This window comes from Equus asinus, unplaced genomic scaffold (genome assembly GCF_041296235.1).
Source record: "Equus asinus isolate D_3611 breed Donkey unplaced genomic scaffold, EquAss-T2T_v2 contig_803, whole genome shotgun sequence".
NCBI classification, from domain to species: domain Eukaryota; kingdom Metazoa; phylum Chordata; class Mammalia; order Perissodactyla; family Equidae; genus Equus; species Equus asinus.
In genome coordinates, this window is record NW_027225520.1 from 459,528 (window position 1) to 586,991 (window position 127,464).

General features: G+C 42.1%; 2 protein-coding genes, 1 long non-coding RNA gene and 1 pseudogene across 4 annotated transcripts; 3 read left to right on the forward strand and 1 right to left on the reverse strand.

Annotated features, from left to right (window-relative positions):
• The first annotated feature begins 19,240 nt into the window (after nt 1–19,240).
• Nucleotides 19,241–20,280, forward strand: LOC123284115 (olfactory receptor 2T12-like; annotated as a pseudogene).
• A 28,846-nt stretch (nt 20,281–49,126) lies between these two features.
• Nucleotides 49,127–80,235, reverse strand: LOC139044338 (spermatogenesis-associated protein 31D4-like). Its single transcript, XM_070503775.1, has 3 exons — nt 80,116–80,235; nt 76,073–79,579; nt 49,127–49,387 (listed from the first exon to the last, which is right to left on the reverse strand). Exons 1-3 carry the CDS (start codon nt 80,233–80,235, stop codon nt 49,127–49,129), a joined length of 3,888 nt encoding a protein of 1,295 aa, XP_070359876.1.
• A 2,477-nt stretch (nt 80,236–82,712) lies between these two features.
• Nucleotides 82,713–103,776, forward strand: LOC139044345 (uncharacterized). 2 transcript variants are annotated; one of them, XR_011501282.1, is made up of 3 exons: nt 82,713–82,865; nt 84,113–84,238; nt 103,758–103,776. It is a non-coding gene; the product is annotated as an uncharacterized lncRNA (long non-coding RNA). The 2 variants fall into 2 exon arrangements; XR_011501281.1 differs by lacking the exon at nt 103,758–103,776 and adding an exon at nt 90,233–91,132.
• A 10,973-nt stretch (nt 103,777–114,749) lies between these two features.
• Nucleotides 114,750–117,608, forward strand: LOC139044348 (ral guanine nucleotide dissociation stimulator-like). Its single transcript, XM_070503781.1, has 6 exons — nt 114,750–115,041; nt 115,485–115,559; nt 116,146–116,178; nt 116,554–116,675; nt 116,881–116,972; nt 117,307–117,608. Exons 2-6 carry the CDS (start codon nt 115,542–115,544, stop codon nt 117,366–117,368), a joined length of 327 nt encoding a protein of 108 aa, XP_070359882.1. The 5' UTR covers nt 114,750–115,041; nt 115,485–115,541; the 3' UTR covers nt 117,369–117,608.
• The last annotated feature ends 9,856 nt before the right edge of the window (nt 117,609–127,464 follow it).

Here is a 127,464-nt window from a genome sequence, read left to right on the forward strand (position 1 = left end):
TTGTCCCTTTTATATGAGTATTGTTCTGATTTTAAAAAGGAAAGTTCTAAGACCTGAGTGAATCAGGATAGTTGGTCACTATTCAGAGCTAGGGTAGCACCTGATGAACTGATCTTTATCTATGGCATTGCACGGTGACTATTGCATAGTGGTTCTCAGGATTTTATCTGCCTGCTGAAATGGACCCAAGTTTTGCATTAGAACTAAATTAATATGATTTCATACTGATAAAAGATGACTAGTTTAATTTAAAAATCAGTCTTTAGCATGTGTGTCCTGGAAATAGGAGAGAAGTGACACTTGGGGTACTTTCCACATCCTTTTATTTAATCTAGGTTTAAATTCAGGGGAGAAAGCTTACAACCAGTCCTCCCAGGAAGTATGTTTACAATAGCAAGTGCTGAACAAATATAGCTGGATCTAAGTTTATGTATTCCATGTTTATAAGAGATGCAAATTTGCATTTTGATGCTCAGCTGCACAAATTGGAACAAAGAGTATCATAAAATTCTTTGATGATAGTTATAACTATTTTGTTTCCTATATTGAAAACTGTCATCTTCTCAGGCAATGGAAACCGATAGTTACTTTCAGATCCTGTAAATCTGGGGTTTAAAGCTTCTAGTACGTGAAACATAGGAGCTAGATCTCTATTTTCTATTGATCTATTTCATTGATGCCCAAAGATTTCTTTTTTGTGTATGAGACTTATTTACTGCATTAAAATTACATGAAGCACCACCCTCTGGTTACTTTATGACTTGGAGAATATTGTTCCTGTGGCTACAAGTTGAGTCTATCATTAATGTCTCCCTTGATCATCTTAAGAAGCTTATGGCTGACAATTATAGAGTTAAAAGGAAAATTACTACACTGACAGAATCTACTATGTGTAAATATGCCAATCTCAGGGTCTTAAATTTATTTTGCAAAAGTTACAGTTTAAGTATACTTTCAAAAAGTTTTATAGACAATAAGTGTAAGATCAATAAGCAAGTTGTTTGAGCCTCAGCTAACTCAATCCCAACAACTTTGTAGAACAGCTGTGAAAATGGAATTGAGTTCTGTATGATAAGCACGCAGTAGGTCCTCAAGAAGTGTCAATATTCTTTGTCTATTCTGTAACTGAACCATTGAGTGGCCGCTTGTCCAGAGAAATAAAGTGTATTAATTAAGATCACACATATCACTCCATGGCTGCGCATCACTAAATTCTAACTCACTCGTGTTACCTCTTTTTACATTTTAACTTTACCCTTGGCTTTTCCAATTTGTTATGGAACTGTCTATTCTCTGTGCAACAGAAAATATTTCTCTAAGATAGGAAAACCATATCTCCCAAATATCTCTCTAGGTTAAAGCTAGCTCAAATCAACTTAAGTTAACAATATTACTATCACTCAACTTGTCTGAAGTTCTTCCTAATTTCGTATTGTGGGTGAGGAAGTAGATTTTTAATGACATCATTTTCTGCTAACAGTCCCTTGAATTATTTAAAATGTTTAAGCACCAAACTTTGCTGACATAGTCTCTTAGGCTATGCTACAAGATCATGTCACTCATCGATAGGCTCTGCATCAAACCACAACTCTCTTTCTGACATGAGAACATTTTCTTTACTTGCTAAAATTCACGAAAAGAAAATGCCTGAGGACACTTTGTAATATCCTTTCCTTTCTGTTCCTACTGCTCATCATTCTCTTTTAACATAAAACCTATGGCCACATTTAGGGTCCTGTTGTCCAGGACTTCTTGGAATCAGAAAACAACTTCACACCCTAGTGAAATATTTCTCCATTTGCATGTGCATTGCTTATTTAATATATTTCCTTTCCTATAACTTTGTTTCAATAAAGGCCAACTAAGACATTTCATACCTAATTCCCTCAGGTTCTAGTGTTGGAAGACAGTAAGCTGACTTGCTATATTCCGTATGCAGAACATTGCATCATCAAGTCTTAGATATTCCTCTTTACCCTTAATTGACCCTCAATGTCTATGGGGGTCAAAATCTTGGGCAACTCATTGGACTTTGCTTATTTGCAGATCCACTCAGTTCTGCACTTACATATAGCAAAGCAATCAATCCAATTAGTACCATTGAATTCTGTTGATCCCGAGAATTAAAACAAAAGGGATGAACTTGATTATTCCAGAATATGATTTTAGAGCTATAAGAGATGTCAGGTCATCATTACTGGAATTTTTTCAGTTTGAGAACTAATGTTAATCCTCTTTAATAGAGATTAAAGAAGTACTAAATAATAGCAGAACTAGTATCAGGGACAGTTTTCTGCCTATGTCCAGTGCGTTTTCAGAGGGAATTAATGGTGACTGTACTAAATTAAATTTTTCGCTGTCAAATATTTCCTTCTATTTGTATAGGGGTGAAACAATTGATCCTTGTAAAATTTAATGCAGTCAGCTGCTCTACTGAAGTAGCAAGTTGACTCTTAGTGATAATGAAATAAAATGAGCATTTAGTCTCAGACAGAAGAGTCTAGCTCCCCACTGATTAAGAAGTCAATTGGGGAAAATTACTTAAGAGTCTAGCTTGTTGACAAGTCTTTGAAGTTGTTCTAAGGGATATTCTAAGAATCAAATGGGATGATATGTGTCAAATGCTTACATAGTGCCTACCACAGAGGAAGGGCTCCATAGATTTCAGCATCTTTTATCATCCTATTCAATCTACAGATTTGTAATTCAGCTAAATGTACATTTAAAATAAAAATTGGACACTCTGACCTGAGACTGAGCATCTCTTTCTGTTTGTGGAAATGTAACTTGCTCCTTTTTAAGGTGGAGGGGTGGCAGTATTATGGATAAGGGGTTGCAGAGTTGTGATCAATGAGAGAATCCAGAGTGAGATGAATTACTCTGAGATGATATCTCTATGGAGCCCAGGGATTTCAAATGAGCTGAGAGATTCCTCATAGTTATTTAAGGAATAACCAGTTTTTTGCTTGCCTGGAGTGAAGAAGACTTTCTGAGAAGATTTTGTGAGTACAGGGAAACTTAGTAACAACAGACTTTATTTGGGGGAATATAGTGGATGGTTGTGGAAGTCTGGGAGAACAGGGTAAAGAGACTACATGAAGCAGGGTACAGATTAGTATGAGATCGTTCTTATAAATAATTTATGGATGCCTACTCAGGGATTTGAGGAAAAAATATTAAAAATGGTGACTGTTTGGGATAGGCACAGATGGTGCATATATCCATCTGCTGTAAGTGCTCCACTCAGGAGAGCATCACTTTATAGAAGGGCCCAATAATGTGGTGGAAATGTTTCCTCCACCCAGGATATGCCAGCCCCTTTCTCCAGGCAACTTGGTGCTTACTTCATGGGCACCTTTACACAGTGACTATTGTGGTGGCTTGAGTGGAGTCAATACATGGTCTCAGTGAAATGAACTTGGCCTCACCAAGGCTGATTTGGTTAAGGCCCAATCTCCCAACAAAGTAAGCCAAAGCTAAGCTACTGTTATTGCAACATTCACTGAGGGGATGTGCCAGCTACCTGGAGTCAAGCTGATTATATTGAACTCTTCCATACTATGAGGGGCAGCAATTTTTTCTTCATAATATACGCACATATTTTAGCCTCTGTATTTGGTAGCCAATGTATTTGCCTTTCTGGATAATAGATCCCTCCAAGAACCTATACAATTCCATCACTCATGGACATATATAGTACCTTACCCGTGGAATCTTATAGTATATGATTTCTGGCCAGTAGGCAGGTTTTTATGGAAAAGAAAGTTGTCAACTGACTCATTCCCATGGAACCTCCTGGTTTTTATCACATGCACCGTGACCTAGGAATACCTGTCCTGACACAAGAGTGGAAGTGCATGGTGAAAGCTCAGTCATATTTGTATTACACATATGATATATAGAATTGACTAGACTTTTTCATTTATTTTTTTAAATTTTTTCCACCTCAGTAGATAGACTTTATAACTAAAGAAACCTCAGAAACTCCAAGTTTTGTAGTCCACATTCTCTCACAATTCCATCTCAAAGTAATTGTTAGGACCTTGAACCTATGCCCACATGATGCCAGGAAGGACTCCCTCAGAAATATTCATCTCAAATTGAACATTGGAGAATAACAAACTGTGCAAAAATCACAGAGGGTGGAGTTCAGGTCCACAATGGATAATGGACAGGAAGACCCACAAGAGAAGATATTCAGGGGATATTTCATGGGCTAAGGAAGAAAGCCAACACACTACCACCAGGGTAAAAATAAAGATTTAAACTATCCCACCTAGTATGAATTGATAATATGAACAAGTGGCCACTTTCTATCTCTCGTTCTACCCACTTCTGAGTGTGAATTTATACTGAAGTTCTCTTGTTATATATGCATTATTTTGTATTTGAATATTAGGATTTTAAAGCACTTCTTACTTAATTTAGGAATTTTACAACCTAAGGAGCTAAAAGTAGAGGTCTTCAAGAGGACTACACATCATCCAGACATCTAGATATTGAGAAGAATACAATAACTGATTGGACTTGGTGTTTCTTGTTATTTTGGGGAGGGGGTAGGTGTTTTCTATGAATGGGAAAAAGGATAGATATAGGTGTTGGACAGGCAAAGGTGTGCTTCATCCTAAGAGAGTTTGATCTCACCACTTTTTTCAAAGATTCTATTTAAACACTCATTTTATCATGAAAAACTGTTTTGAAGGTTTTCTTGTGTTTATGAAGCAGAGTATGTCAGAGACCGTTAGTTTCCTACCCTGTTTCTGTGCTATCCTTTTGATATTAACAGTAACACTATGCTTTGTGGATGACAATGGAACCAGGAAAAACACTACTTTCCCAGTCTCCTCAAAAATGTAAGTTCTCATTGAGATGATTTCTCTTTAAAAGGGCCTAATTCTTTTAATACTTACCTTGAGGAAATGCAGATCTGATGCCCATGGAAGCAGCTTCTTTATCAGGACAACAGAATAAGATCATGAATATTTCATAGACTTGCAACCACACATCCTTAAGCTGCTGGAAGAAGGAGAAATTGTAGTCTCAGGATTTCTTGCTACTTAAGTATAACGGATTCTCTAAGTGTTTCAGCCACTGCCTGCATTTTTGTTACTTGCTGCCAAATGCAGTACCTAAAAAAAAAACATTTCAATGATTTGAGCTTCCTTCAAAATTTATAACATACTTCTGGGAAAATTTATGTAAATTATTTGATTGATTCCAGTTTAATTCCTCCATGTAAGCTGTGGCTATGCAATTAACAAAAGAGGACTTAAATAGTCAAAGGAGCTGATGCTAAAGAGAATTCAGGAATCCTACAAATCTTTTGAAAGTGAAAATAAAGTCAGGAAAGAAAAGAAAACCTCAATAGCTTTACTGTTGTACAACTTGCTTTTATTCAACAAGTAATATATCAAGGTTTTTACATATAATTACATACAGTATTTCTAATTTTTAAAGAAATCTACATAGCGTTCTATTATATGAATGTGGAGTATACTAATTCATAAATATTATAGCCAGAAACTTACTGATAAAAACTTGGATTCCTTTTTATTATAAACAATTGTGCAATGTATAATTTTATACATATGGCCTTTCCCATAATGCAGGCATGTTTACAGGATAAACTAATATTTATTGTATTTCTCTTAGTTTTAAATAGGGGAAAATTGGTTCAAATTTCTGAAAAAATAGATTAAGAATATTGAATTGAAGTTTCTTGACTTGAATCTATTGGAATTTTGCCTGACATCAGGGGTGTACCAGATTGCTTACTACTGCCTATGCCCAAGTACCTAGATATATGGCCATTTTAGAGGAAAATATTTACAAACAGTGAACCTATGGCATGCAAAGCAGAGCAGGTGTGGTTTGCACTGATGGATGCTTTAAGAATGTAGAGGGAATCATGGCCTGGCAAATGCTTTTTTGTCCTTTAGAATCATATATTTTCATTGCTCTGCTCACAGTTGTCTCCTTAAAAGGTTCCAATCTCACTTTTTAAAAGGTTTGCCTGGCTTTACATTGTGTTGTGGCTTGGTTGATTCCACTATGACCTATGAGTCTCATCTCACTTTCTCACAATGACAAGACACTTAGGATTCAGGGATCCGACCTGCATCCTCTTGTCTGGAATGTTCCTTGTCAACACATCCTTATAGTCAGTATGTTTTCCTACTCTGAATTTATACCTAGAGACTGGAATGTAGTAGGGTCTGAAAAAAGACACCACCTGAATGACTAAATGAATGAATAGATGCACCACTCTGTCCTCATCACCACTGTCTGCTCCTCTCTAAATTCTCTTGCTAGTGTGTGTGAGTGTATGCAGTAGCAGCCCCTTCATAAAAGCAGTAGTTTGAAGATGATCTGAGCTCTACTAAATCGGAAGGAGGCGTATTCAATCAGAGGGTAGTAACGGGAGCACATTTACGTTATATGTCATAAGTTGAGCTGAGACTTCTATTAGCGACCTTTTCTGGCCACATTGAAAGTGGATTGATAGCCTTAAAGTGCATTCTAAAGACTTGATGCTCTGAGCTAATTCTTTCTCTGTTTTTCTTTATTAAAGATTGGCACCAGAGCTAACAACTGGTGCTAATCTTTTTTTCTTTCTTCCTTTTCTCCCCAAATCCTCCCCTTACATAGTTGCATATTTTAGTTGTGGGCCCTTCTAGTTGTGGCATGTGGGATGCCACCTCAGCATGGCCTGATGAGCGGTGCCATGTCTGCCCCCAGGATATGAACCGGTGAAACCCTGGGCCACCAAAGCGGAACGCCCGAACTTCACCACTAGGCCACGAGGCTGGCCCTGAGCTAATGCTTAATTAAACGAAAATGAGTGATTCCTTGACAGACTTTAACAGGTGCTTCTGCATGATTTTTTAAAGCCATATTGTTTCTTAAGCTTTGGATCTCAATTTAGTCATGTTTAATCTAAAATCTTCAATGAACAATAATGAAGAAAACATTGTGTCAAAGGTTAGCTTTCCTTATTTTTAATTAAATGCCTTAATCATGGAACAGATGTCAGAATTCTCCCAAGAGATTACTAAAATCCTAACAGCGAGTCTTATACAAAGGTATAAATCAGATTTGTTCTTGGACCTGTAATGGTTAATGTTATGTGTCAACTTGATTGGGCTGTCCACATAAATGATAAAAATTCAATCTATAAATCAAAATTGGGGTGAGTTTATTATATGAGCCAATCTGAGGACTGTATAGCCCAAAAGAATGGCATTCACCAAGGAAGGAAGCACTCCAAAGAAGCAAGGAGGACAGCATGGTTATATAGCATATTCGAACAAGGAACACAGGGCAGGGATATCTCCTTTTACTACAGTTGCAAGATGCTTTACTAGCACAGCAGGTCAGTGGCCACAAGATAAACACAGTAGGTCAGTTTGACCCTTAGTTTCTAGGAAGAAATGCTTATATTTAAAGAAATGCTGATATGGGAGAGAGCATACACCCGTATTTTTAAAGGCACCATTCTTTGCTTTGCAATATTGTAAAAGTTTAAAGCGTATGTACAATGCATGTTTGGCAGCCCACGTGAGGCCTTTCTGGGAAAACACGGTCAGGCTGACTTAGTTTTAAACCAAATGGCTTCCTCATATACCTCAATATTAATTTATCTTGTCATTTATTCATCAGGGCCAAGATATTTGGTCAATATTATTCTGAGTGTGTTTCTGGAAGAAATTAATATTTCAGTCTGTAGTCTGAGTAAAACCTAGTGCCTTCCCTAATCTGGGTAAGTCTCATCCAATCAGCTGAAGGCCCGAATGAAAACAAAAGGCTGCATAAGAGAGAATTTCTTCTGCCTGACTGCTTTGAAGCTGGGACATCATTTTTTCCTGCCTTCCAGACTCAAACTGAAAAATCAGCTCTGCCTGGGTCTTCCACCTGCCAGCTTTCTGACTGGAACCACAGCAGCGTCTCTCCTGGGTCTCAGCTTGCCTCCTGCAGATCCTGGGCCTTTTCAGCCTCCATCACTGTGTGAGCCAATTCCTTGAAATAAATAATAAATCGTGTATATGTATATATATACTCTACTAAGTAGATATATGCACACATATACCCACAGCCTATGGATGGAAACTCTGACTAACTCAGGCCGATATGTTTTCTTTTGCTCAGCCAGGGACATCTCGTTTCCTTGTATTTTAACGAGTACTGAAATCTTGAATCAAAAATAGTATTCATATAGTGTTTTATTTCTCTATTTTTGACTCCCAATTTTCAGGTACGGACATAAAATTTCAATGTTTGTCTTAATTTATATTAAAAGTGTTATATAATTTATAAAATACATATAAATGTTTCACAACTTCAAGTTTGCCATGAGACGGTGGCAATATCACTGTGCTCATTTCTGGGCTTGTAGTAAGAATTACTGTATCTATCATGTTACACAGCCAGGAATCTGACTCCTGTTTTATAGCGGTTTTTTTTTTTTTTTGAACATCATCAAAGAAAGACATCACTGTGCAATTTCTATACCTTAGATAAACACATGCCATAAGGTATCTAATCTAATTTATCTTTATTTTCTGTTTCATATAAATCAATTTTTAACAAATATTTCTGATTAAATTTTAATTTCAAATGAAATGCCTAGTAAAATTACAGTCTATTTCCACTTTATCTTTTCCAAATGAATTATTTTAATAGTTTTAAAAAAAGAAGCCATAAAATTTACCATCTTCAATTAGAAGTTACAACTTCCAATGCAAAATACAGGCATACCACCCAAAGATACCAGAAGTGAATTCTCTCAACCATCAATTAGCGGAAATCTGTTGAAAAGCACTATTTATGTTCTTACTCCTTAAAAACAATGTTTGGATAGAAACTTCCACTAAACACCTGCAGGACAGTGAGCCCCAGCAGAGCAGACACTTGGCCTCAGACAGCACAGGTATGAATCAAGGGTCCATCTGTTAGCAAGGGGAAGATTTCAGAATAAGTACTTACAAACCTCGTTGTGCCTCAGTTCCTACAGCTGCAGAATGAGAACCATACCCATAACAGTACTTACTCATATGGTTGGTATAATGTTTTAAATGTCTTAAAGCTTCTAAAGCCCTTAGAAGTTATATAGTAAATGTGAAATGTTAGCATAATTCCAAGGGATCCTCATTATTTGTGGAATTTTACTCAGTTTTTTACTTGATTTCCCTTTGCCTTTGTGTAAATTCAACTTGGAGAGGTGCTCAGAGGTGTATTTATTTATTCTTTCCATTTAGTTTTGGAAGCATCTTCTTACATACTAAAGCTTCCTTTCTTTACTACGTTACAATAAGACACTTCAGGAAGGCTATACAAATATTCCTATAATAAAGCTTGTGATCAAAAGTCTACAGAAACCTACAGTCCTCATGGACAAAGGCTTGCCATCAGTTATTTTGTGAGTTTGATTAAGTCATTTAACCTTCAACATCTCAGTTCAGATTTTCTTATCTTGACGAAGAACTAATTGTTCACTCCAAATATAAGTATGAACATCCTGGATTCTACATATTCAAATGTTTTGCAGACTAATCTTACAGGTTTTTTCTGCAATTTCAATGACAACAACCTGAAACAATTCCCCACTCTTTACCCAGTTTCACACAGATGCCCACAGAACCACAGCATGACATCAGTATCATTCAAATCAGAATGTACCTTTATAGATGGGAAGTGCATAATGCATGCTGACATTGTTGATAATGAAAATAATAAAATAATGGAAACTAGAGTGGTTTAAATATGTATTAAAATGGCATACATATGTTCACATATTTCAAAAATGCAAAATAATTCTGCCCTTTCTTTAACATATAAAAGAAAATGTTCAAAAAGCCAATGGCTACAAATAATAAACGATATGAGTCCTCACATTAAGAAATTACAATATATTTTATCCCAAGAATGTAAGGTAAAAATAATCGAAGCCAAGGTATATTTGATTGAAGCTGTGCTACATGAGCACAAAGGAAACACTCTTCAAATGACCAGAGACTAAAGACAGACATAATTTACATTAAAAAAAGAGAATAAACTTCAAAAACTTTTAGATAAAATGAGTCATTAAATATTGAAAGTTTCCATAAACTCTCCTTAATAAGAGAAACAAGAAAATAATATCTGCTATCTTCACTTCTATTCACATTTGCATTTCAGTTTAAATCTAACCCAAAAGCAAAAAGAGGAGAAAAATTGTACAAAGACTAGAAGTCAGTATGCATTATTATTGAAGAACATAATAGTATAAATTGAAATCCTAAAGGGAATAAAAATAAATTTATGTAAAATAAGAAGACATAAATCTTTTAGATAAATTTTCAAATTCCCTAACTGAACAAAAGTTTCAGAAAATTTACTTGAAAATGATAAAAAATAAGAACAAAGCACTATACTCTAATTGAATTCATAGTAAATTTTAGGAGACATTAGAGGAGATAATCTCATAGTCACAGAGAAAAGATTGAATTTTTAGAAGATAGAAGCTCAAACCACAAAAGAAACAATTGAGAAATGCATTTTTATTAATAATTTTACCTTGTCAAAAAGCAGTGCAAAGATTATGACATGAAAGCCGTAGTTACATTCCCACCACCGATGCACAAGACTTGGTTCCCTTTTCTCCACATCTTTGCCAGCATTTGTTATCTTTTATTTTTTGATGCTAGCCATTCTAACCGCTGTGAGGTGATATCTCACTGTGATTTTGATGTTTATTTCCCTGATGATTAGTAAACGTTGAGCACCTTTTCATATACCCATTGGCTACTTTTATGTCTTCTTTGGAAAATTGTCTATCCAAGTCCTCGATCAATGTTTTAATTGGTTTGTATGTTTTTCTGCCATTGAATTGTCTGAGTTCCTTATATATTTGTATATCAATTCCTATCAGATATATGCAAACAGTTTCACCCAACCTATAGGTTGCTTATCCATTTTCTTGATTTCTTACTTTGCTGTGCAGAAATTCTTTAGTTTGATGAAGTCATACTTGTCTATTTTTGCTTTTGTAGCCTAATCTTTTGGTGTGATATCCAAAAAGTCAAGCTCAGACCAATATCAAGGAGTCATTCTCCTCATGTTTTCTTCTACAAATTTATAGTTAAGGTCTAATATTTAAATATTTACTCCACTTTTAGTTGATTTTTTGTATGGTGTAAGATAAGATTTAAATTTAATTCTTTTGCATCTGGATATCCAGTTTTCCCAACACCATATATTGAAGAAACTATCCTTTCCCCATTGTGTGTTCTTGGTGCCCTGTGGAAATTTAAGTTGACCATTTATGCTTTGGTTTATTCTTGGCGTCTCTACTTTGTTTTAATAGTCTATGTATCTGTTTTTATTCCAGTACCATCCTGTTTTTATTAATATAACATTGTAATACAATTTAAATCAGAAAATGTGATGCCTCCAACTCGCTTCTTATTTCTCAAGCTTATTTTAGCTATTCAGGATCTTTTGTGTTTCCATATGAAGTTGAGAATTGGTATAGCCACTACAGAAAACAGTATGAAACTTTCTCAAAAATTGAAAAATAGGATTACCAGATGGTCCTGCACTCTTTATTTCTGGGTACATAACCAAAGTAAAAAATCAACACCTCAAAGAGATATCCATATTCCCATGTTTATTGCAGCGTTATTCCCAATAGCCAAGGTTGGCAACAAACTAAAGCCTGTTGACAAATGAAGGGATAAAGAAATTTTGAGATATATATCTCCATCATTTAAATAGAAGGAGATCCTTCCATTTGCAACAACAGGGATAAACTTGGAGGACATTATGCTAAGTGAAATTAACCAGACGCAGAAAAACAAAGCTTAAATAATTCATGCAGATGTGGAATTTTAAAAAGTTAAATACATAGAATGGTGGTTACTAGTGGTGGGAAGTTGGGGGAAACGGGGAAATGTTGGTCAAAGGGTATAAAATTGCTGTTATGTAGGATAAATAACTCTAGATAGCTAATGCAAGGTATGATGATTATAGTCAATAATACTGTATTCAATACTGGAAACTTGCTAAAAGAGTAGATTTCAGATGCTCTCAGCTCACAAAAAGTGGTAACTATAAAAAAATTTTAACTATGTGAGGAGATGATATCTTAATTAGATAATCATAGTCATTTCACTATGTATATGTATATAAAAGCATCTTTTACATCTGAAAAGTATATAATTTTTATTAAACAATTAAAAACAAACTTAAAACAATAAATAACCATCATAACCTAGGAAAAAATAGGTAGCATTTGTAATTAATAAATGATCAGCATATAAGGAATACTTACGAATAAATAGTCTCAAATCTCAGAAGAAAAAATGGGTAAATGGCAAGAATAGTTTAAAATAAAAGAAACCATGATTTTCAATTGAGTGAATGAAATGATATTTAACCTCATTAGAAATCCAGCAAATGCAAGTTATATGTAAAATATGATTTCCTCCATGGTCAAGAGATTCGTAAAACTGGAAGTTTGTCAATTTCAAGCTTTGGAACGGATATAAAACAATACATAATTTCATACACCTCACATAACTTGTTTACTTTTAGATGGATAAACGCTAAAATTAGAGATTCTCAATCCTCCAGATGTATCTGTGAGCACCGGTACTCACAGTGCTTTCTGTTGACAGTTTGGAGCATCTTATATGTGTGTTGTGTTTGGCAGCAAAGACCACTGACCATTAATGTTTCCCTCTCACTTTTATCCATTGACACAGCCAAGGGCCACTCAACCATCTTTGAGCACCCTCAAAGGAGTGTGCTCACACCTAAATGTAAGTTATTTCATGGGTCACTGGTCCCTTAATTACTTAATTTTTTCCCTGTCTGTGTTTTGACATCTGCTTATTCGGTCAGTGGGTCATCTTGTTTTGGAGAGCTCATGTAGGTTGCCTACAGGCTGTCAACAGATCTTAGAAGAGTATTTTTCCTGTGCCTCATCTTTCCTTTCGTCTCGTTCAGGCCAATTTCAGCTTTTAAGACCAAGTTCTCACCATGCTTTCCCAGTTGGGTTCAGACAATGAACAGGTCAAAATGTCTTCATGTATTGCCCGCTCTGGGGTCCGGCAACCTTAACCAGCAAACCGCATTCTTTGACGTTGCTAACTCAATTTCCAGTGCTTTTCAGATGTTGGTTGTATTCTACACAGTGGTGTCTCATGTTCCAAATGTTTTTTCTGACACCTGAGGTGAAAGAGGGTCAGATGGTACCAGGGTTCCATATGAGGAATATGGGAAAGTGAGTTGTATGCTTACAAGGCCTATGTAATAGTTCCTTACTCTCTTACCAGATTCCCTTTGATGTGATCAAATTTGAGACATAATCAGATGAATCTTGTGCAAAAGTTTGATTTTCACAAAGTCAAATACGTAATGCTCACAAAAATAGGAAATAAATGAATGTCTATTCAAAGTTTGTTTAACTTATCCAAGCGGGGAAAAAGAAGGTGTCAGAAGTGGTGCAAAGAGCATTTGAGTTTAACAGGGCTTTTTATAGACCTGTGAGAAGACCACACTGAAATAAACACTATTTTTTATTTTTACTTCTGTTTTTTGTTTTACAACATAGAAATAATTGGTCTTTGTCTTAGGTTCCTGGCACAGAACTCCTAAAAACCTTGGAATTTCCAGAGTGGAAGTGGGATAGGGCTGCTTTTGGTTCTGATGAGGAGACTCTTGGTGGGCCCCTAGATAGCTTGAGGATGGGAGCCGGTAGCCAGAACACCAAGCCGTGATTGGAAGTTTGGAACCTTTAGTTCCATTCCCCAATCTCTAGGGAAGAGAGAAAGACTGGAAATTTACTTAATCACCAATAGCTATCAGCATGCCTATGTAACTAAACCTCCACAAAACTCCTCAAAGACAGGATTCAGAGAGCTTCTGAGCTCACAAACACATACCAGGAGGACAGTGCAACTCAATTGCACAGGGATAGAAGCTCCTGCACTCAAGACCCTCCTGAAACTCACCCATGGACCACTTTATTTGACTGTACATTTTTATCCTTTATAATAAGCTGTAATCATTATAATAGCGTTGCTCTGCTTTTTGTAAGTCACTCTAGAAAATTATAGAACCCGAGGAAGGGGTCATGGGAACACTTTGTAGCCAAGTTGGACAGAAGGGTGGGTTACCAGAAAACCTGATACTTGTGACTAGCAACTAACGGAGGCAGTCTTGTGCGAGTGAGCCCTTAAGTCTGTGGAGTCTGTACAGACTCCAGGTAGTATCAGAATTTACTAAATTGTAGGCTATCCAGTTGATGTCAGAATGTTGGAAAAGTGGTATTGGAAAAGGCACCACACATTTGGCGTCAGGAGATGAAAATCTTCTCATTGCTTGAGTTTTTGTTTTTACCTATGTAAAATTGGTTGATTTCTTATTTCATTACTGGACATAAATTATTTGCGTCTGTACTGGACACATTACAGATACATTGCATACATTGCATACACATTAATCTGCAGTGTCACAGATTCTGGGCCCTGATTATTAGTAAATAGTAAGTCAAACACAGTTGTTTTCACCCCGAGAACTAAATAATCTTTGAGCCGTCCTGTTATACAACGTCCATGTATAACATTAAAAGGGCAGACTTCTCTCTCTTTGCTTATTTTCTTTTTTAGATAATATTTCATAACACTTGGGCCAGAATCAACATAAGCCCTGCTTTCAACATGCATTTTTTCCCCATTGGAAACAATCGATGAGGATAACAATGAATATTGATACATGATTTACAAAGGGCCAGATATTCTTCCAAGTAATTTACAAATATTTTGTTTAATCTTTCTAATAATCCTACAGACTAAGCAATGTTATTATGCATATTTTACAGAAGAGGAGCATGAAGCTCACTCATAATGCTAATCCAAGACCAGGAAATGCATAAGAAATAGAAAAAGGATTTAAAAAAACACACAAAATTGGAAATCAATGGGTTTAGAGGCTATCAAAGCAATGGAGACCAGTTAAGGATAGAGGAGTCAAAATTCAACTTTACATGACTAATTTAAGGACACAGTTCTCAACGTGTAACTAAGGCTCCCTTTGAGTGATTCAAATGTTCCCTAAAGTTTTAGAACCACAAATATGAGGTGATTTAAACATAAATTCCTCTACTCTGCTACCTCAGGACAGTTAAATATAGGTATGTTGTTTAAAAATGTTAACACTGCATTCTGGTCGAATGCAGACGTTCATAGATCAAATGGCTGTTTTAAAGATGAAATATATGTAAAATGCTGAGCATATTTGCCAGCATGTAGAAATGCTTGATAAATGAAATCTATTATTATTCTCATCAAACAGAAAAAGGAACAATCTATATTTCAGGCAATTAAGGCACATTTGTTCAGTTCAAGGAGTGGAGCTCCTGTTTTCGCCTTTGAAAAGTCCTTGCACTCGCTGTCGTCCTCACAGTTCCACCTCTCTTCACCTTCCCATTCAGGGTTATTTTGCCTTTAGTAAAACCTGGGTGTTTAATTAGTTCATTGCACCACTTACTCTTGAGAAACCGTTAAATCTGTGTTCCCCTGAAAAAGGTGACTTGCCTTCGAAGGTGTCGTTGCCCCGGGGAAGGTCTTGTGTTGTGTACGAAACTTTAAGCGGTCACGTAGGACTTCCAAATAAGTATGGCCTGAGGCCAGGAGGAGGAAGAGGTACCCTCAACACTGATGTAAGCAAAGATTTGTAGTCAACCTATTAGAAAGATCCACTACCACGTCCATGTCTCAGGGATTCTGACTGTCTACCATAGAGGTGAGTCTAATTTGAGAATTATTTTCCCTTTATATTAGTAAGTAATTTCAGGTGATTCATATTTATGAAGTGTTTAGTATGCCACATCTGAATTTTGAGTTGCAGAGTAAACTTTGTAAGACTTTATTCACAAATGATACAAAATAAAAGTCTCCCCATTGTCCACATATATTCTGAAGACGTAAGTTGTGGGCTGGTCCACCCAAAACCAGTAGGCTAATAGATCTTCTTGAATAAGCAATCAATTCATTCAAATTACTGAGCTCATGATAGTGGATTGTTTCAATGAACTGTGTGGCTGTTTCAAGAAATTAACCATGTTATATCAATATCTTCTGGACATAGAGGCACTTTCTTTGTTGAGGGCAGAATGGCAGAAGGAAGAGAAAAGGAGATTGTGGAAGGAAACTCCAACAGTTTATGACGATGATCTCTACTAGAGCTTACAAGTCAGTGCAATGTGGAGAAGGAGACTGTAATCAATTTCCCTACGAGCTTCAGAAAGGGCGTGATTTTGGGATTAATAGACACAGAATTCCTCAAACATTCTCTAAATAAAGGGCCTAGAATAAATAAGAGAAATTCTGGGGGCAAACTATTTTGTTACTTTAAGAATAATGAAGAACAGTTTCCTTTTCTTTCTCTGAAGGATGTGTACATGTATACCTGGAAAACTATCCATAACCTATTCCTGGAGGGGAAGTATTTCTCTCACTTCACGAAAATATATACGCACATTTAAAAAAAAGACTGCACTCAATTTCAGTCACCTTATTTAATAGCCTAACATTAATTTGGTCCACAATTCATGTAAAGAAGAAATACTTATAATATTCTCATAATTTGCTGAGTTAATATGGACTTTTAGTTAAAGGCTAAATGTTTCACTTAGCAAGTGAATGCATTTATATATCCATAAAGCCAATAAATTCTTTATTAAAAATTCTTTGTATGATATTTAGTGAAAAAGATCAAGCTGCATTAGTTATGTACAAGAAATTAAGTAATACCTTTATATTGACCTTCCTATTAAATTATCTATTATAGTATGTTGCAAAGCCTGATTTACTAAAATACCATACATCACAATTTTTCACAATAGAGGAAGATATTACAGAGTTACTTATTTATTTACTACACTTTTGTTTTAAAGAGTCATGGTTCCAAATTTATTATTTATTTAGACACACACGTGCGTGTGTGTGTGTGTCCATGTGTGTATCTCTCTATCATCTATCTATTTCATCTTCACATTTCCAGAGCATTCAGTTAAATGATCAAATTGACATTTTGTGCCATGGCTTTCTAGCTATTGTTTATGTGGGAAAAATAGCAACTAATGATATAGACCAACAAATAAAATTGAAATTAATAATTTTGTTTCAATGTGCAAAATGACTTTGGAAATTACTTCAAAATTCATTCATGCACAAAATATCTTAATTATTTTAGTAATCTGTTAAGAAGCTTTGTAATTTAAAACATATAAATGCAGCAAGGTTAAGTAACTGACTCCTCATCACATATATAGAAAATGATTCTCAAACCAGGAGTTCTGTATCTTGAGCCCAGAGTTCTTTATCCATACATCCCCACATCAATAAGATCAGTCTGAGGGTGGTTTAAAGTTATAATGGAGGCTGAGAGAGCCTGCAGGCAAGGAATCACGGTCTGTGGCTATAAGAGGAGAAAGATATCTTAAATAGTGTACAAAACAAGGAGCTGAATGCACTAGATAGGAGGTAGTGCAAATCACTAAGGCTTGGCAAGGCCTCGATTAGGTAGACTGCTTATGTGTCTGGTATCAGTGGTTAAACAAGCCATCGCAAAGGTGCTGGTGTTCCTGTGTGTTGTTGTATCCGTTCAAACGTGAATGCTGACGTGGTGGAGGTAGCACTTTAATGAGCCATTAGCACTGACTTTCCATAGGTCTCTTAAAGAGACTGCCTATGTGTTAAATGGCTCTGCAAGACATGGGCTCTGTCTGCCGCCTAATTTTTATAGTATTAGAGTATTCACAAAATCAAACCCTTCGGGTTATAAAGCATCATCACTATCTCTGTCTCTGTAGTAAACAATTACCAATCAATTACCAGACAATTCCAGAAAACAGGCTCAGAGGGTATTGTGTCTCTAAGGCTTCGGATGAAATATTTTTGGACTGTCCATGTCAGAAATAAAGAGGTCTGCAAACCTGTCCATAAACAAAATTGGCAAATTTGTGCATTTTTCTGCTAATAAAAGAGGAGAGTTGGCTCCATGCACCTATATGCTCTTCTGCTCTTCATGAATTTACAAGTTTTGTTCTTAGTATGGAGTTTAAACGATGTCAAACACTAAAAAATCTTACTTATGTTCAGTGTATAGCAGCTCTCAATCTGTGAACCCTTCCTCATAAAGCCATGCTCATTTCTGTGGGCTCAGTCATTTTGTTTGTGTCTCCAAAGAAAATAGATCTGTTTTGTTAAATATTAAACAACCATCCTCAGAAGATAGGCCAAATATGTAATTTAAGCATTTTTAAAATATTTTTCCTCTCAGATATATTTATACTTCACCTGTGACTAATAATTATGCTTCATGTAATATGGTTGTTTTAAAACTGCTTCCTTTTCTTTTTAATCACCTTACTCGTTGTTATAGTTATTGCTATGCTCTCCAAGCATTTACTCTCATCAAAGGTCCTCTCATGCTTGCCTTTCATACTCACCTGATCGTTGCAAGCCTCCATGACGGTACATTGTGTCGTGAAACGATGCGTAGGGCATGGCTCCAAGTCCTAGTAAGCTGGGGAAAGAAATGTGCATTTTATTCCAAGTGTGATGGAAACAGACTGAAGGTTTCAGAGCAGAGAGTGATGAACTAGCATAGCCGCACTTTAAAATCAGGTAATAAAAATAGTTATTTAATGAGAGGAAGTAACATTTTCATCAATTATTGGGGATATTATGTTCCTTCAGTGGGGAAACTTTGTTATACTCATCTGTTCCCTTCTGTGGCCCTTGTAACCCACAGTGAAATAGCTGTAATTTTTTGTTTCTTAAAAAAATAACTAATTTGAGTATGTTAAAATTTCCAAAATTTGAAAAGAATTCATCTAAGACTCAAAGAAATATAAATAGCAAATGTTTAAATAAGTGTTTATTTTCTAACTTGGTTAAATTTTGGTTTCAGTACACATAAGAAAAGCACAATAATAATAATTATTAAATAATATAAAAAACAGCCAAATTAACTACTTACAATTCTATAATCTTTGAAAGCTTTTTTCTACTTTTGATTCATTTTGATCTATTATACCAACCAACCAATATATCATTGTGTGAAATACATAGACTAACGTTATTTAAAACAGTGAAAGGCTGAGTTACAGAGAAGTGGAATAACAGGTCAAGCAGAACCATCTTAACTGGGATGTAGGGCTTTGAGTCAGGACCTTGGATTCCATATCCAGCACATGTGCAGAAGTTATGAAGCCAAACTAAGGTTTGTAGATGATGAAAGTCCCTTCCTTCTCTATTTTTCCATTTGCAGAATCACACCAGAAGAAATCGTGGAGAAGAGAAACACAACATCAGACTTCATTCTTCTAGGACTCTTTAAACATACAAGACCCCACCTCTTTCTCTTCATGGTGGTGCTGACAACGGCCATTGCTTCTCTTATGGGCAATGTCGTCATGCTTCTCCTGATTTACTGGGACCCCCGGCTCCACACACCCATGCATTTCCTACTGAGCCAACTCTCCCTCATGGATGTGATGCTGGTTGCCACGATCATTTCCAAAATGGCTGCTGACTACTTGACTGGCAAGAAGTCCATCTCCCCTGCTGGTTGTGTGCTGCGGCTCTTTTTTCACTCACACTGGGTGGCGGCGAGAGTTTCCTTTTAGAGCCATGTCCTATGACCGCTACGTGGCTGTTTGCCATCCACTGAGATATCCTGTCCTCATGAGCCAGCAATTATGCCTGAGAATGACTTTGGGGTCTTGGTTCCTGGGGGCAGCTGATGGGCTCATGCAGGCTGCTGCTACCCTGAGCTTCCCATTTTGCGGTGCACGTGAGATCGACCATTTGTTCTGTGAGGCCCCCATGCTGGTGCGTTTGGCTTCTGCTGACACATCAGTCTTCGAAAATGTAATGTACATCTGCTGTGTGTTAATGCTTCTGGTCCCCTTTTCCCTCATCCTGACCTCCTACAGTTTTATCGTCGCAGCTGTTCTCCAGATGCATTCTAGAGAAGCCTGCAAGAAGGCTTTTGTCACCTGCTCCTCACATTTGGCTGTGGTGGGACTCTTTAATGGAGCTGCCATTTCCACCTACATGAGACCCAAATCCTACAGGTCAGCTGACCTTGATAAGGTCGTGTCAGCATGCTACACTGTCTTCACCCCTGTGCTGAACCCCCTCATCTACAGTCTGAGGAACAGCGAGGTCAAGGGGGCCCTGAGAAAGGTGGCTGGGGAAATGTGTAAATTTAAAATGACAGCAAACTTAGTCTCATTCTTCAAATTATTCAATGCTAAACGAGTCTAATTTCCTGAAGTCGTTAACATTTAAACATATGGTAATTCTCTCTCCTTTAATAAGGCTTGAAGAGAAAGTTAAATTCTTTGATCAGTATAATAGGAAGTTGTTAAGAATTACGTGAGACTACCATACTAAGAGAGGCTATTTTTTGAGCACTTACTATTTGCTATGCTCCACACCAAGCAATTTTTATACATTACTTTGCATCCTATTAACAACTATATGATATAAGTACTTTGACACCCATCTTCTAAGTGAGAAAATGGAGGCATGGGAAACTAATATTGTTCTCAGTATCACGCAGCAAATAAGTGTTAAAATGTGACTCCCAAACTTGTCCTTTAAGTTGGTATATTGATTTCTGTCCAGGAATTTATTTTAAACACTATGTTCTATGTCTTTGATCTGTGCATGTTATATTTTCACTGTTTTTGTAAGCAGTCTTTCACAATCTGTTTTATCTGGATCTTGAAGGCAAGCCATTTTAATTCATGTAACTTTTTGTTTAAGTAATGTATATCTTTCCCCAGGCTCTAGTTGTAATTGCAATGGCCAATCTGTTTTAAAGTACACCATGACTAAATTCTCTCTTGAAATTAATTGTGTCCATGATGCTTAAATGTTATGTTGATTCATGATGCTCATGGGGTCCATGGATATGAATTCAGACACATAAACATGCTTAGTCTTAATAGAACACATGATGATAGTGAGTGAGCAAACCTGAGTAAGTCAGCCGTCTGTTATGTGGATCACCTCACATCTGCAAATGTCCAGATAACTAGAATTATTTATCATGCAAAATATGGGCACCAAAAATAACAATACATTTCAGGGAAATAATATAGACCTGTTATCTGATGACAGTTAAATTAAATATGAAATCAAAATTAAAAAGAAAATTTCAAAATAGTTTTGGAAATTCTATGTCTGTCTCTTTATTTTTTTGATTGTTTTTCAGAGATTTTACCCTTAGCTTCTAAATAAATGTTTCTGTAGAAAATTTTCAAAAGGCACTACTGATGTGTTTTCCATCGATGTCTAAAAACAGAGGAACATCATGCAGAAGCTGTATGTGCAAAATCAGGAACAGTAAGAAAACTTGAAGTGGGGAGTTACCTTGAACATATCATCTTCAAGGCATTATTTACTTACAGCTGATACAGTTTTTAGTTAATGCAGTTAATACAAATCTCAAGCATACAGGTTACAAATTTTACCTATATATATGCTTATGTAACTACAACAAAGATCAAGATTTAGAATATTTCATATTTCTAGTACTCTTGGAGTCTTCCTTTTGCTTTTTCCTAATCAAAAACTCCAAGAAGCTAATCATTATTTGAACATATAATTAATTTTGCCATGCTTCTTTCACTCAATACTATATTTTGGAGATTCATCCATATTGCTTTTTGAGATTCCACATGTAAGTGAGATCATATAGTATTTTTCTTACTCTGATTTTCCATTTAGCATAGTACCTACAAAGTCAATCTGTGTGTCACAAATGCCTGGGTTTCCTTCTTTATTGTGGCTTAGTAATATTCCATTGTGTGTGTGTGTGTGTGTGTGTGTGTATACACACACATATACTTAATACATATATACATATGAAACAAGTTGTTTGCAGGTGTTTTCTATTGTGAATAATGCTACAATGAACATGGATGTACAGATATCTCTTTGAGATTCTGATTTCATTTTATTTGGCTATATACCCATAAGTTGGGTTGTTGGATCATATGGTAGTTCTATTTTTAATTATTTGAAGAATCTCCATACAGTTTTCCATAGAAGCTATACCAATTTACATTACCAACAACAGTGCACAAGACTCCCTTTTCTTCACACCCTCAGCAACATTGTTATCTCTGGTCTTTTTCATGATTGTCATTCTTACGGATGTGAGGTGAACCCATTGTGGTTTTGATATGCTTTTCCCTGGTGATTAGTGACATTAAGCATCTTCTCATGTATTTTTTGGTCATCTGTAAGTCTTTATTGGAATAATGTCTATCCAGGTCCTTTGTCCATTTTTTCAACCAGGTTGTTTGTATTTTTGCTATTAAGTTGTAGGAGTTCCATATGCATTTTGGATATTAACCTCTCATCACATAATTTGAAAATATTTTATATGTTTAGTATGTTGGCTTTTCATTTTGTTGAGTATTTTATTGTAAAGAAGGCTTTTAGTTTAATGCCATCCTATTTGTTGATTTTTGCTTTTTCTGCTTGTACTTTTCATGTCATGTCCAAAAATATCAATGTCAAAACCTACATTGAGGTCTTCTAAGACCTTGTCGTCTGAGAGTTTTATGGTTTCAGGTGTTCCATTAAATTATTTCATCCATTTCCAGTTAATTTTTGTGAGTGGTGTAAGATAGGTGTCCAATTTTATTTAATTGTGTGTGAATATCCAGTAGTTCAAATACTGTTTATTGAAGAGAAAATCCTTTTCTCATTAAGCATGCTTAGCTCCTTTGTCAAATATTACTGGACCATATATGCATGAGTCTGTATCTTGGCTCTCAATTCTGTTCCATTGTTGTATATGTTTATTTTTATATCAGTACCATCTAGTTTTGATTAGCATAGCTTTGTAATATTGTGTAAAATCAAGAAATGATTTCCGTTGCTCCCAGCTATGCTATTTTTTCTCAAGATTGCTTTGAATATTCAGCATCTTTTGTGATCCCCATACAAACTGTGAGATATTTTTTCTATTTCTCTGAAAAATGCTCTTGGAATTTTGATAGTGATTGCATTGAATATATAGATGGCTTTAGATAAGTATTGACATTTTAATATTAACTCACTGATCCATCATTATGGGATGTTTTTCCATTTGTTTGTGTCTTCTTCAAATTTTTTCTTATACTTTATAGTGTATAGACTCCCCGCTTTGCTTGAATTTATTCCTAAGTATTTTCTTGATGGTATTATAAATAAAATTGGTTTTTTAAATACCTTTATCATATATTTTGGTGTTAGTGCAAAGAAATAAAATTGACTAATTTAATTTGATTGATTTTGTACCCAACAGCTTTACTGAATTGAATTATGCTAAGGATTTCTTGGTTGAGTCTTTAAGATTTTCATCCATAAAATTATGTTACCTCCAAACAGAAAAAAATTTACTTTAACTTTCAGATTTTGGTGTCTTTATTTCTTTTTCTCAATGAATTGCTCTGGCTAGGACTTCCAATACTATCTTGAAATCGAGTGATGAAGATGTGCATCTTTCACTTGTTCATGATTTAGATGAAAAGCTCTCAAACTTTCACTATTGGGTCTGATGTTAATCACGGACCTTACATATATGAACTTTATTATGTTCAAGTACATTATTTCTTTACACAATTAGTTGAGAGCTTTTATTATAAAAGAAGGATAAATTTTTCAAGTAATTTTTCTGCATCATTGAAAGAAGAATAAGATTTTTACCCTTTATTTTACAAATGCGGTGTATCACACTTGTTGATTTGCGTATGTTGAGCCATTTTTGTATCCCAGAGACAAGTGCCACCTCATAGTGATGTGTGATCCTTTAAGTGTGCTACCGAGTTCAGCTTGGTAGTATTTTGCTGAGAATTTTTGCAACTATATTTGTCAAAGTCATTGGCCTGAACTTATTTTTTAGTGTACTTATCTGGCTTTAGTGTCATAGTGGTGCTAGCTGAGTAAAATAAATTCGACAGTTTTCTTTCTTTTACAAATTTTTGGAAAATTTCGAGAGGGACTGATGTTAATTCATCTTTACTTGTGAGGAAGAATTCACCAGTGACACAATCTGATCTTGGTCTTTTCATTGTTGCGCTGTTTGATCACAGCTTCTAGCTCCTTAGTCATTATCAGTCTGCTCACATCTTCTGTTTCTTTATGATTTTGTTTTGGTAGGTATGCATTTCTAGGAATTTATCCATTTCTTCTGTGTTGTCCAATTTCTTGGCGTGTAATTGTTTATAATAGTTTCTTTTGATCTTTGTACTTTTTAAAGATTTTATTTTTTCCTTTTTCTCCCCAAAGCCCCACAGTACATAGGTGTATATTCTTCATTGTGGGTCCTTCTAGTTGTGGCATATGGGACGCTGCCTCAGCGTGGTTTGATGAGCAGTGCCATGTCCGCGCCCAGGATTCGGACCAACCAAACACTGGGCCGCCTGCAGCGGAGCGCGCGAACTTAACCACTCGGCCACGGGGCCAGGCCCTGATCTTTGTATTTTAATGGTATCATTTGTAATGTCTTGTCTTCTAATTATATTTATTTGGGTCCTCCATTTTTTGGATGTTAGTTTTGCTAAAGTTTTGTCACTTCTGCTAATCATTTAAAAAAGCTCTTACTTTTGTTCATATTTTAAATTGTTTTCCTATTTTCTATTTCACTAACTTCTGCTCTACTTTTTAATATGTCTGTCCTTCCTTCTGTGAACTTTGATCTTAGTTTTTGCTTCTTTTTCTAGTTCCTTGAGTAGTAGTGTTATCTTGTTTATTTGATATATTTTCTTATGTTTGTGTTTATATTTTTAAACTTGCCTCTTGGTATTGCTTTTGCTGCAATCCATAAATTTTGGTGAGCTGTGTTTGCATTTGCCCCCAAGATATTTTTTTGTGATTTTCATTTTCATTTCTTCTTTGATTTTTTTAGTTATTCAAGAATGTGTTGTTTAATTTCCATACTTTTTAAAATTTTCTTATTTTCCTGCTTTTTTTGATTTCTAGCTTCGTACTATTGTGGTTGGAAAAGATACTTAATATAATTTCTAACTTCTTGACTTTGAGGAGATCTGTTTTTTGGTCTATTTGATTTACTCTGGAGAATGTTCTGAGTACATATGTGAAAAATGTATATTCTTCTGTAGTTGGATGAAATGTTCTGTGTAAGTCTTTTAGAACATTTTTCTAGACTGTTGTTCAAGTCTTTGCTTATTGATTTTATATCAGCATGTCTCTCCATTGATGAGAGTCAGATATTGAAATCCTCTACTATTATTATATTGCTGATTATTTCTCCATTTAGTTTTGTTAGTGTTTGCTTTATATATTTATATATTTAGATGCTCATATCTTCTTGATGAATTCACTTCTTTATCATTATATAATAACCTTATTGATCTCTTTGGCAATGTTTAGCTTAATATCTAATTGGTCTGATATGAGTATATCTACACTTCTTCTATTTTGCTTACCATTTACTTGAAATATCTTTTTGCGTCCCTACCCTTTCAGTCTCTGTGTATCCTTAAAGCTAAACTGTGTCTCTTGTACACAGCATATCGTTAAATTTTGTTTTATTTATATATTCAGCCATTTTATGTTTTTGGTTTTTGTGAGGAAGGTTAGCCCTGAGCTAATATCTGTCCCCGTCTTCCTCTACTTCATATGTGGCACTCCTGCCACAGCATGGCTTGATAAGTGGTGTGTAGGTCCGCACCTGGGATCCGAACCGGCAAACTGCGGGCCACCCAAGCGGAGCACAGGAGCTTAATGCCACCAGGCTGACTGCACATTATATGTTTTTTTTTAGTGGAGAATTTAATCTATTTATCATTAAAGTAATGTTGATAGGTAAGGGCTCACTATCACCATCTTTTTAGTTGTTTTCTGACTGTTTTGGATTTCTTTGTCATTTAGATTGTAAAGTTCTATGATTTCAAGATAGGTTTCTGGACACTTGGCATCCCAGGGATAAACCCAAGTTGATCACAGTAACTGATCCTTTCGATATGTTCTTGAGTTCAGTTTGCTTTCTTGAGAATTTTTACATCTATATTCATCAAAGAAACTGGTCTATTGTGTCGTTATCTGGCTTTGGTATCAAGGTAAACCTGGACTTTTTAAATGAGTTTGGGAATCTCCACTCTCCTTCAAGTTTTTGGAAGAGCTTGAGAAGGGTTGATGTTAACTCTTTAAATGTTTGGTAGAATTCACCAATGAAGACAGCTATCCCGGACTTTTCTGTTCTGGGAGGTTTTTGTTTACTGATTCAGTCACCTTGCTACTTATTGATATGTTCAGATTTCCTATTTCTTCCTAATTCATTCTTAGCAGGCTTTGTGTGTCTAGGAATTCATCCATTTCTTTAAGGTGGTCTGATTTTTTGGCATAATAGTTATTCATAGAAGTGTTTTATGATCCTAAGTATTTTTGTATCTTCAGTTGTGATGACTACTCTTAAATTTCTTATTTTACTAATGTGAGACTTTTTCTTAGTGTAGCTAAAAGTTTGTCAATTTTATCTCCTCAAGAAACCACCTTTAGTGCTATCGACTTTTTTTCTTTATTTCTTGGTCTCTATTTCATTTATTTATGCTATGATATGTGTCATTTTCTTCCTTCTGCTAAGATTTTGGAGAACACATATTCCACATCTGGGAATATTGCTAGCTCCCACCTGTAACACTACCAGAAAGAAAGCTATATTTGTGTGAGGAATTGAACAAAAGTAGGCCATGTCTGAATTATAAAAGAAGGCGGCTCTCCCAATGCCTTTGGGCCCTTATGGCACCCACTCAAATATAATTTTGGAAGTGACTGCCACCCATACTTGTGCAGCCTGGAGCTTATTGCGAAAGCCCATGAGCATCTTCCAGCAGTTACCATTGGGATTTTGGCAGAAAACTCCCAGCTGCTGCCACCCGGTATGCACTGTGCAAGAGAAAAAAAACTGCATGTGTTTGAACTCTTCCTTTAGTTCTGTCCTAGCTCAGCTCAAGACCACTAGGGACACATCCATTCCAGTAAAGGCAGCTTTACCAAATTACTGCAATGACAAGGGCGACAAGCGCCAGAAATGACAGTGTCTCATTAAACAAAATAAGAGTGTTCTATATTTGAGGAAAGGGTGGAGTTTAGGTAAAATTTAAAGAATGGTGGGTTTGTAGAGGCTCAATGAAAAGCAAGACTCCGTGTAAATGGTCAACGTTATATCTGGGCTGTACATTAGATACGAGGGTGCTTTTCCCTGGAACTACAGAGTGAGATTACGTGAGACATTTTGTGTCAAAGTCTTCTTATCTGAATTTCTGAATCTGTGTTGAAAAGTGAGATTGCATGTCTACGTCCATGTAAATTAGGTGCTCCAGAAGGGAGGCATACCTCGTTCTTACCTACATAATTAAAACAGCAGTCTTTTGAGGCCAGCCAGGTGGCGCAGTGGTTAATTTCCCACTTTCCGCTTCAGCTGCCTGTGGTTCACAGGTTCGGATCTCATCAAGCCATGATAAGCATCCCACACATAAAATAGAGGAAGATGGGCACGGATGTTAGCTCAGGGCCAGTCTTCCTCAGCAAAAAAGAGGAGGAATGGCAGCAGATGTTAGCTCAGGACTAATCTTCCTCAAAAAAAAAAAAAGCAGTCTTTGAAAGTCTAAAATTTCAGAGAGATCTGACAAAAGATCTTTCTTGAGCTAGCCCTAAGTGCCCGAGAGGTCACATGTCACTTTCTCCCAGAATAGCCGTACACACATAAATAATTACTCAATAGCAAAATATTTTCAGCATAGAGTTCATTATGAGGAAGGGTGTGGTGGAGAAAATGCAAAACTCCAAACAGAAAGTTGAATGTAATTAGCTCAGGATAGGATCAGAGAGAAAGGAGAAAAGAAACAGAAAAAGACTGACAATGAGTTTCAAACACTTTGAAATATTGAGGTAATCAAAAAGTAATGTCAATCTGCAAAAACAGAAACTAGTTTAAGAGGTAGAGTGTTTACTTGGAATCAAATAATTACAATTTTGGAAGCACAGATTCAGGTAGAAACCCAAATAATATCCTATATGAAAGATGACATGAGTGGAGCCACATTAGAATAGAGACAGCATGGCCATTTTAAAGAAATTGTTGTGCATGTCTTGTTTTATCTTCCAAACTAAATCAAACTGCCAACATTCCAAGAAGGCAGTAAGAGCAAGAAGATCCTGTTTGTAAGGACTGATAAAATTGGGCTTTCCTGATGACTGCATTGATAACCAATGAATGAAGTTCCGATCTAGCCTTTTGCCTCATGATCAAATCTCAAAGCAGTCTATAAAGAACAAACTGAGCCTTACCTCATCTAGCACCAATAAACTCGTCTTTGATACAACTCACCTCATCTTCCTCCCTTTTTCCCATAAAAACCCTGAGTCCTTCTGCTGTAATCAGAACGTTACTCGGGTTTCTCACTGAATCAGTGCTCCCCAAATTGCAATTCTTTGATCCCAAATAAACACTTTGCCTCATAAACTGGTTTCTGTTTTTGTAGATTGACACCCTCTAGGGAGTAAAAGCCTGGGGCATTTAAAGGCGAAGAAGTGAAGTTGTATTACAAAGAATTTTAATTGGAGTTGGAGACAGAGAGCTAGCCTGCGCTTAATATTAACTATTAATTCTATCTTCCAAGAGTCCACAATTCTCAGTTTTTCTAAAATTTATTTTTAATTGAGTTCATAATAATTTGCATCATTGTGAAATTTCAGTTGTACATTATTTCTTGTCTACCACAGCATAAGTGCTCCCCTTCAACCCCTGTGCTCACTCCCCACTCCTTCCCTTGGTAAACACTGAATCATTTGCTTTGTCCATGCGTTTGTTTATATTCCACATACGTGTGAAATCATATGCTGTTTGTCTTTCTCAGTCTGGCTTATTTGGCTTAGAATAATTCCCTCCAGGTCCATCCATGCTGTTGCCATTGCGATGATTTTGTCTTTTTTATGGCTGAGTAGTATCCCATTGTATATATATACCACATCTTCTTTATCCAATCATCAGTTGATAGGCACTTGTATTGTTTTCATGTCTTGGCTATGGTGAATAGTGCTGCAATGAACATAGGGATACATATGTTACCTTGGATTGTTGGTTTCAAGTTGTTTGGGTAGATACCAGAGGTGAGACAGCTGGGTCATAAGGTATTTCTATTATTAGCATTTTGAGGACTCTCCATACTCTTTTCCATAGTGGCTGCACCAGCTGCATTCCCACCAGCAGTGTGTGAGGGGTCCCATTTCTCCACACCTTCTCTAACATTTGCTATTTTTAGTCTTAGTGATTATAGCTATTTTAACAGGCGTAAGATGGTATCTTAGTGTAGTTTTGATTTGTATTTCCCTGATGATTAGTGTTGTCAAACATCTTTGTAAAAAAATTTTTAATTTTTTTACTTGCAGTAACATTGGATTATAACATTATATAGCTTTCAGATGTACATCGTAATACCTTTCAAATTCTGTGTAGATTACATCATGTTCACCATCGAAAAACTAATTATAGTTCACCCCCCGACATGTGAGCCTAATCACCTCTTTTGCCCTCCCCTCCCTTCCCCTATGGTAACCACCAATCCAATTGCCATTGCTATGTGTTTGTCATTGTTTTTATCTTCTACTTATGAGTGAGATCATACTTTGATTTGACTGTCTCCCTCTGACTAATTTCAATCAGCAGAATACCCTCAAGGACCATCCATGTTGTCACAAATGGCTGGATTTCATCCTGTCTTACGGCTGAGTAGTATTCCATTGTGTATAAATACCACATCTTCTTTATCCATTTGTCCCTTGATGGGCACCTAGGTTGCTTCCAAGTCTTGGCTATTGTGTATAATGCTGCAATGAACATAGGGGTGCAAATATCTTTATACCTTTGCATTTTCAACTTCTTTGGATAAATACCCAGCAGTGGGATAGCTGGATCATATGGTAGATCTGTTCTTAATTTTCTGAGGATATATATTGCTTTCCATAGTGGCTGCACCAGTTTGCACTCCCACCAGCAGTGTGTGAGGGTTCCCTTCTCTCCATATCCTCTCCAACACTTGTTGTTTCCTGTCTTGTTAACTATAGCCATTCTGACTGGAGTGAGGTGATACCTCATTGTAGTTTTGATTTGCATTTCCCTGGTAGCTAATGATGTTGAGCATCTCTTCATATGCCTGTTGGCCATTCGTAGATCTTCTTTGGAGAAATCTCTGTTCAGATCCTTTGCCCATTTTTTAATTGGGTTATTGGTTTTTTGTTGTTGTTGAGCTGTATGAGTTATTTGTATATTTTGGATATTAATCCCTTATTTAATATATGGTTTGCAAATATCTTCTCCCAATTGTTAGGTTGTCTTTTCATTTTGTTGATGCTTTCCTTTGCTGTGCAGAAGCTTTTTAATTTGATGTCCATTTGTCCATTTTTTCTTTTGTTTCCCTTGCCTGGTCAGACATGGTTCTTGAAAATATACTGCTAAGACCGATGTCAAAGAGGGTACTGCTTATGTTTTCTTCTAGAATTATCATGGTTTCATGGTTTCCAGTCTTGCACTCAAGTCTTTAATCCATTTTGAGTTGATTTTTGTGCATAGTGTAAGGTAATGGTCTTCTTTTATTCTTTTGCATGTAACTGTCCAGTTTTCCCAACACCATTTATTGAAGAGACTGTTCTTTTCCCATCGAACGTCTTTTCATGTGTTTATTGGCCATCTGTATATTTTCTTTGGAAAAATGTCTGTTCGTATCCTCTGCCCCTTTTTTGATCAGACTGTTTTTTGTTGTTGTTGTTCAGTTGTCTGAGTTCCTTATATATTACAGAGATTAACCCCTTGTTGGATATATGATTTGCAAATGTTTTCTCCTACTTGGTGGATTGTCTTTTAGTTTTGATCCTAGTTTCCTTTGCCTTGAGGAAGCTCTTTAGTCTGATGAAGTCCCACTTGTTTACTTTTTCTTTTGTTTCCCTTGTCTGAGAAGACATAGTATTTGAAAGATCCTTTTAAGTTTGATGTCAAAGAGTGTACTGCCTGTATTATCTTACAGGAGTTTTACGGTTTCAGGACTTACCTTCAACTCTTTGATTCATTTTGAGTTTATTTTTGTGTATGGCATGAGGTAATGGTCTACTTTCATTCTTTTGCAAGTGGCTGTCCAGTTTTCCCAACACCATTTATTGAAGAGACTATCTTTTCTCCATTGAATGTTTTTGGCAACTCTGTCAAAGATTAGCTGTCCATGTATGTGCAGTTTTATTTCTGGGCTTTCACTTCTGTTCCCTTGATCTGTGTGCCAGTTTTTGTACCGATACCAAGTTGTTTTGATCACTATGGCTTTGTAGTACATTTTGAATCAGGGATTATGATGCCTCCAGCTTTGATTTCATTCTCAGGTTTACTTTAGTAATTCAGGGTCTTTGCTTGCCCCATATGAATTTTAGGATTCTTTGTTCTGTTTCTATGAAAAATGTCATTGAGATTCTGATTGGGTTTCATTGAATCTGTAGAATGCTTTGGGTAATATGGAATTTTCATTATGTTTATTCCACCAATTCATGTGCATGGAATCTCTTTCCATCTCTTTATGTCATCATCTATATCTTTCAATAATGTCTTATAGTTTTCATTGCATAAGCCCTTCACCTCCTTGGTTTAATTTATTCCTAGATACTTTATTCTTTTTGTTGCAATTATAAATGGAATTATATTCTTGATTTCTCTTTCCGTAAGTTCATTATTAGAGTATAGAAATGCAAACAAGTTTTGTAAGTTTTGTACCCCGCAACTTTACTGTAGTTGTTAATTATTTCTATTAGTTTCCTGATGGATCCTTTAGGGTTTTCTATATATAAGATCATGTCACCTGTAAACAGCAAGAGTTTCGATTCTTCACTCCCTGTTTGGATTCCTTTTATTCCTTTCTCTTGCCTAATTGCTCTGGCCAAAACCTCCAGTACTATGGTGAATAAGAGTGGTGATAGTGGGCATCCTTGCCTTCTTCCTGTTCTCAGGGGGACGGTGTTCAGTTTTGGCCCATTGACTATGATGTTGGCTATGTGTTTGTCATAAATGACCTTTATTCTGTTGAGGTAATTTCCTTCTATCCCCATTTTCTTAAGAGTTTTTATCATAAGTGGCTGTTGGATCTTGTCAAATGCTTTCTCTGCATCTATTGAAATGATCATGTGGTTTTTATTCCTCAGTGTTGACATGGTGTAGCACATTGATTGATTTGCGGATGTTGGACCATCCCTGTGTCCCTGGTATGAATCCCACTTGATCGTGATGTATGATCCTTTTGATGTGTTGCTGAATTCGGGTTGCCAATATTTTGTTGAGGATTTTTGCATCTATGTTCATCAGTGATATTGGCCTGTAGTTTTCCTTTTTTGTGTTGTCCTTGTCAGGCTTTGGTATCACAGTGATGTTGGCCTCGTGGAATATATTAGGAAGTGTTCCATCCTCCCTAATTATTTGGAATAGCTTGAGAATGATAGGTATTAAATCCTCTCTGAATGTTTGGTAGAATTCCCCAGGGAAACTTCTCATCCCAGGCTTTTATTCTTTGGGATGCTTTTGATTACAGGTTCAATCTCTTTCCTTGTGATTCGTCTATTCAGATTATCTATTTCTTCCTGGTTCTGCTTTGGGAGGTTGTAAGAATCGAAGAATTTATCCATTTCCTCTATGTTGTCCATTTTGTTGGCATATAGCTTTTCATATGATTATCTTATAATCTGTTGTGTTTCTGTGATATCCGTTGTTATTTCTCCTCTTTCATTTCTAATTTTATTTATCTGAGCTTTCTCTCTTTTTTTTCTTTGTAAGTCTGGCTAGGGGTTTGTCAATTTTGTTTATCTTCTCAAAGAACCAGTTCTTTGTTTCATTGATCCTTTCTACTGCCTTTTTTGTTTCAATAGCATTTATTTCTGCTCTGATTTTTATTATTTCTCTCCTTCTGCTGACTTTGGGCTTTGCTACTTCTTCTTTTTTCTGATTCAGTTAGGATTACTTTGAGATTACTTAGTTGAGATTTTTTCTTGTTTGTTAAAGCAAGCCTGTAGTGTGATGAATTTCCCTCTTAATATGGCTTTTGCTGCATGCCATATGAGTTGGTATGGTATGTTTTCATTTCCATTTGTCTCCAGATATTTTTTGATTTTTCCTTTAATTTCTTGAATGATACATTGGTTGTTCAATAGCCTGTTGTTTAGTCTCCACATCTTTGTCCCTTTCTCAGACTTTTTCTTGTAATTAATTTCTAGCTTTATAGCATTGCGATCAGAAAAGATGCTTGTTATTATTTCAATCTTCTTAAGTTTATTGAGGCTTGCCTTTGTTTCCCAACATATGGTCTATCCTTGAGCATGTTCCATGCGCAGTTGAGAAGAATATGTATTCTGCTGTTTTTGGATGGAGTGTTCTATATACGTCTATTAAATCCAACTGGTCTAGGTTTTCCTTTAATTCCACTGTTTCCTTGTTGATTTTCTGTCTGGGTGATCTATCCGTTGATATGAGTGGAGTGTTGAGGTCCTCTACTATTATTGTGTTATTGTTAATATCTTCTTTTATGCTTGTTAATAGTTGCTTTATGTACTTTGGTGCACCTATTTATGGGCCATAGGTATTTATGTGTCATGTCGCCTTGGTGAAGTGTCACTTTAGTCATTATATACTGCCCTCTTTTGTCTCTCTTTACCTGCCTTATCTTGAAGTCTACTTTGTCTGATTTAAGTATGGCAACACCTGCTTTCTTTTGCTTGCCATTAGCTTGGAATATCATGTTCCATCCCTCCAGTCTGAACCTGTGTTTGTCATTGGAGCTGAGATGTGTTTCCTGGAGGCAGCATATTGTTGGGTCTTGTTCTTTAATCCATCTTGCCACTCTTTTGATTGGAGAATTCAATCCGTTTACATTTAGGGTGATTATCGATATATGAGGGCTTAATGCTGCCATTTTATCACTCATTTATCAGGTCTCCTGCATTTCCTTTGTTTCTTGTCCTGTGTATTTTGGTCTACCAATTGAGTTATGTAGTTTTTTATGTTGTGTTTTTTGTTTGTTTGTTTCCTTCTGATTTATTATTTGTGTCTACATTCTGCTTTTTTGTTTCGTTGTTACCATGAATTTTGTATTCAAAACCTCATAGATAAGATGCTCCATTTTCTGATGGCCTCTTATTTCATTAGACTAAACTGATTCAGTCCCTTTCCTTTTCCCCTCCTAGGTTGTTTTTCTCACATCTTATTCCATCTTGTGTTGTGAGTTTGTGATTAAAGTGACAAGATTATCTTTGTTTTTGGTGTTTTCCTTCTCTTTATCTTTAATCTTATACTTGAGTATTTGCCATCCTGTTCTGATGTACAACTACAATTTTCTGATTTCATCTACCTATTTATCTCCTTACCCTGTGTTTTGTAAGCCTTTTCTCCCTTTTTTTCAGGTATGAGGACCTTCTTGAGGATTACTTGTAGAAGGAGTCTCATGGCTATGATCTCTGTTAGCTTTCTGTTTATCTGGGAATGTTTTTTATTTCTCCATGCTATCTGAAGGATATTTTTGCTGGATAGAGTATTCTTGGCTGAAAGTTTTGTCCTCCAAAGATTTGAAATTGTCATTCCAGGCTGTCCTAGCCTGTAAGGTTTCTGCAGAGAAATCCACTGAAAGCCTGATAGGAGTTTCTTTGTAGGTTATTTTTTCTACCTTGCTGCCTTTAGCATTTTTTCTTTGTCATTCTCTTTTGCCAGTTTCACTACAATATGCCTTGCAGTAGGTCTTTTTACATTGACATATTTAGGAGATCTGGTAGCCTCTTTCACATGGATTTCCATCTCCTTCCCTAGGTTTGGGATGTTCTCTGCTATTACTTCTTTGAACAAGTTTTCTGCTCCATTCTCTTTCTTTTCTCCCTCTTGAATACCTGTAATTCTTATGTTGCGTTTCCTAATTGAGTTGGACATTTCTCAGAGACTTTCTTCATTTCTTTTAAGTCTTAGTTTTCTCTCCTCCTCTGTTTGGAGCATTTCAACATGTCTATCCACAATGATTATGCTGATTCATTCCTCTATGATGTCCACCTGAGGATTCAGGGAATCCATATTTCTCTTCCATTGTGTCTTTCATCTCCATTATTTCTTATTGATTCTTCTTGATAGTTTCAATCTCTTTTGTGAAGTAGCTCCTGAACACACTGAATTATTTCTCTACATTCTCTTTTAACTTGTAGAGTTTTTTGGTGACAGCTACTTTGAGTTCTCTGTCATTTAGATTACATATTTCTTTGTCTTCAGGACTGATTTCTGCATACTTGTCATTTTCTCTCTATTCTGGAGATTTACTATAACTTTTGATACTGCTAGAGAGTGTGGCTCTGTTTTACTGCATCATGGTATTATTTGGTCACAGTTACCTCCTATCACCACTGGGTGGGGGTCAAGAGCCACATATTCTGAGTCCTCTGCATTTTGCTGAGATCCCAAGCACTGGAGTCAGGCCTGGGCGGGTGGAGGGAGAGGCAGTTTCTTCCACATGCTCTCAGGAGTTTCTCCCTCTACCCTTGCTGTCTCCTCTCCTGTGGTGTTGGCTTGATGAGGTCATCCCTGCTTTAGTATTCACCTCAGTAGGGGCTTTCCCCTTGGCCATGAGGACCTTTGGGGATCTTTGGTGTTCCTGCAAATGAGTGTCCCCTCCCCAGTTCCTTCCCTCTTGGAGGCTGCCCATGGTTCCAGATCCTAGTCTTTTGGAGAGGGAGAAAAGTTTTCTCTTACTCTCTTCCACCTCCTTTGAAGGGAGTTCCAGCTTCTCTGCCCTCCATTGTACGGCTGTTTGTGTCCCCCAGAGTTCTTTTGTGTTGTGTTTGGATGCCCTCTGTTGTAGTATGAATGTCTTTTTGTTGTGCGGTGGAGAGGCGAGATTACCAGACAAGCTCACTCTGCCATGATGCTGATGTCCCAGAGTTTTAGTTTTGCAAGATGAAAAAAGTTTGAATTTTTGGAGCAAAGAGCCTGGAGCACTGGATCAGGGTCAGCCCACAATCTTCAGTTTTTGTGGTCTGGATGTCTGTTCTCCTGCTGACTTCTCAAACAATTGCTTGTGAAACAACTGCCATTTTGACACAGTCTGAGAGTTTGGCCCAGTCTAATGTTTAAGACAGCAAGGCTGTTTCTCTTGAAAGGCAGCTCCAACTCCATATTAAAATGGCTCCATTATAGTCGATTTTGACATTTTCCCCTTTTGATTGAGATCTTTCTTTGAAAGCATTGCTGATCAACTATTGGAAAGCATTGCTGATCAACTGTTAAAAAACATTGCTGATCAGTCATCATAGCATCCTCCATCCTTCATTTTAAGGAAAGCTCATTCCCAGTATGTCATGTCCCACACAAGGAGAAACACAATTTCCTTAAGAGCTTTAAGTCCTACTTGAGCAAAAACAGCACCAGAGCAGACACCATCATATTTCTTTAAGGGCAAATACTGTCTATAGTTCCTTGAATTTTCTCAGGTGAAGGCTCATAAGTGTTAGCAGTCATATAAATGCATTGAGTGATTATTATCCAAGTGGTATTCTTATAACATTGAGTTATGCACAGGAGACAGTTTTACAACAGTGAGAATTTCTATTATAATAAATAAAACACTAAGTTGAAACTGGAGAATAGACCCAAACCAGGCCATTCCTGAGGGTAGCCAGTTAAAGTGATCAAAAACCATGGAGTGTCAGTGGGCACAACATTTAACAATTCGGTTTGTGTTCAGATTTTGTCTAGTTCAGTTTTTATTTCAATACAGGTGTTTGCCAAGGAAGAGATACCAAGGAATAGAGGCGTTTACTGCAGGAAAAAGCCATCCTGTTCAGCTGGGAGATAAGCACAAAAAATTCTATTACCTAATACAAGTTGTGCAAGAGGATCCACAGACTTTTCTTTGGCAGCTATTTCTTTAGTGACAGATATAGCAATATCTGTCAGGGATTTAGAGAAATTTATGATCATATATTTATCCATGACGGTGCCTATCCTAGGAAATAGGTTTTTTTTCAATCTGGCAGCTGTGCTGGGGTTTCTACCAACAGGCACTGAACACCCTTGACTATGTGTGTAACTAATTTTACATTTTAGTCTGTGAAGTAAACTCAATGGTGATGCCCAATACAGAGTTTTTGATTGGTCACATAATGAAAAAAGTTTAACCAACAATCCAGTTGCATAATGACCTCTAGTTTGGTAGAAATTTAAACAATGTGATTTACACAGGCTTTTCTGCAAAATGTAAGAGAAGCTAGACCCTAAGGGAGTACATACCATGGAGTAATTATAATGAAATTGACAAAACCAAGGATTTGATTGGTCAGGCAAAGAATTCTAGACACTTAGGACAAAGAATTAGGAGAGGAATGGCAGAGAGATTGGTAATTAAATGTACTAAAGAATCTCTAGACTTATGTACAGAACGGTGCTCCTGAGGACAAACCCAACAGTCAGAAACATTTCCCCCTTTTTGAATAGATTGGGAGATGCAGAGAAGAATATTATTTTTCTAACAAAGAGAGAGAGATAAATAAGGTAAGAGACACATTGAGTAAAAGGCGTACAGTCCTGGTCCAACCGTTTGGGAAGAGCTGTCTGTCTCAGATGTCAGTTGCTTCTCCTCCTGTACAATTAGATTTGGAGTCCTCCGGAATTTGTTTAGCATCTGCACCAGCGTCTGATGACTATATTTTTGGTGGAGCCTTCTTTAGCTGTGAGATGTATCATCAAATTTGAATGCTTTCTAGTTCTGTATCAGTGTCAGTGGTTAGGAGCACTTGGTAAGGTCCTTTCCAGCAGGGCTTGAGAGCTTTCTTCCTCTGATGATGCTTCCAGAATATCCAGTCTACAGGCTCTAGACTGTGACCATAAGATCCTTTAAATTGGAATCCAGAGAAGCTTCTTTAACCTCTTGATCATACGCTTGAGTATAAGACATTAGAGAGTCACAGTAGCTTGTGTCGTACCAGCATAGGACAACAAAGGGTCTGCTGAAGATTGCATATCGGTAGACATTGATCTAATGGTGACTAATTTGTGTGGAGTGAGATGATGCTTTTGAAAGAGGTTACTTTGAACGATTAGTGTGACCAAAGGCATTACCTTAGCCCAGGGAAGTCCAGTCCACATGTATGTAACAAAGCCTCAAGGACAATGAACAGGACTGAAATATGACATCTACAAAAGTGCAAACATAGTTTTTCTCTTTACAATTACCCTCATTTTTGTACCAAAGAAAATCCCACTAAAACTAATTTGTTTATATTAAAAAAAATTGGCCTAATTTTTTATATAAGTAAAAATACTGACAGAGGCTTTCTGAATTCCTGAAGGATAAGGTAGAAAGAAAAAGTAAATGTTTTATATTTTTTCACAAAGGTATGTCTTACCAAATTTTTGATAGCTTAGGAAAAAGAATTCTTAAATTCTGGAAAAACAAAACATTTAGAGTATCTTCTTCAGTTCACATAATCTCATGTAATTAATACGTATATCTTGATCATTTGTTAGGATATTTTGAAGCCGTCATTCTCTCCATTAAGTGTCTGTAATTACCTACCCAGTTCAGTGTTATGATGTGAAAGTTTTTCAGAAACCTGTATTGTAGACTGTGTCAAAATCTTTTCCATGAATCTCTCTGAAGGTGAAACATATTGCAAAAGCATCAAATAAACAATAACTCTGTAAATGACAAAAGACTTAAAATGGCATGGCTAAAGATTTGATTACAATAAAATTGACAATAAAATTTGATTATTCCTGTGACATATAATATTTTTAGGTAACTAGAATTACGGGAGATAACATATGAGGACATAGATTTTTAAAAATTTGGCACTGTATTTGGAACGTTTATATTAACAACATACACATATGAGGATATCCATAAAGAAAGTTTGTCTTTACTTGTTTGATAATGCTTCACATGTAATTTGACATATCAAATAAACATAATTAGATTGCCATGTCTGTTATTATGAGAAGAGAGAACAAATTCTCTGAGAAGTCCCATGGACTCTCTGGTAGTTCTCAAAGGTACTTGTAGGGCAAAAAAAGATTTTGCTTATGATTTAAATTTTTGGGAAGTTTGTTGGAAATATCAAAAGGCTTTAACACACCTGGTCAAATAAGATAATAGGTCATGATAAAACAATGCTTACTTATCCATTTAACTAAAGTGACAACAGAAGATGTCAAAGGCAAACACAGAAACTTAAACTGTAAAAAAAAAAAAAGGCTCTCTTAAAAGAAAGATTTCAGCTTTTTGAACATGGGAAATTATTTTGAGAAAACATAGAATCCCTGTATTTTTGGTAGACTTACATAAAATTAAAGAAAAATCTTTTATAACCTCTTTCTCAAGAGCAGGAAAACAACTGTCATTTTAAGAGAGAGAAAGGCAATTTCTAATTTTGTACCAGTTTACTGTTGATATTAAACCATTTACTTAATGAAATTAATTCCAAGCTTAGCCAACTTGCCCATGCACAAAACTCTTTACCCAAGGTGCCTCTTCCACAAACCTATAACTTTTCTTTTTTTTTTTTACTTTCAGAACATGCCTTTTCCTCTTTCCCATAACCAGTTTTACTTTAGGACAAAATTTCTTTCTTAACAAAAAAATCCCTCCATCCCTTTTACCTTCTTTATTGAAAACATACATTTTATCACAGGATAAATTTTTAATGAGTCACAAGACATGTTCATTAATAGACGCAAACACCTTTTAGTTTTTCTGTAAAAAGAAGCAAAAAGTAGGTAAACCTATGTTTAGTAATTAATGTCTAATATTTTATCTTATTTGGAAATGATCTACTTACTCAATAAATTTTCATGGGTGTACATAATTTAGAAAAACTCTAATGTTTCAAGTTACCAAGAGATTTTGAAGTTATTTTTAAGTACATTTACCATAACACATAAAAACTTCACCTAAAAACTTTTTATATTTCTTATATCTATTTAGTTCACTTGTTCCTAATAATTATATTTAGATTGCCTACAAAAACTTGTGAAACATTAGACAAAATCCGCTATTATTATAAGTGATTTTTATAGCTAGCAAATTTTGTAACAAGGATAACATGAGCTTATTTCATCAATAAACCCAAGTAGAATAGACATGGAGTCTGTATCATACCCAATGCTGATAACTCAGAGAACATGCCTATTTCAACCAAACCAAGGAATCTAAATAAACTTTCATTTACCAAAAATTATTCTGTATCGCATTTACTTGCAAAACACATATGGGTTAGTTTCCGTTATATTTCTGAGAAGAGTAAAGTGCTCAATTCTTATAAGTGCTTCACCTTTAACGCAATTAAATAGAGCTCTTAAATTTGGTAATACCATCTAGAGGTAGAAAATATGTAAAATATTTACAACATACGTATATAGACACAGACAGATGTAAACACAAATCTTATAGCCTCCATTTAAATTTTTTCTTAGATTTTCTAGGCAACTAGGTATACAGAAAGTTAAGTCTCTTCTATGCTGCATGAGGAGTATGTATCAATATAACGGGTTAGGTAGAGAATTGTGCAAGATAGTCCACATATAAAGATGTACTATTCATATATATACATAACAAAGTGCAGTGTTCAGTGCTACAATGAGTGAGAAAAATGTAGAAGCCATGGTGGAACAAGTTCTGAGAGGAAGGAATTCAGAATTGGTTTCTTTTCAAAATTGTCAACTTAAAATAAAAAATCTGAATGAAAATAAATTTAAAGGTTTCAAATGATGGTCTCACTATTTCAAATCATGCTTATTGCTACCTTACTTCAATTATAAGGACACATTCTGACAATTATTTCACATTTATTCTTTATAAATAAATGAACCTACATTGTTGATTTGACTTCCATATGACTTTCTTTGACAAGGAAGAGAGCTTAAGAGAGATCGTCATCTATGAGCTTAATGTTAAAGAAGCGAGAGAGAAAAAAGCAGACTCTGACAGTTGTCTACTCAGCTTGTCTGATTAAACAGCGGGGTCACGGGGTCCTGTTGATCATCACTAACTGGAGTCGGGGAGACCTGTAGGGGGAGCTCTCACACCTTGTCACATGTCATCAATTACTCCAAACAAGAAGACACAGAAGCTTGAACGTCTGACAGAAAGTACAGCTACTTCACTTCTGAAGGGAGAGTTCTCTCTCTACCTGCCAGTAGCCCAGCCAATAAGAAACGCCGCAGCTCAGCCAACGAGAAGTTGTTGCCACCCCGAACTTCTACTTTCCCCCAATGAACTTTGTTTAGAATAGACCATCCTTACTCTCTTCTTTCATTATGAAAGCAAGCTCCTCTCCTTTCTTGTCTGGATTTGCCTGTGGTTCGCTACAGCATGCGCGTCCCAAATGGGAACTCTTTTGGCTATTCCAAAATAAACTCATTTTGACGGTAAAAATAATAAAATTAGCGTTAAAGTTGACAAAACTTATATTTCTATATATTTTATCCTGAATAATTTCAAATGATGTGAGACAAGAAAGGCCCGTTTGGTCTTTTTGTCCCTCTTTATAATGGCTGTTTTTAAATATGCACTTTTCAACTCTGATGAAGTAAGATTTCATATAAGATCTACTTTATGGAATGTATTAGATCAAGTGGAGACAAGCAAGGGATATGGTTGGGATGACAATATTACATTTTTAAAATAGCAAATAAAAGAAATGTGCTTTGGAGGGCAGATCTCAGAACTGCATTTGTTGGTATGCATCTAGAAGATAGAGTAAATGTTAGATATCAAGTTGTAATTAAAATATTGACACACTATACACCAAAGCTATCCAAATATTTAATAGTTTCACTTCTTATATACATTTATTTTATATATAAGATAAAATATTTTACATATATTTATATGTAATGTGTATGTTATCTATATTATCTGTATACTATTACATATATCTTGGAAAAAGAAGATTGTTATATATGCCTGTCAAAACAAATATGTAAGGACAAAATGAAAGTGGTGGCTATTCAAAAAGAGTGGAAACTAGGAAACCCTTAGACGAGGCTTTCAATATCCACAAGGAACCCTCTGTTCTGTGAATGTTACAAAGTAACATCGATAACTCAGGGGCACTGGTTGGCCGGTTGCTAAACCACAGTTGTGTGTGTGGTCTGACCAGTAATCAGTTATCTAAGTAATTTAGTCTGTGTGCTGCGACCAGTCTTTGTTTAAAGGGAGTTGGCGGTAAGAAAATATGGAAGAGGAGTGGGGTATAAGTAGATTATAAAATCAAAATTGATTTTCCAATGATGATTGGGCTGATAAATGTTAGTGTCGTTTCTCCTGAGGCTTGTGCGTTAACGGAGGACTCAATAATATATTCTGTCTGCTTTTCAAAGGTGAGTTAGGGGGTTTATGGAACAACGACAATAAAACCAAAAAACTTTCATTTGGGAGCAAAGAAAAGGCATCAGGATTACCCAGTAATTGGAATTCACAGTGTGATTGCTTTGTTCTCAGGACACTGTTCACAGGGAGTTTCCAGTTGGAGGTTTGTTTTCTCCAACTTGAACATCACCTGGCCTCCCACAGAGACTATTTACGAAAAACAGGGCAGGTTAAAGGCTCAGGGACTGAGTAAAGATATACATTGTCTGTCACATAACATGAAAAAAAGGCTTGAAAGCAGCTTTGTTTCCTTTGCTAACCAACTTCCGAGAGCTGGGAGCCCTGCCAGTTCAACTCCTTTCTGGACAGGCCAGGGCACTTGTTAGAGTCTGCACTATAAAAATAACAATGTATAACAAAGTAGAAGAAATGACAAGCACTTGCACCTGTAGTTTGGATCCAAAAACAAAAGCTTGTTAAAACATCCCTAGGGTTTCCAACTCAGCTCTCCCAGGCATTTTGGAAAGTAATGAGGTCCCACATGGACATAAGGAGAATTTGGCAACATGAGATAAAAAAGAAACTTTGAGAACAAGTTTTAGGTTTGCCTCATGCAATTCTCATACACAATGGATGGACCTTTCGCGTCTGATTAAACTCGGTGTGTTTCTGTGTTGACAAGCATATTGGGAGTGGAAGGACAACAGTGTGCTCAATTTAAAGTAGTAGAACATCAAAATGAGCTCACTGGGTGGTTGTGGGCTCGTTTAACAACTATGCTCATGTTTCTTGAGGCTCTTCCGTACTTGATGATTGGCGGTTGGAATAAGTTCATCATTCCAAGGATGCACTGTTTTCTCCAACATTACCACTTATTTCAGTATCTTGAAGTCATCACTCCAGATTCATAATAGCTTTATTTCAATATTTTGACCATGTCAGCATTTATGCCAAAACTATCACTGAAATAAAAATATACTTGGGTATATTATTGGATGTAGAAATACATATTATTCAACTCTTTTACTTCATAAGAAGGTATTTGATTGTTTAAAGTTTACACACATTTCACTTATTCATAAAGCCCAAGAATGGAGGCTAGACTATTCAAAAACAAAACCCAACAAATGGTATCAATTTGGTAAAACATTCAGTCAAGTCAGTAAAAAATACAAAAATCATAGGATAGGATGAATTGACTTATTTCAGTCAGTACTTCAATTTCAGCACTCATGGAAGGAAAATTATTGATTATCTTGGAGAACTTTTAGGATAAGAAAAGTGCTGTTAGCTGTCTCTCCTTCCTACTGCTCTGGTAATGCACCAGCGCAAGATTAAATTCCTCGTCTTCTACGGGGGCTTCTACCTTCCCAGCTACTTAAAGACAGCGTTTGGATTGAAACATGTTTGAGGCCTCCCACAATCTCTGCACCCCCATTTTTTCTTGTGCTAATTTGAAAGAAAGTATTTGGATCCAATAAATGTTTAAGATAATAATAACATAATTATCATTATTATAACATTATATAACAGATGTTAATAATACTTCAGATAATTAATTATGATTTGGAAAGTCATACAATTTTCTAACATACTGTATGGCGCTTAGTCTTTGTGTATCTTATTAAAGGGTGCAAAATTCATAGCTAATTTTTATTACCCCTTACCTCCATGCGCTCTTCATTTTCTCCATATTATAACAGCTTTTTATATTTCTTACCTTCTTTTCTTTGTCACATACTGGGCAGATATCTCATTATTGTCTTCTAGTAAACTAAATTTTTATTGGGCTATGTTGATTCTAGAATGCATTCCATTTATTTTATTTTTTATTTCAGTGCATATATTTTACGTTTCCAAGATTCTGGTTTTGTTTATTTTGCATTCATTTTTCTCCTTTCATCCTTCCTGATTTGTTTCAAAATTTCCTGTTCTTTTAAAATAGAAGTTATACTTCTATTTCATTAAATTTCAAGTGTGCATGTGTATGTTGCAAGACTTTTCTTATCCACAATATAAATTCAACCTGTAACAAGTTCCTATTTCTATGGTAGTTTGGGGTTATTTTTTTTTTAACATTAGACTCAACTATTTGGATCTCTCTCTCTGTGTCACACAAATACACAGACAAACTCATTTACACATTATATTCTGTCTCCCACCATCTGTGCTTACCCTTTCTGTCTAGCAGCTTATAACTTCCTCTCAGCAGACGTCTGGGGTTCAAACTCAAACCTGGTTCCCATGATTCATGACTTGAGTTGTGTTCCCCATTCAGATATTGTGGACATAGCAGGTCCACAGCCAGAAGACAGTTTGTCTTATTTCCTTTGCAGTAATACTGAGCCTTTCTCCTCAAATTCCTGACCTCAAAACTTCCCATTAAAAGCTTAACCACAGATATCAGTTTGATTAATATGTATTAGTCCTTTGCAAAAGGCAAAAGCCCACCACGTCCTCCGACGTCACATAAAGGGTCTTGCTCCAGTTCATCTCTATCTCTGGGAAGCTGCTGCCCTCTGCCCCAGTGACAGAGCCTGTAGTTCAGATCCACCCATTCTGCAACATTTCACCTGTTTCAGATCTGCAGATATATTTAACTAGAGTTTCTTGTCACAGAAAACTTTTCTCCAAACGTGTAAATACACATGTATTTGATATGCATACTATTAGTCTTTGGGGTGTGTCTGGAGCAGAAATTGTTTAAGATTCTTCCACAAGTTGGTCCAAATTTATGCACTTTTTTTGTCGCATCTACAGTAATACGTCCTCCATCATCTTTTTGCTTGTTTGGGATCCCACAACCATGATGCTAAGTTTATCATCATTCTGGTGAGAATAAAGTAATATTTTATTGCTGTCTATGGATTAGGTATGGAAGTGATCATCTCCTCCCGTATTTGTTAGCCATTGGACTTCCCATTGCTGTGAATGTTCAAATCAACTGCTGATTTCCGGTCTACTTTGGTGCAAATGTTATTGAGTGCTTGCCATATTTAGGTTATTTCTGGAACGCAGTGAGTGGATCATTTGCTTAACAGAAGCAGGTCTGTGTTTGCAAGTATATCGAGAGTGGGATGACAATAGTGTACTCGTTAATATGGTGAAGTAGAACCACAAGGTGAAGTCTCCTTAGTGGTTTTGTGCTGATTTTTGAAACTTTTAAAATTAAAATTATTTTAATTCTTATTATAAAATATATTGTACACACAGAGAATACATCTTATTAATATTTACACATTTAAAATAAAATGTAATAACCTGTGATCATCACATATATAGGAAATATACATCAGCAATCCATTCAAACCCCTGGTGGCCTCTTCCTACATTTCCCAGAGAGCTACATTTTCAAATTTGTTTCAGTCAATCCTTTGGTTTCTTTATAACCTTATCATAAGTGTTTGTATCCTCAAATACGTGTGTGCCTCTTTTGAGCTTTATATTCAAAGAATCACACTGAAAGTGTTCGTCTTTTCTTTTCCTGCCTTTTGTCCTGGGATACGCTGATGTGCTGATGTTTATAAATCACTTAAAAGGATAATAACTTCTGTATAGTTTTACGTTGTTTAAACACAATCTACTCAGGTGTTTTCCTCTAATTTGCTGCAATTACAAATAAGAGTTCAATGAGTGTATCTAGACAAGTCTCCTTATGAAAGTAGAAATTGTTTTACAGTGAACACTTAAGACAAAAATAAATGATTGTAGAACTTTTACCAGGTAATTCCTGATTATTCTTCAGTGATTGCACAGATTTATGCTTCTCCCCCAATGCATCCGAGTTCACTGTGTGTCACATCAGCATCCAAACCTGGTCCGTTCGCTCACTTGAGTATTTGACAAAAAAATAGCAGGTGTGGAATACTACCTAATGCTTTCATTTTCATTTCCATAATTATTAATTATACTCAGTGGTATTTGATATGTTTATTGGTCATCCACAATTTCTGTTACACTATTGTTCATTCCTTTTGCACACTTTTTTTCTAGTGGGTTGTTTGCCTTTGTTTTGATGGTTCCTAAAGATTTCATATATATTTGCTTGCTGATTCAGTCACTCATCCACCTGTCTAGGTGACCTTTCCCTTTGAATGGCTCTTAAACATCTCCGACATCATAAGTCCAAACCTGTATCCTGATCCCCCATCCCATACTGCCCCAGCACCTCCTTCCTCAGTACTTTGAATGGCAGTGACTTTTTTCAGCGCCTCAAGCCCAAAGCTTTGAGGTCACCCATGAGGGTTCTCACTGCACACACTCTGTGTCCCGTCCACCAGCTTTTCTGTTGGTTCTACCTCCAAACACACCCAGAATCTGGTGACGTCTCAGCACCTCCACAGCTACCACTCTGCTCTGAGCTGCTCATAACTTTCACTCGAATTTCTGAAATGTTTGCCTAATCTCCCTTCTTCAGTCCATGTCCCTCAGCAACCTACCCTCAACAGAGTAGCCCGAGTCCTATGTGAGAGTCAGATCATGGCACTCCCCAGCTCAAAGCCCTGCAACAGCTTCCCAGCAACCTTGGAGCCAAAGCCATGGTCCCCATGAAGGCCTCCAGGACCCTACCAGTGTAGGTCCTACTTACCCTCTGACCTCATCTCTCACTGCTCTCACCTTCTCCTCTTCCTTCCAACCAAACAGGCATCCATGTGATTCTAGAACACACTGTCCACAGTCATGCCTGAGGGCTGGTGCACTTGGAGGTTCCTCTTACTAGACTGCTCTTTCTCCAAGAATCTATGGGGTGAATTCCCTCATTTCTTTCCAGTCTGTGCTCCAAAGGTAGCTACTCAGTGGGGCCTAGCATGAGCTCCCCACTATCACCCCCGTCACTCTTGATTGGCCTCACTTTTGTCCCACTTTTCCTTTCACTGTAGCACTGATGATCTTCTAGCATACAATAGAATTTACCTATTTATTATGTTTACGTTTAGTATCTAATGCACCCATAAGCATTTTTGTCTTTGTTCTTCACTGATGCATCCAAAGTGCTGAGGACATTGCTTGCCATATTGTACTTGCATTCAACTGGGTAGATACTAGTTGAAGGACAAATAAAAGTCACGCATATAGAGCAGCGCACACAAGTGTATATGGTGATGAGTATAGGAAACTCGGGATCCAACTACTTAGGAATAAATTCGGACAACATTGACAGGCTCTCCCATTTGCTGTATTTTTGGGAAAATAACTGAAGCTTTTAGTTTCCTTATTGCAAAAATGAGGCTAAAATTGTATCAGTGTTGTCACGGAAAAGTCAGATGAGACCATAATTATTTTGTTTTGTAAGGCATTCTTTTGAGAAAGTTTAGAATTTTCTCTTTACCTTTTATGGTCTTAAACTTTACAAATATGCCCATGTGTAGATTTTTTTTACTATATTATGTTTGGCATTGCATATCAATTTTGAGGGGGAAATATAATCTTGCTTCAACTGGGAAAAAAATTTCATTATTTCTTCAAATATTTCTTCCTGTGTATTTACTTACTTTATTTTGGTGATGCTTATTATGTTAAAGCAATTTGTTTATCTGGATGTTGTCTGAGAGGGTTACACTATGTGACAATTCAGCAGAATAATCAGTAACTGGTTATGTCTGTTCTGTTAATTAGCACTTTGTTTTAGTTATATATTCTTTAACAATTAATTTTTGTATCTGGCATTTTCATCCAGTTTTCCTTATACTTTTTTTCCCTTTGTGTTTCTTATAAAATCTTTATCCTTAACTTCCAGAACCTGTTTACTATTTGTTTTAAATTTTACTTTATGGTAAATTAATCATTTTTTATATGGCACAAGACTTTTGTTTTGTTTTACTTTATTTTTAGTTTGTTTTTCTCAGATATCTCCTATTTCCCCAGATATATTGCCTAATATTCCTGTAAATGTATTTCTGTGACTAAATATTAAATCCAGGCCACAATTTATGTCCCTTCTACGATATGTCTTCAGTCGTATCCCACAAGTTTGAAAAGCATCTCCTTCTTTTTCGTAACTCTTGATATATTTCTTTTTACGTTTTCCTAAACCTATAGCAACTTAGAAGACTTGTTCTCAATTTCTAAATGCATAATTCTTTCTTATTTTTTCCTTATAAATATTCAATTGATTTTAACTTATTTATGGGTTGTAATCAATAGTCATTTAATAAATTGTGTATTTGTGTAACTGAGTTATTCAAAATCTTTACATCTTTTGTTGTTGTTGTTGTTGTTGTTTTGCTCTATGAAGAAATTCACTTTAACACGCACAACTTTAAGACTTTGCATACGTTACAACAGTGCATTAGGGATACAAGCTGTAAAACACTTTCCATTCCTTTGGATTTTGCATATGATGGGTTTGCATCAGTCACTGCAGGTAGATTGAGCAAGCTTTGTTTTTGTGTTTGTTTTTTTAAACATGCATTCAACTAGATATGATTCTGAATAGATTAATACTCCCTTTTTATCACTATAGTTAGCTAAAAAATTGCCAGGCAGCCCACAAAACAGGATTTGCTGTAAGAACAACCCAGAGTCAGCTGGAGACTCATGGCGCTGGGACCTGCCGGGCGGGCCGCAGGAGTGCTAGCTAAGTGTCAGAGCATTAGGAAGAAAGTCCGGGCTGGAGGCGCCAGGCCTGCAGCACCAGCTGTGGAACCTCCATTATGTGACCGCACAGCTCCATCCTCAAACATCGCAGGGTGATCACCACTGAGGGGGCACGTAGCTGTAGGTGGGTGTTCCGGGGGCCTGATATGTGGGCACCGTGACTGGGTGAGGGGCGACAGGAGTTGGGGAGTGGGCAGTCAGCAGGGTACCTGCTGACATCGCCATAGTGGTCCCAGCCACCATGCCCATGGTGACCCCGTTGCCTGTAGGTGGAGGGATAGGTGCAGGGTACACCGTCGCCGGCATGCCATTGGGCTGCACCACCGTGGTGTGGTGGACGACGTGAGGAGGTGCTGCCTACAGGGGTTGTGTGCAGTATGTGCCTTGCTGTGCGTATGGGCTCTGCTGGGGGTAGGCACTTCGCACGGGGTACACGGCGGTCTGGTAGGGGCTCGGGGAGGAGTATGGTGGCACTGCCTCACTGGTGGGGGAACAGGACACTTTGTAAGGTGTGCCAGGAGTGTAACCTGTTTGGAAGGTGGGGTTCGCTCCAGGGTACATGTTGGGGGAGTAGGCGGGAGCCGCTGCTGTGTAGCCCATGGGGAAACCAGCTGGATAACCAATTCCTTTGGCGTTTGCATAGGGAACCCCAGAAGAACTAGGGCTATAAACAGGATTCATGATTTCAAGAACATGACATCCACAACCAAGGCTAAGACAGGAGTCCAGATCAGCGCTGTCCAACAGCACTTTCTGCAGCGATGAAGCTCTTCTCCATGTGGGCCGTCCGATAAGCACCCATCAGCTAAAGTAACAATCGCTCCCCGCGCCGCGGCGGGCGGCCTGGGCCTCGCTGACCAGCGCGCCGGCCGGGGGAGCGCCGCGAGGCCTGCTCCGATGCGGGGCCCGAGCCGCCAGGGCCAGTCTCCACCGCCGCCGCCGCCGCCGCCGCCGCGGGCCTCTCCCCTGCTCCGCGCCCGGCCCGCCTCTCCGCAGCCCGCGCGACCCGCCCACGCTGCTACATCTTTTGTTTTTATATATTCTTTGATATTTTTGTTTTTCTCCCAACATTGGAGTATGAAAATTACTTTATAAATGAATAAGTTGAAAGACTTATATACCGTCAATGCTCATATTTCTATCTTCATTTAACTGTTTTTTATTTATCATATATCTATATATTTATGAATGCCTTTCTCCATTTAGTCCATTTTATTTATTTTATTTGTTTCAAAGTGAATTTCAGACACTGGTACACTTTAGCCCCTGAACATCTGAGGATAGATATATAATATTAACTAACTAGAGTTGTTTGCTTATTTTTAAATTTTATTTCTATATTTTCAATTTAAAAAATTGGTATGTAAAACTACATATGCTATATTTTTACTTAAATACAGTCAGATACACAAATTTAAATGTACCACTCAATGAATTCTGGCAAATGCATACACCCACGTAGTGTGTTGAATTTATCCTGCAGAAAATTTCTTCCTCCTACGCCCATTCCCGTTAATCCTTGCCCCAAACCCCAGAAGCTTCCACATTGTTCTGACTTTTTACCATCTTGGATTAGTTTGTTTTCTGGAAGTTTATACTTGTGGAGTTCTATGGCATCCAGTTTTGAGTAAGAATTCTGTCATTCTACATGTTTTTGAGATTCACCCATGTTGTTTGTATAAATACTTGATTTGTTGTTGTTGTTTAATTTAAACTCTTTTCTTTTGAGAAGTAATTTTAGATTCATATGCTATTGTAAGATATAATGCAGAGAGATACTAAGTAACTTTTACCCATCTTTCCTCAAGGATGACATCTTATAAAACTAAAGAACAAGAATTATAACCAACACAGAGACATTGATAAAATTTATCAATATTTCTCAGATTTTCCTAGTTTTACTTTTCTCGAAAGTATGTGTGTAGGTGTGTGCGTTTAGTTCTATGTAAGTTTATTATGAATGTAGGTTAGAGTGTCCTTCACTGTGGTCAAGATAGAGATCAGGTTCATTACCATGAGAGTCCATCAGTTTGCCATTTACTGCCACACCAACACACCCTCCCCTAATTCGTGGAAATCATTAATTTATTCTCAACTCTATAATTCCATCATGAATTACATGAATTTATGTATATTACATAAATATTATATGAGAGGAGTTTTATACACTATATAATTTTTCAGGATTGGCTTTTTTTCACTGAGCATACTTGTCTGGAGATTCATTCAAGTCATTGAATGTAACAATTCCCAAAACTTAGACCATTTTTAATTAATTTGTTTTTATGTTGGAAATGGAAACATCTTGTATATTTTTTAACACTAGAAAAGAGGGGACTGGTGAAAGAGAAAGTTGACTAATATAAAGTTATTACCATGCAAGCTTTAGTTGAAATTATTCTGTTTAGTATAATAAATTTATATAATAAATTTTAAAATCTCAAACTACACTTCAACATACTAAACTTTTGAGATGGAATGAAAATAGTTAAAAGGAGAAATTTTATAGGAGCTAATGTCTGCATTAAAAAAAAAAAACCTTAAATAAACAACCTAACCTTGAAGTTTCCAAAGAACTAGTAAAAGAATAAATTAAGTCCTAAGTTTGTTGTAGAAATAAAACTGAGACTAAAAACAATAAAAGAGATCAATTAAACTGAGAAATGCTTCTTTTTTTTAAGGGAAACAAAATTGGCGAAAATTTGGCTGGACTAATCAAGAAAAAAAAGAAAGAGGGGTCAAAAATACAATCAAAAATGAAAGATTACACATTACAAATGATACCACAGAAATAAAAAGGCCCATTACATATTATTATGAACAACTATATGCTAACAATTTAGATGATCTGGAAGAAATGGATGAATTTCCAGAAATGTAAAATCTACCAAGACTGTCATGAGGAAACAGAAATGATATCTACATATACAATGTAATATTATTCAGCCATAAAAAAGAGTGAAATCTTGCCATTTGTGACCATGTTGTTGGACCCTGAGAACATTATGCTAAATACAATAAGTCAGACAGAGAAAGACAAATACTGTAGGATCTCTCTTATATGTGGAATATATCTATACAAACACACACTATTTATACACACTATGTACTATACACCATGTATATACTCTATAATATGTCTGCTAGATATGTATGCTATATACTATAGATAGATAGATAAATAGATAGATATAAGCTCATGGATACAGAGACCAGACTGGTGGTTGCCAGGGGTGGGAGGAAGGAGATGGGAGAAATAGTTAAATTGCTGTTTGTTTTTGTCTCGTTTAAATGAATTGAACAAAAAAGTAGAAATAAAAAGAAGTAGAAAATCCAAACAGACTAATATCAAGGAATAAGATTGAATTAGTAATCAAAAATCCTCCAACAAATGAAAGTCCAGGATCAGATGGCTTCACTTGTGAATCTGACTAAACGATTAAAGAAGAATTAACACCAATCCCTCTCAAACTGTTTCAAAAAACGGAAGAGAAAGGAGCACTTCCGAACTCATTTTATAAGACCAGAATTATCCTGTTACCAAGCCAGATTAGCACGCTAGAAGAAAAGAAAATTACAGGCTAATATTGCTGATAAACATACATGCAAAAAGTCTCAAACAAAAATTAGCAAACTGAATTCAACAGCATATTAAAAGGATCATATACCATAATCGAGTAGGACATATCCCTGCGATGAAAGGATGTTTCAATATGTGGAAATCAATAAATGTGACATTAACAAAATGAAGAATAAAAATCATACAATCATTCCCATAGATACAGAGAAAGTATGTGAAAAACACTTACCATCATTTCAGGATCAAACATGATAACTATAGTTCCCACTGCTGTGTGATATATATGAATGTTGTTAAGAGAGTAAATTCTGAGTTATCACTACGAGAAAAAAATATTATTTTATTTCCATGTATTTTTATTGTATCTGTGTGAGATAATGAATGCTAGCTAAATTTATTGTGGTAATCACTTCTCAATATATGTGAGTCAAACATTTATGCTGTACACCTTAAACTCATACAGTGATGTATGTTAGTTATATCTCAATAAAACTGAAAAAAGACCTCTCAAACTAGATATAGAAAGAATGCAATTCAACATAATAGAGACTATGCATGACAAACCCACAGCTAACATCATACTCAACAGAAAAAGCTGAACACTTTCTCTCTGAGATTAAGAACAAGACAAGGGCACCACTCTTGCCACTTCTACTTAACATAGGACTAAAATCCTAGCCAAACAATTAGGAAAGAAAAATAAATAAGAGGCATCTGAATAAGAAAGGATGAAGTAAAATTTTTTCTGTTTGTAGTTGACATGATCTTACATATAGTAAACCCTAAAGACTCCACAAAAAACTGTTAAAACCAATAAATGAATTCAATAAACTTGCAGGATATAAAATTAATATGCAAAAATAAGTTACATTTCTATACACTAACAATATACTACCTGAAAAAGAAATTAAGATCTCATTTACAATAGCATCAAAAAGAATAAAATATTTAGGAATAAATTTACTAAAGGAGGTGAAAATCTGTACACTGAAAACTATGAAATATTGATAAAAGAAACTGAAGAAGACTCAAATAAGCTGAAAGATATCTTGTGCTCAAGCATGGAAAGAATCGATGCTGTTATAATGTCCATTATACCCTAAATGGTCTACAGATTCAAAGCAATGCTTATCAACATCCGATGGCATTTTTCCAAGAAAATAGAAAAAAAATCTTAAAATTTGCATGGAACCCATAAGACTCCAAATAGCTACAGCAATCTTGATCAAGAAGAACAAAGCCGATTCCAAGCTGGGTTACAAAGATATAGTAATCAAAACCATATGGTAATGGCATAAAAAAGACGTAGGACACTAAAAAAAGAAAAAAAGAGAACAGAAATAAACCTGACTAACATTTTTACAAAGGCACTAAGAAGGGGCTGGCTCCATGGCCGAGTCATTAAGCTTTGCCAGCTCAGGGTTCTGCCAGTTCGGATCCTGGTTGCAGACCTAGCACCACTCCTCAGGCCATGCTGAGGTGGCGGCCCACATAGCACAACCAGGGGACCTACAACTAGAGTACACAACTATGTACTGGGGGCTTTGGGGAGAAGAAAAAGAAGATTGGCCACAGATGTCAGCTCAGGTGCCAATCTTTAAAAAGAAAAAGGCACTAAGAATACACAGTGGGGAAGTTATTGTCACTTCAATAAATGATGTTGAGAAAACACAATATCTGTATGTAAAAGAATGAAATTAGACTCCATATTATACCATGTACAAAAATCAACTCAAAATGGATTAAAGACTTACAAGTAAGACTTGAAGCTAACAACTCTTAGATGAAAACAGAGAAAAACTCCTTGACATTGTTCTTGGCCATGACCTTGTGGTTTCGACACAAAAGTATAAGCAAAAACAGAAAAATATAAACAAATGGAACTACATCAAAGTGAAAAGTTTCTGCATGGCAAAAGAAACAATCAACAAATAAAAAAGTAATCTATTGAATGAGAGAAAATATTTGTGAACCATATATACCATAAGAGATTACTATCCAAAATATATAAGAAGCTCATACAACTCAAAAGTTAAGTAAATAAATAAATAACCTGATTAAAAAACACTCAAAAGACATAAATAGACATTTTTCCAAGGAAGATACACAAAAGGCGAACAGACATGTGAAAAGATGCTCAATTTCACCAATCATAGGGAAAATGAAAGTCCAAACCACAATTAGACATCACCTCAAATCTGCTAAGATGGCTACTATCAAAAAGTCCAAATACATCATATTGGTGAAGATCTAGAGAAACGTGACCACTTGAACACTGTTGCTGGGGATGTAATTGATCAGCCGTTATGGGAAACACTATGAAGTTTCCTTAAAAAATTAAAAATGCAACTACTAGGGGCCAGCCCAGTGGTGCTGCAGTTAAGTTCACATGTTCTGCTTCAGCGGCTTGCGGTTTGCCAGATAGGATCCCAGTTGCGGACCTATACATTGCTTGTCAAGCCGTGCTGTGGCAGGCGTCCCACATATAAAGTAGAGGAAGATAGGTATGGATGTTAGCTCAGGGCCAGTCTTCCTCAGCAAAAAGAGGAAGATTGGCAGTAGTTAGCTCACGGGTAATATTCCTCAAAAGAAAAAAATCATTAAAACTCAAAAAAGTAGCACAAATCTCCCTGGTAATGGTAAATGTATAGCCATAGTTAAATCTGCAATATGGTAATGGTGGTGTATAACTCACAACTCTAGTTTACAAGGTAAAAAAGTCAACGTGGCAAAAATAACCAAAAATTCAATAATCTGTCATTAGTTACACAATACTAAAAAAATTTCAATTGTAGCAGCAAAAATCTAAAATTTGAGGAGGAGAAGAAACCAAAATATAAAGAATGTAAAATATATTGATGTTAAATTGTTAACAGTTCAAAACAGGATGTTATAAGTTTAAGGTATTTTATGTAAGCCTCATGGTAATCACAAAGAAAAATCTCATAGTAATTCTTCAAAAGAACATGATAAAAAGTCAAAGCATACAGTTACCAAAAACCTGAAAACACAAAAAAAGGACAGCAGGAAAAGGAAGAGAAACAAGGAACAATGGATATATAAAACAGCCAGAGAACAATTAATAAAATAGCAATAGTAAGTCCTACCTATATATAATTACTTAAAATTTAATCAAATTAAACTCTTCAATCAAAAGATAAAGAAAGGGTGAATGGATAAAAACAAGACCCAGTGATATGCTGCCTACAAAACACTCATCATAATTTTAAGGACACACATAGGCTGAGAGTGAAGGGATGAGAAAAGACATTTCAGCAAAAGTTAAACAAAAAAAGAAGTGGTAGCTATACTTATCACAGACAAAATAGACTTTAAACTAAACATGATCAAAAGAGATAAGATTATTACATAATGATAAAGGGATCAACACATCAAGAAGATAGAACAATTGTAAATATTTATGCACCCACGATCTGAGTAGCTAAATATATAAAACAAAAACTAACAGACCTAAAAAGAGAAAGAAATAGCAATACAATAATTATTGGGGACTCTAATACCACATTCTCAACAGCAGATGGATCATTCAGACAGAATCAATAAGAAAACAGTAAATTTGAGCAACAGTATAGATCAAATGGACCTAACAAACATATAATGAACATTCTGTCCAGCAACAGCAGAATACACATTTTCTCAAGCTCACGTGAAATATTTTTCAACATATCATATGTTAGGCCACAAAATAAGTCATAGTAAATTTAGGAAGATTGCAATCATCCAACTATCTTCTCTGACCACAATGGCAAGAAACCAGCAATCAAAACAAGAGGAAAACTGGAAAATCCAAAATCCCATGGAAGTTAGATAACATTATCCTGAAGAACCAATGGATCAAAAAAGAAATCAAAGAGGAAATAAGAAAAGTTTCTTGAGGCAAATGAAAATGGAAACACAACATACCAGAATTTATGGGAAGCAGCAAAAAGAGTTCTAAGAGGGAACTTCAAAGCAATGAGCCCCTACATTAAGAAGCAAGAAAGATCCCAAATAAATGACCTAATTCTACATCTTTAGGAACAAGAAAAAGAACAAATTGAGCCCAAAGTTAGCAGAAAAAAAGAAAATCATAAAGATTAGAGCAGAAATAAATTAAAGAGGACAGAAAAACAATACAAAAGATTAGCCAAACTGAGTTGATTCTTTAAAAAGATAAACAAGCTCTTAGCTAGATTAACCAAGGAGAAAAGAGAAAGAACCCAAATCAAGAAAATTATACATTAGAAAGGAGTTAGCCTAGATTCACCAAGAAAAAAAAGACTCAGATAATGAAAATCAGAATTAAAAGAGAAGACGTTACAACTGATACCACAGACATTCAAAGGATCAAAACAGGCTACTATGAATATCTATATGTCAACAAACTGGACAACCTAGAAGAAATAAAAAAAAATTCTTAGAAACATACAACTTACCAAGAACAAATCAGGAAGAATTAAAAAATATGAATAAACCAATTACTAGTGAGGACATTGAACCAGTAATCAAAAATCTCCCAGCAAAGAAAAGCCCAGGATCAGATAGTTTCACTGGTGAATGGTACCAAACTTTAAAAAAGTCCTTCTCAAATTCTTCCCCAAAACTGAAGAGAAGTAAACACTCTCAAACTCATTTTACAAGGTCAACATTAACCTGATACCAAAACCAGAAATAGATATTACTAGAAAAGAAAATTACAAGCCAATATCCTTGATGAATATCGATGCACGAATTATCAATACAATACTAGTAAACTGAATCCAGCAGCGCATTAAAAAGATCATTCACCGTGTTAAAGTTGGGTTTACCGCTGGGATGCAAGAGCGTTTCAACATATGCAAATCAATCAATGTGGTGCATCACATTAATAGAATGAAAGAAAAGAATCCTGTAATCATCTCAATAGACACAGAAAAAGCATTTGACAAAATTTAGCATCCATTCATAATAAAAACTCAACAATTTAAACATGGAACATATCTCAACATATTAAAGGCCATATATGACAAGTCCACAGCTAACATCATACTCAATAGCAAAAGGGTGAAAGATTTTTCTCTAAGATTAGAAACAGGACCAGAGTGCTCACTCTCACCACTCCTATTCAACAGAGTACTGGAAATCCTAGCTAGAGCAATCAGGCAAGAAGAAGACACAAAAATTATCAGAATTGGAAAGAATGAAATAAAATTGTTCCTAGTAGCAGATGACATGATTTTATATGGAGAATATTTTAAAGATCCAACCAAAAATCTGTTAAATCTAATCAATACATTGAGTAAAGTTATAGGATACAAAGTTAATATACAAAAATCAGTAGCATTTCTTACACAAACAGTAAAATTTCTGAAAAAGAAACAAAGACATTGATCCAATTCACAATAGCATCAAAAACAATAAAATACTCAAGAACAAATTTAACTAAGGAGGTGAAAGATCTCTGCTGAAAACTACAAAACATTGATGAAGGAAATCAAAGAATGCAAGTGGAAAAGTATTCTGTGTTCATGAATCTGAAGAATTAATATTGTTAAAATGTCAATAGTATCAAAAGCTATCTATAGATTCAGTGGAATCACTATCAAGTTTCTAATGGCGATTTTTACAGAAATAGAAATAATACTCCTAAAGTTTACATGGAATGACCAAAGACCCCAAATAGCCAAAGAAATTCTGAGAAAGAAGAACAAAGCTGGAAGAATCTCAGTTCCAGATTTCAAGATATAGTATAAAGCTATCGTCACCAAAATATTACAATACTGGCATAAAAACAGATGAGTAGAAGAGCTTTGAGAGCCCAGAATACACCCAAGCTTGTGTGGTCAACTAATATCTGACAAGGGAGTTGAGAATGCTCCATGGTGAAAAGACAGTCTCCTCAATCAATGGTGCTGGGATGATTACATATTCACATTTAAAAGAATGGAACTGAGGTCATGTCTTACACCACTTGCAAAAATTAACTTGAAATGGATTAGGCTTAAATGTAGGACCTGAAACAAGGAGATTCCTAGAAGAAAACTTAGGAATAAAGCTCCTTGACACGGATCTTGCAATAAACTTTTGTATATGGATTTTTTTGACGCATAAAGCACAGGAACAAAATAAAAAATAAACAAGTGGGACTGCATCAAACAAAAAAGCTTTTGCATGGCAAAAGAAACCATCAACCAAGTGAAAAGACAACACTTGGAATTGGAAAAAATATTTGCAAACCATGTATCTGATAAAGCATTAATATCCAAAACATAAAAACTCATACAACTCAGTGGCAACAAACAACGAAATTAAAAAGTGGGCAAGGGATCTGAATGAACATTTGTCCCAAGATATACGAAAGGCCAACGTACATAAAAATATGCTGAACCTCACTTGTTATTAGGAAAATGCAAAGGAAAATCACAAGGAGATATTATCTCATGCCTGTTAGAATGACCATGGTCAAAAAGACAACAGTTAAGAGATACTGACCTGGATGTGGAGAAAAAGGAATGCCTGTGCCCTGTTAGTGAGATTGTAAATTGGTACAGTCGCTGTGAAAAACAGTATGGAGGAGTCTCAAAAATTAAAAATAGAACTAAATTATAATTCAGCAATTTCACTTTTGATAATATATCCAGAAGAATAAAAGCATAAAACCAAAGTTAAAATAATACTCCAAAGTAACCCCATTGTTAGCCTCCAATATGGTTCTTTTTGCTTATCATCACCTAGAATATCAATACAGATTACAAGATATCCTGCTAAAACTGTATGCTGCTTAGTTTCATATTTGGAGATGTCTTATAAATGTCATGGCAATAAAGTATTCTTTTATATTTTGATTTTAATACTCAACTTCAAGTCTGTGTTCTTCGTTTAGGTTCATTAATGCTGCTCTGTTTGTGATTATCAATTTTATAGAATATTCCATTGCACGTTTTGCACTATTCCTTGTATTAAACTAAAAAGTCGAATCTAGTACACAGGGTATCAAGTCTTGAGGCACATTTTTCCCCAAAATAGTTCTCTCCAATTTACACAAACTCCAGCAGTGTTAGAATTTTAATTGTTGCCAAAGTAATGTGTGGGCATACTTGAATCCCTCGTTTGTTCAATTTGCATCACCTTGACCTCTAGTGAGCTTGACATGCTTTTAAAATGTCTGGTAACATTTTGATCTTCCTCTTCTGTGAATTGCATGTTGGTATCCATTTCTCTTTTCCTATTTATTTAGGTATTCATCTTTTCCTATTGAATTTTTTGGAGTTTTAAAAGGCTTGTTCTTTATACCAATCCTTTTTCCATCACGTATGTTGTCTATATTTTCTTCTGATATGTCTTTTGTGTTTTGACTTTGAATATGTTGTCTTAGTTGTTATTGCTGCTGATTGCAATAATTATGTTAATATGCACTTAAATATTGAGGGAAAACCTCCTCATCTTCAGCTCTCTGCCGGCACCATGAAGCCCATCATAAACATCACTCGGCCTACCTGGGATGGACACCATGACCTGAAAAAGAGATGGTGGTGGGGAGGGGGTGAGACGGGAAATGGAGTCCAGTTGTGTTACTAAGCCCCGACTTCTGAACCAGTCTTCTCTGTAGGGATTTTAATTCAACTTGGCAGTTTGGGCTCATTCATGCCCCTCTTCTCACTGGTCACACTCTGGCATACTGCCGTATGAGGTTCACTCTGTGGTGGAAGTTCCTTCTTTAGGTTTAGAGTGACACTTCTTCCATCCTGGGAAAAAATGAAGCCTATTAAAGGAAAATGCCACAGATAAAATTATTTTTGTGGCAAAAAGAGGGGAGATCATGCATGCATGTATGAATACCTGCTAATGTACTCCATTCACGTGTGGAGATTCTGCCCAAATCTGAGCCCTTTTGTTGAACTAAGTGCTATGGACAGAATATCTGTATCCCCTCAAATGAATATGTTGAAATCCTAGCTGCCAATATAATACTTTTGTAGATGATTATGTCATAAGGAGGCAACTCTTAAAAGGGATTAATGTTGTTGTAAACGAGATGCCAGAAAGCTCCCTTACCCCTTCCACCATGTGAGGACACAACAAGACTATGGTCATCGATGAACCCTCACCAGACATCTGATCTGCAAGACCTGATCTTGTAGTTTTAGCACCCAAAACTGTGAGAAATAAATTTTTGTTTTTTAAGCCACCCAGTCTGTGAATTCTTGTTATAGCAGCTGAATGGACTTACACCAAGGAAAGTATCCTTTGAGAGGTTGGAAAAGATCACAGCCCCCAGTACAAGGTAGACGTGCAGACAGGGAAACTGCGGAATGCAGAAATTATGCAATGTCGACAATTTGCTGCTTTGGGGCCTACTGTAGAAACAGTTCAGAGCTGGGAATGTCTGGGTCATAAGGAGAAGGTCTCTCTGATCGCTCACCAGGGGAAGCTGGTGATAACGGCCCCAAATATGCCGGGACACTAGACAAGTTCTTTCCTATGCTAAGGAAGGAGAAGTCACCACAAACCTGGAAACTATTCAGTGTATACTCCAGCACAGCTCCAAATCCAAATCTTGTCTATGGTCTTGTTTCACTCTTCCTCAAAGCTTCTCTGAAGAACAAAAGGTTCCCTCAAGTTTTGAGGGGAGGGTGAAAGCAGGGTGGTAAGCATCTTATATAAGCTTCTCTCCCATAATCAACTTAAAAACTAGTCTCAGAAACACACCCAACCAGAGACAGTGGAGAAGGCAGACCCTAACCCCCCACACAGGCTCTCTGGCCACACGTAGCAGCTTAACATCTGGTTGTCCTGGCCGCTCTCACATCACAGGACAAAGATAGTATGATAACAAGCAGGAGACACTGCTTCAAAGTCCATTCTGCAGACTGCAACTCGGTCTTCCTTATAATCTGGCTAAGGCATAATGGGAAGTGGGGGAGAAAGGTGATACATAGGTGGGGGGATGTTCCTGTTGTTGGATCTTTGCAAGCCAGCTGTTCCAGTCTGGTTCAAGCTCGCTATAAGCAGAGTATTCAGTCGGCAACCATATCCACCTGCACAATCATCTGGGCCACCCCTTGCCAGACCCCTTCCCTCCCATCCCCCAGGGACTTAGTGGAGGGCTCTCCCTTTTCCATACAAATGTGGCCCTCCTGGTTCAAGAAGTAATTGGCTGTGCCCCTCTTCCATGAAAAAATGAATTGTACACAGCAACTGCTCAGCCTTCTCTTGAAGGGTGTGAAAACACCACAGAGGACAAGTGAAGGAAACAGAGGGAGGCGTGAACTGTATGTGACTCCTTATGACAGGCCTGCTTCCCCTTGGCTGGCGAACTCTCCTATATGTGCTCCATTTAAAAATGATGTGATATGAAACATGGCAAACCACAGATAATCAATGTTAAAACTAATGCCAACAGTTCAAACATCCAATGAGGTAGCAGGATGTCAAACTAACATGCAACAGTCAGTAGCATTCATGTAACAAACAGTAGCCACAGCATATAATAGATGAATAGACCTTATTTACAATAGAAATAAGGAAAGATAAACTGAAAAAGCTACCAAGAAATGACCTGGACCTCTATACACAAAAGTACAAAATAACCTATAAATGCATAACAAACAGAGAGACAGGATGGTCCTCTCTGCTAAGTTCAGCCATAAAACCTGGACAACCATAAAAGAAGAAATTTAGTGAGAACTCTGAAAGGTGGTAAGAAGAAGGCAAACTGACTTGGGACTTCAGGACTGGAGGAACAACACAGTGACAGGGTGTCTTACCCCCCAACTTTAGAAGGAGACCCAGATTCAGTAATCTCAGATCCTGATCTGCCAACAGAACTCAGCGCAGGTAGGCTTGTCCTCCTCCAGATGTAATGAGTCTCAGGAATTGTTCCAAATTAGCACAGCAACACTCCCAAGGGGGTCTTTGGAAAGTGTCACTAACAAAGGAAACAAAGAGAAGATTCTCCTGCCCTGTCACCCATGAGACTTTCCTCCTTTCCCTGGAGGTACCAAGCCTGCTGGGCAGCAGCAAGAGGCACTTTGCCCACTGGAGGGGACAAAATGACTTCCTCCTAGGTTTTTAGGTTCTGTGGCTGCTCTGCAGATTAAGTTTGCGTGAGACAAATTAACAAAAGAAAATAAATTGATTACACAGTAATTTAACTATGGCTTGAATTTCATAAAATATAACACTCAAGAATGTAGCCAGATGACTCAGATTTTTTTCAATTTTTACCAATTTATTAAAGTAATGTTTCTCTAATAAACACTAACCGCCACTTGAGTGAGATTCATAATCATTCTTGTGATTGTGTTCACAAATTAGAGACAGTTTACTTACCCATACTGCTGTGAATAAAATCAATTTTGTCAGTGCTGTTGGCACGTCATAACTGAAAATTCTGTAAAGTTGAGATTTGGGCCTACAAAACGCTATTTAAGAGAGCAGGTGGGTCTTGACAGTAAAGACAGTACCAAAAGCTGCATTAAGAACTTCATCCAGGCAGTTTGCTGTGACAAAACTTCAATGCTATCATACATTGTCTGGGATTTCTTCAAGGTCCTTTTCATTCCTCTGAGAAATGATGATTCACTTCCATCCTGCTCTGTGTGCTGCCAGCACTTTTTCTTTAATTCACTGGAAGATCAAGACCCCTCTGAAATTTCTCCAGTCACAACTACATTTGAATGTAAAAGCAGCCCACTAAAAGGTGAGGCAAGACAAGTCACTATGATAACTCCAGCATGGGGTCCATCTTTTGTGACAGCTCCAGCTGGAAAGTGCACATGGATGTCTGTGTTGTTAAGATCAAAACTTCCAGAAGCACAGGGCAGATGGTATTTCTCGGCATTGCTGCAGAGCCTACTAATAGCAAGATGGGTGGACTCTTCTCATGATATCCCCTAGCTGAGCAGTTAGAGTTAAATGACCTTCACCATCCATTCAACTTGCCTCCACAAATATGATTTCTCCACCTAAGGGAGTCCAAGCCAAACTTATTGCCATTCCTGGTTGACTCAAATGCCCATTTTATCTATCTGGAGCCCAAAGATGTCTTTTGGAGCATAGAAATCAATCAAAATTGGCATTTCAGGTGGTAGGGCCAAGTAAGTGCTGTCATTGAGAGATTCAGATTTTGCGTCTTCTAAGATGTTTTCTCTGTAAATTTCTTTCTCATTCACATCAAAATGGTCCAACTTGACTTCCTTATATTGTTCTTTTCCCACCTTCACAGCAACAGCTGGGCAAATGGCCCCAAACCAGCTATCCAGAGAATGACCCCCTGCCTCTCTGGTACACCTGGTGAAGATGTGAAGAGGAGTAACCTGAGAGATCTGAATCTGCTGAGGACTCAGCCCATGTTGTTCCAGTTGCTTTGGGATCAAGTGCTTGCTGGCAATCTATCTTCTCTTGTGTATACCCTGGCACCTGAATGTCCTCATTCTGTCCAAGAAGACAGGTGGAGTAGTAGCAGTGGTATTGGCGATAGTCATTAAAATAACTTGGGAGAGGTTAAAGCCCACATTTAGAGAATGATTTGTGAAGCTATGGTTTTGTTCATGATCCAATACCTCAAGCAGAGCTGCTGCAGGATCACCTGGACACAATTTTTTCTAATTTGTGAACCTCATCTAATAGAAACACCAGATTGTTAACCTCAACGGTCTTCAAGTCATTGATTGTATGACCAGGTATACTGCCAACATAGGTGTGCCTGTGTCCTCCAATGTCAGACTATTCACGTTCTCATCCAAATACAATCTTGTGGAAATCTCGATCTAGAGTCTTGGCCACAGACTTTCCAACATTGTTTTACCAGCTCTAGGAGGGTCAGCAAAGCAAAGAGTGGGCCCTTCAGATTGGTTTTCAGCTGTTCGACAGCCTAATATTCCAAAATTCTGTCCTTCAATTTTTCAAGGCAAAATGCTTATTATCCAGAAGAATTTGGGCTTCTTGAATGTCTGGATGGTCGGTTGTACTTTTGTTCCAGAAAGTTCCACCATAAATTCTAAATAATTTCTAATCTGAACATATTCTGGCATTGCTTGAAGCATCTTTTTAGTCTTTTTCTCTTTTTGACACAGACCTAATGGGCTTCTTCTGACATATTGGATGCTCACTTTTTCTTCTAGCATGACAATATCATGATTATCTTCTTCCTCATGTTCATCTTTTAAAGTACCTAGGATGCGGGCCAGCCCGGTGGTGTAGCAGTTAAGTGCTCACGTTCCGCTTCAGCAGCACAGGGTTTGCAGGTTCGGATCCCAGGCATCGCTTGGCAAGCCATGCTGTGGTAGGCATCCCACATGTAAAGTGGAGGAAGATGGGCATGAAGGTTAGCTCAGGGCCAGTCTTCCTCAGCAAAAAGAGGACAATTGGCAGCAGATGTTAGCTCAGGACTCTTCTTCCTCAAAAAATAAAAAAAATAAATAAAGTACCTAGGATGTGTGAAATCCTATTGAGGCATATTCATATAATGCATTTATTATTATCTTTCTTGCTTTTTCTGTTTTATTATTATTATTATTATTATTATTTTTAGGAAGATTAGCCCTCATTAACATCTGCCACCAATCCTCCTCTTTTTGCTGAGGAAGACTGGCCCTGTGCTGACATCCATGCCCATCTTCCTCTACGTTATATGTGGGACTCCTGCCACAGCACGGCTTGATGAGCGGTGCATAGGTCTGCACCCAGGATCTGAACTGGTGAACCCCGGGCCACTGAAGGAGAACACGCAAACCTAACCACTGTGCAACCAGGCCGGCCCCAAGTTTTCTGTTTTTTTAAAGCAATTTCAATTCTTGCATTGGTTTCACAAGCAGTGGTATCATCATCTTGGACAGTTCCTCCAGAGTCACAGTATCTTAAATTTGGAGCATCATGAGTTTTACTTCCAGGAACCCTACTAAGTTCTCACAGTGAAGAACCATGAAGAAACTCTGATGTTTCTGGCACGGGAGGGTGGGGGAGAAAGGTTACCATTTTGAAAGGATTTTGAAATATCCCCTGAGTGTGATCCGTAATAGAAGCCTCCACAGCAGGGGAAAAGAGTACCAAGCCTTATCCCACGTGGGTGAAGGGCAATTAACCAACTGCAGCCCCCTGTAGCCTTCCTGTCTCATCTAAAGAGTTCAAAGAAAAGAAAAAAAAAGCTTAGAAACACTTGTGAAGTTCACAACCCAGGGACACAGGCCCACTAAAAGATTTAATTATATCCCCTCCCTTAACACCTTCCTACCGTGTCCCCAGGGCTGCAGTATAGTGATGGGATCATAGCTGAAAGAGTTGCAAGGCATAGGCTCTGTTTAAGGAGGAGATTTAGGGGAACCTAAAGACACAGGAAACACAAAAACAAGGACACTAGAGGAAATTGAAGCCTCTGACATGCACAGCTATGGTAAATATTAAACACAGCCCAACACCTAGCCAGATGAGCATAAAACTTCACACTAAAGGTTTATTTATTTCAGTTCCTATTTCCTAATACAGCATGTCTGGCTTTCAACCAAAAATTACAAGGCATGCTAAAAGGCAAGAAAAAACAGTCTAAACAGACAAAGCAAGCATCAGATCCACATTCACATTGACACAGGTTTTGGAAGTATCACACATAGAATCCAAAATAACCATGATTAGTATGTTAAGGGCTCTGATGGAAAAAATAGATGGCACACAAGAACAGATGAGGAATGTCAACAGACAGAGGGAAATTCTAAGAAAGAATCAAAAAGGAATGTTAGAAACCAAAAACACTACAAGAAATGGAGAAGGCCTGTGATTGGCTCATCTGTAGATTGCATACGGCCAAGGAAGGAATATGTGAGTTTGAATATATGTCAATAGAAACTTTGCAAACTGAAATGCACAGAGAAAAAGAAAAAAAATTTTAAAGCCCAGACTATCCAAGAACTGTGAGACAGTTTCAAAATATGTCGCATGTGTAATTGGCATACCAGAAGGAGAAAAGAGAAAGAACAGAGTAGAAAAATATTTGAAGTAATAATGGCCAAGGATGTTCCAAAATTAATGACAGGTTAACCATAGATTGTAGAAGCTCAGAAAAGACCCCAACAAGATAAATACTAAAAAAGTCTATACTTGGACATATCGTCTTCAAACTGTAGGAAACCAAAAGATAAATCTTGAAAGAATCCAGAGGAAAATAAACACCCTACATCTAGAGGAACAAGGATGAGAATTGTGGGTTCTCATCATAAACCACGCAAGCAAGAAGAGAGTGGAGTGAAATATTTAAAGTGTTGAAAGAAGAAAAAACACCACCCACCTAGAATTTTATATCTAGTGAGATTATCATTCAAAAGTGAAGGAGAAATAAAACCTTTCTCAGACAAACAAAAACTGAGGGAATTCATCAGCAGCAGACCTGCTCTGCAATAAATATTTTTTAAAAGTTCCTCAGGGAGAAGGAAAATGATAACTTGGATCTTCATTAAAAAGAGGAAGAGAAGGAATAAATTAAGGTAAAATGAAACTTTTATTTTTCTTATTCTCAATTGAGCTAATAATAATAGTGACGATGTATTGGGTGATTATAGTATATGGATAAGTGAAAGGAATGAAAACAATGTTACAGAGGACTTACATTACTTATAAACGTATATTACAAACTCTACAGCAACCACTGAAATTTTTTTTAAAGAACAATTGATATAGTAAGAGATGAGAGAAAATGGAATCATAGAAAATGCTTGTCTAAAACCAGAAAACGCAGAAAAAGAGAAGAAAAAAGAATAGATATAATGAATAGTAAACAGTTATAGACATTGTAGATATGAGTCCTACCGTATTTTAAAAAAATCGCTAAATATAAATCGTGTAAATTCACCAATTAAAAAACAGAGACTGTCAGTGGATAAAAAAACAAGACCCAATTAAATGTTGTATACAAAATGCCCACTTTAAAAATAAAGATACAGATAGATTACAAATAAAGACAGAAAAAAATGTACCCTGCTAACACTAACCAAAAGAAAACAGGAGTAACTATATTAATTTCAGACAAAGCAGACTTCAGAACAAGGAAAACTATCAGGGATAAAGAGGGGTATTACATAACCATAAATGGTCCATGCTCCAACAAGACACACAGTCCTCAACATGTATACATCGAACAACATAGTGTCAAAATATGAGGCAAAAACTGGTAGAACTGCAAAGAGAAATAGCTGAATCCATTGTTATGTTTGGAGATTTCACCCTCTCTCTCAGAAATGGACAGATTCAGCAGGCAGAAAATCAGTATAGATGCAGTTGACCTGAACAGCACCATCAGTCAACGTGGTCTAATTGACATTTTGTAGAGTACTTCATCCGATAATACTCATTCTTCTCAAACGCTCATGGAACATTCACCAAGATAGACCACGTTCTTGGCCACAAAACACACTTTAACAAAAATAAATAGAGATTGTACAAAGTATGTTTTCAGACCATAATGGAATTAAACTAGGAATCAATTACAGAAGGATAGCTGGAAATCCTAAAATGTTTGGAGATTAAACAACACGCTACTAAACACATTGGTCAAGGAAGAAGTCTCAAAGTATTTTAAACTAAATGAAAATTAAAATAGAACTTATTAAAATTTATAAGGTATAGCAAAAGCAGTACTTAGGGGGAAATTGATAGCATTGAATGCATCTATTTGAAAAGAAAGATTTGATATTTCTGAGGGACCTGATTTACTTACCTGATTGATGTCTCTCTCTTTCCGAAATATTGGGAAACATGGACTCCTCTTTAGGTAGCAGAGTGACAGAAGAAGGAGCCCCACCCCACACAGGAAGGCAGGGATGGGAATACCTAGGAACTCAAGCTGGAGCTCAGCCATGGTGCATTAACATTCCTCAGACAAAGAGGGTGATCTGCATCACCAGAAGTGCACTGCCACCTCAGGCAGCTGGGCGTTAAGAGTGCACATTCTAGACTAGAGTTCCAGGCCCACATCACAGAGCTTTAGCATAGACACCAAAGGTTCTTGAAGGTCGGGGAGGGGAAAACACAGAAGTGATGAACCCACAACCCTTCCCCCACCATCCAGGCCAGCAAATCAGTCCACCCCTCTGAGGCCCTTTAGATCCTTCCAACTTACCTTCCAACTCCACATGTTCACCATAGCATATATTTCACCTTGGTGAAATTTTCTATTTATTCTGTTACCCAGCTGTTACCTAAGAGCCTTTTATTGCTTGGTGATCTCCTTTTGGACCCCCACGTCATCTTTGAAAGTCGGTCCTGTGCCCAGGGATTTACATCCCCAAGATCTACTCGGCCTTCAACTAAAACTTCCCCTCATACATGATGTGTTTTTACCTGTATGAAACCACAAATACACTCAGCAGCAGCCCCACCTCCCGTTATCTCCTCAAAAGAATCCACTATCACCCAAAAGCATGAGAGAACAGAGTAGTCTGTATCAACCAACAGAAAGCATGAGAAAGAGGGCCACAAGGGCGTGGCACATCCGTGGACCCAGGGCAAACAACTTGAAAATGTTTGGTAGTTCTTCTTTTCCCCGAATCCCTCTTAGGCTAGTCAGCCTCTAAAGGTTCTCAAATCTGGCCCCCTCCACCCATACGGTGTCTCACCCTGCTGCTCCCTCTTTTTCTCTGCCAAAGCCCGTCCTCCCAGCAAAATTTTAAACTTTTCCATTATTTTACAGAGCAATTGTGCTGGACCATGACCTGCAGGGTCAAACTCATCTTGATTTAGGGACTAGGCTTCTCTTTAGCATAACTTCTAGTGAGCACAGTTGTAATCATATTTGACAGTACCTTTAGATTTTTTTTGAATCACACCTATGGTTACTTCTTCCATGAAAGGTTTTATGATTTTTTTCCCCATCTACTTTCTATCTTTTCCCCAAAATTCCCATTGACATCTCTGTAGCTTTTTAAACAATAATGTCCTTTTTGTTGATGGTGTATATATGTTTATTTCATCTCCCCCCACACTAGCTAGTCATTTAATAGTTATAACTTTTACAGCTTCATTGTTCAGTGCTAAACTGCTGGAATGAAGCCCTGTGTCATGTCCTCCCTTTGCCTGCCCGCATTCCCTCGCTGAGTCTGATGAATCTATCTTGGCCGCAGACACCCAATCCTTTCCCTCCCATGTGAGAGGGTTTACCAGTAATGACAGCTCCTTTCTTTCCCTGTCTTCTCCCTCATCCACAGCTTCACCATCATCTCTACCCAAAAGGAAGGTACACTTCAAGCCCACCCCTCTCATGTACCCTCCCTCGACTGCAGGAGGTCTCTGTTCAAACAAATCCCTCTATGTATCTTTGCTTCTCTGGCATTGTTTTTTTTTTATAGCAAGTCTGGTCCTGACTGCCCCTAAGGTCCCCAGGACTCATGATTGTCAAATCATCCTTTGAAGTCTGAGCAAGATCAGCTCCACCAACAATAGTTTCAGGTGGGGCCAGCCCCATGGTCAAGTGGTTAAGTTTGCACACTCCGCTTTGGTGGCCCAGCGTTTCACCGGTTTGGATCCCGGGCGCGGACATGGCTCATTCATGGACATCCATGTGTGCGTGTGTGTGTGTGTGCTGATATAGAGAGAAAGGGGAGGGAGGGAGCGGAGACAGAGAGAAAGTGGAGAGATATCGAAAATGGGTCAAAATACTAATGGGTACACCTGGATAAAGGGTATATGGTTGTTTACCATCCATGCAACTTTTCCACAAGTTTATCTTTAAATAAATACATTTTATAAATGGACCATTGGCTGTTGTCCCAAATTTTGCCTAACCTTTGAAATTTCTGGCTTTGATTCCCGCACCTGCCATCGCTAGCCTACCCAGACCCCAGAAGTGTGCAGTGGTGACTTTAAAACAGTTGTCGCAGGTTCTGTCCCAGGCAAGAAACCCTGGATCCTCTTTGCACATTTAAAGTGTGCTAACATTTCAACAGGGTTTCACAAAATACTGGAAAAGAGCATCCCCCCCAATTTTTTTTTAAAAAATTATACATAATATAAAACAAGAACCAAAGGAAAGAACAAAATATTCAACATGTGTACAGCATGAAACCCTTAATTTCTTCCTTATCTGGTGCCACTGGGTCGTCCGTCTTCTGGGGTTTTGTGGTGTGAGTTGGTTTGCCGGCACTGCCTCTGCTCTGCTAGTCAGTTACCACTCCTGCACCGGATTTCCGTCTTCAAAAATTGTGTTGACATCTTTTGTCATATCTTCTCCCCTTCTTGTCATCCTCAAGGGCCTTATTCTTTTTAAATCCTTTACTTGTTTTAGCAGCTTTATTGAAATATAGTTCACATACCATACAACTTACCCATTTAAAGTGTACAATTCCATGATTTTTAGTGTATTCACAGATGGGTAACCATCACCACAGTCAATTTTAAAGCATTTTCATGACTTCAAAAAGAAACTTCATAACCTTTAGCTGTCATTCCCCTGTCCTCTCATCCCCCCAGCCCTAAGCAACCACTAGTCTACTTCCTCTCTCTCTAGATTTCCCTGTTGTGGACATTTCATATGAATGGAATCATATGAGGTTATTTGTGACTGGCCTCTTTCACTTCTGCATAATGTTGTCAGGGTTTGTGCATATTGTAGCATGTATCAGTACTTTTTATTGCCAAAAAATATTACATTGTGTGGATATACCGTAATTTATTTACCCATTCGTCAGTTGATGGACGTTTAGGTTGTTTCCGTCTTTTGACCGTTATGAATAATACTGCTATGGACATTTGTGTACAAGTTCTTGTGTGGACATATGTTTTCATTTCTCTTGAGTGTATAGCTAGAAGTGGAATTTCTAGGTAATATGGTAATTCTGTGTTTAACTTTTGAGGAACTGCCAGATGGTTTTCCAAAACAGCTGCACCATTTTTCATACCCACCAGCAGCATAGAAGGGTTTCAGTTTCTCGGCCTTCAAACACTTGCTATTATCTAACTTTTTGATTCTAGCCATCCTGTGTGTGAAGTGCTATCTCACAGTGGTTTTGATTTGCATTTCCCTGGTGACTAATGATGTGGAGCATCTTTTCATGTAATATTTTACTTTTGGGGAAGGAGAGGAGATAAAAAAGTGTTTGATCTCCTGTGTTTAACTCATCATACAGTAGCTCGTTTTAAATGTATTACAGGAAAGAAACTTTCTTCTAAATCTTTGAAAGCACTTGCATGGTGATGTGAAGTCCTTATCACATGTACAGTTTTCTCCTTCTGTGCTCTCTACGTGCTGCAGTCACTGTGTGACTGAGGGACTGCAACACCGTGCACTGCATTTGCTTAGGAAGATTCCTTTCTGCGTGGGGTGGAGGGAGGAGTTAACTCAGTGACTTCTCAGGCTTGACTACAGGGCTGAGCAGAACTGATGGCCAGAGCATCTGAAGCTCAGTGCGTTTCCTCCCCATGGCTCTGTCCATCTGTTTTGGGTCAGTGAGCTCCACAGGTAGTAAATGTCAAAGAAACGTGAGAGCTGTGACATGGGCACAAAGCATACACCTGAGAGACGGATGGCAGGATGTTCCCATGGGCTTTTGCCCCTTAACCGTACTGTAGGAGACGGGCCGTATCACACGTGCCAGATGATAACTGTGAAAGTGGGGTAAGGGGTACCTGGGAAGTCCCACTGCTCTTGTGCATGTTTAAACATTTCTGTAATAGAAAGCTTAAAATAATGAAAGAAGCTGGGTGTCTCCTAAAGAGAGGGAGGGGACGAGAGGATACCTGGCAAGGGGGCTCAGTCCGTCAAGACGAGGGTTTAGCTCTCTCAATAAGGACATTTCAGGAAGTGTAATCATTGAGGTTAGGAAGGAAACCTCTTTTCATATAACAGGAAAGAAGGAAAGGAGGAACGGGAAAAGGTTTTTGTGAAGGTTTATTGACGGAAAGTTCCTGTCTCCTGACTTCTAGTTCCTCTGTGATCAGTGGTCCAGCACATCTACTGAGCAAATGGAGACAGCCTAAATTTGAGGAAAGTGAAGGAGATTTGAAATAAATTTGAGTGTCCCTGGAGAGAGAATGGAATAAGGAAACAGCGACCTAAGCTCCATTTGTCTTGTTCTCATGTTAGTAAGCATGGGATAATTCTTTGTGGAATGAGTGAGTGATTTCCAGCTAGTGCTGGGGCTGAATTTACTGTGGCATCGGTAGACTCCATTGTGAGATTTAATCCAATAGTGATCAGTTAGTTATAGGAAGGCATTTCTGGGAAAGGCAGAGAGATGGGATTTTGCCAGACAGGCAGGATTAAAAGGGATTGGATGGGGCCCATTAGTAGCGGAGCTTTTTAAATGTTGGTTAGCTGACAGACCATCGAGTCTACCCCGGAGAGGGAGGAAATGTAAACAAGAGCTTGACCGACAGACAAGGAGTAAGTGGAAAAATGAAGGGCCTGGAGTTGAAAAGTTAACAAGGGGCATATGAATCAGAAGAATGAGAGACGAGGCCAAGGGGTGGAATGTCCGACTGTAATAATCTGGATGGCTGAAGTGTTCCTGGTGATAAGCTCTGCAGTGTGGCAGTAACTACACTGGAATGGAAGTAAAGGACCCTAAGATGAGATGATGTAGAAACTGAGAGGCTGGTCTTTGGCTGGTCTATCCACATCGATGGTAGAGCCCTCCATGGCCGCCTCACCTCTTCAAGTCTCCTGCCCTGGGCCCCATCCCCCTCCCAGGACCTCCACAGAATCTGCATTCTTTCTTTGACCTCAAGTTTCAGACATTGTGGGTTCAATGGCATAACTCTGGACAAGAAGATACAAGTGTGGAGTGAGAGAGGCTGTAGTGGACACCGGTTTTGTTTTTGGTTTTTGTTTTAACACCTAGCATTCACAAGCCTTTCTGGGAAAACTACCTCCAGTGCCCTCTGGGATACTCACCCCATTTGTGTGGTGTGTGTGTGTGTGCGCGCGTGCGTGTTCGGTTTTGTTACAATAGTTACCATTATACTTGTATCTTTTCTAATGTCCTCAAATTCCTTTCCCTTACTCGGAGTCTTATTTCGTTTGTCACCTATATCTTGACCCCCTCTTATTACTTATAGAACAATCATTTTATTCTATTTTTCCATTTTTCTCCTCCCTTCCATTTTTAAAATCATGTTGTTTTTAGAAAACAAAATTGGTATTTTATTTTTCCACCCTTGTAGCCATCTTTATTTTACTTAGACGTCTACAACTTAATGTATTTAATGCTCACCATCATAATGCTGTTTGAATTTTGCCCCAGTTGACACTCAGCCAATTTTTGAGTCCCAGTCTGTCTAAGTGGAGTTGCCTTTCCTCCAAACCCCTATTTTAAGGGTGGGTATGTGTGCAGTCCATGGTGAGACCCCCATATATCTGTAACCTGGTGCACAGTCTGGGACTCACCTCTGGTTCATGAGCTGCAGATGTTCTGGGGGAGACCAGCCATGGCTCCACCAAGACCGTGAATATCAGAGGCGGCACTTCCATCCTGATAGGTGAACTGTACACACTAAGGGCAAGATCTTGTATATTCCTATTAAGCATAGATGGAAGGAAGGCAGCAAGATCACCTTCCCCAAAGAGGGGGATGCCATGCCTGATGACCTCCCTGCAGATATTGTTTAGTATTCAAAGAACAGCCCAGTGCCTTTTTGGAATAAGGCATCAGTGTGCTGTGCAGTGCCTGGATCAGCCTCAAGGTGGTGATGCCTGGATCAGATTGAGGAGGGGGCAGGGGGAACAGGACAGGGTCACCATATGGATGATGAGGCATAAAGCTTTGTTCTACCAGCAAGGTCCTCCTTTCCCCTCTTCATTTTTTCTTCCCTCCTCGCTTACTCCAAGTCATCTTTTCCTCACTCTCCGCTTTATTTTATCCTGGGAGGTAGGTGGCTACCTGGTCAACATTGTTACTACTGGCAGCTGAGTGATGCTTTTGCTCTGCAACAAAATATCATTTGGCAGTCTGAAGAAATACCTACAGAGGGGAACCACTTCCCCCAGGTGCCTTTCCAGTAGGGAAACCTCAATGTAAAGTTTAAAGTATTCTTCCCTAACACATTAATATGACTCGCATGACAGATTCTTAAGCCGCGTCTGTGCTGTTCCTAGCCCCTCCCCCACCAGCCCAGGATCCACTGCAGCAATACCCTCCCCCACCCCCCAAATCCCATTCAGGGTTCACCCACCTGTGGGGTCCTCTGGTCACTGACCTCTAAATCATGATGAAGCCACTGTTTTTTCTTCATTGTTGTTTTATGAATTGCATACCTATTCTTGACCCTCTTCGGATAGAGAACACCTGTCTTCCCTACTCTCTGAAGGATGTAAAACATTCAGTGAGCGGAAGGTGTGAGCTGCTCTACACTTTCGTTAAGGCTAAGCGAAGAGGCAGGAGGCAGAGCCCACCTCCTCAAACTTCATCAGGGAGGAAATGGGCTTTTGGGGGCACGTGATATCTCTTTGTCAACAAGAGCTCCAGAGCACTGGTGACCTTTTAGAAGCCAGAGGAAGCAATCAGTAAGAGCTGAACTCACTCCTCCTTTTCCCTAAGCACAAGCCCTGAGTTACCTGAAACCCATGCCCCCAACACAGGACACAGAAAAGACATCACTATTATTAGAGAATCATTTATTGGGGAGAATTAATATTCTCCACAAGAAGGAATTATTTTGCGGTGGGAAATTTTACGCTCTCGAAACGCTGGAAAAGCGTTTTCTGTTGACATAGAGACGGATCCCTAAACATAGTGCCTTTAGCAGTGGTGAGAACAGCTGGAGGCCCCTGGGCCGGCTTGACGCATGCAGGTGGAGCTTGGATGGGGCACATGCTCCCTGCGGGGCACAGATAAGGGACGCTTCTGATCCAATAGCTGATCTTTAAACGCCATGACTTTCTGAGGGTGTCTGTTCTGGTCCCTGATCCGTCTAGAACATGTAGGATAATTCTGGCCAGCAAAGACAACTTCTTGGTGGCGGGACTTGGTGCTTGGCACTTTACAGGAGGGAGCCCTGTAGTTGGAAGGATGTCCCTGGACGGGCTCTGCCTGGGCCTGCTCTTCTGCCTTCTGGTCAGTTTTCACAAACTTCCTCAGGGAAGGAAGGGGCTCTTGAGGGCGGGTGACCTCTGCTGCACACCGCTGCCCCAGTTTCTCCACTGGGAACTTCCCAGGGACCGTCCTGGTCTTCTGAGCCGTGGTGGTCCCAGTAACGGCAGCTCTCCCTTTAACCAGGCCTCTGCTCTGTGCAGATGATATGGGGCTGCCCTTTTCCTGGGGATGTTCTTGGTTTTTGCCTTTTGTCCCAGGACGAAGCCATTGAAAAATGTGGTTCATCTTTTTTCTGAACAGACTTTCAGGAGGCGGCTGTGCTTTCTGTGATGAGGTCTGGGAAGACTTGCTCCCAAGCGTCTCCTCTGATGCTGTGATCTGAGTAGGGAAACTCTTTCTTGTAGGTTGGGATGTCCCCAACCCTGCATCCCCTCCACCAAGCTCTTCTTTGTTGCTGCCCGGAGGGCTCACTCTCATTGTAGCTGGTGGGAATTTCTTATCCTCGTACCTCTTTCGGTCTTTCTTAGGGACCCAAGGCTCCTGCCGCTGCTGCCTGCTGATCCCAGTGTCCTCCAGATGGACATGCAGCACCTGGGAAGCTCCCATGTCCCCACTGGAGACACCGTGGGCATGAGTCAGTGAGGCCTTGTAAGTCAAGCTCTCTGAGGCAGGGGACCTGTCAGTGTGTTGGCCTTGGACCTGGCTCTGATTCCTCTTCTCTAGTTTCGACTTTAATTCCCTAAACAGATGTTCCTTAAGATCCGATGACTTCGGGTCTTGGGGAGCTTGTCTTTTTGGTGCAGGGCTTTCAATGGTCCCAGTAATTTCTATTTTACTGTGATTCTCACGTATCCTTTGGGAGCTTCCTGGCTTGCTGGTTGTCAACACATTAGCAGTTTTTGACTGCAGAGCGTTGAGCTCCTTGGCCCTGAATATGTCCCTGGCCGTGCTGTGCACGGAAAAGGGTTCCGACTTCATCTTTTTGCCCTGTCGCCCTTCTCTTCTATCACTGGGACTCACTCTCTCATCCTTTGTCTCATGTTTGGCACCAGCTTGCCTTGCAGGCAGCTCTGGGGGGCATCTGTTGCCTAGCTGAGTAAATTTCTGACTCGCTTTGCCTGTGATGCCACACGTGACAGGCAGATGAGTCTGCCTGGCACCCTTACTCCTCTGAACAACCTCTGCAATCTCTTGGTTGATACCAGAGGGTGATTGTCTCGGCACCCCTTGTCCTTGCCTGCCCATAGGTGAAGTAGCAGGGCAAAGACGATCCAGGACCAGGGCTGAATTTGTTGTTTCTGCTTTTTCTTGAAGAACAGATTTAGAGCTTCCTCTATGGGGCTCGAAGCCCTCGGATTTGGAGTCCACTTCCAAAGTTGGGTTATTTGAGGGGGGACAGTAGAAATAGGTCAAGGACTGGGATGCAGCATCTTCCAATTTAAACGCCTGTATGGATTCAAGGACCCTGCAGGGAAGGCCCCACTCCATTCTCATACGAAAGCTTTTAATATGGGTTTCCATCATCTGTTGCGCACTGGAATCAATGAAGCAAAGCTCCTGGAAGGTATTCAGGGAGGAGTCCCCACCCACTGAAGGAGGCAAACTCCTCTGTGTTATTTGGGTGCGGGATTTGTCAGAAAGCAGCAATGTCTGCTTGCTGGCATGCCATGAACTGCGCACCGTCCCAGGGAGCCGAGCCTCACTGATTTCCTCAAACTTCTTGCTCAAATGTGCTTTCAGGACATTTTCAAGTTGTTTCTGATCTAGACTTTCCTCCAAGGCCCTTGAATTTTTCCCTGACAGACTTGCCACGTGACTATTTAGGTCTTTCTCAGAGTCATATGCCGGATCCTTATCTGAAGAGCTCTCTGGGTCACTCAACAGATGAGCTTTTGGGCCGTTCTCTGGGCCATGCCCCTGATCCTTCCCCATCTCCTTCTCTACCTGAAGCAGTTCTGAACCCCTCTCATGGAAGCTTTTGGACTGGCTCAATCCAACATTTAGATCTTTGTTCACCGAGATCCGTGAGAGTCCACGATTGCTCTCTGCCTTAGTTATCTCTGAGAAATCTCTTGGAGGCATCATCAGTGACAGACACTCACAGATCCTGCGGGGCAGGCCCCACCGGTGTTGGATGAGCCTCTTTCGAAGGTGATGTTCCAGTTTCTTCCTCAGCTCATCACTGAGAGGAAACTCTACGGGAAGGATGGAGATGGAGGCATGGGCCTGGGAGGCCCGATGGTAAGGAAAGTTGGGAGCTGAAGAACAAAATTCTTCCTGAGATCTTTGGACTACAGAGGGGGAACCCCACAAACTTTCCTGTTGCTTCTGCAACACTTTCCATTCCAGCTGTTGAATTTCAGATGAGGTGAGAGACTCTGATTCATCCTGGGGTCTATGGTGACACACTCCACAGATCCTTATCTGGGGTAGAGGACCAGATGGTAGGATTGGGAGTGGGGATTTAAGGTGGGCCTGGGACTTGACCTGAGTGAGAGGTAGGGGCTGGGATTGGGGCAGGGTTTGAGGCAAGGGTTGGGGCTGGATCTCAGGCAAGGATGGAGGTGGGCGCTGGAGAGGTACTGGGGATTCTTGGCCCATGGAGGCATTTGAGATGGTATTGAAAAGGAAGATTGTGGTGCAGTCACTTGAGTCACGGATAGCAGAGGGCAAGGACTCGCTGTGCAGAGATGGGAGACCCCAGAAGAGCTGCATACATTTTTCCTGTAAATGGTCCTCCCAGATTTTAGGATATGGGGGCTGCTCATGCATGTGCAGCTCCTTTGGTTTGCCTGCACTGCTCCAAAAAGGAAGGGAGAATGCTGAGTCACACTCATCAGCATTTGACTCTAGCATTTTCCCCGAAGGATTTAGTTGGTAGTCTGGCCTAAGCTTTTTTGGAAAAGAACCCTTCTCCTTCTCCTTTTCCTTCCACATCAGGAAATCCCTCCTCTTTCGGACTTGTCTCTCCAGGAGTGCCAGGACATGAGGGCTGAGAAATGAGAGGTTACCAGGCTCTATAAGGTTAGCTGTAGGGTGTCTCTCCAGAGAGGACTCTGAAGAATGGAGGGCAAGAAACTCTCGATTAAAATCACATGGTGCCAAGGTGGAAGGTGCTAAGAACAAGTCTTTGGCAGAAGCTTGCCACCAGGATAATTCTGAAATTGACAGGCTTGAATGGTCAGTGCCTCTGACTGTTGGGACATAAGTGGACAACCCACCAGGGCTATCTGGAGATGAGTTCTCTGGAACAGACTTCAATAAGATGGAAACCGATTTAGATTGAGTCACAGTTAAAGGGTGGTCTGTCGGTGGTGAGACAGACGGCCTTGGTGGTGTGTGATGACAAGCCAGTGAATCAGTGGGATTGATTATCTGGGACAAATTTGGTAAGGGGTTAATATCTTGGGAAAGGGTGCGGTCAAGAGAGAAGATCGTATTCAGAGACAGAGTGGCCTCTGGTTGGAGAATAGGACCCGTTGCCTGGGTGTCATGTGGTGGCAGAGGGGGAAGGGCAAGGGGTTGGGGTGGGGAACGGTCTGCTGGGAATTTGGACTCCAAGGGAGGAAAAGGCTCTGGTGGCATAGAGTGACCCGGTGGTGAGGGTGAAAGAAAGTCAGCTAAGGGTGTCATTGGGTTAGGTGAGAGGATGGAGGGGGGCGGTGGGGAAGGGTCAGGTGGAGGGGATGGTGTTAGGTCTCCTGGAGGGACTTCTGAGAAGGCAGAGGACAGAGTGAATGATGACTCAGTCCCAGAAGCTGTGGAAGCCAGAGAGGACACAGAGGCGTTATCATCTTCCAGGTCCTCCAGGAGCCGATTGATCTCAGCAGTTGTGCTATTACACACCTCACAGGAGGGGTCTGGGCATAATAGTTGACGAAAGCGGGTGGTATCGAGAGGCCGGCCTAGGGGCCTGCGGGAGACAGGAAGTAGAAAACTGTAGCCCGGACCAGAACAAGGAAAGGAGGACCTGCTGGCCTGTCAGGGGAGGGGCCACCTGAAGCCTGCTGCCCCTTCACAATGCCCCACGTCTATGACTTCACCATACACTCAGCAGCCCTCACCCCAAGGCCTTCATTCACATACCCACTCCTATGGCAAACCCCTCCCATGACTACTGCAGGCTGTACTGAATCCCTGGAATTGCAGAGAACATGTCAAAGAGGGATCAGGAAAGAAAAGACTAGTCACCTTTTCAGAACAGAAATTAGCCTCCTTTTCTCCTCTGTTTCCCTCTGGTAATTTCTCCAACCTGGGAAACCAGAAGAGTGAATTACATGTAATAAAGGCAGAAGCATAGGTGTTACACAGGAGTCCCTTTAGGGGAGACCCTTGGGATATTAACGGGCTGTTAACTCTGAAAGCCCCAAGAACCAGTAGATGTGGTCAAACGGTCAATGATAATATTAATAAGGTTCACATGTGTTTGTTGCTTCATTTATAAAGTACTGTCACATACATTATCCCATGGGATGTTCAAAACCACCATGTGAGGAACATAGGTCAATGGTTACCTCGAGGAGTCTGATCATCCAGGAAGTCAACGTAGTTTCTACAAGGTCAGGAGACAGAAGTTCTGACTCTTGACGTCTCCCACGGCCACCCACTGGGCAACACCCATTGTCCAGGCCCATCACTGCTTCATGCCCAGAGCTGGGCAGAGCAGGAATCTGAGAAATGTCTCGGGTTCTGACTACCTTCCCATGAGCCTTTCCTCTGAGGCCTCTATCTTCTGAGAGGGACTCTATCTAGCGACTGACATCCTCAGAGACCATGGACCTGGGACCTCATGGAGAGGACAGGAAGGGTCACCCTTGGAGAGCTCAGGTGGGATAGGTGGAACCTTACCACTTGATGTTCCACCTCTTCTTCTCCTCTTGGCTCTGCCCTGACGCTGAGAACAAAAAGAAAAGAATGAGGAGCGAGGACTTAGTTGGCTTGCTCCTCTCTCTAGGAAACTCAGATATTCATCCAAGATTAATGTCACTCTCCATTTTTATTACTAGCACTTTGTGTTCTTTCCCTTTCTGAATTTCTAAAGGTGATAAGATACTTTCAATTTTTCCTTCTTTGAAAAACTCGAAGGAGGATTTTTGGCTAGAGTCCACACTTGATATTCTCAGTCAGAAGTCCTCTGCTCAAGGAAGGCATAGACTCTGAGGCCCACAGTCACATCTGTGCTTCCTCAGATAGGACCCTGTATCCTGGGACAGAGCTCACACTCCAGTGTCTGCTCAGAGGCTCAGCCCTGCTCTCCTGATCTGCCCAATACAAAGGACAGTTTGGTCAAATGACGCCCGACATGGGAACGTGACTCATGATCCAGTGTTGGGAACAGTGTTCCCCTACACAGATCCCAAACTCTCTAAATAACCTAATGCAGGGCCGTGAAATCAGTGATGGGATTTTATCCAGGAATCCTCCACCACACCCAGATGGTCTGTAGTTTTAAATGGGAAACAGTCCCAGCTGAACCCCTAGTCCTGCCTGGCCTATTCCCCTAGAAGGATGATGTTCTATCCTCTATTCAGACTTGCCATCTTAGGAGTCTCTCTGGACCAACTCATTTAAAAATGTGGGACTAGAAATGGAAACAACAATAAAAAATCCCTGTTGGTGGCTTGCCCAGGGATCCTTACCTTTTGGTAGATTTTGGTTTTCCAGAAGGTTGGTAAAGATGGAATCCCCACCAGGAAGCACAGGAACAGAAGAAGCAACCACAACCCACACACGATGGTGAGGTTGTGGTCACTATCTAAGAATGTTGAGCAGATGCTCAACAACAACTCAATATGGCTATTCAGAAATGAGAGAACATTCCATTGACTGAACTCCATTTTCTGAATCGCAAGACTGCCTGAGGCAACTGAGCTCTGAGAGTGTCCACACTTGCCTATAATCCCAGGCCTGCATCACAGAGCACTGAAGAGTCACAAAGGGTTTCAGAGGGTGGGGGAGGGGACATGAAGAGGGTGTGCCCATGGCCCCTTCCCCCCACCAGCCCAGCTGATCTCTCCATCCATCCTGGGCCCTCCAGGTCCCTCTGCCCTACCCTGCCATCCTATTTTCCAACTCTGTCCGTTCATCATATCATACAATTACATTAATGGAATTTTCTGCCTGTTCCACCTGTACTCCAGATATTACCTGGGCCCCCTTGACTGTTTGGAGAGCTTGACTTTGGTTTCACCAATTCCACTGCCTCGAAAGTCTGAAATGCTCCCTGGAATTTTTGCTAGTACCCAGACATTTACACTCAGAATCATATATGTCCTCAAATCGATCTTTCCTTTAGAATGTTTTTGCCTTACATGAACCCTGATATAGAACTTAAAGTTCTTTACTCATTTGGTTTTGTGAATGTTGAATAACAAATTTTAGTTTTTTGCTTCAGTCAGCCTTTACCGTCTTCAGCCAGTGGGGCTGGCTCAAATAATTGAAATGAATAATTCATTATTCAACATTCACAAGACTAAAATCAGTACGGGCATACCTCACTTAATGAAAGGGACATGTTTTGAGAAATGCATCATTAGGCACTTTCACTGTTGTGTGAACATCACACAGTGTACTTACACAAACCTAAGTGGTAGAGCCTACTACACACCCAGGCTATGTGGTGCTACCCGTATGGGACCACTCTCATGTATGTGGTCCATTAGTGACCGAAACATCGTTAATATTGTTACATGGTGCGTGACTGTGGTGGATGACAATGACAAAATGGAGTACCATTTTCAAGGCTTCTAAAATGGAGCTGGGAGGCCATTAAGGAAGTGGGGCTTATGCTTGTACACCACATCCACCACCAGACGTTAACTGAACTTTTGAGCTTTATCTGACAGCAGAGGTCACATCTTGAAGTATTTCCTCATTCCAAGAAGGGGCAGTCTGCCTAGGACCAACTATGTTCTGGCAAGTCAGCTCACCCCATGCCAGAACCAGTCATTAACTGTTCACTGTAGAGCTTTGTAAGCCTGTGTCCTTTCCTTTTATATACCCCTGCCTCCTTTGTCTTCCTAGGAGCACATTTGAGCTTCTACTCGAATCTACATCTCCTGAATTGCAATTCTTGAGACCCCAAATAAACTTTTTGGTTCTTTTGCAGTTTATGCCTCTTATTTGCTGACTTTACGTGGTGACAGAAGTGGGATCCCTAGCTACTGACCTTCAATTCTGGTGCCACTTCACAGACACAAGCAAGGTGCCTGCAAAGAATCTTTTGTGCTCTGTCGTCTCCTCCTGGTGGCTCTGGTTCCTGGTGGTAAGTCCTCCTGGGCCTGGACCACCCATTTTTGGTAGAGGTCCAGACTCTTTATGTAGGCGTCCTTTGATACTGGTTCTGGCCATCCTTCCATTGTCAGCTTTGTTAGAAACTTCTGTTTCTTTCACTCCTTTTCTGGGCCTTTGATCCTTTGGTAAGTTCATACAAATGAGAAGTCCATTTTCTAAGAGGACCACCGAAGAACAGCCCCACTCTGGGACTCCTGCTGGTTTTGTCTTTAAAGAATACAGACCTTCTACATGTAGATTTCTGTCCCACTGGGCTCAGATTACCCAGGGTGATTTAAAGCTTCGCTGGCCTAAATGGGGCTCCTTTGAAATACCTAAATTGGTTTATCTGTGCACTCAATTGGAAAAAGCCTATCAAACCAAACAAATAAAATGGGAAACTTTTTAAAATTGGTATCTTGAGGCCTCTAAATGAAACACTGAAAAGGACACTTCCTTGCAAGCCATAACAATGTCATAACTAAGAATTTCAAATGATTAAATGTAAATGCCATCGAGAAAAGAATATTAACTCCTCCTGTATTTGTCAGGGTTCTCTGGAGAACCAAGGAGATTATCTATATATATATAATATATATTAACATTGATATATAATAGAATATATAATCCATTGTATCTATATTTAAATTCATTTATTTAGTTCTATAAATTACATATATACACATAAAATTTATATATAAAAGAAACTTTGGCCTCGCCCCTAACTGCCTAAAAGAATTTAAGACAGAAGGCCTGTTCCAGGAAGGAGCTGTCAACGTAGGGAACTCTAGATGTGGTAGAGAAGAAGGTACCTAGCCGGGCCCATTTTACACAAGTTCTCTCTCATTTGTTTAGAGATGGCCCAGCAAACATTTGGTTTCCTGTCTCCTTGTGAATCGGCTTCCTCCTCTTTGAAGTCCCAAACCATGACCCCCAACCCCGCGACTTTGTAAAATATCTAAACCCTAACCATAGACCTGGCAGACACGCTGTAGACTGAGCAGCAGCATGAAGACCAGGGTCAACCTGATGACATTGTGGGTGGGACTACTGGCTGTTTGTCCACATCCTTGTCCTGGGTGCCCAGGAAGGCAGTCACCCAGCAACTTGCAGTGAGGTGTGGCGTGTGACTATGTTTCAGCCAATGCAATGGGAGTGGAAGTGGTGTGTGTCATTTCCAGGTTGGAACTTTTGAAAGCAGGTGTGTCTTCTCCGTGTTCCTTCTTTCTCCTTGTGCAGATTGGTTGCAGACAATGATACAGGCATCAGGAATGGCAGAGCCAAGAGACGGGAATTCATGGGTGACTGACACACCCTGTGGAAGAGAACCACCTGCCCAACACGAAACCCACCTTGGCCTGTAAGGTAATCACACATAAATTTCTACTCTCTGGTTATTCTTTTTCGGGATCTGCTTGTTATTTTCTTAACTATTATGGAAATATTTCAAATATGCAGAAGAGTACATAGTATGACCTCTATCTCCGGCCCCAATACCCAGAAAGAACAGACGTTAAATTCTGCCCTATTTGCTTCCGATGTTGCATTCATTTGCTGGGGCTGCCATGACAAAATACCACACGTAGGGTGGCTTAAACAATAGAAATTTATTTTCTCACGGTTCTGGAGGCTGAAGTTCAAGATCAAGGCGTTGGCCGGTATAGTCTCTTCTGAGGCCTCTCTCCCCGGCCGCTTCTCCCTGTGTCCTCAGACGGTCTTCCCTCTGTGTGTGTCTGAGTTCTAATCTTCTCTTCTTACGTGACTATCAGTCACATTGGATTGGAGCCTACCCATGTGACCTCACTTTACCTTAATTACCTCTTTAGAGGCCCTCTCTCCAAATACAGCCCTATTTTGAGGTCCTGGAGTTAGGACTTCAACATATGAATTTTCAGGGACATGATTCAGCCCACAACGATATCTCTGTTTTTAAGAAGCAAAATGTTGCCGTCACACCTAAAATTCACATTTCCATCCCGTTCTCCTCCCTCCCTCATCATAGGTATCAATATCCTAAAATTAATTACATTCTTTATGATTCCAAGAATATCCATGTGCATGGCTCCATTAACAAAAGATTACATTTTTATGCAGAGTCAAGACATACATGTGTATGTCTCCGTTAACAAATTCTTACATTGTTATGCACTTAAAAAATGTGCAGGAACAGCATCACACTGCACATGTCCTTCTTTGATTGGCTTTGGGCTATAAATGGGGAAGGAAAAACAGCAGCCGAGGGTAAGAGAATAAATAAACGGCTTATGCATAAAAATCCAAAAGGACAGATTTCCAAGAGCATCCAGGTTGGTGACCACGTGCAGGTTCTGGGAGAGTGGTTACCTGGAGAGGGCGTGGAAGCTCAGTGCCCTTTCCCCATGTCTTGCCCTATGCGTCTGTTCCATCGAGCTATTCCCGAGTCATATCCTTTTCTAATAAACAGGTAATCTAGTAAGTAAGAGGTTTCTTCTCTGAGTTCTGTGAGCCACCCTAGCAAATTCGTCGAACCGGAGTAGAGAGTCTTGGGAACCTCCTACTGACAGCCAGTTGCTCAGAAGCATAGGCGACAACCTAGACTTGCTGTTGGCACCTGCAGTGGGGGCAGTCTTGTGGGGCTGAACCCTTAACCTGTGGGGTGTGATGCTGTCTCTGGGTACATAGTGTCAGAATCGAGTTGAGTTGTAGGACACCCAGCTGGTGTCCCAAGAATTGCTTGTTGGTGGGGGGGACTCCCCCGACCCACAACCCCACACACATTGGAATTGGTACCAGAACCTAGGAACAAACTGTGAAAGATAAGCATCTTAGCTTGGGTTCCCATAACAAAATGCCATAGCGTGGGTGACTTAAACAACAGAAATTTATTTTCTCACCATTCTGGGGGCTGGAAGCCTGAGAGCAGGATGCCAGCATGGTCAGGTTCTGGCGAGGGCTCTCTCCTCAGCTTGCATAAGGTCCCCTTCTCACTGAGTCCTCAGATGGTGGGGTGTGTGTATGCGTGTGAAGAAACAGAAAGAGAGATCTCTTCCACTTCTGATGAGGCCGCAGTCCTATCTGATTTAGGTTCCACCATTATGACTTCATTTTCACCATAATTACTTCCTAAAGACCTTGTGTCTGGACATGGTCACAAGGGGGGGTCAGGGCTTCCATATATGAATGGTGGGGAGAGAGAATTCAGTCCATAGCAATAAATAAAGAGCAAATAAATAGAAACAAAGGTTTGGCATTTCTCTTTCTCATTTCCTTTCTTCCTGACTTTACTGTCTTGCTCTTTGTCTAGCTTCTTGAACAAGTAGCTCATTGGTTTCTAATTTTTCTTTTTAGATACATATGTTGAAGGTATCTTTCTTCTAAGTATTGTTTAATTCCATCCACCAGATTTTGTCATGTAGTGCTTTCAGCTATAAATATTTCCTGAGTTCCATATGAGATCCCTTTCAATGCAAGGTTCTATAAGTTCCCAGCCATTATTATTATTTTCTCATCTGTCGCTCCTTTTACAAGTATGAAATGTTCCTCCTTGTCACCATGTTGGTTTTGTCTGGAGCTTTACCTCCAGATTTCTATAGATATGCTTTTTTATTGACAGGTAAAGGACAAAATGAGGAAATATTTTTGCTATATATAAGCATGGTATCTGTCTACACTCCTGGGACAGTGTAGACTTCTAATCTGTCACTTATCCACCTTTGTGAAAAGGAATTCTAATATTGGCTCACTGAAGTCATTTTGGTCAACAGCACAGGAAATTGGTAATATGTATGTGTGGGGACCTGGAAATGGCCACCCCAAGATATGTCTCTTTGGCATCAGGATTATTTGAGGCTGATTGCTTTTGAGAAACTGGGACAGGGAAGGAGGAATGGAACTTGCCCTTTGTTAGGGCACATTTACATTTGTAAGGTAAATCTCTATCTGTAAAAGTTGCCTCCCTCTCTGTACCAGGAAGAAGAAAGGAGATGACCTTCTCTCTAAAAACTCTTAATCAATACCAAAGGCAAGGACTTAAATCTGCATTTTATTGTGCTAGTCTGGTAACCTCCTGTAACTGACTTTCCTCCCCCTCCCAACGTTGGCATTTCTTAAGGATTAAGCATCTTTCCTTAGGCTAGGAACTGATTGCTGAGCTCACCTGTGACCGCCCAGCTCCAGACAATCGACTTGAGTCCTGCTATGCCCACTGAGATAGCAGACCCACTACCTGCTGTGTCCATCAAGTGCCGACAGGGCAATCTTGTGACTATTGTGGGAGGGACATTTCAATCACATGTGAAACACCCCATTTGGCGGTATATAACCACTATGTGCACCCCACTTCTTTGGTGCCCTTTCTTCCTTCGGGAAGAAAGGCACCGGGCCACGGTTCCTCATAAAGCTTTGTCCAATTTTCTCTTGCTTTTCTGTCTCATGTGAATTTAATTCGTTCTCCAGCCAGACAAACCCACATTTGGGAAGAGGAAATGTCTTCCTCCCCTACATATGTTTTCATCAGTCAGATAGTCCATGTTGTGCTGTATTCACAACAAACTCCTAAGTCTCATCTAAAAATAACCAAGGTTTATTTCTCGAACATGCTCCATGTCATCAGGAGCTGGCTCTGTATTATCCTTGCTCAGTCTGGAGGATTGAGTAGATGGCAGCTAAAAGATGCTCGATCCAACTTCTTGCACAACTGCCAGGCAGGAAAAACACACTCCTACTGTTTGCCAAAGGTTTGTCTGGAAGAGACAGCCTCATTTTTGCTCAAGTTTCATTTGCCAAAGGCTCACAAAGTCACATTTGACTTTAAGGGGCCAAGAAGATACATCCCTTCTGTGTGCCAGAGAAGAGCCGACAATATTTGGTGAACGGCAGTAATAATAACTATACACTGTGCTCTATTGTGTCTTCCAAAGCTTATTTTTGCTTTTTGTTTGTTGATTTTTTCAAAAATTCCCTTCAGTTATGTGAGTTACCGTAAATCCTTCTAGTCAATTTCTTTAATAAGAAAACTGAAGTTAGCCAGAGTTAGCTTCTTTTGCTTAAAAAAAAAAACAACGGTCTAACGCATTAGACTTTGCGTTATAAATGTTACTGAGCAGCTTAGGAAAATGAACTTCAGTTTACACCTTGGGCTGGTCTTCAAGAAAGGGTACATACCGATTTTTGAAGGATAAGGTTTTAATAGGAAAAGAAGCAGGGCATGGCATGAGCCAATATTTAGATCCGAATAATTATTGGTGACTGCAGCATGTCAGGCAGGGAGCCAGCTGTTTTTGCATATGCTCTCTAAGTCAATTTTAATTCTTTATAAGAACAATATGAGGTGACTCTTACTATTCATCACTTATATATGCAGAAACTGAGGGTCAGGGAGGTGAAATGACCTGTGCAAAAGTCACTTAACTAGCAAATGATGGCTTTGTTTCAAGTCCATCATCTGATCAGGCAGAGGTGAAAGAGAAGAATGCAATGTGTGTTTTTGGGTAGTGGGTACTGTTCGGTTTGGCAGGACTGTGGGATACATGAAAGGCGGAGGGGCCCTTGAGTGCTAAGGCAGAGAGTTGGAGTCTATCAGGTAGGCAGTGAGAGGAAGGTTTCCGCATCAGAGAGGGCACTGGTGGAGCCATGCCTCAGAAACATTGATCTGCTATTGTCCTCTACGATGAAGAGAAATGAGGCACGCTGGAGGCCTGGAGACCAGTCGGAGGAGCATTGTAAAAACTCACATAGGCCTGAATGGGCATGGGTGTTGGCAATGGAAAAAGAAAAAAGTATTCTATCGAGTCTCCAGACGCCCAGGAAATTGCTGAACGAAGTCTGAGTTCTCCCTATGTAGATAGCTCATACTTTTCATTATCGATTTCTCAAGAACTTGCTCCCAGGAAAAACCCTGGATGGAGAACAAAACAGGTAAGTGCCCAAGTGAGAAATCTACAAAGCTCCTCTCCCCCAAAATCACCTCTTCCCCATCTGGCATGTCTGGTTCTGGCATGTCTTGCAGGTGGTCAGTCATGTCCATCACCTGGTTTCGGTGTGTGCGACACCTGTATCTGGTGTATCCGGCAGGTGTTTCTCACAAGACTTGTAGGTGGTTCAGACGTGTCCAGAAGGTGGTTCTCGCGTGTCGGGCACCTGGTTACAGTGTGCCTGGCATGTGGTTCAGGATTCTCCATCTAGTGGTTCAGGCTGGTCTAACAGGTGGTTCAGGTGTGTCCAGCCGCTGTTTCAGCTGTTTCTGGAACCTGGTTCTGGCCTGTGCTGGACCTGTTTCTGGTGTATCCATCATATGGATCTGGCATGTCCAGCACAGTGTTTGGGCGTGTTCAGCAGGTGGCTTCAGCGTACTGGGCGCCTGGTTCCATCGTATCTGACCGTTGGTTCCGTGGTGTCTGGCAGGTAGTTCCTGTGTGTCTGGCATATGGTTCCAGTATGTTCTGAAGGTGGTTCCGGCGTGTCCGACTGGTGGCTACCATGTGTCCGGAACCTGATTCCTTTGTGTGTGGTTGGTGCGTTCACTGTGTCCAGGTGTTGGTTCCGGCGTGTTTGACAGTTGGTTCCCGCATGCCTGGCGGGGGATTCCAGGCTGTCTGGCAGGTTGCTCTGGCCTTTTCTGGAAATTGGTTCTGGCGTATCCAGGACCTGGTTCCGGTTTATCCAGCAGGTGATTTTGGCATGTCCGGCAGGTTGTGCTGGCGTGTTAGGCTGGTGGTTCCGGCTTGTCTGGCAGGTGTTTGTGGCATGGCCAGCACCTGGTTCTGGCGTATTCGGGAGGTGGTTTCAGTGTATCTGGCACATGGTCTCGGCATATCCAACAGGTGGTTGCGAAGTGTGTGACAGGTGGTTCCTGTGTGTCTGGCATGTGGTTCTGGTACGTTCGGAAGATGGTTCCAGCATGTCCTTTGGGTGCTTCTGACATGTCTGCAAGGTGGTTCTGGCGTGTCAGTGTCATGGTTCCAGTGTGTCCGGTGGGTGGTTCCAGGTGGTTCTGGCGTGTCTGGTGGGTGCTTCTGGTGTGTATGGCGGGTCATTCAGGCATGTCTGTATGGTGGTTCCAGAGTGTGCGGCAGGTGCTTCTGGCATGTCTGTTGGCTTTTTCCGGCTTCTAAGGGGCCTGGTTCCAGTGTATCCGGCAGGTGATTTTGGCTTGTCCAGAAGGTGGTTCCAGCGAGTGAAGCAGGTGGTTCAGGCGTGTCCAGCAGGTGGTTCATGTCTGTCAGTGATGTGGTTCCGGCATTTCCAGCACATGGTTCTGGCACTCTGAGAGATGGTTCTTTCATGCCCGTCATGTGATTCTGGAGTGTCCATCAAGTGGTTCTTGTGTATCCGGCAGGTGATTTTGGCGTTTGAGTCAGATGGTTCTGGTGTGTCCTGCAGGTGCTTCTGGCACGTTTTGGACCTGATTCTCACATCTGCGATGGGTGGTTCCACCGTTTCCAGATGATGCTTCTGAAGTGTCCAACAGTTGGTTCCAGCATTTAAGGCAGGTGGGTCACACAAGTCCCGCCCGAATCATTCGGCTGAGGCACGAATGATTGTCCTTCCACATGCTTAGGAGGAGAGAGACAATAGGATTTTAACCAACCACTCTTTGGAAGTTAAGAAAAACTCGCTTTCCACAGTGCTCTTACAGCATACTGGCAACCTCTCATGCCGCCCTTGTGCATGGGTGGAGAGAGTGTTCACAAAGCAGCTATGGAAGAAAGGCCAAGTTTGCTCAGCAGAGTCCTACATTGCCCTAAAATTGCAAGGCACAAAACACTGCCTCCAACCCTCAAGGGGAGATGAGCAATAATCCATCTTGCTTCCAGCTCTTTAGGAAGCTGAGAAAGAACTCACTTGCCACACTGTTCTTATAGTGTACCTTGAACATCTCATACAAAGGCACCTGAAATGCTGTTTATTTGGAGCCCTTAACTCATTGCTTTAGAACTTCTGCTTTTGGGGCATTTCCATCTTGCCAACCCGGCTCAGACAAAATGCCTACATCTTCTCCTTAAGCAAGGAGGCTGAGGCCCGAATGATTGTGCATCCACATGCTTAGGAGGAGAGAGACAATAGGCTTTTAACCAACCGCTTTTGTGCACTGGAGGAGAGAGTGTCAGAAAGCACCTATGGAAGAAAGGCCCCTTTGCTCTCAGCCGTGCCCTACATTGCTCTAGAGGTGGAAGGCACAAAGCACTGCCTCCATCCCTCAAGGGGAGACAAGACACAAACCATCTTGCTTCCAGCTCTTTAGGAAGCTGAGAAAGAAGTCGCTTTCCACAGTGCTCTTATAGCACATTGGGAACCTCTCATACACAGGCAGCTGAACGCCATTTCCTCCCAGCCCTTAACTCGCTGCTTTAGAACTTCTGCTTCTGCCACATTTCCCTCTTGCCAACCCGGCTCAGGGGTAATGGCTACATCTTCCCCTTAAGCAAGGGGGCCAAGGCCCGAATGATTGTGATTCCACAAGCTTAGGAGGATAGAGACAAGAGGCTTTTAACCAACTGTCCTTGTGCATTCATGGAGAGAGTGTCAGAAAGCCCCTATGTCAGAAAGGCCCATTTGCTCTCAACCATGCCCTATATTGCTCGAGAGGTGGATGGCACAAAGCACTGCCTCCATCCCTCAAGCGGAGACAAGCCACAAACTGTCTTGCTTCCAGCTCTTTAGGAAGCTGAGAAAGAACTCACCTGCTGGATATGCTTGAACCAGGCACCTTAGAGGCTGGAAAAACCCGACAGGCATGCCGAAAGCACCCGCCGAACACTCTGGAACCACCACACAGACATCCCATAATGACCCAGCAGACTCACCGGAAGCACCCACCGGACACACCAGATCCACCTGGAACCACCCACTGGACACACTGGAAACATGAGTCTGACACACCAGAACCAACTTCCAGACATGCTGGAAGCACCTAACGGACAGGCCGGAACCATCTTCTGAACCTACCAGAACCACATGCCACACACTTCGGAACCACCTGTTGGATATCCCAGAACCAAGTACCAGATACACTGAAACCACCTCCCAAATATGCCAGAACCAGGTGCCAGACACGCCACAAACACCTGCCACACAAGCTGGAACCACCATCCTAACACGCCAGAACAACCGGCTGGATACGCCAAAATCACCTGCCAGATACACCGGAACCAGGTCCTGGATACGCCAGTACCAATTTCTGGAAAAGGCTGGAAAATCTGCCAGACACGCCAGAATCACCCACCGGACATGTGGGAACTAATTGCAAGACAGGCCGGAACCAAAGCCAGGACACTCTGAAAGCATCAACCGGACAGGATGGAATCAGGTCCCAGACACACTGTTGCAACCTGCTGAACATGCCGGAACCACCTTTCGAATGTACCAGAACCATATGCCAGACACACAGGAACCACCTGCCAGACACCATGGAACCAACTGTGAGATACACCGGAACCAGGCTCCCAGTATGCTGAAGCCACCTACCGAATATGCCAGAACCATGTGCCAGACACGCTGGAACCATGTGACGGATACACCAGAAACAGGTCCAGCACAGGCCAGAACCAGGTGCCGGACACGCCTGAAACAGCTGCTGGACACACCTGAAACACCTGCTAGACCAGCTTGAAACACTTGACAGACAGTCTGGAACCACATGCTGGGCACACCAGAATCAGGTGCCCGACATGCCAGAACCACCTGCTGGACACGCCTGAAGCACCTGCCAGTCTTGTGAGAACCACCTGCCAAGAACTCCAGAAACAGGTGTTGTACACGCCAAAACCAGGTGCTGGACATGAATGAACCACCTTAAAGAAATGCCAGAACCAAGTCCCAGACACGAGTGAGTCACCTGCAAAACATGCCAGAACCAGGTGCCTGACATGCTGGAACCACCTGCCGCTCACGTCGAAATCACCTGCCAGATACGCCGGAACCATGTGCTGCACAGGCGGGAATCACGTACCAGACATGCCGGGACCACCTGTTGGATATGCCAGAACCAGGTGCCTGATTCACTGAAACTACCTGCCGGGCACACAAGAACCAGGTGTCAGACAGGCCTCGACAACCGACAGGGCACGTTGAAATCACCTGCATGATACCCCGTAACCATGTGCCAGAGAGAATGGGACCACCTGCCGGACACACCGGAGCCACCTTTCAGATATGCCAGAACCACATGTTGGACACGCCGGAACCATCTCCCGGACAGACCTGAACCACCTGCTGGACACGCCAAAATCACCTGCCTGATACGCTGGAACCAGGCACCTTGGATGCTGGAAAAACCTGGTAGACATGCCGTAACCACCCGCCACACACTCTGGAACCACCACACAGACATGCCAGAACGACCCGCCAGACACACTGGAAGCACCCACCAGACAAGCCAGAACCACCTGGAACCAAATGACGGACATGCTGGGACCATGACTCTGACACGCCAGAACCAACTCCCGCACATGCCTGAAGCACCCAACGGTCACGCCTGAGCCATCTTCCGAACGTACTAGAACCACATGCTAGACACTTCGGAACCACCTGCCAGACACTTCGGAACCACCTGTTGGATGTGCCGCACCCAGGTACCAGGTACTCTGAAACCACCTGCCATATACGCCAGAATCAGGTGCCAGACATGCCACAAACACCTGCCACGGAGGCCGGAACCATCAGCGTAACACATTGGAACAACCTGCTGGACACGCCAAAATCTCCTGCCGGATACACCAGAACCAGGTCCTGGGTACACCAGAAGCAATTTCTGGAAAAGGCGGGAACAACCTGCCGGACACACCGGAATCACCCCTGGACATGCGGGAACCAACGGCCAGACATGCTGGAACCAACACCTGGACACTCTGAAAGTACCAACCGCACACGATGGAATCAGGTCCTGGACACATGGTAGCCGCCAGACGGACATGCTGGAACCACATTCAGAGCGTACCGGAACCACATGCCAGACACGCAGGAACCACCTGCCAGAAACCATGGAACCCACTGTCAGATACGCCGGAACCAGGCACCCAGTACGCTGAAGCCACCTGCCGAATATGCCAGAACCATGTGCCAGCCACGCTGGAACCATGTGATGGATACACCAGAAACAGGTACAGCAGAGGCCAGAACCAGGTGCCTGAAATGCCAGAACCACCTGCTTGACACAGCTGAACCACCTGTCAGTCTTGTGAGAACCACTTGCCGGATACACCAGACGCAGGTGTCGCACATGCCAAAACCAGGTGCCAGACACATCTGAACCACCTGCCAGTCTTGTGAGTACCACCTGCCAGATACACCAGACACAGGTGTCGCACATGCCAAAACCAGGTGCCGACATGACGGAACCACCTGCAAAACATGCCAGAACCAGGTGCTGGACATGCTGGAACCACCTGCCGGACACGTCGAAATCCCCTGCCGGATACGCCGGAACCACATGTCACATGTGCTGGAATCGCCTACCAGACATGCCGGGACCACCTGTTGGATACGCCGGAACCAGGTGCCTGATTCACTGAAACTACCTGCCGGACACGCCAGAATCAGGTGTCGGACACGCATGGAAAACACACAGGATATGTCGAAATCACCTGCATGATATCCCATAACAATGTGCCAGAAAATAAAGTACCTAGGATGTGTGAAATCCTATTGAGGCATATTCATATAATGCATTTATTATCATCTTTCTCACTTTTTCTGTTTTATTGTTATAATTTTTTTTTTTGAGGAAGATTAGCCCTGACTAACATCTACCACCAATCCTCCTCTTTTTGCTGAGGAAGACTGGCCCTGTGCTAACATCCATGCCCACCTTCCTCTACATTATATGTGGGACTCCTGCCACAAAATGGCTTGATGAATGGTGCATAGGTCTGCACCCAGGATCTGAACCGGCAAACTCCAGGCCACTGAAGGAGAACACGCAAACCTAACCACTGTGCAACCAGGCCGGCCCCAAGTTTTCTGTTTTTTTAAAGCAATTTCAATTCTTGCATTTGTTTCACCAGCAGTGGTATCATCATCTTGGACAGTTTCCTCCAGAGTCACAGTATCTAAAATTTGGAGCATTTCTGTTGCTTGTTTGGATAAGTGATGTCAGAATGTCTAGTAAATCTTCCCTAGGAGAACTGTCTAAAAGACGTCTCAATTTAGCAACTGCAGGGACATGTATATTCAACATTTCAATCGATAGTAGTTCATTTTTGTAGAACTCTTCTGATAATTCTCCCAGCTTCTCTTTAGTTTTACAGGTGTTGAAAAATCCCTCAAGTCAGTCCAACAGTTCCACTTTAACAGCAGGATATGACTTCTCTTTTAAATCTGTACCATCTGCAAACAGCACAGGCGTGTGGTCAACAAAAGTGAGTGGGAATTGGGCTGGGTACTGCCCACAATCTGAACCATCAGTGCCGCGGCCCCAATCCTGTGCAGTGGTGGCAGATCCTGAGTATTGCTGGCCAGGTAGGTCATGCTGGGGATGAGACTTAGGATGGTGCTCTGCAGCCCTCGAGCAGGCAGCTCCACACCAGCTGCCAGTTGCAAGTCCAGTCCACACTGGGTGCACATGGGGGAGCTTGGAAGCAGGCAGCCATCTGGGTGAGCAGCAGCAGGAAGTGGCTGAAGGAAAATTATGGGAAGATGAAGGGAGAAAATGTATAATAAATAAAGCTTGCCTTGTTATGCAGATAAATCTCTCAGTTAAAAAAATTCTCTAGGGGTTGGCCTGATGGTTCACTGGTTAAGTGCGCACGTTCCGCTTCGGTGGCCTGGGGTTTGCCGGTTCTGATCCCGGGTGCAGACATGGCACTACTTGGCACGCCAGGCTGTGGCAGGTGTCCCACACATAAAGCAGAGGAAGATGGGCGTGGATGCTAGCTCAGGGCCAGTCTTCCTCAGCAAAAAGAGGAGGATTGGCAGCAGTTAGCTCAGGGCTAATCTTCCTAAAAAAAAAAAAAAATTCTGTAGGGGCTGGCCTGGTGGCACACGGGTTAAATTCACACATTCTGCTTTGATGGCCTGGGGTTCACCAGTTCAGATCCCAGGTGCGGACCTACACAACACTTATTGAGCCATGCTGTGGCAGGCATCCCACGTATAAAGTAGAGGAGGATGAGCATGGATGTTAGCTCAGGGCCTATCTTTTTAAGCAAAAAGAGGAGGGTTGGTGGGGAATGTTAGCTCAGGGCTAATCTTCCTCAAAAAAAAAATTCTCTAAGAGTCATTCTCTTTCTGGTGCAGATGCTTTTACTAATGGAAATTTCCTTTAGAAACATAAATTTCCTTTCCAAAGAGGAAGTCTATCCTTCATTTAAAGCAGTCAAGGTGGAGATCAAGAGTTTTTCTTGCATCTGCTGGCTCTCGATTGCTTTTGGCTCCAAATAATTTGTATGTCAAAGTACCATACTTTGGGCATCTTCAGCATTCCTTCAAGAAGAAACAACTTGTTCTTGGAAGTCTCTGTCTCCTCCCCAACCCAGATGCACTCAAGCTGTTAGGGGCCAACAGCAAACAGGGTTCTGCCTCAAGAAGCTTTGGGGAAGCCTCTTCACCCTCAAAGGCCTGAGACACACGAGAGGGATAGATCACTGCAGGTTCTTCAGCCATTGAAAATAATATAAACAGTTCCATTCTCATAAATTTAACAACTTGAAAACAAGGAACAACTTACCAAAAATTTCAAACTAACAAAACTCAACCAAGATGATAGTATTTTCCTCAATCGGGCGCTGCTAGCCAAGCTTTTTGCCACAAAACTCAAGACTTGGATTCATGCGACACACCTGAAGAAAGCACAAACTCTGGGGGGAACTGCACATCATTTGGTGACTTAAAAATAAAGATTTCTCCAAATGGAAGCAGACAGTATCTGATGCGAAGGTTTCCAAGGTGTCTGGACCAGGTCTGTTGGAAGTTTGTCTGCCAAACCTTTGAGGATGACATGACACTTCAGATCATCTCCAATGCCTATGATCTTGATAACATGCAAACTTCAGGTAAAAAGTGCCAGAGAGTTCTCCCTCCTCTCCCTCCGTGTTCCTCAAATGTGGCCACAATAGGTTTCCAATCTGTGTGTTTTTCCTCCAACCTGGGACATGACTCCCAGAGAAGCTCCTTCCTGGCCTCGAGGGACGAGAGGCTACTGAAAGTGGAAAAATCTGACTGCAGATCAACAGTGCTTTCAGAGAAAGATGGCAATCAAAATGGGGACATGTGAAAGTTAATAAACGGAAACGTAGTTGAAATAGTGTTGGAAGGCTAATAGAGGGAGTTCTCATGCCCTATGTCAAAGGCGCAGTGCAACAGGAAGAATAAAGACTTTCTCTTCCTGACCAGTCAGAAACTAACCCAAGGAGAGACTGTCACAACTCTGCCGATGAAAAGCCACTGCCCTCAAGACTGTGTCCAATAGCCCCCACAGTTTTCCCCACTCTGAGATAAAAGAGCTTCTCCTCTCTTCCTTGCTGGGTGCTCCTGCATGGCTTGCCATGGTTGCACACTCCAAATGGCTATTCTTTGCTAATCCCAGATAAACCAATTTTTGCCAGAGAAATAACTGGCTGTCTATTTGTTTAAGGGCAAGACTTGTTAATAGGCAAGAGATGTAGAGAAAACATTTGATACAATCCAACTCCTGTTTGTCATAAAATTTTCTAGCAAGTTTGAAATAGATGGAAACTACTTTCACTTGTTGAAGGTCGTCTACAGAAAATGCACAGTTGACTTCATGCTTAACAGGGAAAGACTAAATGATTCTCCCCACAATAAGGAACACGGAAAGGAATACCACTTTCACTACTCTTATTCAACAAAATACTGAAGCTTCTGGCAATAACAGAAGTAAAGGAAATAAAAGCCATAGAGTTTAGAAAGGAAAAAATGTAACCATTCCTAGTTTCATTGTTGTCTGTGTAAAAAAACTCTGGGAATCTACAAAAAAAAAAAAATCAGAACTAATACATGAGTACAAAAAGTTCACCAAGTACAAAGTACAAGATCAACACACAAAAGACCATTTTATTTCTACAACTAATGATGAACCTGCAGATGATAAACTTGAAAATGCTGTATTATTTAGAACCACTCCGAAGAACATGAAATATTCAGGCATATATTCAGGAACATGTGTACAGGATCTGATGCTGAAAATTATAAAATACCGATTACAGTGATTAAAGAAGATGCAAATAAATTGAGAGCCTTACTATTGTCAAAGACAAATGCAGCAGAAATTAGTTAAAGTGGTGAAAGCAGATTTTATTCAGTAACAGCTGACAGAAGCTGAGCTGCGCTCAGATTTGTACGGAGGTGAATCTAGAATTTTAAAGACGGAATGAAGGAGCAGTGTTCAGGGGCTCAGTAGAGTCAAAGAAGTAAAAAAGTACAAAGGTTGGTCAGTGTAACTGTGATTAGACCCACTGTGTTCGTTACTTTGCAGTTATCAAAGTTAGGATTCTATCCTCACTCAGAAGTTGAGAGAAAGAGGCTCTATCTGTCTTAATGATTGTATTTCAAAGGAGTGGCTCTTAGGTCCTTTAGAGAATTGTGAGAGATACATATCTACAGTTGTAAGCCCTCTTTAGTAAATACTCTAAGAAGGGGGATCAGAGGCCTATAATTGGGTGTTGACTAAAATAAATAGCAAATTTTTCTGTCAGCTTTGAGCTCTCAGGAAGGCATTTTAATGGTGGGCTGGAGTCATTCCGGTTACACAGACTTATGCAGCTAGAAGCCACGCCAGAGTTTGGTTGAGTCTCCTCCTGGTGTGGGGGTTTGGAAGGAGTTGTTATGTGCTGAGAATTCTGCAGTCCTCACCATGTTACTGGATAGAATAATGAGGACAGGTCTCAATTATCCCCAAATTGATCTATAGGTCTAATATTATTCTAATAAAAATTCCACCACAGTTTGTAGACAGAGACACCTTTTTCTAAAATTTATATAGAAAGGCACATAGCTGAGAGTAGCTAAAACAATCATGACAGGAAGAATAATGCGGCAGTAAACACTTTAACAATATTTAGTATTGCCTTGTACATACTGTAATCACAGCATCATCATTTTCATTGTAGGACAGCTACATAAATCAATGGAACAGAGTAGAGAATCCAGAAATGGACCACAGAGTTATACCCTAGTGATCTCTGACACCAAGAGTGAACCTTAATGTAAATTATGGACTTTGAGTGATAATGATGTGCCTATGTATGTTCATCAATTGTGAAAAGTATACTACTCTGATGAGGGGTATTGACAACAGAAAGGTTATGCATATGTGGGGGCAGGGACTATATGAGAACACTGTGTATTTCATTAAATTTTGCTGTAAACGTAAAACTGCTCTAAAAAATAACATCCATTGATTTTTTAATAGGCAATGCAAGAATACCTTGTAGTGATTAAACTGGTCATTATTTTAGCTGTGATGGATACAGAAACTTGCACATCTGATAAAATTGTACAGAACTAAATACACAGGAACAAATTAGTACAAGTGAAACTGGAGAAATCTGAATAAGATAGTGGATTGCATCAATGCCAACAAGCTGGCTGTGGTATCGTCCTATAGTTTTGCAGAATGTTATCATTGTAAGGAACTCGGTAAAGTGTACACTGGAACTTTTGGAGTTATTCCTTACAGCAGTGTAGAATCTACAATGATCACACTATAAATTTCAATTAAAAATAGTTGGCAAATGGAAAGTCAGTCTATGTTTTAAGTTAGGAAGTTTCATTAAATGGTCAGTCCCATTACTTTATAAATTGAATACAATGCCAATAAAAATTTTAACGAGCTTTTCTGTTGAGTTAGATAAATGATCCTACATGGAAAAAATAAACGCATAAGCTAAGCTAGGAAAATATGGACCAGGAAGAACTCTGAGGGAGGAGCTGCTCTATCACACGTTAAAAATATTGCAGAGACTGTAATGCGACAGGAGAGGATTGTCGCATGCACAAGAAGAGGAGAGAAGGGAAAGGGAGGGGAGAGGGTGGCAGAGGTCAGGGGAGTGGGGGAGGGGTGGCCTGATTGGAATTTGTTGACACGGGGAAGCTGGAGCTCACTAAGTAGAAGGCAGGCATCCTATGTGATGGTTTAGGGAGCACATGTGGCTTTCTCTGGCGGTCCTGTGTTGAAAGCAGAACGAGAGTTTTGGAAACTGGCAGTTACTGACCAAGTGCTGACTGTTCTGTGCTGAATGCTGCAGGGGCTGTGATTTGGCTTCTTGGGATGTTTGCTTCCCACGTTGGGGGGTCAGAGTTATACTGTCATATATGATCTGTCCTTTGTCCATTTGTATATTCAGTCTCAAAAAAACAGTTGGTGCACAAATTCATCAGTTAGCTCGTCATTAAAAAATAGTCTCTTGGAAAGTTAAACCTTCGAAAGTTAAAAAGATGAAAATGGTAAAAAGATGAAAGATGCCAAATAAGTTTTATAGATAAATATGAAGAAATTGAATAAGAATCTCAAAATAAAATGTCCAGCAGTTAAGTATATTTACTTGAGAATATATCATGCAAACTATGTTTCAGTAGAGTGTCATTTTTATTATCAGCATAGGAGAAAAGATGAGTTATGGAAGGGATTCTGCTCATGCTCAGTTATTTCCTTTACTTAACATTAAATCTTGAATAAAGTATAATGTCAAGCTGACTCATTTACTCCTTCATTTTAAAAGCTGAAGACTATTTCCTTGGTTTTTAAATAATGAGGTGTAAAGGAGGGGGTGAGGTGTTGAAAATAACTTCCACTGAGATTGACAGTAGCAATTGCTCTTGATTTTTTTGAGAGTCGTGGGGTCACCCATCAAAGCAGGAATGCTATTTATGTTCAGAAATTAAGAATCTGAATTTTATTAGAAATTTTGACTTTTATGCACCCTCAAAAAGTAAACTTAGGAATTTATTTGAATTTTTAGCTCTGTTGAGGTATGAGTAATAGACAAAAAATGCACACGTTTTCTATATGTGTATTGATTAGTTTGGACATATGCATACACCCATCATATCATCCCCACAACCAAGTGCTGAACACATCCATGACCTCCAAAACTTTCCTTGTGATTTTTGTGTGTTTTTTTAAGCTTAGGAATTTCATGGATTTTAACCTAATGCTCAGATAAAAGAGGGAGAAGATGAGGTGTACGTTGTTTCATTGTGGTACCTTAAGACATAGACTTTCAACATACACATGACTTCTGAAAAGCAACATTTATTACTCTCACAATGAAATATTTTCTCCTATTTCCTTCAAATATATGGCCTTCTTATTCTACCCCCCACCCACTTCCTTTTTGAGTAGGGACTCAGGAGAAATTTCCAATGGTACTAACAAACAGGGTCCAAGGGGTGGCTGCCCCTCAGCCCTGCAGGCTTTTCCCTTGTGAGAAGCGACCACTTTGCACATGTGTGAGCCAGTGTGGAACAGGACAGAGTATGTCTGCAGACTGGTTCAGCCTGCTGAGCCCCTTTGCTGCTTCTAACCTATGGCCACGAAAAAGGCTAAATGGAGGGAAATTAAACTTTGATGTGTTGATGATTGAAAAGGAAAGTGCCTTGCTCTCTAAGGGATAAAGTCATTTGGAGGAAAATCAAATAACTATCATAGTTATTTTTTCCTATCTTATTTTTCCGCTGAAGCCACTAGATATTTCAATCTTTCTGACTTCCTAACAGAATCCAGTAGTACTTTCCTTTTCTAAGGCCAATGAACTGTTATGTAAGGGGCTTCTCTTGCTTTTTCCAAACCCTCCTGGGATTCTGTTTATCTACTGTTCGTTTTTCACCCCCTGCTTTTCAGATTGCTTTGTTCACTGTCCTTGTCAAATAAATGTGGCTCATTGAAATAAGCAGCATTAATATGTATCTCTTTCACTGCAATTTATCTAATAAATATGCTGAAGATTTTCTGTATTCTGCATGTGAATCCTTTGTTGAATATTGGAACTGGGACAATCTCTTCGCATCCTGTGACTTGCAAATTCCCTCTTGTAATGTGTCTTATGATGAACCGAAAGCCTAAATTTTAGTGAATCCCAGTTTACCGATATTTCTTGTATGGAGAGTGTGTGTGTGTCTTCTTTGAGAAGTTTTTTCTACCCTGTGGTCCCGAGGATGTTTTCTTATGTTGTCTTCTAGAAGTTTCATTATTTTACCTTTCCCCTTTAGGTCAAAGTGTCCAGGAATTGAGTTTTGTGTGTTGTGAGGGTAGGGCTCAAGGTTTCCTTTACATCCATATGCCCGTCTCTACGAGTAATAACAGGCAGCATTGGGACAGGTGGACACAAGCCTGGGAGTTAGGGGTCCTGTATTCTCAGCCTTACCCTCCCTTTAAAGCACCCTCTGAACGTGGGCAGGTGACTTTCCCAGTTCTCCCTCCTCTCAGAATCCTTCCTTCCTCTCTTCCTCCTATCCTTCATTCCTCCCTCCCTCACTCCCTCCATTCTTTCCTTCCTTCCTTCCATCTATCCACCCGAGCATCTGTCCAGGTATCAATCTGTCCAACTGTCCTCCTGCCTGTTCGCCGGTTTGTCCTTCTTCTCTCCTTCCATCCTCTTTCCTCCCATGTCTCAACTTCTCTTCCTTGTCTTTGTTCTTCCTGCTTTCCCTGTGACCCTCCATTTGTCCGCTCTTCCTCTGTCCATCCAGGTATCCCCTCTATCTGTGCCTCTACCTGTCTCTTTGTTGCGTCTCTCTCTTCTTCAAGCACACTGTCTCTCTTGGGTTCATCTCACTCACAGGCTCGAACATCCCGCTACTCACACAATCCCTCCTTCTGTCACTCACATTTATGGCTCACCTGTGAATGGTTGTCCTGGGACAGCCACTGTTGGAGTGCAGATGAGCCTGTGGGGCTTCACCCACTGTGTGGGGTCTCTGTGTCTCCCAGACGACAGCCCTTTCCACAGCTCCTGAGCCGGGCAGCACGTTCCTGCCTACTTCCTCATTGCTTGAGCAACCAGAAGCCACCACAGGCCTAGGGGGCCCCTCTTCCTTCCCCAGAGGAGCTCTCCAGCCCCACACCTCAACTGACCAATTCTTACTGGGCAGCTGGGAAGCCGAGGTGTGCAATTCTGCTTTGAGGGCAAGCATGCTGATCACAAGGATTATAGCAATATTTCAATCTGATGCAGCCCTCAGAGAGCCCCTGGTCTTGTGAAAGTCACAGAAAATTCTAATACAAGGTGGGATGTTTTGAGGAGAAGCACCTGGCATCCTTTGGGTTGGAAGAGCTCTCTGGAGGGAGTTTTGCCCAATTGGGGTCTTTAAGAAGGAGTAGGAGTTATATAGGGAAATAAGGTGTGGAGCGTGTTCCTGGCAGAGGAAATTGCATGAGCAATGGCCCTGTAGGCAAAAACAGCATAGTGTATGGGAGAAGTGACAGGAATTTTGTTTGCCTGAAGCACAAAGCCTAACTCAGAGTGAATGCATCAATGAGGCTGAAGAGTCAGCAGGAGCCAGATGTGCAAGGGCTTTGAGTGCCAGGTCAAGAAGTTTGAACTTAACCCTGAAGGCCTTAGGGAGCCACGGGTGATGCTAGAGCAGGAGTGTTCTAGTGAGATCTTCATTTCAGAAAAATGCTTCTAATGTTCAAGGCAGAGAACATCCTTTAGACAATGCATCCAGTGAGCATGTTAGGGTGTTGGTTCCGGTGAGAAAAGATAAGACCTACCTGGGACGTGAATGAACAGAAGGAATGCATTGAGGAGCAATCTGTAGGTGCAGTTGGTGTTACCGGCAGGGGAGGGAGGAGGAGCTGAGAGATATGCTGGCTTCAACTTGGATGAGCGCAGCATTGGGTGGTGGTTCCACTGGGAGCAAAGGCAACAGATGATACTGAGTTCAGGCTTCTGATCTGGTCTCAGCCCAGCTCTCAGTGATGGCCATCTCTCTCCCTCTCTTCTTGCAGCCAAGGGGCACGACCTGAACGCCCTCACACTCAACTCCACCATCTCCAACATCCAGTATTTGACAGACATGAGCAAGAGCTCAGCCACATTGAACTCCACTGAGAGAGTCCTGCAGCACCTGATGAGACCCTGGTGCCAGCAGCTCCCGGCAGGATGAGTCCCAGCCAGCCACACCCCACCTGCTGTCTCTCCTGCTCGTCCTTCTCCTGCCTCCTCCCCTGCTTGGATCCTTGTTCAAGAAGAGCAGCCTGGGCCCCTTGTCTTGGGCTGTAGACTGATCTCCCTCAGGGAAGTCCCTTTTCTGAGCATTTGAGAGTCATGAACACTTTCGGTGACCACCCCAGTTTTCACTCTTCCCACTGACTGCCAATTTGCTCCTCCCTCCCTCTGGCCCCCATTATCAGAGGATTTGGGACATCTCTCTACAGTCCCCACATTCCTCTCTCCCCGGGCCTGCGGAGGAAGGGGCAGCCTCCAGCATGGAAGCTGTCTGCACCTACCACCCTGACCCCATGGCTCATGATGGAGAGTGTGACAGAGACCCCATGTGACAGAGAGCAGCATTCCTGGGTGCGGAACCAGCTGATCCACCCTGTCACCCCGAGGGGCCTCTACTCCCTGCTCAGGGACAGCCTTTTTGTCGGTGGTGAGTGTTCGTGCTGAGCTGGATTGACAGTGATCGTTACTTATGCCTGTTCTGCTTTATTTCATCTCTAACACGTCAGCCCAGGTTCTGAGTGGGGGACACAGAAACCGCATATGTAAAAAGTTTCAACTTACAAACGGAGACTATGTAAATGGATTTGTTGATCCCAATAAAAAAAAATGTGAACTATCTCACTATTAATTTTTATATAGATTGCCTGGACATATGGTAATATCTTGGTTATAATGGGTTTAAATATCCCATTAAAAATTAGTTTCACTTGTTTATTTTTACTTTTTTAAATGTGAGTATTTAAAAAAAGTTTAAATTTCATTAGATAGAGTGTGAAATTCTACTGTTGGACAGCACTGTTCAAGACGTGAAAATAAAGCCCAGAGAAAGTGGTTAGGGACAACTTTTCCAAGGAAAGGAGTCAATCTGACCCACGTGGCAAGATGCAGACAACAGTCTCATACACACATACATACACACACACACACTTAGAAAGCAAGACCAACATCATCATAGAGTTGAACCACTACTTCTCAAGTGGCAAGAGCTTGCAGTCCTACATTGCTCTAAGTGGACGAACCTCAGGAAAGGAGCCAGGAGTCAAGAAAATTTACCAACCAGGAAGATCTAAAACCAGAGAGTAAAGGTCAGGATCTTTGGTGAAGTTCCCAGCGGTGGATTCTGTTAGAGACTCAATACGTTAGCGAGAACTTTGCAAGAAGGGTTGTTACAGAACTCACCTATCCTTTCCTATGTAAAAGTACACAAGTTTCGTAAAGAATACTAGCTCCTGCCAATCAACGTAAAGATGGTAGAACACGAATATCGCCCTTGTAAATCACTCCTGGATTAGTGAGCCAGTCAGGGAACAGATGACAGTGCATTGCGCTGGACCTCATTAGGCTGATTCTGACTTCATGACCATCCTGTGGATTGTCTCATGCCAGGAACTCTAAAACATGCTGTCCCCACCACTCTTTTGCCACCAAGGTCCACCAACCAGACCTTGCTGACAAATGCCCTGGCTGGGCCCCTTCTGACCACACCTGGAGGACTCTCCACAAATCCTACTCCGTCACGGCGCTCTTCCACCTGCCACTGGCCAGGGAGGCATTTCCTCCAAGGCTGACACTCTGTGTGCCCAGCTCTGGGAATGACACGTCTCCCTCAAGTGAAGAAAAGGATCTGAGTTTAGAGCCTGTGGGCTGCAGCCATTAGGACAAGGCCTGGGGTTTGCTGTCAGACAGAAGAGAACCTGTGGTGGGTGTGGGTCCCAGGGTTCAAGAAGCCCCCGTGATTCCTGGATAGAATCCCAGAAGACGATGCAGGACGGAGGAGGGATGCTTGGGTGTGATTGTCCTTGGGAATGTCCATAGGGAGGCGGATTTGCCATTGGTAATGCCTTCAACAGGGTTGTTCATTCATCGATTCATCCTGTCTCAGGGAGTGCTGTCTACATCCTTCCAGCCCCTAGTCTCCCGTCTGGAGCAAACAGACAGCGTCAGAAGAACATTTACATTTCATTTGTAATGTATGCGTACAGGGCATGCAATGTGCTGGATGTTGCAAGTGTTTTGAAACATTAACTCCTTTAGCAGTCTCCATATCCTCACAAATTAGGTACGCTTATCCTTCTTGCCAACAACAGATGAAGAAACTGAGGCACCAATGAGGTAAGTACTTTGCCCTCTACCAATATCTAGGAAGTGATTGAGGTGGAATTTGAACATAAGATGTTGGCTCCATAGTCTCTGCTCTTAACCATGTTCTTTGCTCTGTAAGACTTCACACCATGAAGACGATGGCTCAGTGTATCCATTTTCTTGTTACACCCGGTAGCCCCACTCTTTGATCTCTGTCTGAAAAAGATGCTATTCGCATCAAAACTGTTGCACATACACAACCAAAATGACTTCTCCCCATATCCCATGTCCTGGAAAATACATAGAGAACATTTCAAAACATTTCTTGCCCAGGCTGGGAGTGCTTCTGGGAAATCCCACTGTTCCTGTAAGAAGCCAAGGGCAGGCTGGGAGCTGTGTCTTAGCGGAAAGGTGAGATCAGGAGATACTATGGGGTTACAAAATGGATGGGGGACCTCAGCAGGAATTGACTTCAGGATCTGGTGGTGTTTCAAGCTGGGTGCTAATTTTCTGGCTTTGGGTGTAGGGGCTAGTGCCGCATTCCAGGGAGAGGCCAGTCTCCCTGTGTTCTTGGGGAAACCAGACCCTTGAAAGCAAGGGAATGAGAATTTCCTTTCACGATGGACTTGGGAGGGTAAACATTCAGCCCAGAAGAGACAGTCATGATCCTGAGGAAACCAGAAGAAGCTGCCTCCTCGTCCGCCAAGCAGAAAGCCCTCCTTCATGGACTCACTTTATCCAGATGAGACCAAGAAGGAGGACATCATGAGATGCCCTTGCAGGTGGGAGACCTGTGACAGTGGAGCCTGTGCCTGGGAGGCTCTGAAAGGCATCATAGGGGTGACATTTGCTGTCAGCAGGGTGCCAGATGAGAGGCACGCCTGCTTGTGTCTGGGAACAGTTTGAGTGTCAGGGAGAAGGCACCGCTGGCGCAGAGGCTCACAGGAAGAAGTGGGTCTGACCAGACAATGTCCGAAAGAGGGCAGTGTAGCTGGAAGGAGCCTGAGAAGAGAGAGGAGGGTAGATGGGGACAGGCAGGGCCAGAGGGCAGGAACTGGCAGACTGTGCTTTTCCCGTCGCTCTCTGATGACACTGCTCTAAGACATTGCACCTAGAAAATACAAATCCTTAACATCTCACAAATTCTGTGTGCCAGGAATGGGGCACAGCTTAGCTGGGTGCCTCCGCCTCAAGGTCTCTGTGAAGCAGGGGCTGCGGCTATATTGCGGCTCGACTTGTGGAGGGTTTGCTCCCAAGTTCGCTCACATGCATGCTGACGGGGTTTGTTTGGACTGAAAGTCTGAGTTCCTGCCTGTCTGTTGGCCAATCATTCCCTCCGTTCTCTCCTATGGAACATCTTCATAGGACAACTGAAAACATGCACACTTGCTCCCCCAGTTCCAGAGATATAAGATGCAGAGAGAGAGAGAGATGGAAACAGAAGGAGGGAAAGACGGAGGGGACTAAAGCCAATGAGTAAGAAGGAAGGGCCAGGCTTTTTGTTCTTAACCCTGGGTTGCAGGCCATCCCATCACCTTGGCTGCATTCTATTCAGAAGGCAGCTCCTGACCACTTGTGGTTCCACAAGGACGTGCACAGCAGAAGACAGTGAGCACCAGGAGCCATAGTGGAGGCTGCCCACTACATAGGCCGACACGAGGCACTTGGGTCTGATTCTAAGTCAAACAGGAGACCTTGCAAGGTTTCATGCCAGTGAATGGAAGTATCTGAATTTCCCCTAATTTCCACCTCTTAAAGGTGCAGACCTGGAAATGAGGCCCAGAGGGGCAGTGACTTTCTCACGGTCACAGAGCTGGAACCCAGTCCTGTTTTGAGGGGTACTCCACACTACATCCCACCCCTTCTTGTCATTCTTTCATCTCTAAGTGTGTGCATCAGACACATGCAAACCAGACCACAGGTGTTGTTGCTATTGTCTCTTCTACACCTGAGGACGTCCCGAGGGAGATATTTCTGGCCTCGTCCCCATTGTGCAGGTTGGGTGATTGAGGAGGCCCTGGGAGGCCCATTGGCATTTCCAGGACACAGAGCTTGTAGGAAAAAAGGGGTCGGAACTCAGCTGCATGTCCTCAAGCTGGAACCCTGGTTCCATCTCAAGGTCCTGTGTTGGGATCTGTGCTGGCTATTTGTGTACAGTTCTGGAGGTGACATGGGCAAGGAGGGTGAGCAGCCAAGATCCCAGAGAGGTTTTCGGTGGGTGTGATTGAAGAAGGCGCCCAGGTAAGGGAAACTTGAGGAAGTGACCTCACTTCCTTGGAGACAGACCCCAACAGAACTTAGCACACAGGTCTCCAGGCGCCCACATTCTAGACATAGCATCCTATTGAGCCCACTTGAGTGGCGACACTGAAGACAAGAGGATGTTCTCCTGCTGTCTCCCGAGTTGTGGAGGCTCTGGCTTCAGGAAAGCCAAGAAAAAGAGCCTTTTCAGTCACTATAGACACTGGCTTGGCCCTCACCTGCACCGCCTCTGTCCAACTGGCAGGAGGAGCACTCAGGTAACACAGGGAAAGCCAACCGGGTTAGGCCACAACTGGATGCCACCCGCACAACAATTTGAGCCTCCTTGTGTGTCGGAGGGGAGTGAGAGATGGACGGCGGTGCTGAGCGGGGACCCACCCTGGGCAGGAGCCATTTGCTCGGTGTTGGAAGCCTGGCAGTGTGTCGTGTCCCCAGCCTAGGTGGTGGCTAGCAGGATGGGAGAGTGGGTGCTGGGAACCAAGCTCCTCTACCCATAGGTTAGTCCCGAGCCATCCAGGTGTCATCTCATTCCCTCCCTGGCTGGAGGTCTATGCAGATGCTGCTCGGTACCTGATCTGTGCTGGGGTTTCCTCCTGTGGCCAAGTCGAGGCATGCCCCTCAGACCTCCCGGCCCGGCTCTCGGGCACTGTCTTTGCAGAGCTGCACGCAGGAGGTGGTGGAAGAGCTGACGGATGGCTTCGGGTACTCCATCTCCCTGGACAGGGACCAGCTGCACCGCGCCACCATCAATAACCAGGGCTGCTCTGAGGTGAGAGTGGGCACGGAGGGGTCTTCCCACCCAGGCCCCTGAGATGACCAGGGCCGGCCCAGAATCCAACCTCAAACTGCCGTTCTCCTGGGACCCTAACAGGGCTGTCCCCCATGAGTGTCCCACAGTCCCATTCCCAAAGGAATCTGGACTTCCGCTCCTCCCCACCAGCTGCATAGGAGGGTAGGAGGGCACTCTTTGCATTTTCCTAGGAAGATTAGAGAAAACGTTGATGTCGTTGTCACTTCCCAATAGGCCCTGAGTATCTTTGAATTTCGCCTTTTTTGGAAAATGAAACCTCGATAACAAGGGTCTCCAAACTCCCTTTAATGTAAAAGAAATAACCATCAGCGTGTTTGAAAGTCAAAGGGATTCTCAGAACGTGTCACTGCCCTGTACACTGTTTCCAGACCTGGGAGGGGTGAGGTGGCCACATAACATTTCCCTCCAGGTCAGGGTCTGATGAAGCCTCAGGCAGTTACAGGGGATGTCCCTCAGCCCTCACTTTGGGCGGTTCTCAGTTCTGAGCCACAGGACCTAGAGAAGCCACTTGGCATGCCTAAGCCTCTGTTCTCCTCTCTAGAGAGGGGTGTCTGTTGAGGATTCACTGGGCTGGTGCCCTGCACAGACGGAGGTCTGTTGTCCCTCAGCGAGCAAATGGCCTTGAGGGAGATCAATGTGGAATCCTTCGCAGGACCAAAGTCAGATTGTGCTTTGAGAGCCCAGAACTTTGCTGAGTTGGGACCCCTGTCTCTCCTGTCGCACACGTCTGGGAGGGGCTAGGAGTTCCTGGGTCAGCTGCAGACCCTGATAACGCTGGTGGTTGGCAGTGGTGACCCTGACTCTGTGTCCCTCCTCGTCCCACCCAGAGTGAAGATGAGTCCACTCCGTCTGTCACTGAGGCCTGCAGGATGCGTGCCCTCCGGGCAGGCATGATGCAGAGGCTCTCAGAGACTGTGCTGCCAGCCTTCCCCAGCAGAGTCCTCTGCAGTGTCATCACCTCCCTCTGCAGCTACTCAGGCTCCAGCACAGCCCACCAGGTGCTGGACCAGCTGTTTCCCAGGTGACTGCCCGCCTCCTCCTCAGCACAGTGGTGACTCTGCCCACTGCCAGCTGTGTGTCTTGCCTTGGGAATGTCACCGCATCTCTCTGAGCCTGAGTTGGCTCCTCTGAAACGTGGGGTGGGAGAGGATGAACTTGCTAGGCTTCTCCCAGGGATGAATGGGATCAGCCCTCCAGGTGCTGCCCTGGTGCCCGGCTCTGCAGAGAGGGTGGTGGGCCATGCTGTGGTTGCTGGTGGTGATTATTTCTCTGCCCCCCCACGGAAAGTAGTCTTCCTCTCCCTTCACTGGCTTGTGGCTTTTTGAGTTTGGAAAAGCACCTGGAGAGCACCCTGTCAAGGAGTTTGAGATGCCATCCAGCTGGTCCTGGTGCTTGTCCTTGGTGTAGCCACTTAGGGATCACTAGGGCCACAGAGGGGCCACAGGCCCACTCAGACACCCGGGGTGGTTCTGGTTGGAGGTCATTCAACAATGTCTATGAAGGACCTACTCTGAGCAGGACTTCTGGACACACTAAGTGTCACTCAGTGACTGAAGCAGACAGCCTCCCTGGCCCTCCCCTCTAATATGAGAGTCAGACAGTCACACTTGACATCATTCACAGGTCCCATCTACCCTCCATCCCGGGCGATGCCCTCATCCCCTTTGGGACACATGGAGGCAGCTTGGCCCATTGCGTGCGGGATGCTGGAGGACAGGACCACCTCCCAAAGTGAGTGGTCTTTGGGTCGAGAAGGAGGGCCTCCTGTCTCTAGCAAACAGGGTGTGGGGAGAGGATGGAGGCTGTGGCCGGGTCAGGCCTGGGAGAACCCTGCATCTCACCCATCTTTTGATCCCCATGGGAGGGCTGAGTTCTGGTGGCTTCCACTCCGGCAGGACTTGACTCAAAGAGAGCTGTGCATGGGTCCCAGGCCCCTTGAGAATTGGAAGGGAGGCTGGGCTGCGTTGTCCCCAAGAGACCCACTCCCAGCAGAGTCCCAGCCCCTCCTGCCTCCCTTTCTCCACATCCACACCTTGTGAGCACCACCGCCAGGTCCATAGTAGGAGGTGTGTGAGCAAGCTGCTCCCAAATCTGCTGGAGTCTTCATTCCAGTGGCCCACATTCATGCAGGGCTTGGGTGGGCTCTGTCCAGACCCTTGGGGAGGAGAGTATCGGTGGGAACAAGAGACTCTCACAGACTCTGTGTTCAGCCTGCTGGATGAGCAGGCCTGCCACAGCCAGGACAGCCAGCCAGGGCTCAGGGCTGGGATGGGGCCCTCCTCTGGAGGGGGAGGGTCTGGCAAAGGGGCGCAGATGCTAACAAGAGTGCCTTGGGAGGACGGTGTTTAAGGAAAGGCCAGGCCACTGACTCTCTGGCCCATCTGCCTCCACGCAGTGCTATCTATTTCCTGCTGGGAACCTGGCTGGGCCAAGGGCAGGATTGCAGGGAGCCCCTGCGGTTTCCCTCTTGGACCCTGCAGCTGGCCACTCTGCACGTCAGCTTTGGTGGCTCCCACGTGGAGGGCCATGCCTACCTTCTGCCAGGCCACCTGGAGCATCTCAAGGCCATTGAGGCCGAACGGAAAGGTGAGGGGACTGGAGTCTGGGAAGACTGTCTGTGTTGAGGTTCATGGGCTAGCGTTCCCTTAGAGGCAGTAGAGCCCTTCCTATCTTTGGAAAGGCACAGAAACTGTCAGGTGTGTGGGTGCAACTTTCTCTTTATCCTGCTCCAGAGCCAGCTCCAAAGCTCCTGCCACTTCCAGAGCCAGAGCCAGTGCCAGCCCCCGGGCTGGAGCCAGCTGCACCTCCAGTCTCACCACGTGTGGTAGAGCTGGAGCCAGCAGCCCCTGAGTCGGCCAGTCCAGGACCAGAGCAAGGGCCACCATTAGAGGCAGCCCCAGAGCCCAGCTGCCCCCGGGCCGTGACCACCGAGGACCAGCTGCGGGAGGAGAAGCTGAACATCTTGGACTTCCCTCCCCAGCTGGTGGCAGAGCAGCTGACGAGGATGGCTGCGGTGAGCAGAGGAGCTCACGGGGCGGGTGGCCCCTGCCTTCCCGGTGCCATGAGCCGCCCCACACCTGCCATTCCCTGCTCGGGATTCCGATGATCTGGGTCCAAATCCCTGCTCCCTCCCTTATCAACACTGTGACCTGGGCAGCTTTCTTTCTCCCCAAGCCTTCGCTGTCCCCTAGAGAACAGGGGACAGTAGAGATGGACACTCAGAGCACCTGCTGTACAGGGTGGCTGTGCCGGTGAATGAGGTGGGAGAGAGTGGAAGGTGGGCAGAGTCTGGCCCTTTGGTGGGGGATGGGCACTCACTGAAGTGCTGCCAGGTCCTTGGGTGGATCCCCCATCTGTGCAGGTGGCCCGGACAGCCTCAGCACTTAGCAGGAAGGTGATGTGTATTGACTCCAGTGGAGACAGTCAAACAAAGCCGGGGGTTGTCCCTGCCTCAGGGGGAATGTGCATGGGAATGGGGAGTGGGACCCGAGGGGCACTGGGATGGGTGGATGATGGCCCTTCTGGTGGGCATGTGTGGGCTGCCTTCTGGAGCTTGGAGGAAGTGAGACGGGGCTGGGAGCAAATGTCCCCTCCCTTCCCCACAGTACTGTGTCCGGGGTCATCCTGGACTGGGTGCATTCAGTGGACACAGACAAAACCCAGGGACTCCCACAAGCCTCAGGCCACATGCTCTGCTTCCTGAGCTCCAGTTCTGATCTCACCCTGCTGGGCCTATGGGGGACTGTGGACGCCGAGCTGGGGTGCGGCAGGACCGGGTGACACTCCGAATCTTCTGCAGGAGCTGTTCAAGACGTTGGTGCCCGCCCACTGCCTCGGCTCCATCTGGTCCGAGTGCGACAACAGGGAACGAGAGTACCTGGCACCCACTGTCCGTGACAGTGTGATGCACGACAACACCGTGGCCAATTGCATCCTCGTCACCTGCCTTGGGGACCCCAGCATGACAGCGCGGGACAGGGCCAGGGTGGTTGAGCTGTGGATCAGGGTGGCTGAGGTAAGCCTTGGCACGCTCTGTCTGGATGCGTGGGAATTGCCTCTTGTTTCTCAGCTCTCAGGATTGAAGTCTGGGGTCTTAGTCCCTGGACTGTCCCTTGACCCTCATGCCAGGGCCACGTTGACCTTGACTTGAGGTCCCAGTGGGGACAAGCTCACTTCCTCCCTTGTGTTGAGCTACAAATCCTTGTGCCTGGCAGTGTTACTCATCGGGTGGCAGGTGTGCCCTCCCTGGCTTCCCTGGGCATGTGTCTCCTCCAGGACAGGGGAAGTCCGTGAGGGGACAGAAACCAGAGGCAGCAGAGCTTCAGCTCCCCCTCACGGCTCCAACTCTTCGCTTCCCCAGGAGTGTCGAGGCCTCGGGAACTTCTGTTCCCTCCACACAATCCTTTCTGCCCTGCAGAGCCCTGCCATTGCCCATCTCCAAGACACCTGGGGACAAGTTTCCAGGTGGGTAGTGGGTGGTCTGCTCTCCAGCCAAGCACCATGAGGGTGAGGTGGCCCAGGCAGCCTGATTTGGGCCGGCATGTCCCCCAAAGTCAGCTGAGACCACCTGGGAGACAGCGAACGCCGGGCACAGGGACTGACCTGGGTGCTGGGTCTCTGAGTCTCTCAGCGCCCTTAAGCCAGCAGTTCCGTCCCAGGGATTCATTTCCTTCCAGACCAGATCCTGGCTTGAGCCCAGGTGGAGATTCTCAGGTGTTTCCTTTGCAGCAACAGAAGCCTCTATGCAGCTGAAACCAACACTGTTCCAAAGAGATCTGTTTGGGACATCTGGGAATGGAGGCCCCAAGGGACAAGAGGAGAGGCCCCTCCGCAGTCCCATGGGGACCTTAGAGCTCAGAACACCCCAGTGAAATCCCTCATCCAGGCCCCAGGCACTTTGGATCTGCTGGGTTCTCAAACAAATGGGATTTGCCTTCAAGCATCCCACAGTTTTTCTTGCTTGCTTGCTTTCTTTCTTTCCCCACCCCGCAGGGAGAGTTCTCGAACCTGGAAGAAGTGGGTCAGGAGAGAGAAACGCGTGAGCAGGGAGCTGCTAGTGCAGGTAACCTGGAGGCTGGAGATCTGGAAGGAGGCCAGAAGGAGAGGGGAGGGGAGCATCCTGAGGGGATCCTAGGAGGTGAGGCTATGGCAAGGCTTGGCCCAGGCTGGGGGTCAGAGAGCCCTGTGAGGGTGGGGCAGGCCGGGGCCACTCGGCCAGGTCCCCCAAGACACCCTGCCCTCCCCCTCCCTGTCTGTTCAGCTGGGGTCTGGACGCACCCCTGGAGTCCAGAGGTCGGGGCCTTGGTCAGATTTGGAGCCAGGGCTGGGGTGAAGGCAGCGGGGACAGGGCCTGTAGCTGGCACGGGGAGCAGCCTCTCCCAGTGGGTCCTTGAGCCAGTCACTGCCCCTCTGGGGGCCTCCATCTCCTCCTCTGGGAAGTGGAGGGAACTGATCAGTGGTGCAGGCCTCCCAGCGAGGTGCTACCATCCAAGGGAGGACAGGAACGCAAGGAGATTTGTGCCGGCTCCTCCTCGAGAGGTGAGGGGAGAGCAGTGATGACACGCAGATGACTCTGAGTCCTCAGGAGACTCCTGGAAGCAGGTGACGTTCTCCTCACACTTTTCAGCTGAGGAAAGAGGGCCAGGGAGGCCTGGGCAGGCCCAAGGTCACACAGGGCTGAGTCCTGGAGCTGGGACTGGTCTAGAATCAGAGCACCCTGGAGGTGGGAGCAGCAGAGGCAGCAGGGGACTGGAGCCGATGGCCAGGGTCTGAGATCAGGGGCCTTGGGGGACATGCGGAGGGGAGTATGGGCGCACTGACCCTGTCCTCGGCCCCGACAGGAGGCGACCTCCGTGTTAAAGACTGCAGAGAGGGCCCGCCAGGGAGCCCAGGAGAGGCAGCGACAGCAGGTGAGGGTGACTGTGGGGGAGGGGCCTAGGAGTCAGAGGAGAGGGGGCTCCCCCTCCCAGCTGGAGACCTCCCTCAGGAGAGGGGCCTTCCTCCTCAGGCGAATCTGCTGTGGCTGCCAAGCATGACGGGCCTGCAGTGGCAGTGAGCAGGAGGAGGCCTGGAAGGGCTGGCAGCAGGGCAGATTTGGGGTGGGGAAGGGCAGGGGCCACTGCCCCTGGGAGGGGCCAACAGCCAGCCCTGGGACTTGACTGATGGAGTTTGGTGTTCCTGGCGCGGAGCGGGGGAGGGAATTGTGTGTGTTGGGGTGTCCCGAGGATCCTAGGCTGCTCTGTGTGGGAGCGTGGGGTGGGCAGCAGGCTGGGCTGAGGGGTTTCAGGGGAAGGTTCATGGGGGCACCTGAGAGCGGGAGCTCATCGCCATGCCCATCCCGATGGCGGCACAGGGTGTCGTCCCCTCCCTGGTGACGTTCTTCCATTCCCTGGAGCTGCTGGACGCTACGATGGAGGATTATGTGGAGGTGAGTGAGCCCGGAGGTGGGTCCGGGGGCTCAGGCTCCTGAGGGTGGGGAGGAGAGAGTCCTGTCCTGAGCCCTGAGCTCTCTGCGTTTGGCAAAGGTCCTCTCAGCAGGGCCTCCAGCCTCGTGTGGGAGTTGGGGTGTCAGGCCCATCTCCCCAGTGGGTGATGCAGGCTCTGCATAAGCCACCGTCCAGGTTCCCTGGGCTGATGAGGCTCAGAGCTGCCTGACTGTGTGGCCGCAGGAGGTGGTGTCTGAGCTGGACTCAGCGTCTCCCTCTGGCCCTGCCAGTGAGGGAAGAGAAGTCGGGCCCCTCCCAGTCAGGAAGCACATCAGAGGCTGAGCTGTCCCTTCCTGCCTGAGGCCTGAGTCTCCCCACGTGTCATCAGAGAGGGTTGGGTCACAAGGTCTGTTGCCTCAGTTGCTCTGCGCCCCCTGCTCTGGAGCCCAGAGACTGGCCCAGGTCCAAGTCCGGGCTCTGGATGGGCCTGCCCACTGGCAGTAGTGCAACATTGCAATAGGTGTGGACGGGGGCTAGTGCTGGCCCCAGGGGGCTGTTTCTGATGGACTGCGGCTGTCTGCTTTCCAGGGCAATGTGCTCAACTGTCGGAAATGGAATGAGGTAAGCGGCTGCGGCCTCCCGGTGGGGAGGGTGGGGGTTGGAAATCAGAGACCCCCCCCCGCAGTGGGCAGGACCCCCTCTGGCCCAATCCCCAGGGTGGAACATTTATTTGCCCACTTCGATATACAGAGCTAGGGATCCTATGGCATTGGCGGGTGGGGGAAGGGCTGGCATCAAAGACTCCTTCCTGGAGGAGGAGCTATTTTGGGCCAAGTGTGAGAGCAGGCAAGCCCTGACTGGAATCGCAGGGAGGGAGGGCTCCCAAGTGGGCAAAGGCCCCAGACTGGCCCCTTGCCCCCTTCCTCACCCCCTCCACGAGCCCTGCAGGGTCCCCCACTCAGGCCCTGTGGGCATCCTGTGCTTGCTCTGTCCTAGCAATTCAAACTGATGGACGAGATCGAGCTGCTCCAGGAGGCTGCAAATCTGTACACCGTGCAGCCCGACGAGCACTTTGGGGCCTGGTTCCAGGCCGTGGAGCCCCTGAGCAAGGAGGAGAGGTGAGTCGGGTCAGGAGTTGGGGGAGGGCAGGGCAGCCTCTCTCTGCTGACCAGCTCCAGAGCCCATGGCCGTTGCTCCATGGTCAGCCCCTGATCTGACTGCATGGCGACCCCTGGGGCTCTTCGACCCCAGCTGCTGGCAGGCTCCAGGACGCACATGTGATGTGTGGCTCCTGAGAGCTCCCAGCTCCGCTCTGTCCCGTAGCTACAGCCTGTCCTGCCAGCTGGAGCCCCGATACCACTGGGTCAGAAAGATTCGACTCTTCTTCAAAGGCAAGAAGAACCGCTCAGGCCAGAGTGAGTGTCCAGACCGGCAGTGGCTGAAACCATGGGCTCAGGAAACATTCAGGCTGAGCGTGGGCCTGGGGAGGCAGACAGCTGGCCCTGGGTTCCAGCTCCACTGCTGAGCAGTCCCGTCCTGGGCGATTGCACTCACGTTTCTGGGACTGGTTTCCTCCTCTGTGAAGTGGGTGACGCTAAATATCAGCCCCTGTGTCAGGGACAGATGGGGTGCTGTTGGCTGACTGAGCACTGAGCACAGGGCTGGAGCACAGAGCGCAGTGGGGGCCGGGATGCGGTGTGCACTGTGGTTCCAGGGCAGGCCGCTCAGGAAATGCCTCTCTTTCTTCAGACACCAGACCCCCAACCAAGGGCCCAGTGGTGGTGGTCGATGACCCTCCTGAGACCAGCTGAGCTACAGCGGGGACACAGCGTTGATACTCAGGGTGCACAGGGCCACCTCCCCTGATTCTGATGAGGAGAACTTTGTGATCCGTTTCTTGGGGTCCCCTGTTGGCCACGAGGGAAGGCACCAACCCCTCTTCCCCCTCCCCCCTTTTGCCCAGCACCTATTTCCCTATTTGGCGGGGCCATATTTTGTTGTCAATGGTAAATGCTCCGTTTGAGTATTATATTAAATTGTTGCTTCTTTCTAATCCTGGGAGTGGAGGTGTGAGTCTTTCGCTCGCAGCGCTCATGGAAACCAGATCCAGAAACTCACATTCCTCCTCGAATTTAGAAATCTCCCAGAGTGAGCGGCTCAGTTTATGTGGAGAAGGGAGAAGTGCCAGTCCCCTCCCTGGCTACTGAAGGACGTGCCCAAGTGCCCCTCCCGCCGAGGACAGGATCATTGCAGTGTGGTTCACCCTGTCCAGGAGCAGAGAGGGCCCCTCCGACCTCTTGGGACTAAGCGGTTGGAGGCGTTTTCTCAGGCAGAGCCACAACCACTAAGCTGGGCGTGTCTGTCAAACTAGCACGTGCCTGTCCCTAGCACACGTCCTGCCCAGGACAGTGGCTGCCTTTCGACACTCTGCCGGAAGAGGGAACATTTTCCCGGTTTCTCTTGCACACAGATTAGGACCTTGTTTTCTGATTCAGTCTCCGCAATGGCTTCAGCTCTAAGTGGGGAAAATACCGTCAAAAGCTCAAAACGTGCACATAGAGAGGACGAGGCCAGAGGAAGGTCCTGTGGACATGGACCATGGGCAGGCAGGACTCTTCCTTCTCGGGCCCACTAGGGGCTCCCTGTTCACCTCTGACCTAGACTGGATCCCCCTGGGCTTCTGGTCCCTGACTCCGAATACCATTTCCTGCTTGTTGCCTATCCAAGGGGAAAGCTGTGGGATGCAGCTTTTAGGGCCTCAGCCAGGTCTCCCTCCAGAAACCTAGTGCTCCCAACAATCTGTTCCAGAAAATATAACCAGAGACAACACTTTCCAACTCATCTTATGAGCCCAGCAGTACCCTAAAAGCAAAACTAGAGTTTAAAAGTAGGGAAAACTTGAGAACAGCAAGTCTCAGAAATGACCAATTACTGTCTTCTACAAATATTAGAAAACTGAAGCCAACAATGTAAAACAATCATACACCAGGACAAAGAGGAAATTTATTCAGGTATGCAAGGTTGTATCAGCATTCCAAAATCAAATCAATGTGCATCAATTCTGTGTTTGTGAGGCTGTATTCCTTTGAAGTCTTTGGAACTGTTGCTGTCTTTCAGACAAGTCTGAGTTTACATCAAAGGTCATCAACTAAAAACAACTACAGTATAAATCTTTTAACAAATGAATTTGAGAGTCATACCCACAAACAGAATATTCTTTATAAAGAGCATTCAAACTAGATCTATTTTTTCTTTTTTAAGATAATGACTAGCTGGCATTATTGTTCAATCAGAAAAATACAACTCTGGGCAAAACTACTATTCCAATTCAAATAGACTTTGCTACTGTTAAAATTCCTATAGTATTTGGTGTTTGTTCTCAATAATCAGATATTATCTTGAATTTATATTCTTTTCAAGTGCCTAGATCTTGTTTCCACAATAAAATGGCATTCCACGGTTCAGAGTATGCTTTATATTATTCTCTTTCCCTTAGCACCAAACACATTGGTTTTTCTCACCTATAGAACAGTTGCCAACAACTTACCCAGAATCTGTTTTCCACAACATGGCACAAACTATCTTGTCAGCTTTCTCTTGAGTTCTCTGGACCCTGCATTTCAGTCAATTAAACTGTTACATGTTCTCCCACGCATTATTTGTTTTCTTTTATTTGCTCGGAATACCTTCCCACCGCATCTCTTCTTTGTAAATGATATCTGTCTATCGCTTGAGGGTCACTCCAAGGAAAGCTTCCTGCAGGTGTACCACCAAACTGGCAGTCGTCTTCCCCTTTGGAATTCTTACATCATTTTGTCACTTGCTCTGTCTTCCTTCTCCCTCTGCTTGTCCCTTCTTGGTCTTCTTTACAGGCTTCTTTTCCTCTATCCATTCCTCAATGCGCACTGAAATGTTAGACTTCCTCGGCATTCTGCCCTATGCCCTCTTCTCTTCTTGCTCTCCATACATTTCTTAAGCAATGTATTTCACTCCTGTGGCTCTAATGGTGACCAGTATGCTAATGAGCCTGGCCTAGAGAAGCTCTCTTGAGATTCTGACTAGCATATTTAACTATTCATTGGATATCTCTACCTGATTGTCTTTACAAGTATCTTAAGCTCAACATACGCACAACTGAATTCAAGACCTTTCCCCACCAAACCTATTCCTTCTTCAGAGAATTTCCTGTCTTAGAGATTGGAGCCACCATCTACCTAGTTGCTCAAACTAGAAACCGAGGAGTCATTCCTTCTATGCACTACCCCTCCTTGCTGACATCCACTGAGTTACTCGATCATGTTAAATCAGGCTCCTAAATATTTAAAAACTTTGTCCATCTCTCTCCATATAAATTGCCATTATTTCAGTCCAGGCCATAAGCACCTTTCCCCCAAAACACCATAAGGGCCTCCAGTCTTGGTCCTCCCCAGTGTAATTTCCACAATCCAGAGTAATCTTCTAAAATGTAGGGCAATTATGAGAACTTCCTGCTTAATATTCATCAATGGCTTCCCATAGAAGAAAAATGTCCAAATTCCTTAAACATAGCTTACAGAGCCCTCTGTAATAAGGGCTAACCTTGTCCCTGCCTATCTCTTCATTCTTCACTTAACATTCTAAACTTCAGGCATATGAAATTTCAGTTCTTCAAACTTGCCATGCATCACATCTCTGAGACTTTACATTCTGTATGCTGCCTTCTAACCCCACACCCCTGCTTTTTGCTCAGCAAACTCTATGTCAGTGTAAGAAGTCCTTCTTGTGGAAGCTCTCTTCACTTTGCATTCTTTTTTTTTTTTTCTTTTGGGGGGTGAGGAAGATTGGCCCTGAGCCAATATCTGTTGCCAATCTTCCTCTTTTTGCTTGAAGAAGATTGCCACTGAGCTAACATCTGTGCCAGTCTTCCTGTATTTTGTATCTGGGATGCTGCCACACCATGGTTTGATGAGCAGTGTATAGGTCCATGCCTGGGATCCGAACTTGTGAACCCCAGGCCACCGAAGGGGAGTGTGCAAACTTAAGCATTATGCCACCTGGCCGGCCCCCAGGATGCATCCTTATCATAGCATCTACCCCTTCTCACAGCATCCACCTTACTACTGTAATTGCTTGTTTAACTATTATCATTCTTTTATTTGACAAATATTCACTGAGAGTCCGCTATGTCACTGGTACTGCATTCTCCTCTGCATATAGAATTTAGTCAATTCAGGGTATTGTGTAAGCACTTAAGGTATGTGGGAGACGGTCCAAGAAATGTCTCTTAATGACTTGCATTTCCATCTATTTCCCTACCAGTTTAAATTTCATAATCATTTCCGAGTTCTTTGAATTACCTAACACAGTGGATGGTAGATAAATATCTAATCTCATTAACTGTTGGATTTTAAACATATACAAACAATTTTTGCATTGTAAGAGGACTGCACCCAGCCATTACTTTCTACCTAGCAGAGTTTTTCTTTGATATCACTTTGGATATAATGGAGTGTAAACACTTAGGCAAATTTCTGCAGTGAAAAACGTGAGCCTCAGTATCAGAACAGTGTAATAATGCTGCCGCTTACTAGGCTGTGTCCATGGCCAAGAGCCTTAACCCCTCTGAGCCTCAGTTTCCTCATCTGAAAAAGTTAGTTACAAAGTCAAATGAGATATGAGAAAATAAAAGCATAGCACAAAATGTAAAGGGCTATCCAAATGCCATTATTACGATTGTTATTAGAGTGAACACAGATCAGGCCTCCCTGTCACTGGTCATCCCAGCTCTACAGGCAACGAGATTTCCAAATCTCATCCTTCACCTTCCCTTTATCATTTAAGAGGTAGGCTTCTGTACTTTAATAAACACATATTGATGGAAATGGTTAAAAAAAAAAACACCCCACAACACCAGGAAAACCAAGCCAAAAAATTTAACAAGTAAATATTAAAGGGACAAGAGAGACAGAAGCACCAGCCTATGAAGTCTAGAATTTGGATATATGGACCAAAAAAAATCAGGCCACAATTACTTTTTTATTTTTATATTAACTAGAAGGGTAAGTGGCACAAAAGAGTAATGATCTGAATCACTTCTCAGTAAAATGGTAACCCACTGAGCTGCAAAGTCAGGAGATTGGGTTCAAGAACTAGTTTAGCTACGAACCTAACCACTAATCCCCAGGCAGTCTACCCACCCCACACTCTGGTCTTTCAGCTCCTGATCTCCTTGGCTCCTATCATCTTTTTTTCCACCCTATCTCAGCCACACACTCAGAAGGCCACAAATATCAAATGGCCACTCCATCGAGCCCAGCGATGCTACCATGCTCCTCTAGCATTACTATATACTGAAGATTTGTGTCTTCTCAAAATCCTTAGGCTGAAATCCTAACCCCCAACGTGATGGTGTTAGAAGGTGGGGCCTTTGGGAGGTGATTATGTGATGAGGGCAGAGCCCTCACGAATGGGATTAAGGCTCTTATTAAAAGAGACCCTGAGAGCTCCCTTGCCCCTTTTGGCCATCCATGGACCAGGAATTGGGCCCTCAGCAGACAGCAAATAGGCTGGCACCTTGATCTTGGACTTCCTAGCCTTTCGAACTGTGAGAAATAAATTTCTGTTGTTTAGGGGCCAGCCCCAGGGTTGAGTGGTTCGGTTCGTGTGCTCCACTTCAGTGGCCTGGGGTTTGCCAGTTTGGATCCGGGGTGTGGACCTATGATCAGGCCGTGCTGTGGCAGCATCCCACATAGAAGAACTAGAATGACCTACGACTAGCATATACAACTATGTCCTGGGGCTGTGGGGAGGAAAAAAGATAAAAGGAGGAAGACTGGCAACAGATGTTAGCTCAGGACCAATCTTCCTCACCAAAAAAGTATACTTAGAGAAAAAAAAATTCTTAAATTTCTGTTGTTTTATAAGCCTATGGTATTTTTATAACAGCGTCCCAGACTAAGACAAGTATGATTGCCTTCTGTCCTCCCAATGATTATTTTCTACTTTCCCTTTGCCCCTTAAACTGCCTACCCAAACATCCCTAGTCTCCTCTTACTGATCATGCTCATAATTCATTGAGAAAAAGTGAATCAATATCAGGCAGAAACTCTCTCACCTTCTAATCACTGAATCTACCCATCCACCTGCATCTCTACTTATACTCATTACCTTTCTTCCTATTACTGTAAATTTTATGTTCATATTTCTAAGCCAATACTTCATACAAGTTCTTTGGATCCTATTCCTTCTTGTTTCCTCAAAGACTTTACTCCTCTAATATACACATTCTCTGTTATACTATAATTTTTCCCCCTCTCTACTGGATCGTTCCCATCAGCCTTTTTATCCCCATCTTTAAGACCCTAATTTGACCCCACATATTCCTCTGTTACCTCCGTTTCTCAACTCTTCATAGTAAAGTATCTTGAGAAGTCTGTGCTATGTCCATTTCTTCACGTCACGTTTCGTCTTCATTGTGCTTGTCAGAGCACATCACCATATGTTGCCAAAATCCAATGGTCAGATCTCTTTATTTACGTGACTCTTCAGCATGTTTCAATACCATTGGCCATGCTTTGTTGTCTTGGCTTTTAAGTCATCATACTCTTCAGGTTTTCTTCACCAGATACTCCTTCTCCATCTCCTTTGGTTGCTTCTTTTCCTCGGCGTTACCTCTGATCATTGGAATACTCTACAAACACACTTTCTCTAGGTAGTTTTTCCTACATGCTGATGACTCTCAACTTTTATCTTTCGTCCCTTACACAGAACTCGACTCCCAAATTACTTTAGATTTCTAATAAGCACATCAAACTTAAGGTGAGCAAAACAAGAATATACCCCCCACACACACACACACACTATTTCTTCCCTAGTCTTTTCCATTTGGTAAAGGGCACAACCATCCACTCAAGCTCAAGATGAAAATCAGGAGCTCCCCTTTTTTTTCTCACCTCTATATTTAAAACATCATCAAGTCTGTAGGCTCTGCCTCCAAATCTATCTCACAGTCATCTACTTCCTACCACTTTAGCCCAAGCTACTGTCCTTCCTTCCCTCCTGGATTACTGCAAGTGTCTTCTGCTACTAATCTGCTCCCCATCCCTATGACCCATTCACCACATGACAGGTGGAACAAACCTTTTCATAAAGTAATCAGATTACTCCCTTCCGAAACACTCTGTACTAGTTTCTCATCACACTTTACATACATTCCAAATGTATACCACGGGTATATTGCCATGGCTGATTCAGAGCACTACCTGATTTCGCCCCTCCCTATCTCTTCATGCTTATCCTGTACCGCTGTCTCTACATTCCAGCTACAGCGGTCTTTATGATGTTCCTTGAAAGAGTCAAGCTCTTTCATACCTTACGGCTTTTGCAATTGAAGTTCCCTTTACCTGAAATCCTCTGGCCCCAAATATTTCTGTGGCTGGCTTTTTTTAAAGATTTTTTAATTTTTTCCTTTTTCTCCCCAAAGCCCCCCGGTACATAGTTGTGTATTCTTCGTTGTGGGTTCTTCTAGTTGTGGCATGTGGGACGCTGCCTCAGCGTGGTCTGATGAGCAGTGCCATGTCCACGCCCAGGATTCGAACTAACGAAACACTGGGCCGCCTGCTGCGGAGTGCGCGAACTTAACCACTCGGCCACGGGGCCAGCCCCTGTGGCTGGCTTTTTTATATCACTGAGGCCAGCACAAATGTCAGCTCCTCAGAGAGGCCTTCCCTAACCAATCAATCTAAAGTAACCCCTCCCCTAGTCTTTCTCACTTCACACGGTTTTACTTCTTCACTGCACTCACCATTATCAACACTTCCTTGTTCATATATTACCTGTTTATTTTCTATCTTTGTTCACCAGAATTTAACCTCCATGAGAACAGGAATCTTACCAGTCTTCCTTACCGTTGTATTCACAACGCTTGGCAAAGCAGTAGATTCCTTAAAAAGATGTGACATATGCCCATCTCTGAGCAAGTCACTCAACTTCTCTGACTCATATTTGTGGGGCTACTATTGCTAGACTTAGCTCTGGGTGTCGGGATTACAAAGGTGAATAAGGCATGGCTCCTTGAGAATCTTATCCATTTATCTCTTCAACAAATATATACTGAATGCATATTTTACTATGTTCCAGGTCCTGTTCAATGTCATTATGTAGTTCCCTCTTCAGTAAAATGGAGTTTTGTTAACTAACTCTATCTCACAGAGTGTATAAACAGGATGAGTATGAAAATTATGCACAAAAAGAGGACTGCTATCAAAATGTTACCTTATATATTACTATCCCTGCACCTGCCTCTTTCTTTTTGTCTGGTAATGGGCAGGAGCTTATGACAAGAGAGAATCAACTGACAGAAACACAAATATAAATTCTGGTACTCATAGAAAGTAACAAGTATGAATAGCATTTCATAGGTTTTCATAATGTGCCAAACGACTAAGACGTTTGGCGCATTAATGTTTTAGATGTGATAGTAATCTGTTAATTTTCTGCATTTGTATTGCACAAATAACAGTTCTATTTACCTCCCTGCGAAAAACCAGGGAGTAGGGTGTGGCCTCCCTCAGTGCCACCGGGCCAATCGCCCTCTCCATCACTGCGTCTGATCTGTCACAGACTACAGGGCACACTTGGAGGGCGTCAGGGGCCTGGCGTGGGCCTGCAGAGCTCTTGGGCGGCCTCCTAAATGATGCGCCTGACACACGGTGCATGTGCAACAGCTGTCCCATCCTCTAAACGCACTGAGCTACAGCGCGGTCCACTGTGAAAAAGCCAACACCGGGAGCGGGGCAGGGTGAAGGAGCACGGAGGAGCGCTCTCCCTGCATCAGCAGCCAATCCTGGGCCACGTCTCCAGTCACAGGCGCGCGTGAAGGCTCCTGTGCAGGTATTCACTATTTGTACAACAGGCTGCGCTGAATAAAATGGATTGTGCGGTCTGGACTGACAGACCCGCTTTTTTCTTACTTGTGAGTACCTGTAAGACGAGAGAGAGGAGGCAGCGAACAGGAGCAGCGATGCGAGGGACGCGAGGGCGTGAAGGACCGAGTCGGGGGAGAGGAGGGGTCCGCGGCTGTGCCCCGCGTCGTGGGGAGAAGACGGGCGCTCCCTCGAATGGAGGGGGAGCGGCGTTCCCGCGGCCGCCGGAAGGGACCAGCGCGGGGGACGAGGCGCTGGTGCCCCGGGGCCTGGAAAGGGGCAGTGTCGAGAAAAATGGACCCTACCTACAATTCCTTTAGCATCCCCCGCCGCCCCAGGAGCGGCCCTGGCACCCAGCAACCGCCGCGGAGACCGCGCGCCGCTCTGGCAGAAGCCGCCAGGAGCGGACCTCTGCGAGGGTCACGGGGCCAGGCTGAAGGCCGCGGGCGCGGCGGGGGCGGCGGGGCGGGGCGGGGCGGGTGGCGGCGGCGGGGCGGGGGCGGGGCCTGAGCGGGCGGGCCGGCCGGCGGGGCAGGGGGCAGGGGTCGGGGGTCGGGGGTCGGGGGCGGGGCCTGAGGGTGCCGGCCGGTGGGGGCGGGGCGGGGCTGGCGGCGGCGGCGCCTTCCAGTGGCTTGGCGGCCGCCTGGGCTTGCGGAGGCCTGGGTTCCAGGATCACCTGGGACCGCCTGATGTGTTTTCAGTCTTTTCTGACTATTGACCTACTGGGTTATACAAGTCCAGGGACAGAGTTGACGTCACAGAGCCCGTTAGCCAAAAAACAGCGCCAGGGGCTGCACGTGCCAGAAGTAATTTATCAAAACTCAGATCGTATTTCCCCTTAAATCAGCTTAAGTATAGTGCAATCGTAAAAGGGCATAGTCTGTGGGGTCATGACCGTCAGGGTTCAAAGTTCAGCGCTGCCACTTTTTAGCTATGGGACCACCGGCAATTACATGATCTCTTTGAGCTTCGGTTTTCTCACTGTAAAGGATGTGGTGGTGAGAATAAATGAATTGATACCTGGCAAGTGTCTGGAATAGGGCTTGGTACAAAGTAAACACAATATCCTGTTATCAGTATAGAACCTTTGGCTTTTCCCCCCTCACAAAATAACCTTCATAGGAAACAAATGAAAGCAGAACTGCTCTGGTTGAAGGTGGGCCCAGAAGCCTTGATTTCTCAATCCCAAAGGTTGTCTATAAGGTTCCTCTAATGGAATCTCCAAGCTTCCTAAAATATAGACAAAAACAACTATTATGGGAGAATATCCAAACTTCTTAGAAGGACAAACTGCTCTTTTGTATCTAATTTTTCTTGTGATAATCCGAACTTTTCCTCCTGCAGACAGTACTCCTTTTTGCCTCTGTGTTTTTTCTAGTTTGTCTATCGGCAGTGTTCTCTTTCTCCTTTTCCTATTTATCACTTAAGGTCTGATTCAGATTACAACTCTTTCTTGGGTGACAATGAGAAATTCTCTTTTCATTGTAACCCCCTCCCACCTTCAGCATGGTGTAGACATCTCAGCAAAGATGGAAAGTTATTTTCCTCCTTGTTTTAGAAGAGTAGACAAAGTCTTTTGTGCTTATAGGGTTAAACGCTTTGTTCTCATGGTAGGGAAAGGGAAAGCAGGTAGATCCCCAAGGATACTGGGAGGAAGGACCTTTGAGAGAAGTCCGATGACCTCCAGGGCACGGCTCTGTGCCTCAGATGCAGTGGACTGCTGGAGGTGAAGTGCTTCCGGGTCCATCTAAAGAAGTGAAGGGCACATCAACAAATGGCGTTTTGGAATTCTCACCAGGTCAGAGGGCTCAGGCCAGATTTGAGTTAGTCAACTAACACTTGTGATGTTACTTGCTCCCAAAATGGCATGAAGCAATTCCCACCTGCTACGGAGAACTACAGAAATTATTCATATAGAAATACGTTCAGAAATGTTTAAAAAATAATGTCCTTCATTTATTTAAGGACAATGTGATGAACATCTAATAATGGATTAAACAACATC

Coding starts and splice junctions, on each gene's coding strand:
- LOC139044338 (XM_070503775.1), bottom strand. CDS start 80,235: ATGGGCCTGGACAATGGGTGTTGCCCAGTGGGTGGCCGTGGGAGACGT. Junction 79,580..80,115: donor GGATGATCAGACTCCTCGAG/GTAACCATTGAC, acceptor CTCCCCTGACAG/GCCAGCAGGTCCTCCTTTCC. Junction 49,388..76,072: donor TCCCACCAGCTACAATGAGA/GTGAGCCCTCCG, acceptor CAACCCCTGTAG/GCAGCACCTCCTCACGTCGT.
- LOC139044348 (XM_070503781.1), top strand. Junction 116,676..116,880: donor CCCCTGAGCAAGGAGGAGAG/GTGAGTCGGGTC, acceptor TCTGTCCCGTAG/CTACAGCCTGTCCTGCCAGC. Junction 116,973..117,306: donor GAAGAACCGCTCAGGCCAGA/GTGAGTGTCCAG, acceptor CTCTTTCTTCAG/ACACCAGACCCCCAACCAAG.